The following is a 144,179-nucleotide window of genomic DNA, read 5'->3' as shown; positions in this document are numbered from 1 at the left end:
ATAAATGAACGAATCCCTGAAACATTTTAAAGTTTTCGTAAGATTCTTAATTTAAACTATTTACACCAGTGTTGTATAAAAATACTTTTCGATGGTTCTAAATACAGATAAATGTCTAAAAGATCTAAATACAGATACATAGTCCAAAATCGTATCTGGATACAAAATGGCTAATTTAAAATTTTATTGTTAAAAATTGGAATTTCGAAGTGAGCTAAAAAATATAAATTATTGAGCTGATATCACAGCTGTTTATACAAATATATAATTAAAATAATTGATTGTTAGATTTTTAGAAATTCATATACAAAATAGATTTTTATAATAAAACATTCTCAAAATTTTGATCATTAAGGCAACCTCGTTTATCTATAAAGACTTAATAAGTCATACTAAAATTTTCTACCAGTCTTTCTCACTTTCTTTCTTTCTTTCTTTCTTTCTTTCTTTCTTTCTTTCTTTCTTTCTTTCTTTCTTTCTTTCTTTCTTTCTTTCTTTCTTTCTTTCTTTCTTTCTTTCTTTCTTTCTTTCTTTCTTTCTTTCTTTCTTTCTTTCTTTCTTTCTTTCTTTCTTTCTTTCTTTCTTTCTTTCTTTCTTTCTTTCTTTCTTTCTTTCTTTCTTTCTTTCTTTCTTTCTTTCTTTCTTTCTTTCTTTCTTTCTTTCTTTCTTTCTTTCTTTCTTTCTTTCTTTCTTTCTTTCTTTCTTTCTTTCTTTCTTTCTTTCTTTCTTTCTTTCTTTCTTTCTTTCTTTCTTTCTTTCTCTCTTTCTTTCTTCACTTTGAAGGCAGAGTAATCTTTATATTCAATGAATATAAACTTTATATTTGATATAAATATATTATATATAAGACACTTATTTTTTAAAAAAATAAATTATTCAAGAAGAATTTCACAATATATCAACACTTCTTATAATATCTAAGGGGTACTTAAAAAGAAAGTTTAACATTAAATTATTTGATTTCTTCCTAGAGATTGTCTAGAAATATTGGATCTAATAATTAATGATACATATTATATAATTAATATAAATAAAATAAAATTGTAATTTAAAATTTAACATGTTGTTATCCATCCATTGCGTAAATATAAAAATTTCTAGTTTGTTTTTTTTTATTTAAAAAAATTAATTCAAATATCATTATCCAAAAATTATATCTGAATATATCTAAAAATAAGCATTTAATCACATTGTATTTAGATACAGATACTATTTGTATCTTAATCCTTTAAGAATTTTTGATTTTTTTAAAATGGGAAATCAAGATCGCGTATCATCAGCTGATTTATATCGATACACATTAGAATGAATAAATTTTCAATCTAAGCAGTAATTTATTATATGTCAATCATTTACAAAACTCTAAATCCCAGCATACTTTTTTTTAAAAAATAAAAACCTCATTTTCTGGGAAAAACAATACAAATTAATTTATTACAACCTCTAGACTCCTCTATTTATTAATATGTCTTTCGGGACTAACTGTGTTTGCAGGGTATCCCCTCATCCACGATTTGGCGCGAATTCCTGGTGGAGAAAACTAAAACACAACCTATTTTGTATAATTCGCCACAAATTGGCGCTAAATTTATCGGATAATCTCAATTGAATAAATTCACCTTGGTAAGTTTTACATTTTAAGCCATAAATCTAAATTAATTTGGAAGAAAGAGGAGATGAAGACGACTCGTTCACTCGACACTTATAGCGATCACATCTGTCTAAAAGGGATAATTGATCATAACTAAATGTTATATATATACTTTTTTTCATAAAAAAAATAATTAGAATCCCCCGCTGAAATCAAGGCCAAAGAAGATCCCAAGTAATTATATATTTCTAGGTTCTCGAGATATATATATATACCTTTTGTTAAACCTAAATATGTGAAAGAAATTGTTACTAATTTGGATTTGTGTATATATATATATAGTATTATTTGTGTGGATTGATCTTTAATTATGAAAATTATAGTATTCCAACTACTGAGGATAAATCGCTCCGTCAGAGTCTATTATATTAAAAATGGCGAACTCATTATTTCATCCAGAATAATATTACGCGAGCATGAAGATTTTGTTTGTAGTAGAAAGAACCAAGGTTCTATCAGCGAAATCTCGAGACTTAGGCAATATTTTTCTGGCTAAAATATTCAGTAGCGAGCCGTTCACCATAAATTCCAACTAGTGAGGATATATCTCTTTGAGCCAATTATATTAAAAAAAACGGCGAACTTAAAATTTTTAGATAGACAATTATTGCCTAAGCCTCGAGACTTCTCTAATAGATTTCCAAACCCTTTGTGCGTGTCACGTATGAGCAAAATCTTCAAGATCACGTAATATTCTTTCTGGATAAAATACCGAATTGGCCATTTTTTAAGAATAGACTCAAACTTAGCAATTTTGCGTTTACTACTTCCAACATATATTTTTTATAAAATCGATTTACAAGAAAACAAGTCTTTGTTTTTTTTGAAGAAAAAAAAAACACTATGTCTCCTGCTGTTTTTTTAAAAATTGATTAAAACTTTTTTTATAAAAAACTAATATGATTTTTTTCAAAATACCCTTTAAAAGACAGTGAAGATTATTTTTTTTATGGAAATTCTCAAACAGAATTCTAGATATAATTTTAGCATAAAGGTTCTAAATCTTTAGGCAAAAAAAAATAAAATGGAGAATAAGGGCAAAATATTTTGATCCTAACTCAATATAATTTTTCTAAGATTGGGAATTAGAAACCCATCTCTTCCCATAATAATTTAATTTTACGATATTTCATGATTTACATTTATAAAAAGATTGCAATCGGATATGGAAAAGGCTGAGTTGACCGCAATGAAAGAATACTTTGATTATGACGCTTTTATTGATATGCCTAAACAACAAGCTTAGTGTTATGAGTGAGGGTCGTGTTTAGTTTATTGCCTTTCATTTTTTGAAAGATTGTACATATACGTGTAATAAATTTTTATCATATTTTTGATTATTATTATCATGTGTTCTTGTGTTTTAATAATTCCATTCGTCTATGCTTTATATATATATATAATTATAATAATATATAATGTTTTACAAATAAAGATTCATTTTTTTTTAACAGAGGGGAAAAAATGACCAATCTATATTATTTTTTCTAAATCACCTTAGACAAATTAGTTACGATTTATAAGAAAAACTTATATATATATAAAAAATTTGAATTAAAATTGCTACCCACTGGGTTTGGAGACAACTTATCAAGCGACAATTTACTATGCGATATTGTCACAGCGACAATTTATCACTCAATCATTTAATAAACGCGACACTTTATCATGTGACACTATTAGTAACTTTTCCCTACATCATTTTAGAGAGGCTATGAGAGGGCGGAGCGTGAGGCCTTAAAATTTTTTTACATTTTCTAGTTTAGCCCCTCAGAATTGTAATAGTCTAATGTTTCAGATATACATATGAGGATTCTCTCGAGATGTTTATTTGATATGGTAAGTTTGGTAGTTAGTTATTAATTACTACTAAAGGCCGTATTGGACGAATTATATTAGTTTAGCCCCTCAGAATTGAAATAGTCTAATGTTTCAGATATACATATGAGGATTCTCTCGAGATGTTTATTTGATATGGTAAGTTTGGTAGTTAGTTATTAATTACTACTAAAGGCCGTATTGGACGAATTATATTAGTTTTTTTGTTTGTTTGGGGTCAACACTTCCACATATGGTTATAATATATATTTAAATATTCGTCGTCGGAAGGCGTCTTTGGGCTAGTCAGCGAGTGCGTGGTTCACTAATCGGCCAGTCCTTGAATCAAACAAGGAACACTATTTTTTTTTCTCAGGCCAACTAGGTGACGTGCTACGGAGGGGGGAGGGTGAAATATCGGAGGCGGAGCGTGATTCTATCTCTATAGGTTTTAACAAATTGCTATATGTTGACTCGGCAAGTATTTTAAGTTAGCCAAGTAACAAATAGATATCAGAGTTATTCATCCATCCCATCGAATTCTCTTAGACATAAAATTCAAAACCTACCTCGATGAATTATCCACACTCTTCATCACTAATGGATAAAGCTCCTATTCATTGAGCGAGGAGGATTTATAAACGAAAATTATCAAAAAAAATATATATTGATTTATTTATAAAGGACACATTTTAAAAATGGTGGAAAATTTTTCCAGGGTTCCTTAAAGGTAAGATTCATTTCCTAAAAAACTTATTAATAGAATAGAGGTTATCAGTGCTATCAACAAATCTTTAGGATAGTTTTGAACTTGAATATGATTTCGCAAAATTTTGTTCTAACACGATTAGATTCATTCCTAACAAACTTATTAATAGGATAGAGTTTATTCGTGCAACGTGCTATCAACAAATCTTTAGGATAGCTTTAAACTTAAATATGATTTCGCAAAATTTTGCTCTAACACGAACTGATGATGGAATTAGATGTCTTACCTTACCTTACGTTGAGTGAATATATATAGGTTTGTTATTCTTTAATATCTGTATACATATTGAATAGGATAATAAATCGTTTTTCCATTTTGGTGTCTCTCGAATTGATTATTTTAAAAATAAAGGAAATCTGCCCCAAGAAAGCAGTGAAAACCCTTAAACCCAAATTACCTTCTTGCCTTATTTTAAGGAATTAAACTAATTTCATATTTCTCTTCCCATTTCCCAATTTTTACATAACACAAATTAAAATATGAATGCTTTAAAATTAAACAAATTTCTGTTTCGAATTCTCACCTCCATTTTTTAACATTGCGTCAATAAACATTTATTTTTCCTTCCTTAGGCTGCATTCAAAGTGGAGACGGCACCGTTTTTTACATCCGTTCCGTCAAAAGTCAATCTCATTAAAAATGATATATATATTGATTTTCGTTTTTAAAAAATTACAAGTAACGTTATTAAAGAAGACGTCATATTTATTCATAATTATATTTATCAGAAGACTTCATATTTATTCATTAAAAATATATATATTCTTCACCCCAAAAGACACCTAAAGAGAGCTCCATTGTTTCTCACCAACCCACCTGATGATCACGTGTTTTTTCCCTATCACCAAGGAAAACTTAATTCCCATGTCAGAAAATAACTGGCATTTGATGTATTATATTAAATTTATTTCTTCTTTTTTTTCAACAGCTACAACAGTTATAACGTTCTATAAAATTTGCCTTTCATTAAAATTTGCTGGATCCGTTTTTAAAGGAAGATATTGGAACGAATGCACTTTAAACATATATATCATTTGTAATGAGATCGACTTTTGACAGAACGGATGTAAAAAAACGGATTCATCTCCACTTTGAATGCAGCCTTAAAGTGTTAAAACATGTTTTTTGAAACATGGTTTTTCTACAAACACAACCTAATTTATATAGTCTTTAAAAAAATATTATTAATATATTATATATTTATTTTTAAAATTATATCACATTTTTTTTTTCCAATAATTACGGCCAGTAAAATAAATCGTGTAAAGAATGATTTTCTATTTGATCCCTAGCTCCAGTTTTTATTAGAAGTTTCATATTAGTATAATTAGTATAATTAGAAGACCTAAAACTGTTAGAACTTCCGAAACTACGAGAAAACGCTAAAGCCTCCTGAAGCAAAAACCACTAAACCCTAGAACATATTTGTGAGAAATTAATGCAGTAGATAAAAAAGTTGACTAAATCTATGCCTGTTACTGTGATAAGTCGCTTCTCTTGGTGGAATTGAGAAATACATTAGAGCCCAAAGTATCGTATTATTATTACACCACTACTTTACAGGCGCCTATAAATTGGGAAATTAACTAATTTTTATCTATAACAAATCATAAGCTTATATTTTTATTTTCGCGTTTGATTACTTTTTTTAAAAATAAAATTTGGTTTTGTGTTACGCAAAAGGAGTAATAATTATTGCTTTTTTTTTGAATTTGATTGTTGATTTAAATTAATTATCTCTTTTATAATTTGCCAATAATAATCGCGTGTAAAATATCCCGTAAAATTCTCAAATGCGTTTGTCGGACTATGTCGTTATACATAATCGTAACAATGACTGTATTATTGCTAAACAATGGCATGAGAAGTTAGTTAATTTTTTTTTTTTTTAAAAAATGGTTCTAATAATATCACTCATTACTAGTGGTGTTAAATGGCACTCGAGCCGACGAAATTTTTTCTAACAGATATATCCAAACAACTGTGCCATTTATAAGCAAATTCTTCAGGCTTTCATTGAGTTAGTTTCGTTTTTAAAAAAAAATTGGCTCAACTCCTAGCCTATTAACAACACTAAATTCCTCATATATAAATTTAAAATCATAAATATATAATATTTGTTTTGTGTTAAGTATCTTCGGAATGTAAATTAAACGATACTCGTGAACTCAACAAAACCCTCAGGTTATATATCCAATGTAGAAACTTGACAAAATTAGACCCCCTATTCAATATCACCTACAAATTCGATTACGCCTTTAACTCAAGCGCTTATTCTATTTCGTTGATCGTTGAGAACTCCCCGATATTGTTTGAGGGTAAAACTGTTTGCCCGTTCAAGCTCTCCAGGAAAATAACGTACGTGAAATCTAACATTAACTTGACGCTACCTAATAACGCTATCGCTTCGCTGTGCGACAATATCCTTACCCTACTACCAAATTTGATTTCCTTAAACTTGGACTACAATAATATAAGCGCGCTACCCAAAAATTTATTCGATTATAATAAGAAATTGAGGAGCTTTTCTTTCGCAGAAAATAACGCGGGGATCGAATTTTCCTCGGAGATATTCGCGAATAGCCCCCTCTTGGAACAACTTTTCTTGAACCGCACGTATCTTAGAGCTATTTACACGGATTCTAAGCACCTCCCAGTTCTCAACACGTTATCGCTATACAATTGTTACATTCCCGATAACGGCTTCGCCCCGAACAGCACCCTTCCTAAATCCCTAAAATATGTTCAACTAGCTAAAAACTCATTTATGAATGTGCCCAAACTCGTAATAAATTTGTTGAAGAACAATAACCTTACCGAATTTTCTATTCAGGATAATCCGCTGGTTTGCGATTGCGAGTCCCTAGAATTCATTCAGGCGTTTAATGTCTGGGTGGCTAAGAAAATATTAACCACCCGGGACTCAAACAATTTTGTGTACCCCCCAACCGAATGCTACATGGGAACGGGAATACAATACGATGTGTTGGAGATCGAAAAAAGACAGTTCAATACACTTTGCAAATCACCGTCAAGTGCCTGTCACGTAAAGGATTCGTGCGAATGCCTCAATGACCTCAATAATGACATATACTGCTACGAATTGAGGCCGGAATCGGGGATATTCGCTAATTTGACACGTTTTTTATCGATCCACCCTCGAAACGTAACCATGGAAATTTCTCACACCTTTTTGTTGGAAAATGATACATCCATTTTGTTCAATCTGAATATCGTAAACATGATCCTCACCTACGACGATATCATGGTTTTGTCCAACAAATTCTTGAGCCGCAAAATTTGCGCCAAGTTGCTATCCTTTAAAGTTACGTGGACTTCTATTTTAGACGCGTTCCCTTCAGCTTTCCGATATTGCGGTAATTTGAGGGAGATCAAATTTTTTGACAGCCCCGTGCCAAATATAACTGGCATGTTCTCGGACACGTTTCTGCCCAACTTGAAATATTTGAGTTTAATTAACATGGGAATAACCACTCTGGAAAGGGTATCGTTTCCGAAAAAATTGGCGCACCTGTCCTTATTCGGCAATCGTTTTGACCAGCCAACGGCAGCTCTCGTTCAAAGCCTTCCCAATATTCAAAGTATTAATACAACACGTGACGTGAATTGTAACTGTAAAACCTATTTTTATTTTAATCAATTACGCTCGCACGTCGCAAATAAAAATATCCCTTTAGGGAACAATATACCTTCGATAAATTTTCGCATCAGGAAAATAATCGGAGCTGATTACCAGTGCAGATTTCAGCCCATCGAAAACCTACCTGATTATAGGAATATAGAATTTCGACATTACAGTAAGTTAAAACTGAAATATGGAGAGTTCGTCATAGGTCTGGAGAAGTATAGTATGATCATAATTCCCGTTTATATTTTGGATAAATCGTTCGCATACAATTATTTCAAAACAGTGTGCTGGACCTTACCTTCAAATGTTACCATCTCAGAGTTCAACCCAAATGATTCCTCGAAAGACTCATTTTTGGGGTCAAATGATACATCTACCCCAGCTGATTCTACGGCAAAAGTGGTGCCAGCTGATTTATCAAACATATGGGATCAAAAATCTAATTTGGGATCCAAAATCGCGGTTATTATCGGTTCCATCGTATTGGCGGTGTTGGCATTTCTCATAATCGGGTTATATTTTGTGGGCGTGATCCCCAAATGTTCTGATCTATTTGCTGGAGAAAAAATTGAAAGCGATACACCAACGAGTACAGTTCATATATCATTGTTTTTCGTTTATTATAATTCTGCCATTTAAAATTAGCACAACAATTAGTTAATAGTTATAAATAATCGCGTGGAAACTAAACTGACACGCCTTTAGTTATCATGTGTTATTTCGAGAAAGATGAGGAGGTTTGAACGACTCGTCGATTCGACCTTAATAGCGGTGTCACCTCGATTGTAAAAGAAGCATAGACCCTTTAACTAAATGTTATATTATATAAACCTCACTTATTTTATTATTTTTTTTAAAAATAATTTAGAATCACCGGCTGAAATCAAGGCCGAAGATGACGCCAAGTAATTATGCTATTTATATTATCATATTTTTTGGGGGGATATCTTACTGTATATGTATATCCTTTTATTGTTAACTAAATTAAAATCGAATTGAGCTCTGACTGTTAAATAATTTAATCTCTACCCTACCTTCACAGTTTACCGCTAATTGGGGGGCGAAACATACAAAATCGCAGCTAACTGTGAAAGCAGGGTAATTCCATTTCGATTGATTAAACACTTATAAAAGAGTTCAATATATTACGACAGAGTTTTAAAATACATTTTCAAAGTATAATGAATATTCTAAAATTTTTGATCTCTTTTGGGAAATCTCAAATAGGATCTTATATTATCAAAATTTTGCCTAAAATTCCATATCTTTGTATATAAAAAAAATCTTTTATATATACCTTTAGCGAATTTTTTTTAATGCGTAAAGAGAAATTTTTTAGATTTTTTTGATCTTCATAGATTTTTTTTTTACTCCTGTTCTTAATTTTAGGGATAGATTCTAAATCGCTAAAACAAAAATCGCTAAAATGGAAGAAATATCATCCAAAATCCCAGTTTTGGGAATCAAATTGGTAATTTGGATGTTATATCTTCCATTTTAGCGATTTTTTTTAAATTTTCAATTTAAATACAAGTATTTAATCCCCTAGTACCTATTAATATTAATTTCAAATTTACTTTAAAAATTTTCTAGGAGATATAAGCCATGTTCCCAATTTTTAGCGATTTTTGTTTTAGCGATTTAGAACGGGAACCTAATTTTATACTCCCCAAAATATAATTCCCCAAGAATGGAATTAGAAATCCTAAGAGTTTTCATGTGCTAAGATTTAATTATACATTATCCTAAAAAACATAATAATGATATATAAAAGATCACAATCGGAAAAGGAAAAGATTCAGTTGCCTGAAATGAACGAAAACTTTGATTATGTAGCCTATTATTGATAGTCTTCCGAGACCGCAACTACTATCTTCAGTTATGAGTGAATAATGTTCAGTTCTTCACCTTTCAATTTTATCATAATATTTGTTAAGATTCATTTTAATGTGTTCCTATGTGTTTTATATTTCCCATTATGTCTATGTTTTTTTTATATATTATAATGTTTGAATTTATAAAATAAAGATTTGATGTTTTTTTAAACTAGCATAACGAGGTTGTTTGTTTTTTTCCTAATCGTCTTAGATAAATAGCTAAAATGACAATGGGCATACAATATATTAAAAAAATATTTTTAAAAAAAATAAATAGATCATATTAATTGCAAATTATTAACTCACAGTTGGGTAAATTACTATATTTTTTTAGCCGTACCCAATTTTTGGGCCGCTAAAAAAATCGGCTAAGCCCAGGCTTTTTAGCCGAAAATTATCACTTTTCTCGGGTTTTTTTTATCTCAAATTTGGAAGAAAACTATAAAAAATTAAAACGCCTTAATGTTATAACGGATTTTCTCATGCGGGCGCTAATTAAAATTTTACCCAATTTCCAACCCATCTAAAGTAGCTTATTGGCAATGAGCAAAAGATTCCAATCATTCCGGTAACCCAGCTGAGACAATGGATTCGATATCGACTTCCACACTGCAACTGTCGTAATTTTGGAATGAAACCATGACACTGCCCAATGCGGGTACTGTTGTTAAACGGGCTCGATCCTCGATTTAGGTTCATTTTTATAAAACGGCAAACTCAATATTTTGACCAGAAAAATATTATACAAGTTCCGAAGCTTAGACAGCTATTAGCCGATATCCAGATGCTTTTAAGCAATATTATTCTGGATAAAATACTGAGTCATCTGTTTTTTTTAAAAATGGGTTTAAATCGAGCCGTTTTAAACAATACTATACCCCAGGCCATTGGCAACTTTGAATTCTATGGCTGAGAGCAAAAGACAGAGCAAACTATTGGTAATGGGCAAAGAGCCATTAATGACAATTTTCGTTTATTTATAAGTTTAGGAGATCCTTAATAATTAAAAATCAGCTGTCTCATCCGTGAACCAGGTCTAATCTTTAATCTTTAGCGATAAAGCAGAAGAGAATAACTTCCGGGAAAAGAAATATGGGAAGATAATTCTATCAAGAATTTTTTTTTTTTTAATTTAACTTATTTTTGATATTTTTGCAAAATTGATTCGGAAGGAAATTTGGTTTTCTCCGATTTATCCAAAAATTTTTCCAGCTGATTGATTGATACGTGTTCAAGTTTTATTTAATTTTTCTTAAAAATTGTTTCATCATACTTTCTGAGCCTCCCGCCCTACCAGTTTCCTGATTCATATTAATCCACATCGTCGGCTGAGTATTATAGTGTTCTATGTCCATATTTTATTTTTTTTTGCAAAAATTATTTCCATTATTTTGATAAACAATAAAAATGTTAGAATTATAATTGAGAATAGTTCATTATTTGCATTAGATCTTCTTTTTAAAAATTTTTTATAAATGCTTTCTTGAAGCAATTTTAAAAAAAATGTACATAGAACTATATAATACCAAGCCGACGATATATAACTCTTTTTTTTTGAATTAAACACAAAGGGGGTAAAAAAAATCGCTCAAAGTTCGTTTTCAAAAGGGTAATTGAGCCGTCTTTCCCCTCCTCTCCAATGACTAAAATGCAAAATGATTCAATTATAAGATAGATTATTGACTATCTTATCTGACTAACGGGCCATCCATTCATAAAGTTTCGGGGTATAGAAGACCAGTGGTAGACGAACTGTTGGGCATGTCAAAAATTTGATACAATTTTCAAATTTAAGGTATCAAGAGACACTAGGATATTTAAATTCTGTTTTAATCAATGGCATATAGTGTTACCTAGACTGACAATCCACCAATAATAATACAGTTGAAAGCGTCATGAATGCAAATCAGCTGGATGGTAACCCATATTATAGTAATTATTCTCCTGTTAAAATTACTATTAAACAGATAACTTGCTTCCTTAGTATAATAAAGTTCGCATCAGACATAGGAATAGGAACCCCATCCATAACTGAGGATTCATGAAGAACTTTTACGTGAATCGATATTTTAACTCATTCCTAATTCCGATTTTATACATTTATATTTTCCTTGCGGAAGAAAATAAAATTTATTTTAAAAATATATCTTCATTTTGACTTTAAACTTACTCCATTTCAATTCTAATTCACTTCATCTTTCTTGTAAAGTATTTATTTTATTTATTTATTTTTTTTACTAAAAAACCCACTTATTTCTTTTAATAAAAAAACAAATTATAAAATTAATTAAAAAATACCTAATAAAATATATATACTATACAAATATTTTTTTGTCATATCAAAAAGTTAATAAATTTGAAAAAGGACGAGATTGCATTATTATTATTATAAACAGTATTTTATCTGATTTTTTGAATTGCATTAATATTCAATTGCACTGGAAATGTTCCTTCGTTTTGTACAAGGAGATGTAGTTTTGATCGCTTATTTTGGAACCAATTCTTAACCTTGTTTGTAAATTAGATAATTAATGATGATTTGAGGTTAAAAATTCTAATACTTGTTGTCATCCCTAAGATTTAACGTGAGAGCCACAGACTTTCGTTCCTCCGCATTGACGTATTTGCTTTTACGAAATACGTTTTTCCAGAAAGATTTTTTGACTTTCCGAAAACTCCAAAGCCCTTTCGTGACGGCTTTCAGAATGATTGACGTTCACGATATCCCGTAAATAAAATGCCTCTCATAATGAATTAAGATTATTTTGGTGATCTAGGAGCTCAAAATGGTAAATATAGAAGGATTGTCCTTGTTATTTCTTTAATATCGCTTTTTAAACGCGTTAATTAGTTAGCAGCGTTAAATAAAATAAAAAACACTTTTGAGTCTCAATGCTGTATCCCTGATTCGTCCAATTTCTAAACAGTCATCTTCCTTATTTAACCAAATATATTGCTTCCTAAACATCCTTAAAAAACAAAAAGTATTTATTATACGGTGCCCTTAGTTTAAAAATCTCTTTAGCCTGGACATGGACAGAAATAAATTCCGACCAGGAATATAACCTCAAGACTTTAAAAATAGAAGATGGATGAATTTTTAAAATGGAAAATAGTTCAATTTTTCGGAAAAGTTTGGCTCGAAGATAGTCATACATTTAAAATATGTCTATTATAACTTCTTATTTCCCAGAGATCTTTCACATCAAAAATTCTTTTTTTTAGATTTTGAACTCAATATATATTTTTTTTAAAAAAAAGATTATAAATTAAATATTTTTTACCTTTAAAAGATAAGATTTTGAATTATAAAATTAACAAATAAGATAATATTACTTTCCTTAATGGCATTAGTTTTAGGTTTTAAAAAAGAATCAAATAAACTTAGAAGAATATTTTGAATTAAAAAATGGAGGAATTTCAAATTATATATTATCCAAACTTAGCTTTGACTCAAAAGTGTGGGAAAAAGAACAATGCGAAACAATACAAATCTTTGTCTATTATAAATTGAATAAATGTTCCCTATTTTTTGGTCATGGTAGTTTTAAGAGGGCGGCTAAATAAACGTAGGGAATTTTTCGGCCTATAATTACCACTTTAGCCCTCGGGTTTTGTTTTTAAAATAATACACATATGTTAGGGCGTCAATTAGTGATCTGCATCGGGCCTAATTGGCCCGTACCGGAAGCCCGTTTGGGCCGGGCCGGACTCGAGCGGGGTACGGGCCGGGCCTAAATATGCTGATCTCTTACGAATTGTATACAATTTTGCTCTTTAACTTTTGAATTCATTTATAATTGATATATAAAAAATATGTATGGAAAATGGAATATAAATTAAAAGTTTATGGAAAAAAATTTGCCTGAAGATTCGTAGGGTAAGGTATTCCAAAACATGGCGACCATACATTTCCGGTAAAATCGGATCTTTAAATTTTAAGAAAAAAACGAGCTCAAAAAATGAGCTGAATTTGGAAAAATAACGCGTTGTCGGATGACGCTAAACATACTTTTAAGCATTGGAAGGATTAGCCTGCGGGTAAAATATATTTATAAGGGCGGAAGACGGGCGTGTAAAATTTGAAATATTTTTTTTTTTTGGTTAAGTGAACAGAACAGACTTTTATTTATTAAAAATCATAATTTTTTTTAAAATTATTATTTCATAATTAGGGCATATAATTATAAATTTAATTAATAAATTACGATTAAAATAAAATATAATAAAAAGCCAAACCAACCAATAAAGATTATTTTTTGAAACATTGGCAGTGGGGTCGGGTTAAATAAAAATTATAGAGTAATCGGTGGGGGCAGGGGGTAAGAGGGCAAGGCTAGGGGATGGGCTTCAAGGTTAAAAACTCACCCATAAATAAATAGGAAAAAAAAGCGGTTTTAACCTGGATTAGAGATCAGAAGCTTTGGAGGAGTTATCATTCAATGATCTAAAACCAGTTCCATAACCATGATTTATCCTAATGGGGGGAGGAGGGGGGTGGTGCTATAAAAATTTAATAAAGTTAGATTGCGCCTATGAAAAATTCGGACTAGATATTTTTTTGTTTGAAAAAGAGCTATTTTTTATATTTTAATTTTTAAAAGATATGTAATTAATTTTATATATCATCTCCGTTAAAGTTGGCTAAAGAATTAGAAAGTAGGGGAGACCGGGGTTAGTGTTATCCCGGGGCAGGTAATTCCTTCTCAAATGATTTTTTTTAAAAAAAAAAATTCTAGATTTGAAAGTTAAGCCAAAATACTTATTTTAATAAGGATGCTTAAATCAGTCTAAAAATGTTTCACACAAAATTGGTTCATTTTAACATGTCAGAAGTAACTTTTAATTTTTACTAATAAATTATTTTTTATAAATGCTTAGATTAAATACACTTTCTATATAAAAATATTGACAATATTTTATGGTTATTTAAATATCATTAAAGATTAAGTTTTAATTAATTGTGAAGGGGTTGGGGCAGGTTTTGACGGGGTACTTATTAGCCGGGGGATTATTATGAATAAACATTAGAAGCTACTAGTTTGGAGGCGCATGGTAAAGTCCCAAATTAAAGATTTAAGAGACTAAGGTGCAGATGTTAATCTAGCCTTTGGCCGTCCATCTGATGATAAAATTAACAGGATCCTCAGGATATTTTGTATGGTCCTTTGCAAGAGAACGGCTATTAACTGAATTAATTACTGCATACCTTGCATGTTCTAGAATTAAATAAAGATTGCGTGTCGAATATTTATATATTCTTATAATTCGATGTTTTATTTATCTCAGTTTATTTTTGCTTTTATTTAATGAAATTCTCCTTAAACAAATATTTAAAATGGAGATATTTGAAATAAAATTTAATTTATAAAAATATTTATTCTGCCTTACAATTGTTATTTTGATTTTATCGATATTGAAAATTTTTCAGGTTTTAGTTTGGAAATTAGTATCATTCTCAGTTATTTTACTTTCATTTATTTCTGTAAGTTTTTCTAAACATTAAAATCGTTTTGCAAGTAGATCACTCCAATTCCAGGTTGACAAAATTTGATTGTCGTTGTGTCCTTAAATTTTAAATAAATAAAATAAAGCAATTTTCAATATTTATAAAATAATTTTAAATGTACAAATTATGTAAATTGATTATTTAACCGAATATATTCGATTTAGAATTATTTTTATTCCTCAGTTTTAAATTAAATTTTATCGAATATAGAAGATGTGAATGGAATGGAAGAAATTAGAAAAGGTTTCTTTTGAGAAAGGAAAGTGTGTACCAAATAAAATTATGTAATATATAATATGAAAAACGTAAAATTTTTTATCAAGCACAAATATGGCTAAAAATAAAAATAAGGTTAAAGTCAACTGTCCGAAAATCAATTTTTATTATACCGATACTACAGATAAAAAGCGTGTCCAAAAGTGTATTCGCAGTTAAGATTTGAGTAGCCCAAAGCCTCGCCCGTGAGAAGTACAATAATTTTTATGGAGGGTAGGGGATTTTATTACAGGCCTTCCCTTGCTATTTCTAATGTAATATTATGATAATCAAATTGATTATATTATTATTTTTTAGAATAAAGATAGTCATTATAATTTTTAAGATTTTATGCATTTTTGCCCATATAAATATAAACATAAACATTTTAAAAGTCTCCCCCCGACCTTAGGTCAGATATTAATTTTTCTCTTTTTGTTTTTAGTAAATAACAGGAAAATAATTTTATTCTTCTTTCATTGACCATTAAGGTGTTTTAAATGACAATTATTTTAAGTTTATAATAATATTAAAATACTGAAATTTGTTATTCTTATTATTATTACGAAAACAAAGATTTGAAAAAATATATTAAAAAGATTACGTATTATTGTAAAAAAAAACCTTAATTGTCTTCCACCCCTTGAATCCTAAGAAGAAGAAAAACAAATGTTTTTTATAACAAAATAAAAAACAATTGACTTTATTTTCTTTAATATAAAACAAAAAATTATACCTTATTTTTTATCAAATAATTTAGCGGGTCATTTAAAAATAGGCTACCAATAATATATCATAAAATTAAAATTTTTCAATAAATCTTATAATTAATTTTTCTAAAAATAATATAATTTGCTATAAAATATAAAAATATTTTAAAAAGATGAATAATTTATACTATATAGATGATGTCAATGAAAAATTCTATCCATCCTATCAACAAGAAAAGGAATTCTATCTCAATGATGTATATGAAATAATTCAAAGGGTGGAAACCAAAGGGCATCGAAAGCCGCGCGACAATAACGACGACATGAATATTGCTAAAATCGTCCGAGAACTCAAGTCGCTCGAAGGGAACGTGAATGGAAGTTATCACGATACAGGTATATTTTACATAATTGTATATATATATTGTTATGACAACTTACAATTTTATGTAATGTTGTTAAATGAGTCTATTTTTTTAGAAACGTCTAACTCAATATTCTATCCCAGAATAATTTTGCTCAAGCCTAAAGAGTTTGCTCATTAGATGACACAAAGAACTAGAACACCTATAAACGCCGTTTTTAAAAATCGGCTCAAAACGAACCGTGTAATGATATAAATTTTATGGGAATAGGCTCATATTGAAGGTATGAGTTGTTTTAAAATAAACCCGAAGGTTTAAATGATATTTATCGGCTAAAAAAATTTGGTTTCGCTAATTTTTTTAAGCCCCCATAAAACGGCCATGGTCAAATATAGAACATTTATAATTATAATATACAAAGAATTATTTTGTCGCATAAATTATAAATGTAGATTAGAAATATTATACATAAGGTTCTCATCTATTACTCTATTTTTAACTCAAAATATCCTGTAAGTTTAATTTTATCCTTTTATTTAAAAAAAATCTTATTTTTTAAAGGTAAAAATATTTATTTAAATTGTTTAATTTTTTTACTAAAAGATATCGAGACCAAAAATATTAACAGGAATTAATCATATTTTGATGTAAAATATCTCGGGTTTTTTTTAATCTATATTTTTAAAAAAAAGTTATAGATAGATATAAATTTTAAATGTATGCCTATCTTTAAACCAAACCATTCCGAAAAAATTGAACCTTTCATTTTAAACATTCATCATCTTCTATTTTTAAAGTTTTGAGACTTTGTCCTGTTTAATCTTACTTTCTAAATTTATCTCTGTTTATGCCCAGGCTAAAGAGATTTTTAAACTAAGGGTATCCTATTTTGGGTTCGTTATTTTGAATTTAATATTATTTGCTAACTATATATGTATTTTTTTATCGGTTATAAATCAATGATCTTTTAACATATAAATCTAAATGGTCAGCTGGTTTTATGAGGATGTTTAACTTAAAAGAAAGCTATATAGATGTGGCTAAATGACCATTAAATAAGATGGATCAGGATAGAGCATAGACTCATCCGGGTTTTATTTATTTAACGCTGCTATTTAAGAAAACGCGCGCAATGTTGATAAAGAAAGAAGCGGATATCTATCTTTTAAATCGAAGGGCGTTTTTTTAACGACGTTAAAGAAATAAACAAGGTTCCATCCTTGAATATTTTATATCACGCATTTCGAGCTTCCTATATCCTTCCTAAATCCTTAAATCAATTCATTTTATTAAAAATAAAATGATAGGCATTTTACGGGATATCGGGAACGTCAATCATTCTGAAAACGTCGCAAAAGTGCGTTTCGAATTTTCGGAGAGTCAAAAAATCTTTCTGGAGAACGTGTTTCTTAAAAGCAGATACGTCAATGCGCAGGAGCGAAAGACCATGGCTCTCACGTTAAATCTAAGGGACGACCAAGTATAATTATAATTTTTAGCGAATCTTAGAAAATAATTCCCCCTATAAAAATAACCACGTTTTATTAAAGATATTAATAAAAATAGGAGAAATAAATTCCCTGTAAAATATATTCACGATAAAATTCTCACTTCCGGGAGATGATTTTCTAAGAATTTATTATTGAAGATTTTATTTTCCAGGGAATAAATTTTCCGCTTATCTACTTTCCTAACCACATTTTAAATTACTTTTTCAAATTATATTATTTCTATTTTTTTTCTCCTAAAAACAAGGTAAAGAATTGGTTTCAAAATAAGAGGTCTAAACTACATCTCACTCGTACAAAATGAATGGAACATTTCAAGTGCAATTTTAAAACAAATTAATATATCCGAAACAATGCAATTCAACACATAAAAATACTGTAATTAATTAATAATGCAATTTCCATCTTTTCATATCTGTTAACTTTTTTGATTATGACAAAATAATATTAGTGTAATGTATTAATATATAATATATTTGATATTTCTTTAGTTTTTATATGTTTAATTTTTAAATTTATAATTTTGTTTTATTAAAGAAATAAATGGTTTTTTTATATTAGTAAAAAAAAAATATTTTTACAAAGATAAAGTGAATATAAGAATTGAATGGAGTAAGTGAAATATTTTTAATATATTTTATTCTTCCGGCAAAAGGAAAGTATAGAATGTAGAAAATAGGAATTTTTAAAGAGCTAAAAATATCAATTTATGTAAAAGTTGTTCATGACTCTTAGTTATGGAAGGAGAAGGGGGCTGGTTTGCGATACGATTTTATTATTGAAAATTCAAAATATATGCGTCGGGGAGGTTCGGGACTAAGTTAAACCACTTTTTTTAAAAAAAATTGTCAATAACTTCCGTACGTTTTATATCTCGGGGAGTCCTTTATATCGGTAGATATGTCTGAACACGATCTAACCGAAAATTTATATTTTGTAAAAGTGTTAATTTTTTTTTCTAGAAACCCAACTGGAAGTCACTCAAACCAAGTTCTGGGGTTTCCAAAAACTATTCTATTTCCTGGCTGAATATTGTCAAAAATCTAAAAGCCATTCGTTTTCCTGGTTTTAAAATTGATAGAAAAGTTATTATTTGAATTTTCTTAAAATTTGTTATTTATAAGAAATAAATTTTTTAAAATATTTTATTGCTTTTAAAGTTCAAAAATATAATCGAAAAATTTAAAAAAATTTTGATAATTTTCATAAACATTTTAATGGCATATAGGAAATTCTTGATTTCTTTGTCCAATTTTTTTATATTATCTCATGAAATTGATAAACCAAATATAAAATCCAAATTAAAATATATAATATAATGATACCTTTCTAGTCCATACTGGTTATCGAAAACCTAACTTGAGCCTAGCTTTAATAATTATCGAAATTATTATTTATACACCTTAAATATTTTTAAAGCTTCTTCAAATTATAAAAGAGACATCGAAAATTTCGATATCTTATATTGAAATTTTTAAATAATGGTTTATTTATAAAATAAATATTTTTTTGTGTGTAAATTTGCACAAATCTTTATTAGAACAGAGATTTTAAATATCCTAGTGTCTTATATATCTTGAATTTGAAAATTGGATCAAATTTTTGTATTCCCAACAGTTCGCCTTCCATTGTTTTTCTATACTCCGAAACTTTAAGGATGGTTAGTTTGTTTGTCGGATTACAATAGTCAATAATCTAATTTAAAATTGATTTGCATTTTGGGCAATGTATAGGAGGCGAAAGGAATAATTTCACCATGATCAAATAATTGAAAACGCTTTTTCAACGTATTTTTCAAAACCCTTTGTGTTTAATTCTATAAAAAAAGTTATATATCGAAGGTTTGGCATTATATTGTTCCATGTACATTTTTTTAAATTGCTCAGTAAATTCAATTATCAAAATAAGGGAACAGATTTTGCAAATGGACATAGAATACTATAACACTCAGCCGACGATGCGGATTAATATGAATCGTGAAACCGGTTTGGGCGGTAAACTCATGCCGTATGATTTAGAAAATCAAGAGCCAAGCAATTTATAAGACAATAAATAAAACTTGAACATAAAATTAATCGGTTGGAAAAATTTTGGAAAAATCAAGAGAAAACAATGGAGTTTATATTTCATTTATAAAGGAGAAAATTTTGATAGATTAGGAAAATTTGCTTCCCCCGTTTCCTTTTCCCGAAAGCTATTCTCTTCTCTTCCGCTTTATCGCAAAAGATTAAAGATTCCACCCGGTTAGCAGATGTGGCAACTGATCTGCGATATTAAGGATCCCTCAAAACTTATGTATAAAAGAAATTGTCATTAATGGCTCTATGCTCAGTCCTAAATAGTTTGCTTATTCTTTCGCTCCCAGCCAGAGAATCTAAAGTTGGCATTGGCATGGGATATAGTGTTGTTAAAACGGATCCATTTGGGCCTATTTTTTTAAAATAAACAGAGAACCTTTCGGAATATCGGTTTAATAGATGTGTAAGTTTCAAAACTTGTTCATATAAATAGAACCGTACCTGCATATTGGCTGTGTCATAATAAAAACTCATCTGACTTATATTTTAAGTAAGAATAAAAAATAATCATATAATTTTAAAGAAATAATCCACTTTCTTTTTACGCATCTAATTAAAAACATATTAAAGGTCCCGTGTCATTGAGTCTGATATTATATTGACCATTAGGTGTTTTAGTGACAATTATTTTAGTTTAATTATATTAAAATACTGAATTTGTTATATAATTTATTATTTGCGAAACAATGATTTCGTAAAAATAAAAAGGAAATAAATTGCGCATTATATTGTTAAAAACCTTAATCTTATACACCAAATAAAAAACAAATGTTTTTTATGACCAAATAAAAAACAAATTGACTTTATTTTCTTTAATATAAAACAAAAAAATACCTTATTTTTCATCAATATAATATAATATATAAATATATATAGTTGTAATTTGTAAGCCCTTTAAATTTCTTATTATTTAGCGGGTCATTTCTTTCTTTTGAAAAATAGGCTACCATAATATTTCATAAACTTAAAATTCTTCTATAAATTCTTTATTATTTAAAAAACGGTTTCAATTTATAAATATAAAAAAATTATATATATTTAAAATAACTTGTAAACTATTTGTAAAATTAAATTTATATAAAAACTATATTAAATAAGATAATAATTAAACATTTAATATCTAGATACAGATACAGCTTCTAAAAATGTATCTAGATACACATACAATGTTTTTTTATACTCTTGGATAAGGTTTGAATAAACCTAAATTAGGATTCTATTGTGAATATTCATGAAATGATCTAAAAAATTTGACTCGATATCACATTTATCAAAATATAACTAAAATAATGATTTTTAGATATTAATATAATATATGATTAATATAAATAATTTATATATCATTAATAAAATAATATAATAAATGATTAAATGATTATAAATAATTATTAGATTTTAGTAATAAAATATTTTCAAAATTTTGGTCATTAAGACATCCTCGTTTATCTTAAAAGACATTTTTAGCTATACTAAAAAGTTTTTCAACAGGAGCACTGGAAGGGATTGTGGTTAATGAATAACTTTTTTATATCAGGATATTGTTTAAAAATACTAAATCGGCATTCATTTTTGGAAAAACTATTTAAAATTTGTTGATTATCAGAATTTAAATCATTAACAATCATATCTCCTGCCTGTGGGATACTTAAAAAAATCGAATATTAAATTATTGGTTTTTTTTGACAGGTCAACTTTGATAATTCCTCAACTAATCTTTGTGTTAATTGTTTTTTTTAATTAAAATTTTCATCCATTTGCAACTATGTCCAATCTAGTTTAAAAAAAAGGATGAAGCATAGTTGCCACAATATTTTCATCTTCAAAAATTGTCCCAATAAAGAATTATTAAATATTGATTAATTTATTATTAATTTACCTCTTCAACCCCTTTAAGTAAGGCATTTAAGAGTGGTAAATCAAATTTCAGGTTTATTGTTTAAAATTTTTCAATTTAATAATGAGCTGAGAATAGTTGCACAGTAATAAGTTGTGAACATATATTCATCTCCCTGCAGGATATCAAGTGAACTTGCTACCGGCTTCATTAGCTAATTTAAAATAATGCTGTATATACAAATTTTATTTATAACTAACAATATTCATGAATAAAATCACATTCATTAGATAAAAATCTAGGTAATTTTATTCCATCGCAAATCTTGTTCAATTTTTCAAATTTAGTCTTAATAATTTCTGACATTAATTGTAAAGCATTATAAGTGGAGTTCCATCTAGTTATATTGTGACATATCAAATATCGGCCAATATATTTTTTATAATCTCAGTTGAATTTTGAGATTTATTTTGTCTATTCCATATACTTTGGCATTTAGACAATGTTGTGCTATATATCTAAGAATAAAATATTAAATATATTAAAATTATAGTTTTACCCTCTGATATTGTTTACACTGCAATGTTCTATTTGCATCTACAGTGGCAACAAGATTCAATGTGTGACTGGCACAACATTGATGATTAGATTAGGTAAAATGATTATGATATTTCAAAATCCTGAGCAGTAGTAAAAAGATCTGATATTGATATTGGTGCAATTGTTTCTTCATTTTCCAGATCATCAATGGATTCACTAATATTTTCAATTGGCTTGTAAACTCTATCATAAATAAGTAATATTGTGTTTATATTTATAATAAAATAAACCTTAATGACTTGATAAATTTTTGGCATTATCAGTAATGGTCTTTGAGATTTTATTTTGTATGCAATAATTCTTTGCTATATCTTGTAAATTTTTTGCTATTTTATCATATGTATGACTACTAGTCATTCTTTTACAAGCCAATAAATTTTTTCTTTCCAAACTTGATGGATCTATATAGTGTGCAGTGAATCCTATGTATGAATTAAAAATTAACATTTCTTAAAACTGCTCAAATAATTTGTTTGTAATTAAATTATTATACAAATTTAGATGTTTACAGGCGATAGGCACTCCAATAATCTGCTGTTGTGCATATTAACGATGGTTCTATTCAGTGACCCCTACAACGGGGGGGGGGTCCGAAGCAACTGCTTCTATAAATTTCTAAGGGGGTACTTTTTTTTTTTTAAAAATTTAAAAAAATATATTTTTTTATTTTATTTTTTTAAAAATTTTTATGGTCGATGTTTAGCAAATTAGGTTGTTATCCGATATTTCTTATCATAAAATTATTTTTCCACTTTCAAGATTTGGCGCAAGATTAAAATTTTATCAAAGGGAATAGTAAAAATTTAAATATTAAATCTTTATATATAATCATTTATAATTTTTAGATCATTGTCAAAATATGCCCAAAAATATTAACCAAAAAAAATATAAATGCTTGATTAAAAATTGTACATATCATAATATAAGAGATGATAAATGGACAGATCATATTAGAAAAAGACATGGTGGGCTTAATTTTCACGATATAAAGAAAAGCTTTGAAATAGTGGCTTTTAAGAATATTTCTCAAAATTGGACAAATAGAAAAGTATTTTTTTTTATTAAATATTTAATTGTTTATACTTATTTATAAAGGGTATTAAAACACAATTGGAAAAAGAAGTAAAAATTGGCAAATCAATGCTGTTGGTATAATAAATATTTTTATTAATATGATTATTTTTTTAAAAGTGTACTAATAATGAAAATATGTTAGATGAAAATATTTTATCTGACTCTGATAATGATCATAAAATTGGTGAACCAGAAGTTATTTTATTATTCTTATTTTTTATCTACTCTAATATTTTTTATAGGCAGACATAGAGCAGAGATTTGACAATGATGAAGAACAAGTAATACCTATTATCTCTCTACTGGTAATAAATATTAATTTATCTTTAAATTTTAATGAATACAACAGGAAGAAAAAGAACTTACACCCATTAAGATTAATCTGAGTATGGCTATGGAACAAGAACAAGGTGAAGAACCACAACCAAAATTTTTATTAAAACACAAAAGTAATACCATAAAGAATTATTTTCAAGTACAACATTTAAAAAAATATTTATTATTAGATTATATTTGTTTTAAAATTAATAGGCAAAAGATATTATTTTAAAAGATACTTCAATGTCAATGTCTACTCACTCTTTTTCAGCTAAAGAAAAAGTTCAAGAAAAACAAGTAATATAATATTTAAATAAATATAAATTTATAATTATTATCATGTCAAAGATAAATATTATGGACACTACTACAGTTACAGAAGAGGATCAACATCAAGAAGAGATGCCATCTGGATCTGGTGTTGTGGGATTGATAATATTGGAGAATAATGAGTTATCAAGATCAGCAAAAGAAGTTAAACCCCGATTTAATGTGAAATATGTTATGTTTATTTTATCTTCCCTCCCCTCCCTTTTCTTAGGAATCAAATGATCCCGTCAATAGTGTTGGAAAAAGAATTGACAAATTTATAATTGATAAATATCTATAATTAGGAGCTCTCCAACCTAAACATTATTTATTCCCCAAAGATATTAATAATAGAAACAGATCCTTTAATGAAAGTTTTTATGAGAAAACTAATATTGACAAGAGCAAAGTTGCTAGAAATTGGATTACATTTAGTATTAAAATGAATAAAGTTTTTTGCTTAATGTCTATTATTTGGAGGTCCACACTCAAATTCAAAATGGACATGTGAAGGTCTTAATATATGGCAAAATATTAATCGTGATATTATTGTGCATGAATCTTCACAGGCACATATGATGGCCGATTATGGAAGGCTTTCTCACAATAAAAATTCCATATTAAAATTTATAATACCCCAAAAGGAATGTGTCGATAATAACCGTTATATCGTTAGAATAATAATAAGATGCCTAGGATATTTAATATCTCGCAATCAAGCCTTCTGGGGGAACAGGCAACAAGATGGCAATATGATGAGCCTTATTAAACTTATTGCAGATTCTGAGCCTGTTCTTAAAATGTATATACAAGATAATGAAGAAAGAAGAAGTGAGAAAAAAATTAAGGGATTAAAATCTAAATTATATTCAAATCTGTTATCATATAATAACATAAATATTCTTATTGAAACCATGAAAAATATGGTTATAAAAAAAATTCAAAAGGAGATTGAATTCAACAGGTGCTATTCAATTATAGTTGATGGCACATATGATGTATCGAAATCAGAAGCAATAGCTTTGATAGTGAGATGTGTTGAAAATAGCGAGACACCTAACGTTGAAAGGCTGATAGACATTTATTGTACGGGAAATACAACGGGCCTCGATATTAAAAAGAATATAATATCCAAGCTTGGCTCCATGAATCTACCCCTCGAATTCCTAGTGGGGCAAAGCTATGATAGCGCCTCAAACATGAGTGGAAGAATTAATGGAGTGCAGGCTTTGATTAGAGCGGAGGCGCCAAAGGCAGCTTTTATTTGGTGCTATTGTCATCGATTAAATTTAATAGTTGTTCAATTATGCCAATCAGTAAAAGAGCTGCGAAATGTCTTGGGAATATTAGACGAAATTTACGTATATTTTAATGGTGTTAAAAGATATGAAGTGCTCAAAACATGTCAGAGTGATTTACTGACAAAATCACATAGATTTTTACGCATCAAGAATACCACTCGGTAATATTATCTTAATTGTTTCGATATATAATGTTTATTTTATATTTATAGAAGCTGGCTAACATCATATAAGGCGATTGTAAATTTTTTTCTACTTTATGATGCTTTAAGGGCAGCTTTGGCAAATTTAAAGGATTCTGAAGATCCTGCCACTTCCACTATGGCTAGTGCTATAGTCTATAGAATAGAAAAATTTTATTTTATTTTATCACTATGTGTTTTGGATAAAATATTGTTGATAACAAGCTTGGCTTGCACAAAATTGCAAACCATTTCGAAGGATATAGGGTTTGCAATAAATCAAATTCAATTGGCAAAAGATTGCCTGATTAATATGAGAAGTATAATTTAAATTATTATCTTTTATTATTTTATAATCCTAAAATAGATAATAACACTGAATTTTTGGATGTCTTTTCAAAGGCCTAAGATTTTATGAAGAAGAGAAATTTACCTTTTGATTTTGAAAGTTCAAGACTTCAAACATTACAATCCAAAAAGGAGAGGTATATATATACTTTCATCATTAAATATAATATTTTATTTTAGCTTTAAAATCAGTGTGTTTTATGCTGCACTTGATTTAATTATTATGCAGTTTAGTGAAAGATTTAACGATGAATCGATAAAATTTTTGAGTCAAACATCATTTTTTACCCCAAAGGGAATGGCGGAAAAGGCAATTGTTAAAGATGATATCAAGTATATCTGTGAATTTTATCAATTAAATACAAGTCAAGTTTTTGAGGGAATGTTGATGTTTAGAAATATTTATAAAATGGCTAAAACGGGGGACGTAATTATTACTCGTGACCTAGAGGTTAAAGAAGATTTGTCAGATTCTGAGAATTGTAAATTTATTTAATTAAAATATTTTTACTAATACATTATTTAGCTTCTTCTGATGATGATAATAATTCTGAGATGAATGATTCAGACTGGAGAAACTATTCATTTATTTTACCTTATCGTCTGCTTATAAATTTTTCTGCTTTCCCAAATTTAACAATTTTATATAAATATTTATTAACTATTCCTACTAAATCATGTACTGCCGAAAGGGTCATGAGTAAAATTAAACTAATTAAAACAAGACTTCGTAGTGTCATGAAAGATCCATTTCTTAATAATTTAACCATTTTATCAATGGAAAATAATTTATTTAAACAATTAAATATTGATGAAATTATAAATTCTTTTGCTTTCTCTTCCCCTAATTTATCTAAATTATTAATTTAAAAATAATATTTTTAAAGCATATATTTTTTACATTATATTTATATTATAATAAATATTGATGCAATAAAAATTATTTTTGAAATTTGGTCAAAAATAATTTACAATAGGGGGGGGGGGGGGGTACTTTAGGGGGGTATTCTGCTTCTATCCCTCAAAAAGTGTAGGGGTCACTAGTTCTATTGGACTTTTAATGATTTCTATCTTTTCATTCTCCCATTTTTGGGAAATTCTAACTGTCTGTCTGCAAATTATATTTTTTGTGGAGCTAATGTTTTGATCATTTTTATAAATGATGGAATTTTAACAACTGAAAATGGCTGAATGTTTTCAATAATAAAATCGGTTATAAAATTATCTAAAATGGCTTGGGTTAAAATCTTAGGTCTCTTGTTAAAAAAATCAATGGACGATGATCCTAGTCCAATATTTCCTTTAATAGATTTTTTCTTTTTCCACTTTTTTATTTGGATTAGAAGTGTTTGATGTTTACTATTAAATTTAAAATTGTAAACATTTATTTAGTATCTATACCCTTAAATGCTTTTCAATTGCATAGTTGAGGTAATGCTAACAGAAATTTGTATATTTTTTGGTAGACATGGTAAACATTTTACTAACAGAGATTTATTTTCTTTATTATGAGTATTTTAAAATATGGTCTATAAATTGGCCATGGAATGTCGTCATTTTCGTCCTCAATGTTAATCTAAAAAATTTAATAAAATAAAATAAAATATCAATTCTATTGCAATTAAAAATGGTAAATTCCTTGAGATGGATTGTAATATCAGAATTTGCTTGTTATTGATAACTCGGACATAATATTTATTTAATATTTATATATTTTTTTTATATACAAGTTTTAATATTTTACATATATTTATAATTTTTTAATATATATATTAATATTAAATTATATGCTCATATGAAATAAAATAAATTTTACATTCAAGTATATTTATTATAATATAAAAAAGCTTTAAATAAAAGTTTATCAAAATGTATCTTAAAAATTTTCTTAAAACATATACGGATACCTATAAAATAATATCTAGATACAGATACTTTAATCAAAGATCTATCTAGATACAGATACCATATTTTTATATCAAGATACAAGTATCAATATACTTTAACAATTCTGAAAAATTTATATATTAATAAATACGTTGTATCAATCGATAAACGCGGAATTCTACCTAAGAGATGTCTATAAAATCATTCAAACATTAAAATATCAATTGAATATAATATCAATTGAAAATAAAATATTATTTTCCAGTAATTTAACAAAAAAGTGAGATTCATTTTCTTATGACATAAAATAACTTATAAAAAATTAAATTAATAGACATATTTTAAATAATAATGGAATATTTTTATTTTAAATCCTTTAATATAATTATATTAAAAAATAGTTATTAATTATAATTTTAAATTTCAATAAGATTATAGCCGCAAGATGGCGTCTTATCCTTTATTATTGAATATATATCTAATAATTTAATTATTATAAAATTTTTAATTTAAAAAGATAATTTAATAAAAATATTATTTTTTTTACCTTATTCTTAAATAATTTCTCAATAAAATGTAATTTTTCCAAAAAATAATTGGAAGACAACCATATTTATTTATTCCTTAAGTATACAAAATTTTCATTTAAAATAGGAAATAAAACTATATAATAACAGATAACGAATATATGAACATATAAATAAAATCTATTCAAAAGGAATATGTCCGAAAAATTTTAAGAAAACAAAACAATGAAGACAGGGGATGGTACAAAGCGAGGAAAAATATAGGAAGTAGAAAGTAATGATCTGCATCGGGCCTAATTTTTCAAGCCCGGCTCATAACAAATGAGTTACAATCAATTCCTGTTAGAGCAAAGGTAGTAAAATATATTATATAAAAATCATTGATTTGTTAAATTTTTTATAGTTTTAATCATTTTAACTGTATATAATGTTTTTTTATATATTTTTTACTTATAGTTTTATTAATGGTATGACAATATTATATATATGTGACACTTATTTTTATATATTATGTTATTTTCACATATTGAACCATTTAAATTTTAAGTTAGTTTATTATATCTTCTTTCCTTATTAGAAGAACCATATAAAGTTGTAGGTAAGCAAATTTATTAAATTATCCAATCTTTTTACATGAAATATATGATATATCTAGTGTTGCGTAATCGGCTAAAAACTACGCCTAAGCCTAATAAGGCCAAGCCTAAAAATCGGCTAAGCCTAATTAGGCTAAGCCTAAAAATCGGCTAAGCCTAATTAGGCTAAGCTTAAAAATCGGCTAAGCCTAATTAGGCTAAGCCTAAAAATCGGCTAAGCCTATTAGGCTAAGCCTAATAATCGGCTAAGCCTAATTAGGTAAGCCTAAAAATCGGCTAAAACTAAAATTCGGCTAAGCCTAATTAGGTTAAGCCTAAAAATTGGCTAAGCCTATATATATCTGCTAAAATTAAATTAGTCAAAATTCTGCATCGATGCTTAGTATTAATTATTATTTATTTATTTTAGTAAAATAATTTATTTTATTTATATTTAATGTAAATATTTTATTATTATCAACAAATAAACATGATATGATTTAATATTTTTTATTTATATTATTATATTTTGAAATGAAAATAAATTTATTTATTTGATGTTATTTTAATAAAAAAAATAATATGCTGCTATATTGTAAAATTGTAATATTCTTTTTAATATAATTTATTAGTGATTTTTACAATCTTCTTTATAAATACATCTTTTATTGAGGAATTATATTGTAAATTTTATTAGATAAATAAACAATCTTTTAGGTGAAATCTTTTATAATTTTTTTATCATTTAAAATTATCTATTTTTTATTAAATGAGGTGGATTTTATGAAACTTTTTTGATGATTTTATATGATCTTTTTAAGGATAATATTTTAATGTGACAATTGTCATAATCGTTATTTTATAAGTTTTTTGAATTTTTTTGAAGAAAATAGGTTAAAAAAAGTATTAATAACATGTGTAAATATAAATTTAGTGAAGATGTACCATAGAAAAGTGACAATTGTCATAATCGTTATTTTATACGTTTTTTGAATTTTTTTGAAGAAAATAGGTTAAAATAAGTAGTAAAAACATGTTTAAATAAAAATTTAGTGAAGATGTACCATAGAAAAGTGACAATTATCATAATCGTTATTTTATAAGTTTTTGGAATTTTTTTGAAGAAAATTTGTTAAAATAAGTATTAATAACATGTGTAAATATAAATTTAGTGAAGATGTACCATAGAAAAGTGACAATTGTCATAATCGTTATTTTATACGTTTTTTGAATTTTTTTGAAGAAAATATGTTAAAATAAGTATTAAAAACATGTTTAAATAAAAATTTAGTGAAGATGTACCATAGAAAAGTGACAATTGTCATAATCGTTATTTTATACGTTTTTTGAATTTTTTGAAGAAAATAGGTTAAAATAAGTAGTAAAAACATGTTTAAATGAAAATTTAGTGAAGATGTACCATAGAAAAGTGACAATTATCATAAACGTTATTTTATAAGTTTTTGGAATTTTTTTGAAGAAAATTTGTTAAAATAAGTATTAATAACATGTGTAAATATAAATTTAGTGAAGATGTACCATAGAAAAGTGACAATTGTCATAATCGTTATTTTATAAGTTTTTTGAATTTTTTTGAAGAAAATATGTTAAAATAAGTATTGATAACATGTTTAAATAAAATTTAGTGAAGATGTACCATAGAAAATTGACATTGTCATAATGGGTATTTTTAAAGTTTTTTGACGAAAATATGTTAAAATAAGTATTAATAACATGTGTAAATATAAATTTAGTGAAGACAATGAAAAGTGACAATTGTCATAATCGTTATTTTTAAAGTTTTTTGAATTTTTTTGACGAAAATATGTTAAAATTAGTATTAAATTAATAACATGTGTAAATATAAATTTAGTGAAGATGTACTCTAGATAAGCGACAATTTTCATAATCATTATTTTTTAAATTTTTTGATTTTTGTTGACGAAATAATAACATGTGTAAATAAAAATTTAGTGAAGATGTACTATAGAAAAGTGACAATTGTCATAATCGTTATTTTTAAAATTTCTTTGATGTAAATGGGTAAAAATATAGATTGTAAATTTAAAATTGCCTGAGTATATGCCATAGAAACACATATGGTAATAATAGATTCTTCCCCAAAAACAGGAGCAAATTGGCATTTTATTACATTTGTTCATCGGGTCAGAAATTAATATGCAAAATTTATATCATAATATCTAATCCTAATTTAGAAATTATTATTTTTTTTACCAATTTTCATCAGACAATCTTGTTTAAAATTTGGGTAAACTTTTTTTTCTATTTTAAAATCAATATCGATGCAAGTTAACTATTTTCGTCAAAAAAAATCAAAAAACTTTAAAAATAACGATTATGACAATTTTCGCTTATCTAGAGTACATCTTCACTAAATTTTTATTTAAACATGTTATCAATACTTATTTTAAAATATCTTTGTCAATAAAATTCAAAAAACTTTAAAAATAACAATTATGACAAATGTCACTTTTCATTGGTACATCTTCACTAAATTTATATTTACACATGTTATTAATACTTATTTTAACATATTTTCGTCAAAAAAATTCAAAAAACTTTAAAGATAACGATTATGACAATTGTCACTTTTCTATAGTACATCTTCACTAAATTTTTATTTAAACAGGTTTTTAATATTTATTTTAACATATTTTCTTCAAAAAAATTCAAAAAACTTTAAAAATAACAATTATGACAAATGTCACTTTTCATTGGTACATCTTCACTAAATTTATATTTACACATGTTATTAATACTGATTTTAACATATTTTCTTCAAAAAAAATCAAAAAACTTTAAAATTAACGATTATGACAAATGTCACTATCTTCACTAAATTTATATTTAAAAAACTTTAAAAATAGCGATTATGACAATTGTCACTTTTCATTGGTACATCTTCACTAAATTTATATTTACACATGTTATTAATACTTATTTTAACATATTTTCGTCAAAAAACTTTAAAAATAACGATTATGTCAATTGTCACTTTTCTATGGTACATCTTCACTAAATTTATATTTACACATGTTATTAATACTTATTTTAACATATTTTCGTCAAAAAAATTCAAAAAACTTTAAAAATAGCGATTATGACAATTGTCACTTTTCATTGGTACATCTTCACTAAATTTATATTTACACATGTTATTAATACTTATTTTAACATATTTTCGTCAAAAAAATTCAAAAAACTTTAAAAATAACGATTATGACAATTGTCACTTTTCTATGGTACATCTTCACTAAATTTATATTTACACATGTTATTAATACTTATTTTAACAAATTTTCGTCAAAAAACTTTAAAATTAACCATTATGACAATTGTCACTTTTCATTGGTACATCTTCACTAAATTTATATTTACACATGTTATTAATTCTTATTTTAACATATTTTCGTCAAAAAAATTCGAAAAACTTTAAAAATAACGATTATGACAATTGTCACTTTTCTATGGTACATCTTCACTAAATTTATATTTACACATGTTATTAATACTTATTTTAACAAATTTTCGTCAAAAAAATTCAAAAAACTTTAAAATTAACTATTATGACAATTGTCACTTTTCATTGGTACATCTTCACTAAATTTATATTTACACATGTTATTAATACTTATTTTAACATATTTTCGTCAAAAAAATTCAAAAAACTTTAAAAATAACGATTATGACAATTGTCACTTTTCTATGGTACATCTTCACTAAATTTATATTTACACATGTTATTAATACTTATTTTAACAAATTTTCGTCAAAAAAATTCAAAACTTTAAAATTAACCATTATGACAATTGTCACTTTTCATTGGTACATCTTCACTAAATTTATATTTACACATGTTATTAATTCTTATTTTAACATATTTTCGTCAAAAAAATTCGAAAAACTTTAAAAATAACGATTATGACAATTGTCACTTTTCTATGGTACATCTTCACTAAATTTATATTTACACATGTTATTAATACTTATTTTAACAAATTTTCGTCAAAAAAATTCAAAAAACTTTAAAATTAACTATTATGACAATTGTCACTTTTCATTGGTACATCTTCACTAAATTTATATTTACACATGATATTAATTCTTATTTTAACATATTTTCGTCAAAAAAATTCGAAAAACTTTAAAAATAACGATTATGACAATTGTCACTTTTCTATGGTACATCTTCACTAAATTTATATTTACACATGTTATTAATACTTATTTTAACAAATTTTCGTCAAAAAAATTCAAAAAACTTTAAAATTAACCATTATGACAATTGTCACTTTTCATTGGTACATCTTCACTAAATTTATATTTACACATGTTATTAATTCTTATTTTAACATATTTTCGTCAAAAAAATTCGAAAAACTTTAAAAATAACGATTATGACAATTGTCACTTTTCTATGGTACATCTTCACTAAATTTATATTTACACATGTTATTAATACTTATTTTAACAAATTTTCGTCAAAAAAATTCAAAAAACTTTAAAATTAACCATTATGACAATTGTCACTTTTCATTGGTACATCTTCACTAAATTTATATTTACACATGTTATTAATTCTTATTTTAACATATTTTCGTCAAAAAAATTCGAAAAACTTTAAAAATAACGATTATGACAATTGTCACTTTTCTATGGTACATCTTCACTAAATTTATATTTACACATGTTATTAATACTTATTTTAACAAATTTTCGTCAAAAAATTCAAAAAACTTTAAAATTAACCATTATGACAATTGTCACTTTTCATTGGTACATCTTCACTAAATTTATATTTACACATGTTATTAATTCTTATTTTAACATATTTTCGTCAAAAAAATTCGAAAAACTTTAAAAATAACGATTATGACAATTGTCACTCACTTTTCTATGGTACATCTTCACTAAATTTATATTTACACATGTTATTAATACTTATTTTAGCAAATTTTCATCAAAAAAATTCAAAAAACTTTAAAATTAACTATTATGACAATTGTCACTTTTCATTGGTACATCTTCACTAAATTTATATTTACACATGTTATTAATTCTTATTTTAACATATTTTCGTCAAAAAAATTCGAAAAACTTTAAAAATAACGATTATGACAATTGTCACTTTTCTATGGTACATCTTCACTAAATTTATATTTACACATGTTATTAATAATTATTTTAACAAATTTTCGTCAAAAAAATTCAAAAAACTTTAAAATTAACCATTATGACAATTGTCACTTTTCATTGGTACATCTTCACTAAATTTGTATTTACACATGTTATTAATACTTATTTTAACATACTTTCTTCAAAAAAATTCAAAAAACTTATAAAAGAACGATTATGACAATTGTCACATTAAAATATTATCCTTAAAAAGATCATATAAAATAACATCAAAAAAGTTTCATAAAATCCACCTCATTTAATAATAAATAGATAATTTTAAAAAAATGATAAAAGATTTCACCTAAAAGATTGTGTATTTATCTAATAAAATTTACAATATAATTCCTCAATAAAAGATGTATTTACAAAGAAGATTGTGAAAATCACTAATAAATTATATTTAAAGAATATTACATTTTTACAATATAGCAGCATATTATTTTTTTTATTAAAAAAACATCAAATAAATAAATTTATTTTCATTTCAAAATATAATAATATAAATAAAAAATATTAAATCCTATCATGTTTATTTGTTGATAATAATAAAATATTTACATTAAATATAAATAAAATAATTTATTTTACTAAAATAAATAAATAATAATTAATGCTAAGCATCGATGCAGAATTTTGAATAATTTATTTTAGCCAATTTTTAAGCTTAGCCCATTTTTAGGCTTAGCCAATTTTTAGGCTTAGCCGATTTTTAGGCTTAGCCAATTTTTAGGCTTAGCCTAATTAGGCTTAGCCGATTTTTAGGCTATACCTAATTAGGCTTAGCCGATTTTTCCACCTAAAATCTCGGCTAAGCCGTTTTTAGTCGGCTAAAATTAGCCGATTACGCAACACTAGATATATCCATTTTAGTTTATATAGTAAACCCTCTACAATTTCAGGTTATAATTTATATGAATTTTTTAACCTTTTAACCACAGTAAAATTAATTAACAAGATTAACTCTTTTTAATATAATAAAAAAATTTTTATAATAGGTATGGTCACAAATAGGAGTAGATTTGTGCACTTTGCCAGAAAGTGAGGATAGCTAAATATATTGCTGTAGCTGTTGATTACTTCTGCAAATATGTTGTAGCCATGCGTTTAAAGGATAAAACTGCTAACTCAGTATAGAAATTCCTTTATTCATTACTATGCACATATGGCAGGGCAAATGTATGATTTATTTGATAATAAATATTAATTTTATCCTATAATATAATTATATTAAAAAATAGTTATTATTAATTACAATTTATAATTTCAATAAGATTAAAGCCGCAAGATGGCGTCTTATTTTTTTATTATTATATATATTATAATATAATTTTTTATTTATGTTTATTATTTTTAATTTAAAAAGATAATTTAATAAAAATATTATTTTTTTTACGTTATTCTTAAATAATTTCTCAATAAATTTAATTTTTCCAAAAAAATGGAAGACAACCATATTAATTTATTCCTTAAGTATACAAAATTTTCATTTAAAAATAGAAAATAAAACTATATAATAATAGATATGGAATATATGAACGTATAAATAAAATCTATTCCAAAGGAATATGTCCGAAAAATTTTAAGAAAACAAAACAATGAAGACCGGGGATGGTACAAAGCGAGGAATAAAAAATAGGAAGTAGAAAGTAAAGATCTGCATCGGGCCTTATTTTTCAAGCCCGGCCCGAAATTTTTTTAGAAAATTTTTGCCGGCCCGGGACGAATTTCAAATATAGAAATTAATTTTTATAATTAGTCAAAATAAAAGACATATGTTATATGTCGTTTAGTTTCAATAAATAAAATCAAATATTTTTTTTTACATAAAAAATTCAATATAAAATTGATAAATTTAGATATATTTAAAAAAACTTTCAAGGTCCTACCCGGCCCGAATTTTTTTAAAAAAATATTAGGCCAGGCCCGAATCCGATTATTTAAATAGAATTTGGCACGGGCCGGGCCCTAACTTTGCAGATTTTTTAGGAGAATGAGTCTAGGATAGCACTTTGGCTAGTAGACTACCATTGAGGCTAATGTAGTTGGCTTTAAGGATTGCTATGGCAGGCCTTTATCGAAGAAAAAACTTCTCTCGATTTTATTTTGTATTTTTTCTTCAAATTTTATATCCACTACAAAAATAAATATAAATTGATTAATAATAATATAATTTAAAATTTAATAATAACAATTTTTATACAAATCCTTTTTTAAATAATAATAATAATAATAATATATTAAAAGATGCGCAAAATAATAAAAAAAAATTTTTATCATTAAAAATGAATGATTTCACTAATTTAACTAGTGTTGTTAAACGACTCAATTTGAGCCGATTATTCAAAAGGGCTAACTCAAAATTTTGTCCAGAAAAATATTGTGCAAGCCTAAAGAATTTGCTCATAGAAAGAACATCTAATGGCCAAATCTCGTAGCTTAAGCAATATTTTCCTGGCTATGATATTGAATTATTAACAAAACTAAATTTAACATAAAAAAACGACCTTCTTAACATTTATATATATGAAAATGAATTTCATTTCAATTAATAGAGTATATATCAAAATTGTTTACTTCGTAGGCATTTGCAGTTTAGCTAAATCCGTAAAAAGGTCATTTGTTTGAATATATTGAGTTTATGGGTCAAGGACGAATCTGGTAAACACGCTAACTTAGAGGCCCTATACGACTGGCCGCTGCCTTTAGACAACGACGATGATAATGTACGAAGAGGCGGATCACAGAAAGAGAAACGAGAAGTGGGAATGGGGAAGAAACTAATACAAACGGTACATGACGTGTATACATATTGTTCGACCTTTTTTCAATGTTGTTGTTGACTCGAGAATTGGAAGTCGCCGCTCGGGTCCCCAGACGAAAAATAGGGCAGGTCGGAAAATACGCGAACATCTTTAAATAGCAAACCAGGATTTTACAATATATTCTATTTTCAGGTTTCGGCCCGCGACGCGTCTACTTCTAATGAATTATATACATTCTGATGTAAAAATATGTTTATTTCGTTAAGTTAAATCGTCTTCGGATATGAAGTGTCAAAGGAAGGGGTGCCGGGGAAGAAAAGTTATCAATCCTAGAACAGGATGCCTGCAAAGCTTTTGCAGTTTCAAGTGCTGCCAAATGGATTACGCTTACGAAGATACTACGAATCATTCAGAGGCTATCGTTAACGGTGTTAAATACAAATTTTTATATAAATTATTTAGAAAAAATAAAATGGATTTAGCCATATTCTATCGTATATCAGCCCATTCAACATCTTTATCATTCGAGGATAAATAATTATGAGGAAACTTTGGATCACTTTTAAGAAGCATTATTACTCCTGCATAACGAATAAGATACATTTTTTGTATCGCTCAACTATCAAAGTTTTACCTTTATTATAGCTTATTTTAAAAAAATCCCTAATCACATCATGGAGTGAGTCAAAAATTTTTTATACGCTAAACATATTGACCAGATAAGAATGTGAGAATGAAAGAATAGAATAAAGGAAAGGAAAGGAAAGGAAAGGAAGGAAGAATGCATTTACCGAATATGGGTATTAACGTATCTTCTGATTTTTGACCACCAGTATAATAACTCCTACGATCTTTATTATTATTATTGGATCAAATTTTATAAAATTTATCATGTTAGAAAAATGCTGCATATAATTATTTAGATTTTTTTAGAGATCGCGACACATACAATTCAGGGTTTATGTCTTCGACCCTACGAGAATACTTAATATATTTTCTTCCACCAACCCTCTGGACTAAGATTTGGCCTTCGGATCCCATGCTAAAAATGAAGGAATATATTTATTTTTTTCTAAGTTAATTACTTATTTTTTATATATATATAGATAATTTGCCCTCTTCCGAACCACACAACGTGTCTTGCGTAGCACAAAGTCTTCCGCTTTCTCATGAGGGCGACTTGGATATCTTGATCGCGATAGAAATGTCCAAATTACAATACAAAAGAGAACTGGAAAAGCAAAATACGATGGTGAATAAGCGAGATATTTTTGCCATATTTCTCCTTTAGTAAGTGTTAGGTTAGGAAGATGATTATACCAAAAAAAAATGAGGGGAAGGAAATAAAGAGTAAATGACGGGATTGGAGACATATTTTTTATAACAAAAAAACCTAATTTATTTTCTGAAATGGGTCCGAACCCGGTTTTCGGTTCTATGGGTTGTCGTTAAATTTCCAAATTCGGATTCGTAACCCGCGACGATATTAGGCGAATGGGGTTGGGGCAACGATTTATTTTATAATGATTAACTATTACAATCCGTGAATTCTTTAGTTCTACAGAAACTATCCCGTTCGTTACTTAACACTCCTGAGCCATCAACTATTGACAAGCACGAAAATTCTTTATCCGGCTCAATGTCACGCCAAGGTATGTTTATTTATTAAAGAAAGCAATCTATATAGTTAGCAAGATATCCTAAATTACGTTATTTCATTTTTTTATTAGGGGTTATAGATACTAAATCCTCGCGAGACGATCCAATCACAGAAAGCGACGTTAACGATGACACACTACCTAGGCAAGATAAAATTGGCATCCATTAGGCGTCCAAATCTCACAAGTTAGGTAATTTCACCAAATGCCCTTAAAAACTTATATCGATATTTATTTTTGTTTTTTACTAGAGGAGTATGTTATCTTTTATTGAATGAAATTGATTGGTTAATGAATATTAGTTATTTTTTCAGTTATGCGTATAAACACAACCACCTGAAATATGAATATAAAATATTTTTCCCGTAAACAATTTATATTTATTCTCAATCAGTATCAGAGGAACACTTCAACACAGATATATCTTTCAAAAACTTGGTCAGAGTCGCCATCTTGGTTCACGGTCATTATACCACCCATCTATATTCGTATCATCCACTTTATCTTTACCCGAGACTACCATGTCATTTGTTTCATCTGAACTAAAAATGTCGATTTCTGCGATTCTACCATCCAATATGCTAATCTTGTCTGCACAGATTTACCCGTAATATCTGAAGCCTTCATATCATCGACTTCTGCGACCAAACTATCTACCAGACCGAGTGATTTTCACAAGATACAATCTTCCACCACAATAAAGTAATCAGCTGTCTAACAAAATGGTGAATCATTTGGCAATAACATCGTCTAATATCTCAAAGCCTATTTTTACGGAAGTCAAGGTTGCTCAACATAAAGTGTCCATATCAACTTCTCAACCGAAAATTATGTTGACATCCACTTTTCACAAAATGTCGATATCTTCTGCCTTGCCGCCCAAAACGGTAATACCATCTACTTCTTCGAAAGTGTCAAAGTCATCTGCTTATTGCAAAGTAATTTTTTTCTTCTTCAGTTATATTAAACGTACGAAAATAAATATTGATTATATATTTAATAGATTCAATTAATATATCAAAATAATGAATACAATTACAAATAATATCTGACCAAAATATAAATACTGGCCCACAGACCACAGAGATTTTGCTTAGGCAATCATTTGACCTTTTTAAAATAACATTTCTATATTATAGGGATATTTATATAAATAAAGAAAAATTAACATAATAAGTATTATTATGTCGTTAAAATATTAATAAATTATTGATAAGATGATTTTTTAGTAAAATTAAAAAGTTATTCAATTAAAATGTTGAGAGAATCTATTTTCCAACGATTTTAATAACAATGATAAAAAACTGAAAAAAATAAGTATTTATTTTTTTTTCATGAAAGTAACGTTTTTCTATGTTTATTATTTTTAATGCAAAGATTCGACATCTTAAAATATTTGTATTAAGACAGAACAATGATAATTAAACTTACATTTTTTTTAAAAAAAGAACTAATATTTGCATCATAGGAATATACGTTATCGTCTGCTCAATCGGTTTCATCGTCTGCTCAAACGAAGGAAGATCTAGCCGAATACGATTATTATTGTTATTCAATTTGAATATCCCAAATAGCCAAAATGATGGAATAGTTAAAACCTTTAAAACCCGCACGATACCAAATCCCTCCATTTTAAAACCCATCCTACTAAGGATTCAAAGAATACTGGTATAGATCAATTTAATTTAGTCAATTCCCAACCCGCGGAACCGACATGTTATCAACTTTCTTAAAGCAGACTCGGAACAAGGAAACGTTAGCACCAGGGCGATGGTATCGAGCATAGATAAATCACGCTACACGTGGGATCATAAAGAATATACAATGCGAACATGCGCATTATCTACTACGCTCGCTGTTAGCGATATATCTCGACGCGGCGACCTAAATAGCTACCACGTGGAAGAAGACGGGGAAGGAAGGAAGAATTGGAATATTTGGTTCACGCGCTACAACTGAAAGGGGGATCTGACTACATTTTAAGACGAATGTGATAGGCTAACATTCGTCTGCCGGATTTGTTGGATTGCCTGAAGGAAAAGGCGTTGGCTTACAGCAAGAATTTAAAACCTTATTCACCCGATACTAATTTTAACGGAAATTTTGGCGATTTTCTGCGTAAAGGGGTTACGCATTCCAATGATGACGATTGATGATGATGATGTCGTTTGCTTATATTTTAATTTTTTGTTTCGTTTTCAAAATAAAACCTTTTTATTATTATCACATTTTTACTAAATATGAATTAAATAAATCGAAACATTATTGTAAATGTAAATTTTAAGAGATTACATATAACTCATTAAACGAAGTTTTCAGAAATCTTTAAGTTATTTTGTTGATATGATAACTTTGCTAAATATAAATTCGGATGCAGTTATAAAATATTTAATTTAATTTAATTAATCCCTTTTTGGGAATATAAAACTTTAATTATATATTGGTATGTGTTATTAAAAAGATCATTAATTGAAAAATATTAAATTTTGATAATAATTAAAATACTTTTTTTTGTTCAATTCAATATTTTCTTAAATTAACAATGATTTATTCATTTAAATAAATGAAGGCTTCCATTATTAAACTTTGCCCCAATAACTATTTTGATCAAGGGCATATTTTTTTAAAATTGATTTAAATCAAAAAAATTTTTAGTGATTTAATCAAATAAATGGATTTCCACTTTCAAGGCCCAAATACACTCCACAATAGTATCGAAAGATTTTTAATGATGATTATTTATCCCCCTCACCCCCGGATCTTTTCAATCTCGGCTTGGGTTTTTTTTGAAATCTTTTAGTTCGTTCCTGGTCATTAATTTTTGATGATTTATACTAAAAGATACAATTTATAATGTTTTTTTTAAAATAATTAGAATCAGCTGTTGCAATCAAGGTCTAAGCAAATACCAAGTAAAATTATATATTTAATTATCATTTATTTGGGCTATCGAGTAAACATACCTATTTGTTTTGTATTTCAGAATTGTTAAAAGATACTTTTTAAATAAATCTAGATATAGGTATCTCTAAAATAGTATCTAGATACAAATACGGATATCTTTTAAATTTAACAAATCTCGATTTTTATTAATTAAATTTTATTATGTCGTTTTTTGAGATATGAAATCCATGAAGATTCTCAATTTCTGGATTTTGAATCATGGACTAAGAGTAAAGTCTGATATGACAGGAATTGTACTTAGAGTATAGAGTAACCCAAATTCTGAATTTATTTTAAAATTATTTTTCCATTAAACTTTAAAAACTACTTCTAATATACATTAATCCATATATACTTTTTCTTAATGTTGCTAATTATAGTTACACAAGTTATATTATTTAAAAATTGTTACATTCATATTAGTAATTATTCGTTTTATTAAAATCATAGAATTCTTTATTCGAATTCGAACAAAGCGACTAATTTACTCTTGGTATTCGTTACTATTCGATTTATTTTATAGGCTTAGTATCTGGATACTAGCTTCAATGGACTAAACAAATCTTCTGCATGAGCGCTTATATAGATGATAACTTTAGATATATATGCAATTTCGAATTTGAGAAATCATGAAAGGATTATAAGTGATAATAATAATAATACACTTTCTTTCTTTCTTTCTTTCAAAATGTAACCTTACTAACTAATTCTTTTGTATATTCCCACCAAAAATGTAACTAGTTACAATTACTAGTTAAATTATTTTTCAAATGTAAATTTAAAGTTCACGAATACACGAAATAGTTATTTGTAACTAGTTATTTTAACAACACCAGATTTTTCATTAATTTTAAATAAAAAGATTTATGACGAAAATTATGTGAAATTTAATAGCATAAATACGTTACACAATGTTGGCATACATTTCCTGTTAAAACGGATTAAAATTATTTTTTAATTCTTAAATTAAACTCTGCACATGATCAAAAATTAAGAAAGCTTAATTTTCTACAAGAATTTTCTAATACAAAATATGGGACATATTCCTAGTAGAATATTCATTGTGGAAATTGAAACTTTATTTTTGTAAAGTAACCATATAGTTTCTAATTCTATTTCTATAAATTTTGATGTGTATGCTATATTCAAATAAACAAGAGAACATGTCTATGCCATTTTATTTGATTAAATATGTAGCAGAGCTGGGTGATACCCGGAGCACAGTGAAACCCTGTTATTTTTTAAAAAAAAATAACTAGTAAAAGCATTAAGTATTAAACTATATTTTCCAATTTACCCTAAACGCTAAGTAACTAATGCATCTTCTAATATATATAGGATTTATTTCTTCTTTTTCCAAGTCAAATAAAAAGGCCCAGGGTACATTAAAAGTCACGTGGCACATAGGAATCACTTATAGTATCATATAGAATAAATAATATATCAAATATTAAAAAAGTTCCTTTGGATTTAAAATAAAGGTTGACGAGAAATAGTAAGAAAATCTCAAATTTTATGATCAAATAGTAAAACTTTCCAATCATCATATATATTATTTTATAAAATAAATGGGCCCACCCGACCCCGGTGTTAAGCGCCCCTAATCCTCAGTCCTGATAAAATATGATATATATATATATATAAAATTAACACATTTGACAGAATGATGTTCGATCTTCTTTAAGATATACTATATAGTGATAACTTAATCTTATTATAGTCTGTCTTACACAGGGACCCGGACTGAACCTTAACGAACGGTTAAATCATTATAAACCGTTTTAAATCAGAACCGTAATCGTAACCGAACCGATATTAAACCGGATTAAACTGGTTCAGTTTTTATATTTTAGGGATCAAAAAATTTTAAATATCCAGAATTATATAAAGTTGCTCTTATAGTACTGGCGATTCCCGTAACAGAAGGTTCTGTAGAAAGGGCTTTTTCGGGCCTAAAATTTGTGTTATCGTAACAACAAACAAATATGAATCCAATTAGAAAATATATTACTTATAATATATTTAAAAATGAGTTATTTTGAATCTTATATATTTTTTTATATATAAATTCATAGATGCTTATAATAAAAATAAATTTGACGATTGTGTTGCCTCAATAAAAAAAAACTAACCGTAATGAACCATTATGAACCTTAATAATTAGCTGAACCGAACCAGTGTAAAATTTTTCTTAAGAACCGTAACCATTATAATTTTTTACATACTGAACAGTAACCAAACTGAACCGTTATAAATAACGGTTCGGGTCCCTGGTCTTACACCGGATGAAAATTTACAATTAAGCTATCATATTATAGGGTAAATTTATTATTCGTCAATTTTTCGAAATTATTTAACCGAATATAATCGATTTCTTAAAATAGATTTCTTTTTATTTCTTTATTCGTAAATTCTAATCGAATATCGAATTAAGAAGATGTGAATAGAATGGAATGGAAGAAATTAGAAGAGGTTTTTTTTTGTGAAAGGAAAGTGTGCACATATAAATAAAAATAATAATATATAATAAGAAAAACGTAAGAATTTTTATCAAGCATAAATATGGCTAAAAATAAAAATGAAAGGTTAAAGTCAACTATCCGAAAATCAATTTTTATTAAACCGATTTACAAATAAAAAATGTGTCCGACTGTTTTTTCGCAGTTTTAGTTTGAGCGGCCTAAAGCGCACCTTGAGAGACACAATAAGATATTTTTATGGAGGGCATGGGATTTTATTACAGGCCTTCCCTTGCTGATTTCTAATGTATCATTATGACATTCAAATGGATTATATTATTATTTTTTAGAATAAAAATAGTCATTATAATTTTTAAGATTTTATCCAGTTTTACCCATATAAATATAAACATTTTAAAGGTCCCCCCGACCTTAGGTCTGATATTAATTTTTTTCTTTTTGTTTTTAGTAAATAACAGGAAAATAATTTTATTCTTCTTTTATAGACCGTTAAGTTAAGGTGTTTTAAATGACAATTATTTTAAGTTTATAATAATATTAAAATACTGAAATTAGTTATTCTTATTATTATTACGAAAACAATGAATTGAAAAAATATATTAAAAAGATTACGTATTATTGTAAAAAAAAACCTTAATTGTCTTCCACCCCTTGAATCCTAAGAAGAAGAAAAAAAACAAATGTTTTTTATAACCAAATAAAAAACAATTGACTTTATTTTCTTTAATATAAAACAAAAAATTGTGCCTTATTTTTATCAATATAATATAATAAACATATATAGTTAAAATTTGTAAGCGCTATAAATTTCTTATAATTTAGCGGGCCATTTAATAATAGGCTACCATAATATTTTATAAAATTAAAATTTTTCAATAAATCAATTTTTCTAAAAATAATATAATTTGCTATAAAATAAAAAAATATTTTTAAAAAAGATGAATAATTTATACTATATAGAAGATGACAATAAAAAATTCTATCCATCCTATCAACAGGAAACGCCTTCTTACCAACAGGAAACGCCTTCTTATCAATCAGTAATAGCCGAATTCTACCTAAGAGATGTCTATGAAATAATTCAAAGGGTGGAAACCGAAGGGCATCGAAAGCCGCGCGACAATAACGACGAAGTGAATATAGCTAAAATCGTGCGAGAACTCAAGTCGCTCGAAGGGAACGTGAATGGAAGTTATCACGATACAGGTATATTTTACATAAATGTATATATATATTGTTATAACAACTTACAATTTTATGTAGTGTTATTAAATGAGTCTATTTTTTTAAAAACCGCTAACTCAATATTTTATCCCAGAATAATATCGCGCAAGCCTGAAGTGTTTGCTCATTAGGTGACACAAAGAACTAGAACACCTATAAACGAAATATCGATGCTTAGGCAAATATTTTTTGGCTAAAATAATTGAGTTATGCGTTTTTAAAAATTGGCTAAAAACGAACTTGTAATAATATAAATTTTATGGGAATAGGCTCATATTGAAGGTATGAGTTTTTTTAAAATAAACCCGAAGGTTTAAATGATATTTATCGGCTAAAAAAAAATTGGTTTCGCTAATTTTTTTAAGCCCCCCTAAAACGGCCATGGTCAAATATGGAATATTTATCCAATTATAATAAACAAAGAATTATTTTGTCGCATAAATTATAAATGTAGATTAGAAATATTATACATAAGGTTCTCATCTATTACTCTATTTTTAACTCAAAATATCCTGTAAGTTTAATTTTATCCTTTTATTTAAAAAAAATCTTATTTTTTAAAGGTAAAAATATTTATTTAAATTGTTTAATTTTTTTACTAAAAGATATCGAGACCAAAAATATTTACAAGAATTAATCATATTTTATGTAAAATATCTCGGTTATTTTTAATCTATAATTTTAAACATAAGTTATAGATAGACATAAATTTTAAATATATGACTATCTTTAAACTAAACCATTCCGAAAAAATTGAACCATTTTCCATTTTTAATCGTTCATCATCTTCTATTTTTAAAGTTTTGAGACTTTGTCCTGGTTAATCTTACTTTCTAAATTTATTTCTGTTTATGCCCAGGCTAAAGAGATTTTTAAACTAAGGGTATCCTATTTTGGGTTCGTTATTTTGAATTTAATATTATTTGCTAACTATATATGTATTTTTTTATCGGTTATAAATCAATGATCTTTTAACATATAAATCTAAATGGTCACCTGGTTTTATGAGGATGTTTAACTTAAAAGAAAGCTATATAGATGTGGCTAAAAATAGAGATGACCATTAAATAAGATGGATCAGGATAGAGCATAGACTCATCCGGGTTTTATTTATTTAACGCTGCTAATTAAGAAAACGCGAGCAACGTTGATAAAGAAAGAAGCGGATATCTATCTTTTAAATCGAAAGGCGTTTTTTAAAGCGACGTTAAAGAAATAAACAAGATTCAATCCTTGAATAATTTATATTAAGCATTTCGAGCTTCCTATATTCTTCCTAAATCCTTAAATCAATTCATTTTATTAAAAATAATATGATAGGCATTTTACGGGATATCGGGAACGTCAATCATTCTGAAAACGTGGCGAAAGGGCGTTTCGAATTTTCGGAGAGTCAAAAAATCTTTCTGGAGAACGTGTTTCTTAAAAGCAGATACGTCAATGCGCAGGAGCGAAAGACCATGGCTCTCACGTTAAATCTAAGGGACGACCAAGTATAATTATAATTTTAGCGAATCTAGGAAAATAATTACCCAATAGATCCCCTTTTTATTAAAGATATTAATTAAAATAGGAGAAATAAATTCCCTGTAAAATATATTCACGATAAAATTCTCACTTCCGGGAGATGATTTTCTAAGAATTTATTATTGAAGATTTTATTTTCCAAGTAATAAATTTTCCGTTTACCTACTTTCCTAACCACATAAATTACTTTTTCAAATTATATTATTTCTAATTTTTTTCTCTTAAAAACAAGGTAAAGAATTGGTTTCAAAATAAGAGGTCTAAACTACATCTCACTCGTACAAAATGAATGGAACATTTCCAGTGCAATTTTAAAACAAAATCATATATCCAAAACAATGCAATTCAACACATTAAAATACTGTAATTAATAATGCAATCTCCGTCTTTTCAAATCTGTTAATTTTTTTTGATTATGACGAAATAATATTAGTGTAGTATATTAATTTATAATATATTTTATGTAACTTTTGCTTTTATATGTTTAATTTTTAAATTTATAATTTTGTTTTATTAAAGAAATAAATGTGTTTTTTTATATTAGTAAAAAAAAAATATTTTTACAAAGATAAAGTGAATATAAGAATTGAATGGAGTAAGTGAAATATTTTTAATATATTTTATTCTTCCCGCAAAAGGAAAGTATATAATGTAGAAAATAGGAATTTTGAAAGAGCTAAAAATATCAATTTATGTAAATGTTGTTCATGACCCTTAGTTATGGAAGGAGAAGGGGGCTGGTTTGCGATACGATTTTATTATTGAAAATTCTAAATATATGTGGCGGGAAGGGTCGGTGCTAAGGTAAACCACTTTTTTTAAAAAAAATTGTCAATAACTTCCGTACGTTTTATATCTCGGGGAGTCCCTATATCGGTAGATATGTCTGGACACGATCTAACCGAAAATGTATATTTTGTAAAAGTGTTAATTTTTTTCCAGAAACCCCTGACTGGAAGTCACTCAAACCAAGTTATGGGGACGAATACCAAGAGTAAATTACTCGCTTTGTTGGAATTCGAATAAAGAATTCTCTGATTTGAATGAAACGAATAATTACTAATATGAATGTAACAAGATACTTTTTAAATAATGTAACTTGTGTAACTATAGTTAGCAACATTAAGAAAAAGTCTATATATGGAATAATGTAAATTAGAAGTAGTTTTTAAAGTTTAATGGAAAAATAATTTTAAAATAAATTCAGAATTTGGGTTACTCTATACTTGTCTAAATACAATTCCTGTCAAATCAGACTTTAATAAAATGGCTCTTAGTCCATGATTCAAAATCCAGAAATTAAGAATCTCCATGGATTTCATATCTCAAAAAACGACATTATAGAATTTAATTAATAAAAATAACAAGATTTGTTAAATTTAAAAGATATCCGTATTTGTATCTAGATACTATTTTAGAGATACCTATATCTAGATTCATTTGAAAAGTATCTCTTAACAATTCTGAAACGCAAAACAAATAGGTATTTTTACTCGTTAGCTCAAATATATGATAATTAAATATATAATTTTACTTGGTATTTGCTTCGGCCTTGATTGCAACAGCTGATTCTAATTATTTAAAAAAAACATTATAAATTATATCTTTTAGCATAAATCATCAAAAATTAATCACCAGGAACGAACTAAAAGATTTCAAGAAAAACCCAAGCCGGGATTGAAAAGATCCGGGGGGGGGGGGATAAATAATCATCATTAAAAATCTTTCGATACTATCGTGGAGTGTATCTGGGCCTCAAAAGTGGAAATCAATTTATTTGATTATAAATCACTAAAAAATTTTTTGATTTAAATCAAATTTTAAAAAAAAATATGCCCTTGATCAAAATAATTATTGGGGCAAAGTTTAATAATGGAAGCATTCATTAAATGAATAAATCATTGTTAATTTAAGAAAATATTGAATTTAGCAAAAAAAAGTATTTTATCATATTAATTATTATCAAAATTTAATATTTTTCAATTAATGATCATTTTAATAACAAATACCAATATATAATTGAAGTTTTATGTTCCCAAAAAGCGATTCTTTAAATTAAATTAAATATTTTATAACTGCATCCGAATTAATATTTAGCAAAGTTATCATATCAACAAAATAACTTAAAGATTTCTGAAAACTTCGTTTAATGAGTTATATGTAAACTCTTAAAATTTACATTTACAATAATGTTTCGATTTATTTAATTCATATTTAGTAAAAATGTGTCATAATAAAAAGGTTTTATTTTGAAAACGAAACAAAAAATTAAAATAAAAGCAAACGACATTATATCAATTTGCTTTAACCATTTAAACCCTAGTGGGTGATGAATGACAAGGTGTCAGGCCTTGCTTTAACCATGTTAACCTAGTGGGTGGTTAATGATAGGATGTCAGGCAATACTTAGAGATCAATTCTTTTTAATATATATATACTTATAATAAGAAATTTACCGAACCAATATTTTGTATTGGGCCGATACAATTAAATTTTATCGATACAAAAATATAATTACCTTTTTTTATAGTTCTATATTAATGCTTATAAATTTACATGGACAAAAAATTGGTATAAAATATTTTAAACCGATAAAAAGGAGAGAAATTCACTAAAAAGATAGATCAGTGAATGTCCACTTATAATAAACTAAAAAAAAATATCATTCATAACCTTTGCGTAGAGGACTCACAACGAAAACGTTGCTCTTATAGCCTTTATCACAAAAAATTAGGGAGCCATCATTTGACGCCGATACGATATTTGTTGGTGCAGGGTTATCGTCGCGATAAGATGACCAATGGCAAATTATTTGTCGCGGCTATATTGTGACCCCTTCCAATCACGTTATAAAATGCGTAACCCCTTAAATCGCCAAAATTTCCGTTAAAATTAGTATCGAGTGATTAAGGTTTTAAATTCTTGCTGTAAGCCAACCCCTTTTCCTTCAGGCAATTCAATAAATCGGGCAAGCGAATGTTAGCCTCTCTCAGTCAAAATGTAGTCAGATCCCTCTTTCAGGTGTACAGCGTGAACCAAATATTCCAATTCTTCCCTTCCCTCTTCGTCTTCTTCCACATGGTGGCTATTTAGATCGCCGCGTAGAATTATATCGCCAACAGCAAGTGTAGTAGGTAATGCGCATGTTCGCATTGTACATTCTTTATGATCTCCCGTGTAACGTGATTTATCATGAGTCGAAACCATCTCTCTGGAGCTAACGTTTCCTTGTTCCGAGTCTGTAAATTTTGAGGATAACATAAGTTCAATGTGTTGGGAATATTCTAAATTAAATTGATCTGTACTAGTATTCTTTGAATTCTTAGTAGGATGAGTTTTAAAATGGTGGGAATTATTTGGTATCGGGAGTGTTTTAAAGGTTTTAATTATTTCATAATTTTGGCCGATGGGATATTCAAATGAATTTAAATAACAATAATAATCGTATTCGGCTAGAACTTCCTTCGCAGACGATATAACAGGTTGAGCAGACGATAACGTATATTATATGATGCAAATATTATTTCTTTTTTTTAAAAAAAATGATGTAAGTTTAATATTCATTGTTCTGTCTTAACACAATTATTTTAAGAATGTCGAATTTTTGCATTAAAAATTAAAAATATAGAAAAACGTTATTTTCATGAAAAAAAAATAAATTACTTGTTTTTTTCAGTTTTTTATCATTTTTATTAAAATCGTCATGGAAAATAGATTCTCTCAACATTTTAATTGACTAACTTTTTAATTTTTACTAAAAATCATCTTATCAATAATTTACTAATATTTTAACGACATAATAATACTTACTATGTTAATTTTTCTTTATTTATATAAATATCCCTATAATATAGAAATGTTATTTTAAAAAGGTCAAATGATTGCAAAAGCAAAATCTCTGTGGTCTGTGGGCCAGGATTTATATTTTGGTCAGATATTATTTGTATTCATTATTTTGATATATTAATTGAATCTATTAAATATATAATCAATATTTATTTTCGTACGTTTAATATAACTGAAGAAGAAGAAAAATTACTTTGCAATAAGCAGATGACTTTGACACTTTCGAAGAAGTAGATGGTATTACCGTTTTGAGGGGCAATGCAGCAGATATCGACATTTTGTATGTCAGCATAATTTCCGGTTGAGTAGTTGATATGGACACTTTATGATGAGCAACCTTGACTTCCGTAAAAATAGGGTTTGAGATATTAGACGATGTTAATGCGACAATAAATTCACTATTTTGTTCGACAGCTGATTGCTTTATTGTAATGAAAGATTGTATCTTGTGAAAAGCACTCGGTCTGGTAGATAGTTTGGTTGCAGAAGGCGTAGATGATATGAGGGCCTCAGATGTTACGGGCAAATATGAAAATATCGTAACTCGAGATAGAGAAGATGCAGCCAAGATTAGCATATTGGATGGTATAGTCGCAATAATCGACATTTTTAGTTCTGATGAAACAAATGACATGGTAGTCTCGGGTAAAGATAAAGTGGATGATACAAATATAGATGGGTGGTCACCCTGGGGAGGATGATTGTGAACCAAGATGGCGACTGTGACCAAGTTTTTGAAAGTTGTTATCTGTGTTGAAGTGTTCCTCTGATACTGATTGAGAATAAATATAAATTGTTTAAGGGAAAAATATATTATATTCATATTTCAGGTGGTTGTGTTTATACGCATAACTGAAAAAATAACTAATATTCATTAACCAATCAATTTCATTCAATAAAAGATAACATACTCCTCTAGTAAAAAACAAAAATAAATATCGATATAGGTTTAAGGCCATTTTGGTGAAATTACCTAACTTGTGAGATTTGGACGCCGAATGGATGCCAATCTTATCTAGCCTAGGTAGCGTGTCATCGTTAACGTCTCTTTCTGTGATTGGATCGTCTCGCGAGAATTTAGTATCTATAACCCCTAATAAAAAAAATGAAATAACGTAGTTTAAGATATGTTGCTAACTATATAGATTGCTTTCTTTAATAAAAAACATACCTTGGCGTGACATTGAGCCGGATAAGGAATTTTCGTGCTAGTCAATAGTTGATAGCTCGGGAGTGTTGGGTAACAGGATAGTTTCCTTAGAACTAAAGAATTAACGATTGTAATAGTTTATCATTTTAAAATAAATCGTTGCCCCCACCCGATTCGCCTAATATCGTCGCGGGTTTCGAATCCGAATTTGGAAATTTAACGACAACCAATAGAACTGAAGACATTTTAAAGTGGGTGGGTCAGGTTCGGACCCATTTTATAAAATAGATTAGGTTTTTTGCTATAAAAAATATGTCTCCAATCCCGTCATTTACTCTTTACTTCCTTCCCCTCATTTTTTTTGGTACAATCATCTTCCTAACCTAACACTTACTAAAGGAGAAATTGGGCAAAAATATCTCTCTTATTCACCATCGTATTTTGCTTTTCCAGGTCTCTTTTGTATTGCAATTTGGGCATGTCTATCGCGATCAAGATATCCAAGTCCCCTCGTGAGAAGGCGGAAGACTTTGTGCTACGCAAGACACGTTGTGCGGTTCGGAAGAGGGTAAATTATCTATTTCCGTAATGTGATTAGGGATATTTTATATACGCTCTAATGAAGGTAAAACCTAGAGAGTTAAGGGATACAAAAATGTATCTTATCCGTTATGCAGGAGTAATAATGCTTCTTTCTTAACAAGTGATCCAAAGTTTCCTAAGTTATTTATCCTCGAATTTTGAGATGTTGAATGCGCTGAAAACTATTATATGATAAAATATGACGAAATCCCATTTATTTTTTCTAAATAATTTATATAAAAATTTGTATTTATAACGATAGCCTCCAAATGATTCGTAGTATCTTCGTAAGCGTAATCCATTTGACAGCACTTGAAACTGCAAAAGCTTTGCAGGCATCCTGTTCTAGGATTGATAACTTTTCTTCGCCGGCTCCCCTTCCTTTGACACTTCATATCCGAAGACGATTTAACTTAACGAAATTAACATATTTTTACATCAGAATGTATATAATTCATTAGATGTAGACGCGGCGCGGCCCGAAACCGTGAAAATAGAATATATTGTAAAATCCTGGTTTGCTACTTAAAGAATTTTGCGGATTTTCCGACCAGCCCTATTTTTCTTCTGGGGACCCGAGCGGCGACTTCCAATTATCGAGTCAACAACAACAAAAAATAGGTCGAACAATATGTATACACGTCACGTACCGTTTTTATTAGTTTCTTCCCCATTCCCACTTCTCGATTCTTCCTTCTGTGATCCGCCTCTTCTTGGACATCATCATCATCGTCGTCGTCATCTAAAGGGGGCGGCCAGTCTTATATGGCCACTAAGTTAGCGTGCCGACCAGATTCGTCCTTGACCCATAAACTACGTTTGGGTGGATCTTAAAATTATATTTCATTTTTATAAAAATAAATAAGAACTAACTTATCGAACCATATTATAGTGCATTAGTATAGACTTCGTATTTCAATCTTCAACCTTTGAAATTGAATAAGATTCTTATCATATTGAGACAATTTGATTTAGAAAATAAAGAGAGACCCAATGAATTCATTTTAAACATGATTTTTTTTTTATTCTCCTCAATATATTCAAACAAATGACGTTTTTTATTTAGTTAAACTGCAAATGCCTACGAAGTAAACAATTTGATATATACTCTATTAATTGAAATGAAATTTATTTTCATATGTATAAATGTTATGAAGGTAGTTTTTTTAAGTTAAATTTAGTGTTGTTAATAATTCAATATCAATATTGCTTAAGCGACGAGATTTGGCCATTAGATGTTCTTTCTATGAGCAAATTCTTTAGGCTTGCACAATATTTTTCTGGACAAAATATTGAGTTAGCCGTTTTGAATAATCGGCTCAAATTGAGTCGTTTAACATCACTAGTTAAATTTGTGAAGTCATTCATTTTTAATTATGAAGATCTTCTTTTTTTTTTGATTATTTTGCGCAATCATTCTTTTAATATATTGCTATTATTATTTAAAATAGGATTTGTATAAAAATTGTTATTTTTAAATTTTAAATTATATTATTAATCAATTTATATTCATTTTTGTAGTAGATATAAAATTTGAAGAAAAAAAAAAAATTAAATCGAAAGAAGTTTTTTCTTCGATAAGGCCTGCCATAGCAATCCAGCCAACTACAAAAGCTTCAATGGTGGTCTACTAGCCAAAATGCTAACCTAGACCCTTTCTACCAGAAATCTGCAAAGTTATGGCCAAGCCCGTGCCAAAGGTCGGACCTTGAAATTTTTTTTAAATATATCTAAATTTATCAATTTTATATTGAATTTTTTATGTAAAATAAAAATATTTGAATATTTATTGACACTTTGACTAATTATAACAATTAATTTCTAGATTTTAATAAATTCGGGCCGGGTCGGTAAATTTTTTTAAAAAATAATATCGAGTTCAGGCCGGGCCGGTAAAACTTTTCTAAAAAATTATATTTTTATTAAATTATCTTTTTAAATTAAAAATTTTATAAAGAACATAAATAAAAAATTATATTATAATATATATATTCAATAATAAAAAAATAAGACGCCATCTTGCGGCTTTAATCTTATTGAAATTTAAAATTGTAATTAAATTTTTGACAACTTTATCAATAATTTCCAAAAACACAATTTTTTAATATGATTATATTAAATATCAACTCTGAAATTTTTTAATTATAAATTTATAGAAGAATTTTAATTCTATGAAATATTATGGTAACCTATTTTTCAATAGAAAGAAATGACCCGCTAAAATCATAAGAAATTTATAGCGCTTTAAAATAAGATCTTATAGTGATGTGTTCACAGAATTTGCTAATTAATTGAAATATAATTTTTAAAAAAATAATAATAAAAAGTGACAAATTTTAAATCAACAAAAAATCTATAATTAAAAAAAGAAAGTTTTTTTTTATTTCGAGGGAACTAGGTTAATTTTTGTAGAAATAATACTAATAAAATGATATATGTAAATTAGTTTTATCAATATAATAGTTATCATCATTACCAAAATGAAATGTAAAAACAAACTCACATTACCGTTTTAAAATTTTGGCCTAATAACTTGAATTCAACTGAACCATGTTATAAATTGGTTCAACATGTGTTCTTATTGACATGTAAAATAGAAAATATTAGCTTAAACTTTAATTTTTTAAAAATATTATTATGATAGTGCGCAGTGGCGTAGACAAGGGGGGGGGGGGGGGGGTTTGGGGTCGAAACCCCCCCCCCCATAGAATAAAATTTTTTTTTTTTTTTTTTTTTATAAAATAAAAAATTATTATTTTTTTATTGCGAATAATTATATTTAAAAAACGGTTTCAATTTAGAGAAATAAGATAATATATTATATATAATACAATATGAATATGAATATCACAATGAAATATATTTATAAAAAAAGGAGTTTTAATTTTAAATGATCACATCGTTTAAAAATATATATAAATTATATGAACTAAAATATTAAATAACAATAAAAGAATAAAGATATATTGTATGTAAATAATTTCTGGCATAGTTAAATTTATTAAATAACAATAAAGATATTTTGTAAATATTTTCTGGCTTGGCATAGTTAAATTAGATATTTATAAATTTAATTATTAAATATATATTTTTAAACTATATAGATAGTTTGTAAATTTTAATTTTTTATAATTTTTAAATATGGATATCTGTAAGTTTTTTCGTCAACAACAAAAAGAAAAAGGTATATAAAAATTTAAGTTGTGTAATTTGAATTAGAAATATATATAGATATAGATGTTGCTCTTGCTAGTAAAAATCAGCCATCAGTTGAGTTGGTTTTCGTTGTATCCTCAGATGACGAAGGTAATGGTATTATTTATAATATCTTTTATTTAAATCTTGCAATTAGAAAGACCAGACATACCATTACCACTCCATGGGAAAACCAATGATGAGTTAGCTACAAAATCATCTGGAAAATCATCAAATGATGGTATAGTATTTATTTTAATTCCATTTTTTTTATTTGTAAATTATACTATTTTCATTTTGAGTTATTAAAATTTTGCAATGCACGATATTTAGTTATAATTTTAAAGTTAGTCATTTTTTTGTGTTATATTGCAAAAGGTAGTACATTATAAGTCAAACAGAGTTAAGCAGTATTGAAAACTTGTATCTACAATACAAACAGAGTTGGGCAGGCCCTCCAGAAAAATAATCTAGATACAGATTTGTTATGAAAAAATGAATCTTAGATACAGATGATTTATCATTACCAATTAAACTAGAATAGTTTATAAAATACAGTTTTTATTATTTATTTGTGAAGAACATAATTATTTTCTTAAAATCTTTTGTATATACAATCTTGGGCAGCTTATAATATTTAGGAACTTATTTTCATAATTTAAATATTACTACCTTCTTCACTTCCATGAGTGTAAATCATCCTACAAATATAAAAATATTAATTAAAACTGGTAATGATATTCTATAGTAATTTCCTTCTACTGTCTTTAAATTTTTATTAAGAAACTTTGATATCTATCTGAGATACATTTTTTATAATCCAGATTTTTTTCTTGTGCTGCTCAGCTCTTAACATTGAAATTCATATTGAAATATATCATTTAAAATCTAAAAAAAATATAGAAACACCACACCGTTCTCAAAAAGATGTTTCACTTTACTTAAATTTTCATTTTAAAAATGATAATGAAAAATTGTTAGCTGTTGAAAATATTTGGATACCTGACAAATGTTATAAATTTCCATTGCCCTTGGGCAAAAGAAATTTAACCTTTCAAGCATCCTGGCTTAACAAATATAAGTGGCTTGCTTACTCAGCCGATGAAAAGGGCGCATTTTGTAAAGTTTGCGTCATATTTTCCCCAAGATATGCTGGAAATGGGTTACAAAAACTCAAAACATTGGTAAGTCAAGTGTACACAAGATGGAAAGATGCGCTCGAAAATTTTAATTATCATCAAAAAAATAAATATCATCTTAATTCCTGTGAGATAATGGATTCTTTAAAAGAAATCTCAATGAATCAAAAGATATCAATATCCAATGTATTGAATAAAAAAAATTTTGATATTGTTACAAAATCGATCAAGAATAATTATAATTATTGATGCTATCATTTGGTTAGGGAGGCAGGGCTTGGCGTTAAGAGCTCATAGGATATCTCCTGGCCCCCTAACACTTACATCCCCTTCTCACAATGAAGGAAATTTCAAGGAATTATTGAAATTTTTATGTAATAATAATGACAACTACCTAAAGCTTTTTGAAAGCTCCTCTAAAAATGCTACTTACCTAAGTCTCACTATTCAAAATGAAATAATATCAATATGCAATCAGTTTATATTAAAGGAAGTTTCTTCAAAAGTCAAAGCATCACCATTTTTTAGTGTTTTGGCGGATGAAACTTCCGATATTGGTAATATTGAACAACTATCCATAGCAATAAGGTTTATTGATATGGAATCAGTTAATTATAAAATGAAGGAACTATTTGTTCAATTTATTGAATTACCTGACACTAAGTCAGAAACGATTGCTAATCAAATTATTAAATCACTTCAAAACCTGGATTTAAATTTAAATCTACTGAGAGGCCAAGGGTACGATGGAACTCCCTCGATGAGTGGTCATGTTAAAGGGGTCCAGTCAAGAATTAGAGAGCTTTATAGCACAGCTCTTTATGTTCACTGCAGTTCACATTGCCTGAATTTGATGATAACTGAGGCATGTGAAATTAGAGACATCCGGAACAGTTTACGTAAAAAGATTTTGATTTAATTGAAATTTATTAGATTTTATTATGTATTATAGATATCTTTATATAATTTTTATATATTTTTCAAAATTTAGAAACAATATCGTCGGTTTGTGACTTCTTTACCCCACCCAAGAAGAGGGAGATTTTTACCCAAACGTTCGATGAAATTGATTCAAAAAATTCAAAAAAAAAATTAAAAAGATTTTGTCCCACAAGATTCATTGAAAGACAACAATCGGTGAAGGTTTTCATCGAGTTATATGAGGTTATTTTTGCGGCACTGGAAAATACATATTACGCAAAGAAAAAGATTCCGCAGATGCGGAAAATCTTTTACAGGCTATTACGAAGCATCAATTTTTAATTTCAATTCAATGTGTTTATTTTTTAATTAATTATACATATGATTTTAGCAAAATGTTACAAAAAATTGATTTGGATTTAAGGGAGGTTATGAATAGGGCAAAGGATATTGTTGAAATATTAACAAATATCAGAGATATTGTGGATGAAAAATTTCACGAAATATATGAGAAAGTAAAGGAGATCGCTAATATGTTTGGGATTGAAATTTTTAAACCTAGAGTAGTTTCTAGACAATCCAATCGCTCAAATATTGATGCATCTACGATTGAGGATTTTTATAAAATTAACATTTTTATTCCACTTATTGATACATTTTTATTTCAATTAAAGGAAAGATTTATAAGTCACAATTTTATTTTAAAAAGCTTTTATTTTCTTTTGCCGGTTGAGTCTGAATTGTTGATTACACTTGAAACGCGAGAGGATATTAAGAACATCTCAGAGTTTTATTCTGATGATTTATTAGGGTCGTATGATAAGTTACTTTGTGATGTCGAATTTTGGTATAAAAATCTTGGCAGAATAGAGTACTCTTTGAGACCAAAAAATGCTTTGCAGGCCCTTTCCATGTGTAATTGCACTTTAGATTCCCTGCCCAATATCAAAACATTGTTTTTTATTTTAGCTACTTTACCGATTAGTACCTGCACTAATGAAAGGCCTTTTTCAACTTTGAAAAGGTTAAAAACCTATTTAAGAAATAGCACCGGTGAAAACCGTTTAAATGGATTAGCCCTATTAAATATTTATAAGGAGATTATTCTAGATAAAAATTTGATTCTAGATGAATTAGCCAAATCTCAGAGAAAAGTAGACCTCTCTTTATAAATTCAAATCATATAATTGTAATATTTTCTTAGTCATAAAATTTTTATATGTAAAACTTAATTATAATGAATTTTTAGTCATGATATTTTTATACTATATTTATTAATAGTATTGCACCTACAATAAGAATTATTTATATAATATACTCATTTGTATTAAATATAACTGTTAAATTATATTTTTTTAAATTGCATACAAGAATTACTTATATTTTATTGTAATTTTATTTTTTTAAAATATAGATATTTACAATCAATTTTTAAAATAGTAATCTGTATAAAATTTCTAATTTTGAAATTTATTTTTTGTATATAAAATAAACACATAGTTAAATAAAGGGTTTATACTAAATAAAATTGTTAAATTGTATTTTTTTAGCAAGAATTACAGTTAAATAAATAAAGTTAATAATAAATAAAATCTCTGCAAAATATTGTTATATGCAAAAATTTAATTAAAATAATTATTTTTAACATAGAATAAGATATATTGAGTTGATCATAAAATTGGAAGGTTTGGGGGGAGGCAAATTTTTTTTACATCGAATAGATTGAATTAATATACAATTTACTAAACATTGATAACATTTTCAAAATAATGCTTTCAGTCGCTTATTAATTATAAATTTGGCAAAAATTTTAATTCTAATATTTTTTAATATTTATGCTGGCCTGGGTATAATACACAAAATATTGGCAAATTTTGATAAGGGGGTTTGGGGGCGAAGCCCCCAAAACTTTTTTCAAACCCCCCCCCCCCCCCCCATGGATCAATCCTGGCTACGCCACTGATAGTGCGTGTAGCGCTAATAATATAAGCTGAATGCAATTTATTTTTATACTTATTGTTTATTTGTTTAAAAAGTATGTGTATTGTTATTTTTATGACAATAATATATTCTCGTTTGAAAATACATACTATGTTTATTCTAGTAGTATTTCAAAATTTATAGAATATTAACTGTAATATTATTTATTCAAATTTGTTTAAATTAATATTAATATGAACGAATCGTACAAGTACTAAGTATAATTAATAAATATTAAGCGAATAAAAAACACGGTTCGTAAAATTGCACTAGTAATCTTTTTATTTTCCCAAAAATTTAGGAGTGAACACAACTATCAAATCGATTGAAACAATATATGCAACTGTTCCAGTGAATAAGCTCAAAGATTATATAAAAAATTGTGAGGTGTGCTCATTGAAGACGACGTTGCCGAAGGCCCCAACTGGTAAAGCTATAAAGTCAACGGCAGTATGGGGTCGATTTGTAATGGATCTTATTGATTTTAGAAGCACTCCTGATGGAGAATTAAATACATAATTCACTTTAAAGACCATTTTTCTAAATTTACATACGCAAAGCCTCTTATATCAAAACAAGTGGAACAAACATTGAGGGTTATACGAAATTTGTTTTTTACTTTCGGTCCTCCAAAAATTTTACAAAGTGATAATGGACGAGAATTTAAAAGTAAATAAAATTATTGATTTGTCTAAAAAAATATTTGTAGATAAAATGGTTGAATCTATGTTAAAGGATGATTTTCCAGGGGTAATATTCGCACATTCGCGACCACGCCACCCAGAAACCAATGGTTTAATTGAGCGAGCAAATGGAACTTTAGAGTCTTGAATAAGCGGTTACATGTTGGAAACAAAAAAATATGATTGGGCGACTGCGCTCCCTAAAATTGTATTTAATATCAATCTAGGATTTTCTAGAACAATTAAAAATACCCCATTTAATGTATTTTTCACTAGAACACCTTATTCGGTAGCGAACCGGAAGTGATACCAGGAATAGTTAATGTGGATTCTGATCATGAAGAAATGAGTAAAAATCTATAATATTTAAGAGGGCTCAATATAAAAAATAATATATCGAAATTTATTTAAAAAAAATTAAAATTCTTAAGGGCTATATAATTTTTAAAAATTTAAATCTCCGCATCGCCACCAGCCTCCAAATAAAAAATAATTATTTTATATTTAAAAATATTTACCCCCTAATTCTATAAAGGTTTGGTTCATACTCTTCCGAGGTTAACATCAAGAGAAAACCCATTAGAATATCCTGATCAAATCAGTAATAATAAAATATGTTAGAATTAAATATATTATTGTAACTTAAATTTTTTAAAGGTTTAATTTAAAATTTATTAAAAAAATTAATAATTTTTAGAAAATTTAAACCTCTGCATCGCCATCAGCCTCCTAATAAAAAATCATTATATATTTAAATATATTTACCCCCTAATTTTATAAAGGTTTGGTTCATACGCTTCCGACATCAAGCGAAAACTCATTGATAGAATATGATCCTGATGAAATCAGTAATAATAAAATATGCTAGAATTAATATATAAATTGTTCCTAAATTTTTTAAAGATTTAATTCAAAATTATCGAAATTAATAAAAAAAAATTATAATTTTCAGAATATTTAAACTTCTGCATCGCCACCAGCCGCCAAATAAAAAATCATTCTATTTAAATATATTTACCCCCTAATTCTGTAAAGGTTTGGTTCATACTCTTCCGAGGTTAACATCAAGAGAAAACTCATTAGAATATCCTGATGAAATCAGTAGTAATAAAATATGTTAGATTTAAATATATTATTGTAACTCTTAAATTTTTTAAAGGTTTAATTCAAAATTTATAAAAAAAATTAATAATTTTCAGATAATTTAAACCTCTGCATCGCCACCAGCCTCCAAATAAAAAATCATTATATTTAAATATATTTACCCCTTAATTCAATAAAGGTTTAGTTCATACTCTTCCGAGGTTATAATCAAGCGAAAACTCATTGATAGAATATGATCCTGATGAAATCAGTAATAATAAAATATGTCAGAATTAATATATAATAGTAACTCCTAAAATTTTTTAAAGGTTTAATTCAAAATGTTACACCAAGCTCACCGTTAAATGATAACTTATTGATCGATTCTAATCCCGATGAAATGAGTAAAAAATGAATGATAATAAATATTGTAAACTTAAAATTAAAAGGTTTAATTTAAAATTCTATTTGAAGTTCATCGTATAATGTCAATGGATTGATAAATTATTCTTTTATCTGATGAATATAATAAATTTAATGAATATTTTACTAACTCTAGCCTACTAATTTAACTCTTCATTTTTATATTTTATTTTAAACCAGATTTCCCCAGTGTTTCAAATTCAACATATACAATTTATTTCTTATTTATAACCAGAATAGTAGTAATACTCCTGAAGGTATAGTTATTGCACAAAAAATAAAAAGGAAAAATTCATACGAATCATATTATAATATTCAATATACGGACAAAACGAAATATAAATTAGGAAACACAATTGTATGGCAAGATAAAAATACAACTAATTCAATTGGGAATACTATAGAAAATATTTTAGCAAGATTGCCTTCCTTTATTGCATATTTATTGGATAGGAATAAGCAACACAATGCTTACAAAAATAAAATTAAAAAAATAAAATTATCCATTGGGGATCACGTACTGATGATCCCAATAAATAAAAATGATAGATCTAATATATGCCCCAAAAATATTGAGGCCAAAATTATCCAAATGGAGGGCGATAAATTAGGGTTGGAACTCAATTGGGAAAAATTGATTCATCATTTTTAAAAACGAGTGTTCATAAATCAATAAAATTTTCCAATTTAACCATTCCTGATAATACTATTTCCATAATAACAGCATCAAGAAGTGCATCTTCTTATGGTAATTGTAAATCAATTTGCAATTGCCAAAAAAGTTGCAACAATAAGAGATGCCAATGTTTTAAAAATGGGATTAATTGTTCCACAAAATGTCATTTAAATATTACTTGTAATAATAAATAACTGTTCAAAATTATATTTAAATTTCAATTATCAAAATAAAATAAAATATGTGTTGATTATATGGTTTGAAGAAAAATATAATAATAAGGATGATTTGCTTCTAAAGATGTGTAATAATTTATAACTGTAGAAAGAAAAATTTAATATGTCATTTTAAAATTTGTGAATCGATGGTTTCAAATATAGCCAGAAATTTTGAGATTTAAATATATAGCATATTAGAATAAGTTGCGAGCAAATAATTTTATTAGGTTACAATAAGTTTTTAAAAAGCATTGACATTATATGAGCTCTGCTTATAGTGATATTTAATATTGAAGTCTAAATATGTTGTATTTAATAATTTACCCATGTTAATGTTCTATAAGAATAATAATATTTATAACATTTTAATACGTCTGCTTAGATAAATAAAATCAATATAATCAAACCCCTCCATCCACCCACCAGATTAAGTCATACCCATCAATACCAAAAATGAATGCATTAAAAGAAATTTAAATTAGCTTTTATTTGATACCCATATCGATTTTTATGTTGATAAAAATATACCTGACCCCCCAAAACCTAGATCTGCCCGCTTAAAGTGATTATTATTATTACAATAAAAAGATATCTTAATTACCTCTTATTTGATACCATATCAAAAAACTTATTTTTTTACCCCCCCCCCATTTTTCATCCACCCCCCAGACCAAGTAATACTCATCAAGACCAAGAATGAATGCTTTCAGTCAAAAGAAATTTAAATTAGCTTTTATTTGATGCCCATATCGATTTTTATGTTTATAAAAATATTCCTGACCCCCCAAAACCTAGATCCGCCCGCTTAAAGTGATTATTATTATTACAATAAAAAGATATCTTAATTACCTCTTATTTGATACCATATCAAAAAAGTTATTTTTTTACCCCCCCCCTCATTCTTCATCCACCCCCCAGACCAAGTAATACTCATCAAGACCAAGAATGAATGCTTTCAGTCAAAAGAAATTTAAATTAGCTTTTATTTGATGCCCATATCGATTTTTATGTTTATAAAAATATTCCTGACCCCCCAAAACCTAGATCCGCCCGCTTAAAGTGATTATTATTATTACAATAAAAAGATATCTTAATTACCTCTTATTTGATACCATATCAAAAAAGTTATTTTTTTACCCCCCCCCTCTCTTCATCCACCCCCCAGACCAAGTCATACCCATCGAGACCAAGAATGAATGCTTTCAGTCAAAAGAAATTTAAATTAGCTTTTATTTGATACCCATATCGATTTTTATGTTTATAAAAATATTCCTGACCCCCAAAACCTAGATACGCCCGCTTAAAGTGATTATTATTATTACAATAAAAAGATATCTTAATTACCTTTTATTTGATACCCATATCAAAAAAACTATATTTTTTATCCCCCCCCTCTTCATCCACCCCCCAGACCAAGTCATACCCATCGAGACCAAGAATGGCTTAGAGTCAAAAGATATTTTAATTACCCTTTTTTGATACCCATATCAAAAAAACTTATTTTTTAACCCCCCCCCTCTCTATCTACCCCCCAGACCAAGTCATAACCCATCAAGACCAAGAATGAATGCTTTCTGTCAAAAGATATTTAAATTAGCTTTTGTTTGATACCCATATCGATATTTTATGTTTATAAAAATATTCCTGACCCCCTAGACCTAGACTCGCCCATTACGGGGGAGAGATTGACCTCCAGTTGAATAGATCTTTTGATTAGCTATCGATTGATACCCTATGTGAGACATAACCTATTTCATAAGGCTAATAAAACAACATTGGAAATTAATAAATAACAATAAAATTTAAAAAAAATAAAACGAAACGAAACGAAACGGGCATAAAACGCTTGTTAAAATAAGATTCCTCTTTATCACGGTAAAACGTGATAATACCGTATAGTTCTTTATCCTTTAAAAAATTGAAATTTTAAAGGGATCCCTTTAAAACCCCGGATAGTCATGATTCCTTTAAAATTGTTTTTTATTTGGTTATAAAAAATTTGTTTTTTTTTCTACTTAGGATTCAAGGGGTGGAAGACCATAAAAGTTTTTAACAATATAATGCGCAATTATTTCCTTATTATTATTACGAAATCATTGTTTCGCAAATAATAAAGTATATAACAAATTCAGTATTTTAATATAATTAAACTAAAATACCATTAAAACACCTAATGATCAATATAATATAAGACTCAATGTCGCGGGACCTTTAATATGTTTTTAATTTGATGGGTAAAAAAAATTGGATTTTTTCTTTAAAATTATATGATTATTTTTTATTCTTACTTAAAATATATTTGAATATATTGGTCAGATGAGTTTTCATTATTACACAGCCAATATGCAGGTACGGTTCTATTTTTATGAACAAGTTTTGAAACTTAGACATCTATTAAACCGATATCCCGATCTCTGTTTATTTTAAAAAAATAGGCTTAAATGGAGCCGTTTTAACAACACTATACCCCAGGCTAATGGCAACTTTAGATTCTCTGGGCTGGGAGCGAAAGAATAAGTAAACTATTTAGGACTGAGCAACAATTTTTTTTATACATAAGTTTTGAGGGATCCTTAATAGTTCGCAGATCAGTTGCCGCATCAGCTAACCGGGTGGAATCATCTTTTGCGATAAAGCGAAAGAGAATAGCTTGCGGGAAAAATAAACGGGGAAGCAAATTTTCCTAATCTATCAAAATTTTATCTCTTATAAATGAAAATTAAACTCCATTGTTTTCTCTTGATTTTTCCAAAATTTTTCCAAAAGATATTTATATATGTTCAAGTATTATTTATTGTCTTATAAATTGTTTGGCGCTTAATTTTCTAAATCATACGGCATGAGTTTCCCGCCAAAACCGGTTTCACATTCATATTAATCTGCAAAAAACTTTGCAGGCATCCTTTTCTAGGATTGAAAACCTTTATTCGCCGGCACCCCTTCCTGTGACACTTCATATCCCAAGACGATTTAACTAACGAAATTTACATATTTAGTTTAATCAGGATGTTATATTATTCATTAGAAGTCGACGCGGCGCGGTGAAAATAGAATATATTGTAAAATTCCGGTCTGCCAACTAAAAAATTTCGCAGGTTTTCCGGCCCATCTTTTTCGTCTGGGGACCCGAGCGCCGACTTCCAATTATCGAGTCAACAACAACAACGAAAAAAAGGTCGAACAATATGTATACACGTCACGTACCGTTTTTATTAGTTTCTTCCCCATTCCCACTTCTCGATTCTTCCTTCTGTGATCCGCCTCTTCTTGGACATCATCATCATCGTCGTCGTCATCTAAAGGGGGCGGCCAGTCGTATATGTACACTAAGTTAGCGTGCCGACCAGATTCGTCCTTGACCCATAAACTACGTTTTGGATGGATCTTAAAATTATATTTCATTTTTATAAAATAAATAAGAACTAACTTATCGAGCTTAGAGTACATTAGTAATAGACTTCGTATTCTAATCTTCAATCTTGAAATTGAATAAGATTCTTATAATATTGAGATAATTCGATTTAGAAAATAAAGAGAAACTCAATAAATACATTTCAAACATAATTTATTTTATTCTCCTCAATAGTGTTATTTAATGGCTTGTTTTGAGGCGATTTTAAAAACGGCTAGCTCAATATTTTAGGCAGAAAAATATTGCCTCTAAGTCTCGAGATTTCGATAATATATGTGTAAACCTTTGTTCCTACTATGAGCAAAATCTTCGGTCTTGCGTAATATTGTACTGGGTGTAATATTGAATTAGCCGTTCTTAAAAATCGGTTCAAAACGAGCCGTTTAACAACACTACTCCTCGATATATTCAAACAAATGACTTTTTTTACGAGGTTGACCAAACTGCAAATGCCAAGGTAAGCTGTAATTGCTTAGGCAAAAGATTTTGATATATACTCTATTAATTGAAATGGGATTCATTTTCTTATATATAAATGTTATGTAAGAAGGTCGATTTTTTAATGTTAAATCGTGGAGTCATTTTTTATATGTTAAATTTGGTAAACGGCTCGATTTGAGACGATTTTTAAAAACGGCTAATTCAACGTCATAGCCTGGAAAATATTGCTTAAGCGTCGAGATTTCACCAATAGATGTTCAATCCTGTATGGCATCTATGAGCAAAGTCTTTAGGGCTTGCATAATATTTTTTAGGATAAAATATCGAGTTAGCCGTATCTAAAAGATCGGCGCTCAAATTGAGTCGTTTAACAACACTAGTTAAATTTGTGAAGTCATTCATTTTTGGTGATTAAGATCCTTTTTTTTTATTATTTTGCGCAATCATTCTTTTAATACATTGTTATTATTATTATTTAAAAAAGGATTTGTATAAAAATTGTTATTTTTAAATTTTAAATTATATTATTAATCAATTTATATTTATTTTTGTTAGTGGATATAAAATTTGAAGAAAAAATACAAAATAAAATCGAGAGGGATTTTTTCTTCGATAAAGGCCTGCCATAGCAATCCTTAAAGCCAACTACATTAGCTTCAATGGTAGTCTACTAGCCAAAGTGCTATCCTAGAGCCTTTCTACTAGAAATCTGCAAAGTTAGGGCCAGGCCCTTGCCAAATTCTATTTAAAATATCTGATTCGGGCCGAGCCTAATATTTTTTTTTTAAATTCTGACCAGGTCGGACCTTTGAAGTTTTTTTTAAATCTAAATTTAAAACATTTATAAAAAATTTAATTTTTTGATGTCTATGGATTCAAATATTCTTAACTCATTCCTTATCATGAATATAACTATTCAAGATTAAAAACAAATAAGAAATATATGTCTTTATATTATTAATTTATAAATTAAAATTACAATATCGGAAAGGGTAAGTTCCACTTATTTAGTTAAACTACAACTGGGTACAAGGTTTGTTGCCTTAAAAAAATCGGCATAATTTTATGAAGGGTGGGCCTTCATAAAATTCACGTTCGCTCATTTTGGGCAGGTCTATGACCAACGTGCTAGATAAGATAAGATAAGATAAGATTATATATATTCAATAATAAAGGAATAAGACGCCATCTTGCGGCTTTAATCTTATTTTTTTAAATATAATTATATTAAAGGATTTAAAATAAAAATATTCCATTATTATTTAAAATATGTCTAATAATTTAATTTTTTATAAGTTATTTTATGTCATAAGAAAATAAATCTCACTTTGTCATGTTACTGAAAAAAATATTTTATTTTCAATTGATATTTTAATGTTTGAATGATTTCATAGACGTGTCTTAAGTAGAACTCCGCATTTATCGATTGATAAGACGATTTCCTGTCTATAGGAGGTATAGTATTTATTATTATCATCTTCTATATATTTACAAATCATTCATTTGATAATTTTTTTTTAAAAATAATTATTCTTAACTATAGTATGAACCATGGTCATATGTCCCACATGCCTTAAGAATGTTTCCTTAACAAAAGGAAATAAAATTATATGTCATGGTAAACGAGCCAACAGATGACCTTCATCATGTACAATGAACCTGTTATGCCTCCTTCTTCTTACCCTGCTCTTATTAATAGTATCAATTTGGAACCAATACCTACAACTTCAAGCTCCAACAATACCCTCAACATAGAAACAATCCCTTTAACTATATCTTCTGCCCAGATAATAACATTAATTCAACTAGATAAATTTATGAAAGAAAGTCACCCCCCCCCCAATAATAGCTCGTATACCCAGAGGTGCTAGAATTATATTCACAAATTTATTTAGCTATTTTAACCTCCCTAAATAAAAATATTAAAAGCTTGGATATTTAAATCTACATCTCCCAACATCAAAATCAAACTTAACACAAAGCATCAAAAAAACATTAAATTCAAATGATAATAGTTACTTTGATATTCCCAAACAACCTCCACATTCTTTCAATAAGATATTGACAGAAGAGAAAAAAAGGCTAAGCTTATTGAAAATAAAATAAACCTATGCAATGTAAATTCAGCTATCAACATAGCCTGTTCAAGTGATACTATGGGCCCCAATAATGATATAACTCTCACGGCCATGCAATCTAAACATCCTCAGGATTTTTCACAAATCATCCTTCCACTATCTAATAATCCCATTCCACTAACCAAGATGGAAATATTGGAAGCAATAATGAAATTTAAAAAAGATTCTTCAGGAGGCATCGATGGCTTTCGAGCCATTTATCTCCAAGATATAATTAAACCAACTTTACCCCTAATATCAAAACATACTTACACAATTCACCATATTGCATAATCATATCTTTCATAATAATATACCTAATCTCATTCAGCCCATCATTTTTGGAGCCCGCTTAATATCCTTAAATAAAACCAATGGGGACATCAGGCCTATTGCAATAGGGTCATTCTTCCGGTGAATCATTTTCAAAATAATTTGCTCCCGTATAAAATCTAACCATCCAATCTACTACAACCAAACCAGTTTGGTTTTAATGTTGCTGGAGGATGTGAGGCTGCATCCCACTCGACACGTGTCATTCTCCATAATACACATGATCAATGCATTCTCAAAATCGACCTACATATAGAAGGGAACATTTTATACCCTCCTTTTGTGAAACTTTCCCAGATTATACAACATACATCGCTGCATGTTACAACCTACCCACCTTTTTAAAATTTAATGATTCTATTATTCTCTCTAAACAGGGCATCCAACAAGGAGACCCTTTAGGTTCAGCATTGTTCTGTCAAGGCATCCAATTAATTATAAAAGAGATCTCTTCCAATTGTGTAAATGTATGGTACCTGGACGATGGCACACTTGCAGACCCTTATAATGAAATCATAAAAATTACATCAATTTTAAATCAATTAGCTCCTATTACAGGACTATCACTAAACCCTCGTAAATGTGAATTTTATTCCCTTTCTGAATCGGACTGCCCACCCGAAAATTTTATTTTAGTGGACAAAGCCAACTTTACCCGTTTAGGTTCACCTATTGAGGGGATAAAGCTATATTTCATTTAAGAGATTAATTCCTTGCTAATTAGAATGAAAAATATTCTAAAATAATTACCTGCTCACTAGGCTTTCTATTTGAAATTTTTTTAATTCATTCCAAAAATTTTGCATGCCTTTCGTTCATCTACAATTTTCACATCGCCTGAGGTATTATTGGACCTCGAAGTCCACTTAAAAAATACTCTCAAATCTATATTAAATATCAAATTTTCATCATCCTCTTGGATGCAAGCCGCTCTTCCACCAAAGCTAGGCGGTATAGGAATATTTTTGAACTTTAAAAAGCAATAAAATATTTTAAAAAATTTATTTCCTATAAATAACAAATTTTAAGAAAATTCAAATAATAGCTTTTCTATCAATTTTAAAACCAGAAAATCGAATGGCTTTTAGATTTTTGTCAATTTTCAGCCAGGAAATAGAATAGTTTTTGGAAACCCCATAACTTGGTTTGAGTGACTTCCAGTTAGGGGTTTAAAAAAAATTATCACTTTTACAAAATATTCATTTTCGGTTAGATCGTGCCCAGACATATCTACCGATATATGAGACTTCCCGACATATAAAACGTATAGAAGTTATTGACGAATTTTTTTTAAAAAAAGTGGTTTAACTTAGTCCCGAACCTCCCCGACGCATATATTTAGAATTTTCAATAATAAAATCGTATCGCAAACCAGCCCCCTTCTCCTTCCATAACTAAGGGTCATGAACAACTTTTACATAAATTGATATTTTTAGCTCTTTCAAAATTCCGATTTTCTACATTATATACTTTCCTTTTGCTGGAAGAATAAAATATATTAAAAATATTTCACTTACTCCATTCAATTCTTATATTCACTTTATCTTTGTAAAAATATTTTTTTTTACTAATATAAAAAACTCATTTATTTCTATAATAAAACAAAATTATAAATTAAAAAATTAAACATATAAAACCAAAAGTTACATCAAATATATTATATATTAATATACTACACTAATATTATTTTGTCATAATCAAAAAAAATAACAGATTTGAAAGGACGGAGATTGCATTATTAATTACAGTATTTTTAGGTGTTGAATTGCATTGTTTTGGATATATTATTTTGTTTTAAAATTGCACTGGAAATGTTCAATTCATTTTGTACGAGTGAGATGTAGTTTAGACCTCTTATTTTGAAACCAATTCTTTACCTTGTTTTTAGGAGAAAAAAAATAAATGAGGAAAAAATTAGAAATAATATAATGTGAAAAAGTAAATTAAAATGTGGTTAGGAAATAGGTAAACGGAAAATTTATTCCCTGGAAAAAAAATCTTCAATAATAAATTCTTAGAGAATCATCTGCCGGAAGTGAGAATTTTATCCTGAATATATTTTACAGGGAATTTATTTCTCCTATTTTTATTAATATCTTTAATAAAACGGGGATTTATTTTTATCGAGGCAATTATTTTCTAAGATTCGCTAAAAATTATAATTATACTTGGTCGTCCCTTAGATTTAACGTGAGAGCCATGGTCTTTCGCTCCTGCGCATTAACGTATTTGCTTTTAAGAAACACGTTCTCCAAAAAGATTTTTTGACTCTCCGAAAACTCGAAACGCCCTCTTGCGACGCTTTCAGAATGATTGACGTTCCCGATATCCCGTAAAATGCCTATCATATTTTTTTTTAATATTTTTTTTAACGGAAATATTAAAAAAAATGAATTATAATTAAGGATTATGGGGGTATGTCAAAATAAAGTAACGAGCTATTAGTTGCTATTTTTTTTAAGTAACTTTAGCTACTTTTTAAGTTAGCCGTTTTTAAAAAAATCGACTCAAATCGAACCGTTTAACAATACTACATAAAATTGTATGTTGTTATAATAATATATATATATAAATTTATGTAAAATATACCTGTATCGTGATAACTTCCGTTCACGTTCCCCTCGAGTGATTTGAGTTCTCGCACGATTTTAGCGATATTCACTTCGTCGTTGTTGTCGCGCGGCTTTCGATGCCCTACGGTTTCCACCCTTTGAATGATTTCATAGACGTCTCTTAGGTAGAATTCGGCGTTTACGGATTGATAAGAAGGCGTTTCTTGTTGATAAGAAGGCGTTTCTTGTTGATAAGAAGGCGTTTCTTGTTGGTAAGAAGGCGTTTCCTGTTGATAGGATGGATAGAATTTTTTATTGTCTTCTTCTATACAGTATAAATTATTCATCTTTTTTTAAAATATTTTTATATTTTATAGCAAATTATATTATTTTTAGAAAAATTAATTGTAAGATTTATTGAAAAATTTTAGTTTTATGAAATATTAGGGTAAATTATTTTTAAATGACCCGCTAAATTATAAGAAATTTAACTATATGTATTTATTATATTATATTGATAAAAATAAGGTATAATTTTATGTTTTATATTAAAGAAAATAAAGTCCATTGTTTTATATTTGGTTATAAAAAACATTTGTTTTTTTTTCTCCTTCTTAGGATTCAAGGGGTGGAAGACAATTAAGGTTTTTTTACAATAATACGTAATCTTTCTAATATATTTTTCATCACTTTGTTTTCGTAATAATAATAAGAATAACAAATTTCAGTATTTTAATATTATTATAAACTTAAAATAATTGTCATTTAAAACACCTTAATGGTCAATGAAAGAAGAATAAAATTATTTTCCTGTTATTTACTAAAAACAAAAAGAGAAAAATTAATATCTGACCTAAGGTCGGTGGAGACTTTTAAAATGTTTATGTTTATATTTATATGGGCAAAAATGCATAAAATCTTAAAAATTATAATGAATATTTTTATTCTAAAAAATAATAATATAATCAATTTGATTATCATAATAATACATTAGAAATCAGCAAGGGAAGGCATGTAATAAAATCCTCTACCCTCCATAAAAATTATTGTACTTCTCACGGCCCGGGCTTTGGGCCGCTAAAACCTTATAACTGTGAATAAACTTTTGGACACGTTTTTTATTTGTAAAATCGGTTTAATAAAAATTGATTTTCGGATAGTTGACTTTAACCTTCCATTTTTATTTTTAGCCATTTTTATGTTTAATAAAAAATCTTACGTTTTTCTTATTATATATTATTATTTTTATTTATATGTGCACACTTTCCTTTCTCAAAAAAAACCTTTTCTAATTTCTTCTATTCTATTCTATTCTATTCACATCTTCTTTATTCGATATTTTATTATAATTTACGAATAAGGAAATAAAAAGAAATCTATTTTAAGAAATCTAATTAATCTCAAAAAATTGACATAAATTTAAACTATTCTTAAATTTACATAATTTGTTTTGATATTTAAAATCAGGGTTGGCAAGTCGGCCAAATGACCAGTCAAATTCAGTCAATTGACCAGAGGAGTATTTGACAGAAATTTAAAGGAAAAATGAATTAAAAATATGTTTAAAAAAGGGAAAAACGATGTAAATACATGTGATCACAATGTTTGCTTATTTGGGTCCACAATATCAATAGGAGAACTCACTAGCAGTGAAATTAATGAAGTGTGTGATATAATTCTAGAATTAGCTATTTTACAAGGTAGTGATGACCAAAATATTTTAAGTGATATAATTAATTTCAGAAGCAAAAACAGCATGTTTAATATAGCAAATTATGTGGAAATTAGTAATTTACAGAAACAATCAATTCCGATCTCAAGTTAATAGATTAAACTTTGTCTACCCTGCCCAGAGACTAACAATTCCTAGTTTTACTTCTTCTTTAGAAAGAAATAGGTCGATTTGGGTTAATATTCTTATGAAAATAGAAATCGATTGAAGATCTAAGACATAAGGAAAATTGATTAAAAAATATTATAGAAAATGTTAATATTGAATATGAATCAGAACAAGACTCTGCTAAATATAGCTACACGTTAGTTAATTGAATGACAATGAATTTAAAAAATTAATATTATAGATTCATTTTACTATTATATTCAAAATAAAGTTAATATTAACTTAAAAAAACATATATATATGAATTTGACCACATTTGACCATATTTGACAGGTCAAATATCGGTCAATTTACCGAAACGTATTTGACCGATCAAGTGTACAACCCTGTTTAAAATTATTTTGCAAATATTGGAAATTTCTTTATTTTATTTTATTTTTATTTTTTTTTAAATTTAAGGACACAAAGTCAATCAAATTCTGTCAGTCTAGAATTGGAGTGATCTACGTGCAAAACGATTTTATAGTTTAGATTTTTTGATATAAGGAAAAACTTATAGAAATTAATGAAAGCAAATAATTGAGATGATATTAATTCCCAAACTAAAACCTGAAAAATTTTGAATTTCTATAAAATTTAAATTACAATTGTAAGGCAAAATAAATACTTTTATAAATTAAATTTTATTTTAAAATTCTCCATTTTCAATATTTGTTTAAGGAGAATTTCATAAAATAAAAGCAAAATAAACTGAGTTAAATAATACATCGAATCATAAGATATATAAATATTCGACACGCAATCTTTATTTAATTCTAGGAACATTCAAGGTATGCAGGGATTAATTCAGTTATTAGCGTTCTCTTACTAGGGCCCAGATACAAAATATCCTGGGAGCTTGTTAATTTTATCATCAGATGATGTACGCCCTAAGACCGGATTAACTTCTGTACCTTGTCCTTAAGGTAAATCTTCAATTTACTACTCTACCATGCGCCTCTAAACTATAGGCTTCTAATGTCTTTTCAAGATAATCCAGTGCCCTAAAATATGGCTAATACGTACCTCGCCTAAACCTACCCCAACCCCCTTCACAATTTATTAAAACTTAATTTTAAAGATATTAAATAACCATAAAATATTGTCAATATTTTTATACACGATAAAATTGAGTTTATTTTATCATTTAGAATGGATATTTAGTCTAAGCATTTGTAAAAATAATTTATTAATATAGATTAAAAGTTACATCTGACTAGTTAAAATGAACCAATTTTGTGTGAAACATGTTTAGACCTACTTAAGCATACGTATTTTAGCTTAACTTTCAAATCTCGAATTTTATTTTTTTTTTAAATTATTTGAGAAAGAATTACCTGCCCCGGGATAACACTATCCCCGGTCTCCCTTACTTTTAATTGTTCAGCAAACTTTAACGGAGATGATATATAAAATTAATTATATATCTTTTAAAAAAAGTAAAATATAAAAATCACTCTTTAAAACTAAAAAATATCTAATCATAATTTTCCGTAGACGCAATCTACCTGAAGCGCGGAAAAAAGTAGGTTTATTAAATTTTTATACAACCACCCTGAATAAAATCATAGTTATGGAACTGGTTAGCTCATTGAACGATAATTCCAAAGATTTTGATCTCTAATTCAGGTTAGAATGTAATTTTTTTTTTCTATTTAGATATTTACGTGCTGTGGGACATGTATAAACGCCTAATTTAACCAGAGATCTGGCAATGAGTGAGTTTTTAGCCTCGAAGCCCATCCCCTCATCTTATCCACCGTTTTTTAAGTTCACCCCCCCCCTTCTCCTCCGCACCAATTTCTGCACAAATTTTTGTTTTAAATATTAACTTTATTTTGGTTTGGTTTTTTATTATGTTTTATTTTAATGTTATTTATTACTTAAAGTTAATAATCTATACAATATTATGAAATTAATTTTTTCAAAAAAAAATTAATTTTACGCCCTCTATTTTTTGTAAATATATTTTACAACCCGCCGGCTCATCTTTCCAATGCTTAAAAGTATGTTTAGCGTCATCCGACAACGCGTTATTTTTTCCAACTTTATAATCATTTTTCGAGCGCGTTTTTTTCTTAAAATTTTAAAATCTGATTTCTCCGCAAATGCATGTCGTCATGTTGTGGAATAACTACTCTACGAATTTCAGACAATTTTTTTCCGCCAACTTTTAAACTTAATAACAATTTGTATTAAATTTTCCGTACATTTTTAAATACATAAATTATAAAATGGGCTCAAAGATTTACAGCATAATTGTCTACAATTCATAGGATTGGTAAATCCCAAACATGACAGAATATAGTTTGGATGAAATCAGATTTTTAAATTTTTTAAAAAAAAATACGCCCTCAAAAAAATGATTTTAAAGTTGTAATAATATAAAACACATAGATGCTAACTAGCGTGTTTATATATACATCTAGTGTTGTTAAACGGATAGCTCTGAGTAGTGTTGTTAAACGGCTCGTTCTGAACCGATTTTTTAAAACGGCTAACTCGATATTTCACCCAGAAAAATATTACACAAGCCTGAAGATTTTGCTCACAGAAGGAACAAAGGTCAAAACATAATATTATCGAAATCACGAGGCCTCGGCAATATTTCTTCTGGCTAAAATATTTAGTTAGCCTTTTAAAAAATCTGCCAAAACAAGCCGTTTTAACAACACTATATGTTTCTTAATTTATTATATTATCTATTATTGCATTTTAAATAAAAAATTGTGTCTTGCTTAGCAAAAAATTACTATAACGTTTTACTTATAGGACGTAAAATCGTTAAACTCATAAAAATTGTGGCCATAACTCATTACCCCTCCCCTTCTTTCGCGGGTTAGCGCAACCGCTAATCCATGCCTAGCTGTGAATAATGGATTAGACCTTCATATCAGCATCATTTATTTTTTTAAAAACATGAAACTTTTAACAAATAAAAAATCTTTAATTTTTATAAACACATTATAATTTATAATATTAATAATACAAAATGAATAATTAACAATTCAAAAAAAACAACATTAAAATCCTACAAAAAAAAATAATAACATTGTGTACGCACTTTGTAAATCTTTCAATACGCGGTAGGTCTTGAGTATTCATTCATTCATTCGTACATTTGGGACTATCTATAAAGGCTTCATAATCAAAATTGTCTTTAACTCCGCCAGTCGTTTTAATCGTTTCTTTATCAGCTACTTTTCTTTTTAATAAAAAAGAAAATAAAAATATTTAAAAACTCTTTTGAATTTATTCATTATTAATAAGATGGATTCAATCATTAAGATCAAAATCCCTTTTTGGGAATTATATTATAAATTTTAAGCGGAACCAAGGGGACTTGTAGGTTATTTTTAAAATGGAATTGAATCTAGGGTTAGAAATTTAATCCTTGTAATAGATAATTGGTGATACAAAGATCTAGATCCCCCCAAAAATATATTTGTCTTTACCCACTCAATCACGGTTAGCGTCAAGTCGCGGCGGAGAAAAATACGCTTACTATGAATGAGGGATTACGCGTATACTAGGTTAAAGTATCATCCCCTATAATATGATCGCTTAATTGTAAATTTTCGTCCCCAGAGAACCGTTATTTATAACGGTTCAGTTTGGTTACTGTTAAGTATGTAAAAAATTATAATGGTTACGGTATGGTTAAGGTTCTTAAGAAAAATTTTTTACACTGGTTCGGTTCAGCTAATTATAAAGGTTCATAATGGTTCATTACGGTTAGAAATTTTTTTTTTATTGAGGCAACACCATCGTCTAATTTATTTTTATTATAAGAATCTATGAATTTATATATAAAAAAATATATAAGATTCAAAATAACTCATTTTTTAAAATGTATTATAAGTAATATATTTTCTAATACAAACGGATTCATATTTTTTTTGTTGTAACGATAACACAAATTTTAGGCCCGAAAAGGCCCTTTCTACAGAAACTTGTGTTACGGGAACCGCCAGTACTATAAGAGCAACTTTATATAATTCTGGATATTCTAAATTTTTTGATCCCTAAAATATAAAAACTGAACCGGTTTAAACCGGTTTAACCTTTTTTTATAAAGGTTCTTTTTACTCCTTCAAAAAATATTTATATCGGTTGGGTTACGATTACGGTTCTGATATTTAAAACGGTTTATAATGATTTAACGGTTCGTTAAGGTTCAGTCCGGGTCTCTGTGTAAGACAGACTATAATAAGATTAAGTTATCACTATATAGTATATCTTAAAAAAGATCGAACACCCTTCTTGTCAAATGTGTCAATTTTATATATATATCATATTTTATCAGGACTGAGGACTAGGGGCGCTTAAAACCGGGGTTACTTGGGGCCATTTATTTCACAAAATAATATATATTGATGATGGAAAATTTTAATATTTTATCATAAAATTTGAGATTTTTCTTACTATTTCTCGTAACCATTATTTTAATCAAAGGAAATTTTATTATTTTAGGATATTATCTAAGAGTGATTCCTGTGTGTCACGTGACTTGTAATGTGTCCTGGGTCTTTTTATTTGACTTAGAAAAAAGAAGAAATAAATCTTATATATTAGAAGATACGTCATTTAGTCACTTACCGTTTAGGGGTAAATTGGAAATAATTCTAGTTTAATAATTAAAGATTTTACTAGATATTTTTTTTTAAATAATGGGGGGGAAGGTTCAATGTGCTCCGGTATCATCTAGCTCTTCTTACAATTTTAATCAAATTGAAATGGGATAGAAATGCTCTCTTATTTATTTGAATATAGCACTCACATCAAATTGATAGGAACAGAATTAGAAACTCTATATGGTTGCTTTAGCAAATAAAGTTTCAATTCCACAATGAATATTCTACCACGAATATATCCCATATTTGTATCACGGAATTCTTGAGGAAAATTGGACTCTCTTAATTTTAAATAGTGTGATTTAAGGAAAAAAAAAATTTTTAATCCGATTTAACAGGAAATGTATGCCAGCATGTGTAATGAAATTTCTCATAATTTTCGTCACAAATTTGTTTGTTTTTAACTTATGAAAAATCTAGTGTTGTTAAAATAACTAGTTACAAGTAACTATTTCATGTATTCGTGAATTATAAATAGTTACATTTGAAAAATAATTTAACTAGCAACTGCAACTAGTTACATTTTTGGTGGGAATGTATCTTCAAAAGTGATTAGTTAGTAAAGTTACATTTTATACTCTAAAGAATATAGTATTATATATATCATGGGCTGGGTATGGGTCTAATATTATATTTTCTAGCGGGCCTGGGCCGGGCCTGGATTTTTAAAAAAATTTTAATGGGTTTGTGCTGAGCTAGGACCTAAAATTATTAATTATAAATTTAGATTATTAAAACAGTTGCTGATTTAAAAAAAAATATTGCCTTTTTTTATATTCTGATAATAATAAATTTCAGTATTGAAAACAAAATGATTGCCTAAATATATTTAAATATAGTTTATTTTTCATTGAATAAAAAAAAAATTAAATTTTTGGATATGGGCTTGGGCTGGGTTTGGGAATTTTTTTTTGAAACTTATCATGGGCTTGAGCCGGACTTGAGAAATTTTTTTTAACATTAGAATATGGTGTGGGCCAGGCTTGGGCCTAGAAAATTTTCTTACTGCGGACCTGGGCCGGACTTGGGCAAAATATTAGGGCCCATGAAGGTCTCTGATATATATATACATATATATTAACATTAGATATGGGCCGAGCCAGGCTTGGGCATGTGTGTCGTGCAGGGATTCGTAATCTCTTGATTTTAAATCTTTTACTGAGGGCGATTTAAAAAAATTTAAAATCCAATTTAACCGGAAATGTATTCTAGCATGTGTAGAGTATTTACCCTATAAATAAATTTCAGCCATAGATATTTTAGTATTTATATAAATTTACATGAAAAATCCATATAAAAATTATAATATAAATTGAATAAAATTGAATAATTCGACCAATTATTCGAATAATTTGTTTATTTGACGAACTATTTAAATGATTGTTAATATGATTGTAACTAGATACTTTTTAGATAATGCTTGTAAACAATAATTAGTTACTTTTCGAAAGTGTCTTTTAGAAACATTAGAAAAAAATCTATATATGGATTAATGTAAATTAGGAGTAGTTCTTAAAGTTTCATGGCAAAATAAATTTTACAATAAATGCAGAGTTTGGGTTACTTTATACCCGTCATTCATGTCAAATCAGAATTTAATAAAATGGTTCTTAGCCAATGATTCAAAATTCAGAAATTGAGAATCTCCATATATTTCACATCTCAAAATAGGACACTATAAAATGTAATTAATAAAAATAACGAGATTTGTATCTAGATACTATTTTAGAGGTACCTATATCTAGATCCAAGTAAAAGGATCTTTTAACAATTCTAAAAAAAATAAAAATCTATTTTTTACTCATAATATGTGATAATTAAATATATAGTTTTACTTGGTATTTGCTTCGGCCTTGATTGCAACAGCTGATTCTAATTATTTTAAAAAAACACATTATAAATTAGATCTTTTACCATAAATCATCGAAAATTAATGACCCGGAAAGAACTAAAAGATTTCCAATAAAGCCCGAGCCGGGATCGAAAAGATCTGGAGAGGGGAGAGCTTCTCATGTCTCTGAGTATATTTTATTTCGGTTATGACTGTTGTCTGTTGTGAATGTTAGAATTTGCATAAAGATTTCTTTTGGATTTTGTTGTACTTTATGTAATTTGCATAAAGAATTTTTGTGGATTTATTGTTATAACGCGTGATAAAAAGATTATATTTGAATAGTTATAAAAGAGTATAAAAAGGCAAATTTTTACGATATAAAGAATCTTTGTTTTTTTAAATTATTAATTTTTTTATATTTTATTTTATTTTATTATGATTGTTACTATTATAATTTTGAATAAAGAATTAAAGTTGATTTTATGATTTCGTAATTCCTAATTATTATTAATTTCCTTTTATATATATATATATATTTGTTTTCTATTTTTATATTTAGGTTTTGATGCAAAATGACAAACCATGTCGTTGTGACATTGTCCAAAACATGGAAAAATTATATTCGAAAATCTTTCGAAGCATTTAATGAAAATAAAATAAATAAGCTATTTGTTGTAAATATAAATATAAAACATGTCCAAAAACAATATTATAAAATTTTTTATAAATTTCAAAATATTTTAAATATTTCGATTCAATTTAAAAATTTAAATTTTTTCAAAAATTTTGAAACTTTTAGAATTTTGTAAAATGGTTTTGGACACAGCTAAAAAGAAGAAGAAAAAACAGGAAAATATATTTATGATATAACTAAAATTTCTCTTTTAATCATTTAAAGCCTCTTTATGTTTAGACCTGATCTGATTAGTTAATATGATATTTAAAAGCTGTATTGTGTCCAAAATATTATGAAAAATACACGAAAATTTATAAATTTTCGCAAATCAATGAAATTATGAAACATATCCGAAATCTTCCATTAATGAAAACGAATAAAACAAAAAAAAACATAAAAAACAGAAATAAAAAACAAAAATAAAAACCAGAATATAAAACGAGAATACAAAAAACTGCCACCAAATACTTTATTAATATTAGTTTCTAGTTTTTTCATAAAAATTACCGAAATTAACAATTTTTTGTAAATTACATTAAAAATAGTTTATTTATTTTTTTCTTCCAAAAATTTAGTTTATTTATATTTTTTTTTAGATTTTGGACACAACCTAAAATAAATAAATATTTTCTCTAGAAAATAGTAAAACAAATAATGATTCAGGTCATTTTTTTAAAAATAGATTAATTCTTGTTATTCTTGCGGTTACACAAAACATAAATGGAATAGCTACAATGACAAAAAAATTTATCATTTCTTTCTTTCCCTTCTTTCTTTCTTTCTTTCTTTCTTTCCTTCTTTCTTTCTTTCTTTCTTTCTTTCTTTATAGAATTGGTTTTAAATAAGCAGCCCTGAAGACGGGGTGGGGGGGGGGGGGGGGGCAGGGGGATCGGGCTACTTTAAAGTTCTCTAATAGCGTATATAATAAAAACAACCCACCCCCCCCCCATAAATATTGCCAATTCAAATTAGCTCTCTAGCTTCCCTCCCACTGACGGCTTCCTGATAACGGTTAGTCAGACCAATTTTGCGGCGTTGGCCTAACCTATCAGTTATCACTTTTCATTTTACTGTTATTTCAAACATATATATTTAAATATTTTTACGAATTATTTTCCGACAAAGAAGGAACTTTGTAAATAATATTCGGTGATAATTTCTCGATTTGAGCTTATTTTTTTTTTTAAAGAAACGGTCAACTCAATATTTTGGACAGGAAATTCTGACCCCTAAGCATTCAAGATTTCGCTAATAGTTTTTCAAAACCTTATTGCCCCCAACAATGAGCTAAATCTTCAGGATTGCCTAAGAGTCATCTGAAAAGAATGAGTTGGCCGTTTTTTTAAAAAATCGGCTCAAATCAACTCCTATTGTTAACGTGTATGGATTACTTATTGGTTTTACGGCTTCGTTTTTTGGGATTCCCTCTCTAAAAAAACAGGCGAGTACGATGAATGTCAATCCCACCAATATGACGGAACAAATTATGATCGCCATTTTAGCCTCCGAATTTCGTGGTCGATCCCATACTTTCGGCAAATCGTCGGACACTATACTTTTGTATATTAAGGTCGTAGCGGCGACGACAAGAGTAGATGTAACGATTGATTCCAAAAATGTGTCCCCCTTCATCGTGTAGTTATTCGGGACAAACTTGGAAGGGGTAACAAGCGGGAGTGCTGGTTCGCAGAGCGTTTTGAGGTAATTGTACGCGAACGATTTGTCCAAAGAGTAAACGGGAATCAGAATAATGTCGAAGTCTTCCAGACCGATACTGAACTCCTTGTACAAGGGTTGTATCCTACGGTAAATATTTTTACACCCTATACCGTTCATGAAATCGGAAATGGGTTCTAGGGGCCGAAAGGTACACTGGTAATCCTTTCCAATTACATTTCTAATGCGAAGATTCATCGAGGTATCATCGTCTTCTGAAGAGACGTTTTTTTGATCCTTTACGTACGAGTATAATCGATTGAAATAATTGTAGGTTTGACAGCTACAAGGCACCTTGAGTTTTATATCGATACTTTTAATGTTGGGAAATCCTTGCAGGAAAGAGGCCGTTGGTTCCGGCACGACAAAATAATTGTCGGCCAAGGATAAGTACGCTAAATTTTTGGGGAAGGACATCTCTTCCAGGGTGGTTAATCGCATTTCGTTCAAGCTCAAAGATATCAAATTGGGAAGAAATTGGTCTGAGAAGATTGTGATTATGCCTGTCAAGGGACTACCGCTGAAGTCGATTTTTCTTAAGTTGCCGCAATATTCGAAAGCTTGAGGTGATGTCTCGTAAATATTACACCACAGAACTTTGAGGGATAGTAACTTGGCGCAAAATTCGAAACTCAAAAATTTATTGGAAAAACTCTGGATTTCGTCCTCGATCAGGGTGAAATTTTCTATATTAAAATTGAGTAAAAGGGAAGTGTCATTTTCGTACAAACTTGTTTGAGATATTTCCATGGATATATTCTGAGGATTTTTTGTCAAAAAATTTGCCAAATTTGGGAACGTGCTATTGTCCATCTGCACATTACTGCAAGATATGTTGTTGAGTTTATTGACGCATTTACAGGACTGGGATATCGTCACGGGACAGGCATTTGCTAATGAACTGCAAAAAATGTTCTTCTGTTTTTTTTCTATCTCCAACAAGTCGTACTTTTTTTCCGACAACGGTACGCTACATTCGATTACGGCGTACACGAAATTATTCGGGTCGCGCGAAGTTAATATTTTTTTAGCCACATGCGCATTGAACGCTTGAATAAAATCCATAGCCGCGCAATCGCAAACTAACGAATTATTCTCGATCGAAAAATCGATCATTTGTTTATTCTTCAGCGAATTCGTTATGAACGTAGGCACACTCGTGATGTCGTTTTTAGATAGTTGCAGATGTTTTAAAGAGTTCGGGAGAGTACTCCTTTCGTCGAAAGTCTCGGTTGCTATAGAACAACCGGATAACGACAAGGTATCGAGAACGGGGAGGTGCGAAGCATTTATGAAAATGAGTGTGTAGGGTATCTCGTCTAAAAAAAGTTTTTCCAACTGAGGGCTATTCACGAATATCTCCGAGGAAAATACGTTGGCGGAATTTCTCACGAACGAAAAACTTTTCAAAATTTTATTAGACCTGAATATCTCCGCGGGTAGTTCGCTTATATTATTGTAATCCAGGTTTAAGGAAACCAAATTCGGAAAATATTCGAACATTTTGGGGCAAACCGAATTGATTTGGTTATGGGGTAACGACAAGTTTACTTTAGCTTTTATATTTTCTAGATAGATGGTAGGCTTGAATGGACAAATATTTTTTTCCTGAAATATTTTAGGCGAGTTTTCAATTGACAACGACATATAAGAATTCCATTCTAATATAGAGTTGAACTGGATTATCATTTCGACTAAGGTTCTCAATACAGTCATATTTTTACATTCGATAATTCTATGATGTTTATCAATTTTACAGGTTGGGATTACTAATTATAAATTTAAATTTTTAAGTTAATATATATATATGTGTGTATATATATGAGGGATAATATGAATTGTTCTTATTCAATTTTTTAAGCTTTTCCGTTTGCTCCCTTACAGGTGGATACGTTTTTCTGTAACGGTGTCTTAAAGTAGCGTTGTTTTAAACGGGCTCGATTTTGAGACGATTTTTTTTATAAATGGCTAACTTCATTATTGTAGCCGGGAAAAAAATAGTGACCCAAGGCCTAGCGATTTCGTTAATAAGATGCTCAAACTTTTCTGCCATCGTTGAGGTAAAAAAATCTTCAGCCTGGCATAAATGATATTCCGGATAAAATTATTGAGTTAGCCGGTTTTAAAAAATCGACTAAAATCCGGCCGTTTAACAACACGAGTCCAAAGCTATGTTCCTAAAAGTGTTATATAAAAAATAAGGAGCCAACGAAAAGCGAAAAATTGAATGTAAGGTTGAACTCACCTTTAATGGCACGGTTTAGTGATAATAAAATTGTCAAAATTATGTAAAACAGCATAGTTCCGCAAGAAGGCACTCGAGAATCTTCCCGCGAATTATATTACGTATACTTATTATTATATGATAAATGTAAATGAAATATGTTTATAATCCAAAAATATTACTCTATTGTTTACGTAACAAACTTCTAATGTATTGACAAAGCAAAAAATGAGCATATAAATTTAATTGTATTTAAGTTCATTAGGTTAACACGAGATTTATACATTGGAGTTCTGCAAATGGCAAAATTTTTAAGCCCGGTCAGGTTAGAATTTCGGTTTTGCCCACCAGGTCCGTCAAAATTTTTATCTGGCTTGACCGAACCCGGTTTTAATTACTCGGGTTACCGAGTTTTTTTTAAATTCTAGAGATATATCTTATAAAAAAAAAACAATAAGATTGGTATTTTTGTATTTCTATACTATTAAAATTTTGAAACGAAAATAAAACAAGAGACGAATTATAATATTATATGCTAACCAAATCCATCATCTACAAAATAAGTATATAGCCATCTTATCTTAAATACCTTAGAAGCCTATGATTAATTATGTGAAGTGGGGCATTTTGCCCCAATAATACTTAGGGTATAACCGTTAAGCATCAGGGTATAGTGAATAAAATCAAGTTGAACATAATTTTGTTATATGAAACAAAATTTTGGAAATTTTAAAATATCTATTCTTCGACTATTAATTATAGACTAATCAATGCATATTAGAACTGTCACATTTTTTTTTATCTAAAGCACATTTTTGAGTGTCCTCATTTTAGACACATCCTGCTCTTCCTCTTTGCGACTATTTTTTAGAATTTTATTTCTAAATAACGCATAAACTATTTATTAATCTTCCATTTTTCTCAAAAATATCTTTATTTGGTGTAGAGACGTTAACTTTTAAAAATTATGCTTTTTACAGCTTTAATCAAAACCTAATATTTTAACCTATTTTACCCGTTACCACTTTACCCCACAAGGTTATATTTATATAAATACGAATTTTATATTAGCTATCACTTTAAGGAACATATATATAATTATTGAATCACAATATATTTGCTAAAAATCTAAATTAAAGTAGAGTGATTTTTATAATATTTTGCTAAAAAATGGTTTTAATTTTAAATGCCATTTTTGAATGGCATTTCGTACAAAAAATATATTGTATGAGAGGTCTGCAATGAGCCAGTTTTTGGTCATATCGCCGCAATGACATATAATAATACCTAAACCGATGATGCATTCATTAAAAGTTTACATCAATGAAAAACAGCTGGGGACGCCATTTTGGCTACCCGTATCATTATTAAAAAAATTTTAACGAGAGGCCAATTGTGTTTGTATGTCTGACGCAAACTTTATTAAAGAATCACCTGACCATAGATGATAATAAGAAAGAAAGTTATCATTTTAAGAGTAGTTTTTAACATGACAATAATAACTATTATGGGTTACCAAAATGGCGGGTCCAGCTGATTTGCATTGAATGCATAGTCAGTCTTGAATCGCCTTTATTACAGGTTGGCTAAAATGTCAAACATTAGGCGGGTGGGTTAAAAATGTTTTTAAAATCATAAGCAAGGGAAAAATATTTTTAGGCAGGCGCGTAGCCAGCTGTTAGGGAGATGGGGAGAATTCCCTCCTCCACCCAAGCAATATGCAGATTGTAAGATAATTTTGAAAAATTGTAAAAGGCTTTTACGATTTAATTTAATATTTTTTTTCCTTGTGTAATAATATTTTATACCGCAAAAATTTTAGGTATATTATTTCTAACATTTTTTTTTTAAACACTGATGGATGTAAGAAAAATTTTGTCAACCATAAAGACTTAAGAGTACTATAATTTGATATAAAAAAATATATAAACCCCAATTAACTGATTATTCCTTAGTGCAATCTGAGGCATCGTTAATTATGCAGATAGAACTTTATATGCATTATGCAGCTCATTCACTTTCAGCCATATCTGATTCCTATTCTTGGCTGAGTCATAGGATATCGCTTAAAATATATTCTGTTCAATTTATTTCTAGCAATGTATACGAAATGTACAGATATAAACAAAGAGACATAATTTTTCCTTAATAGAAATATTTCTAAAACTTTTTGTGCTACAAGAACTAGAAGAAACTGCAAAAGGCATGCCCAACCAGATGGAGCTTACGATATCGAGCGGTTACCTCATTTTTCGATCTTACAACAGCCTATTTTGAGTGCCCTTGAAAAAAATATTGGAATGGTCAAACCTAATATTTCATCTGAAGCAGATACTTTATTGGATCCAATAAGGCGTTAGAGTTAAGGTCGAATATATTATTTAATTACACAACAATTTTGTGCAATATTTTTTAAAAGAATAATACTGATTTAGCGAAGACTACGAGAATCGCCAATGTTATTATATTGTTTCCTTCAAAAAAAAACTAAGAAATAGTAATTGACCATGAATTTCTTAAAATTTTTATTTTTGCAACCAATTTTTTGGATGGGTTTGAAATTTTTCAAAAGGAGGTATATATCATTAAATTATTTTATTTTCTGGCACCCCCACCCTTTACTTTCTGGAATCTTTTTCCATTTATTTCCTATAGGGATGGAGATTAGAAGGCATTTTCCGCTGTAAATATAATTAGACGTCTTTAGAACCACTTATTGTGCCACCTATGGATATGTAAAATTTTTATAAAAATAATTCTAATTTTTCACTTTATATTTATATAAATACTTTATTGATTTATATAGTCGTCGCTATTTTTAAAACATTATTAACCTTACTTATTTTTTCTTCCAAATTATTGTCTTACAAGTTATACATTGTAATATGCATTGAGAAAGGGGTGGGGGGGGGGGGTTTATATACTTTAAAATAATAATTTAAAAGAAGCAAATATCCGATTACAAACCTTATCTAATATTATGCAAGTAAACTTTTTATATATAACAAGTTTTATCTATTCATTTAGAATATTGTAATTGAAGAAATACACATAATGGAGCACACAGAATCATATTTTCCAAAATATTAAATTCATATTAATCTTTAGTGTACAACTGTATTTATTGTGCAAATATAGTTATATATATATTTTCCCATTGTTGCTATGTAGTATTTAAATAAAGTTATTATAATCGATGTGTTTACTTATATTTTTTTGATAAGTTTTGCAATGATTTGTACAAATAATTTATGAATAAATTAAAAAAATTTATTACCAACACTTAAAATATTTTTGACAGGATTTTTAATCCTAATTTTTTTTTTTAAAGGACTTGGATTCAGAAAGATCTCGTAGGTTGGCTCTCAGTAGTGTTGTTAAAAAACGGCTAACTCAACATTATAGCCAAGAAAATATTGCCTAAGTGTCGAGATTTCGCCAATAGATGTTCAATCCTATGTGCCATCTATGATAAAAATCTCTAAGCTTGCATGATATTTTTCTGGATAAAATATTGAGTTAGCCGTTTTTTGAAATCGGCTCAAATTGAGCCGTTTAATAACACTAATTCTCAGTCCTATTTTTTTAAAATCCTTCATGATATATCATATTTTGTATATACTTCACCTCGAATTTCACGCTAACTGTGAAAACGCCGGGTATACATCTTAGTGTATATAATAAAATAAAAATACGTCGAAATATTTCATGGCGACATTGTTGGGGTATTTGTTTTAGGCGAAGCTTTTTTTCCCCGCAGAGATCAAATGGAAAAATGTAAATCCTTAAATTTTTAAAAAGTATTTCAGCTATAAAAAAAAATTGAAAAATCCTATCATACGGATATTCCACCAGCATGTGTGATCCTTATTGTTATATATATGACAATATATAAAGTGATGATTAGTAAAAGGAGAAACAAAACATTCATTCACTATATGACGTAATTATAATTTTTTTTATTGCATTATTAATTAATCTTTTTTAATAAAAACTTATTTTGTGAAATTCGCCCCTCTGCGGGATAAGATACCTTACCCTAACTTTGCCTATATAAAATTTGAGACAACTTTGTAAGATGTTAGAAATATTGTCTGAATACGCGCATAGCCTGTATGTAACAAATAATTAGAAATGAGACCCCGAGCTTAACTCAACGAATGTTCAACTTAGTGAATATTAATATTTAAAATTCTAAACGAGCATATCTGAAGTAAAAGGTAGAATTAGAGATTAAGAGATAAGGGCTAGGATTCGGCAGCATCATCTTTAAAATGATTATTGACAATAACTAACAAAATTTCTAAGAAAAATGCAACCCCACCCAACTTCCGTTTCAACTTACGTTTAAGTTTTGGGATATGAGCTATCACTATTTTTAAGCATAAAATTGTGATTTTTACAGACATTTATTCTGAGTAATAGGATAAAAATTTATTATTTTTGGCGCGTGAATTACGGATGTTAAATTTGAACACTCAAATATTCTTCGAGTTCAATTTTAAAATATAAATAAATAAAAAATATAAAAGAGAATATTTTCTTTTTTTTATAAAGAGCGTACAAAATTAAAAATAGGGAAATTATATAATTTAAAAAAAATAATCGATTTTCGTAAAAAAAGTATGTATCGCATCTACAGTGGATGCAAAAATCTTTCCATTTTGGCTCAGCATTTTATACTCTATGTAGTATTCTTGAACGGTTAGCCAGTAAAATATAGCCTAGGCCTCGAGATTTCGATAATATATGTCTAGACCTTGGTTCCTTCCCTTAGCAGAATCTTCGGACTTGCATTATATTTTTCTGTAAATCAATGAGTTAGCCATTTTGAAAAATCGGCTCAAAACAAGCCATTTAACAACAATAACGACAGTAAGATAATAGGAAAAGTCTGGAGATTTTGATCCTAGATGGCACAAAAGACCTCGACATCTTAATTAGCGAGATCTAGAGAGCTTAGGCAATATTTTTATTAGGCTAAAATATTGAGTCAGCCCGTTTTTCAAAAACGGCTCAAATGGGAAGATTTTGCATCACTAGTCGTATCGAGTAATTATGCTGGTGTGTGTCTATCAGAGTTGTTAAAAGATACTTTTTAAATGGATCTAGATACAGATACAACGTCTAAAATAATATCTAGATACAGATTATTTAATCAAAAATCTATCTAGATACAGATACCACATTTTTATATCTAGATACAGATACCACATTTTTATATCTAGATACTTGTATCAAGATCCTTTAACAACTCTGGTGTCTATATATATATATATACAGCTTATCGTGGCGTCAGTCAATTAGCCCTATTGCCAAGTATATAAATTGGAAGCAAATTATCGGCAAATTCTATAGCATAAATATTCCTACGCCACGTAAACTAAAATGCATTATAGACAAAATGAAGATCAATTATAAAATAACACTTCAAAACAAATGGTTGCGTTATTTGCCAGCGTTTAATCATATATTTACAGCGTTTTTTTTAAACATTAATAGATTCATTTTTATTGGGGGAAACTGTATTTCAGCGTGATGCAAGAACTATCTGTATCCCATAAATTTTAAATAATTTCGTAATTTATTACGCGACTCGCCTAAGGCAATCCGCGTATTGACTAAATACGCGATTTGAGTATAAAATATAACGTGGACATATTTTTAATGTTGTATTTCTTCCATATCAACAATATAGTATTTTTTTTATTTATTTAAAATTCAAAGAATAAAATATTCTGAAATTTAAAAAAAAATGGACATGGAACACTATAATGCTCAGACGACAAAATATAGAAAAACAAAGGTTACATAATTATTAACAATTTATATAAAAATAAATAAAAATTGACTATAAAATGGCAAAAAATAATAATATTCTCGTTATTATTAGGTAGATATTTATTTAACCTTGAATTCATAGTGGCGCCATTGCGATGACGATTTAACAGCTGATCGATTTTTTTTAAATCTGTTTTAAGAAGATCAATTTTTATTTATTAATATTAATTTTATCTTTTAATTCAATTCATAAATGATTTTTAAATAAAGAAAAACTGATCTCATAAATCAGCTGTTAAAAAACGGTCAGCTGTTAAAATCGTGATGGCGCCACTTTTGAATTCAGAGTAATAATTCTAAACCTATATCCCCTTTTTCTTAAAAAAAATTCAGATTATGGCCCCTTGCTATGTCATAAAACGACAATTCAAACTCTTTTTTAAAAAAAAAAATGTCATATTAAATATATTTTTCCCCATTATTATAAAATTAAAATATAAAAATCTTTCATTTAAAAAAATATATATAAAAAATTATGGTAATAAATAAAAATATCGTTATTAGTGGATTAAATATTGCACATTATGTATTTTTTTTTTGTAAAAAAAAAGACAGGTTTTTTATATTACTCCTCTCGGAAAACCCGATTTGAGATATTTAAAAAAAAATCATTTTATACGGAATTCGCCTTAAAACTTCATAATTAAAATGATTTACGAGAAGATCGTTTCCGTCAAGTCATGAAAAGATCGTTCTTTAAGAAGATAGTCTTCAATCTATTATTATCGGATCCGCCGTTTATCAAGCGATAAAAAGGGGGCGTCAAAATAGGTTCCGCGACGCTATTATTGACGATAAAATTTAGGGGATAATCAGGATTAGGGTCACGTGAGGAATGTTCTTTTCGCATGTGGGAAACCTTGATTTTTTTTATTTTGGTCAATCGATTGAAGGTTTGTTTTATCAGACTCTCTTTCCCGCCACCAATATTATCGTTCTTAAATATTTTTCTACTATCCGTACATTTATTTAATGATGGTGTTTGAGTCGAGTCTCCGCCATTATAGGGTATCGGGTCGTCTAGACCTCCATTATGAATATTTAGGGTTTTCTTTTTGGCACCAACTACATCTTGGGGAATACATATGGAATCACCAAGTTTGTCGGCCTGGTGTTGTTGCGTGGGACTGGAAAAGGGTTGAATCTCTGGAAAATCGTGAATTGAATAATTAATGGTGGCGGAAGCGTTATTAAAGCTATCATTTCGCCCAATAACGTCATTCGCGGCCCTTTGGTCAACTTTGGGATCGTCATCGCGGATTGATACGCAGTTAAATGCATCGCTCATGTCAATGACACCATTTTGAACGATGGCCGCATTTTGGGTTTTCTGATAGCTCGCACCTATATCGCCGCCGTTTTCGCCATTACCACTTACATCATGGACACTAAATAAAAACGCATCATCCATATTTTTCTGCTCGCGAAAATTACGATGTTCACCGTATGTTGAAGTACTCGGTCCACCACTCCGAGCATTAATAGGATCGTTCTTTGAATCTTTTTCCTCGTTAAGATATAATAGTTGAAGATCGAATCCACTCGCATTTTGGAAGGGTGCAAAGTTCGGCGATAAGGAAGGGGATCGGTTCATAGTTAGTCGATTTAAACTAAGATCGTCATCAATGAAGCGACTTATCTCGTCCAACAAAATAACCATTTTTCCATCGGATGCGTCTGTAATTTCGTTATTTTACAAAAAAAACGTTACGATTTATAAAAATTTGCGCCCAATGGGATAAATAATCATCATTGAAAATCTTTCGATACTATCGCGAAGTGTCTAGATCAATTTATTTGATTAAATCACTAAAAAAAAAAATTTGATTTAAATCTAATTTTAATATTAAATTTTAAAAAAAAATATGCCCTAGATCAAAATAATTATTGGGGCAAAGTTTAATAATGGAAGCATTCATTTGTTTAAATGAATAAATCATTGCTAATCTAAGAAAATATTGAATTGAACAAAAAAAAGTATTTTATCATATTAATTATTATCAATATTTAATATTTTCCAACTAATGATCATTTAATAACACATATTAATATATAATTAAAGTTTCATGTTCTCAAAAAGAGATTAATTAAAATCAAATTAAATATTTTTACATTAAACTCAATATTTATAACTGCATGCGAATTAATATTTAGAAAAGTGTCATATCAACAAAATTACTTAAAGATTTCTGAAAACTTCGTTTAATGTTATTTATACGTAAACTCTTAAAATTTACATTTACAATAATGTTTCGATTTATTTAATTCATATTTAGTAAAAATGTGATCATAATAAAAAAGGTTTTATTTGGGAAAACAAAACAAAAAAATATTAAAATATATGCTAACGACATTAAATCAATTTGCTTTAACCAAGCCAACCCTAGTGGGTGATGAATGACAAGATGTCAGGCAATCCTTAGAGATCAATTCTTTTTAATATATATAATCAGAAATTTACCGTAACCAATATTTTGTATAGGGCCGATACAATTAAATTTTACCGATACAAAAATTTTATTTTTTTAAAAAAGTCTATATTAACGCTTATAAATATACATGGACAAAAAATTGGTATAAAAAACTACTTTAACCCGATAAAAAGGAGAGAAATTTACTAAAAAGATAGATCAGTGAATGTCCACTTATAATAAACTAAAAAAATATCATTCGTAACCTTTGCGTAGAGGACTAACCATGGAAATGTTTCTCTTATCGCCTGTATCCCAAAAAATTAGGGAACCATCATTTGACGCCGATACGCCATTTGTTGGTGCAGCGTTATCGTCGCGATAACGATTACCAACGGCAAAATTACTTGTCGCGGTTACATTTAAGCCCCTTCCAATCACGTTATTAACATCGTGATCATCGGAATGCGTAACCCTTTTACCCCCAAAATTTTCGCTAAAATTAGTATCGGGTGAATAAGGGTTCAAATTCTTGCTATAAGCCAACGCCTTTTCCTTCAGGCAATCCAATAAATCAGGCAGGCGAATGTTAGCCTCTGCCAGTCGTCGTAAAATATAGTCAGATCCCCCTTTCAGGTGTAGAGCGTGAACCAAATATTCCAATTCTTCCCTTCCCTCCTCGTCTTCTTCCACATGATGGCTATCTAGGTCGCCGCTTCGAGATATATCGCTAACAGCGAGTGTAGTTGGTAATGCGCATGTTCGCATTGTACATTCTTTATGATCCCCCGTGTAGCGTGATTTATCATGACTCGATACCATCTCTCTGGTGCTAACGTTTCCTTGTTCCGAGTCTGCTAAATTTTGAGAAAGGTGATAATATGTCGGTTCCGTGTGTTGGGAATTGTCTAAATTAAATTGATCTGTACTAGTATTCTTTAAATCCTTAGTAGGATGGGTTTTAAAATGGTGGAAATTATTTGGTATCGGGTGCGTTTTAAAGGTTTTAATTATTTCATCATTTTGGCCGTTGGGATATTCAAATGAATTTGAATAACAATAATAATCGTATTCGGCTAGATCTTCCTTCGTTTGAGCAGACGATAAAACCGATTGAGAAGACGATAACATATATTCCTGTGATGCAAATATTATCTCTTGTATAAAAAAAAATGATGTAAGTTTAATATTCATTGTTCTGTCTTAATACAAATATTTTAAGAATGTGGATTCTTTGCATTAAAAATTAAGAACATTTGAAAAAGGTTATTTGAAAAAAAAAACAAATACTTGTTATACTTGTTTTTTTCAGTTTTTTATTACGATTATTACAATCTTCGTGGAAAATAGATTCTACCAACATTTTAATTATTACTAAAAATCATCTTATCAATAATCTACTAATATTTTGTCGACATAATAATACTTATATTATTTTTGTTTATTTATATCTTCTCTTCTCTTCTATAATATAGAAATGTTATTTTAAAAAGGTCAAATGATTGCCGTGGTCTGTGGGCCAAGATTTATTTTTTGGCCAAAAATTATTTATATTCATTATTTAAAAATAGAATAGCCATTGTAATAAATTTGGATAATGTAGTCACTGCCTATATAGGAGTGGATAAGCAATAAAACTTTATGAAATATTAATTGAATCTATTAAATACACAATCATTATATATTTTCGTACGTTTAAAATAACTTTGAAGGAGAAGAAAAAAAATACTTTGCAATAAGCAGGTGACTTTGACACTTTCGAAGAAGTAGATGGTATTACCGTTTCCGGCGGCAAGGCAGAAGATATCGACATTTTGTGAAAAGTGGATGTCATCATAATTTCCGGTTGAGCAGATGATATGGACACTTTATGATGAGCAGCATTGGCTTCCGTAAAAATAGGCTTTGAGATATTAGACGATGTTAATGCGACAAATGATTCACCATTTTGTTCGACATCTGATTGCTTTATTGTGGTGGAAGATTGTATCTTGTGAAAAGTGTTCGGTCTGGTAGAGTGTTTGGTCGCAGAAGGCGTAGATGATATGAGGGCTTCAGATATTACGGGTAAATCTGATAATATCGTCACTCGAGGTAGAGGAACAGTAGACAAGATTCGCATATTGGATTGTAGAGTCGCAGGAATCGACATTTTTAGTTCAGATGAAACAAGTGACATGGTAGTCTCGGGTAAAGATAAAGTGGATGGTACGAATATAGACGGGTGGTCACCCTGAGGAGGATGATCGTGAACCAAGATGGCGACTGTGACCAAGTTTTTGAAAGATGTATCTGTGTTGAAGTGTTCCTCTGATACTGGTTGAGAATAAATATAAATTGTTTACGGGGAAAAATATATTATATTTATATTTCAGGTGGTTGTGTTCTGAAAAAAAATTCATTAACCAATCAATTTCATTCAATAAAAGATAACATACTCCTCTAGTAAAAAACAAAAATAAATATCGATATAGGTTTAAGGCCATTTGGTGAAATTACCTAACTTGTGAGATTTGGACGCCGAATGGATGTCAATCTTATCTTGCCTAGGTAGCGTGTCATCGTTAACGTCGCTTTCTGTGATTGGATAGTCTCCACCTTGGCGTGACATTGAGCCGGCTAAGGAATATTCGTGCCTGTCAATAGTTGATGGCTCGGGAGTGTTGGGTAACGGGATAGTTTCCGTAGAACTAAATATTTCACGGATTGTAATAGTTAATCATTTTAAAATAAATCGTTGCCCCCACCCCACTCGCCTAATATCGTCGCGGGTTTCGAATCCGAATTGGGAAATTTAACGACAACCCATAGAACCGAATACATTTTTGAAGGGAGGTGGGCCGGGTTCGGACCCCTTCCAGAAAATCAGTCTATATTAGGTTTTTTGCTATAAAAATTGTTCTTCAATCCCGTCATTTACTCTTTATTTCCTTCCCCTCATTTTTTTTTGTTACACCCATCTTCCTAACCTAACACTTACTAAACGAGAAATATGTCAAACTTATCTCGCGTATTCACCACCATAGTTTGCTTTTCCAGGTCTCTTTTGTATTGCAATTTAGACATTTCTATCGCGATCAAGATATCCAAGTCGCCCTCGTGAGAAGGCGGCAGGCTTTGAGAAGCTACGCAAGAAGGCGCGTTGTGCGGTTCGGAAGAGGATAAATTATCTTTATATAAAAAAAAAAAAATTAACCTAGAAAAAAATTAAATTAATTCCTTCATTTACAGCAGGGATCCGAGGGCCAGATCTTAGCCCGGAGGGTTGATGGAAAAAAATATATTAGTATTCACGTAGGGTCAATGACATAAACCTCGAATTGAATGTGTCGCAATCTCAAAAAAATTGAAATAATTTTATGCAGCATTTTTGTAACATGATAAATCTTTTATAAAATTTGATCCAATAATAATAATAATAATAAAGATCGTAGGAGTTATTATACTGGTGGTCAAAAATCAGAAGATACATTAATACCGATATTCGGTAAAGGCATTCTTCCTTCCTTTCCTTCCCTTTATTCTATTCTTTCTTTCTCGCATTCTTATCTGGTCAATATGTTTAGCGTCTAAAAAAATTTGACTCATCCTCCGTGATGTGATTAGGAATTTTTTTTTAAATAAGCTCTAATAAAGGTAAAACTTTTATAGTTAAGAGATACAAAAAAAGTATCTTATCCGTAATGCAGGAGTAATAATGCTTCTTAACAAGTGATCCAAAGTTTCCTCAAAATTATTTATCCTCGAATTATAAAGATGTTGAATGGGCTATATATATATTTGTATTTAAAACCGTTAACGATAGCCTCTGAATGATTCGTAGTATCTTCGTAAGCGTAATCCATTTGGCAGCACTTGAAACTGCAAAAGCTTTGCAGGCATCCTGTTCTAGGATTGAAAACCTTTCTTCGCCGGCACCCCTTCCTTTGACACTTCATATCCGAAGACGATTTAACTAACAAAATTTACATATTTAGAATCAGGATGTTATATTATTCATTAGAAGTGGACGCGGCGCAAAATAGAATATATTGTAAAATTCTGGTCTGCCACCTAAAAAATTTCGCGGGTTTTCCGGCCAACCCTAAAAATCTTTTTCGTCTGGGGACCAGAGCGCCGACTTCCAATTATCGAGTCAACAACAACAAAAAGGTCGAACAAAATGTATACACGTCTCGTACTATTTTTATTAGTTTCTTCCCCAAAATTCCCTTTATTCCCATTTCTTGCTTCTTCCTTCTTGTGATCAGCATCTTCGTGAACATCATCATCGTCCTCGTCGTCTAAAGGCGGCGGCCAGTCGTATATGGCCACTAAGTTAGCGTGCCGACCAGATTCGTCCTTGACCCATAAACTACGTTTGGATGGATCTTAAAATTATATTTCATTTTTATAAAATAAATAAGAACCTTATCGAGCTATTAGAGTACATTAGTAATAGACTTCGTATTCTAATCTTCAATCTTAAAATTAAATAAGATTCTTATAATATTGAGATAATTCGATTTAGAAAATAAGAGAAACCCAATAAATTCATTTCTAACATGACTTATTTTATTCTCCTCAATAGTGTTATTGAACGGCTCGTTTTGAGCCGATTTTTAAAAACGGCTAACTCATTATTTTAAAAAGAAAAATATTGCCTATAAGTCTCGAGATTTCAATAATATATGTCTAAACCTTTGTTCCTTCTATGAGAAAAATCTTCGGGCTTGCGTAATATGGTACTGGGTGTAATATTGAATTAGCCGTTCTTAAAAATCGGTTCAAAACGGGCCGTTTAACAACACTTACTCCTCAATATGTTCTTACAAATGACTTTTTTTTACGGATATGACTAAACTGCAAAAATGTCAAGGTAAATTGTAGATGAAACAATTTTGATATATACTCTATTAATAGAAATGAGATTCATTTTCTTATATATAAATGTTATGAAGGTCGTTGTTTTATGATTAATTCATTTTTTGTGATGAAGATCTTTTTTTTTTGATTATTTTGCGCAATCATTTAATATATTATTATTATTTAAAAAAAGGATTTGTTTAAAAAATTGTTTATTTTTAATATTAAATTTATATTATCAATTAATTTATATTTATTTTTGTAAGTAGATATAAAATTTCAAGAAAAAAAAACGAAATAAAATAGAGGGTTTTTTTTTCTTCGACAAAGGCTTGCCATAGCAATCCTTAAAGCTAACTACATTCGCTTCAATGGTAGTCTACTAGCCAAAGAGCTATCCTAGACCCTTTTAGCAATCCTTAAAGCCAACTACATTAGCTTCAATAGTAGTCTACTAGCCAAAGAGCTATCCTAGACCCTTTAAGTAATCCTTAAAGCCAACTACATTAGCTTCAATGGTAGTATACTAGCCAAAGAGCTATCCTAGACCCTTTCTACATCCTATTTTTTTTCCTCGTGTTGTACCATCCCCGGTTTTCATTGTTTTGTTTTTCTCAAAGTTTTTGGCACATATTCCTTTTGAATAGATTTTATTTATACGTTCCATATATTCATTATCTGTTATTATACAATTGTCTTCCAATTTTTTTGGAAAAATTAAATTTTATTGAGAAATTATTTAAGAATAAGGTTAAAAAAAAGCCAATATTTTTATTCTTTTTAATTAATTAATTTATAATAAATAATAAAAAATTAAATTATTAGATACAGTATATTCAATGATAAAGGAATAAGGCGCCAACTTGCGGCTTTAATCTTATTGAAATTTAAAAATGTAATTAATAGCTATTTTTTAATATAATTATATTAAAGGATTTTAAAATGAAAGAATATACAACTTATTATATTTCATTATTATTTAATATGTCTTATATTTTAATTTTTTATAAGTTATTTTATATCACAAGAAAACGAACCTCACTTTGTTATATTAACTGTACAATATTTTATTTTCGATTGATTTTTTAATGTTTATATAACAGTTGTTTAAGGCGTTATTTTTGATAATGTATTTTGTTCAATTGTGACTTAATAATTAGACATTATAATATATTTTTAATTTTTGCATTGACCCAAATGTACCATCTAATCATAACGTCGATGCCCTCGCCCTTCAGAATCTCGGAAAACCATAAAGCACAGTTCCTTAGATCCTTGATACTTATTCATACCCATCGCCTGCTCCATTCTCACCACCTTCGGTACAAAGCTCAACGTTTTTTTCAAAGAATTAGGCAAACGGATTCGCGAAAAAACCGACCAGCCTAATCCCTCTTCTTACGCCAAAGACTTGCTACCACCATTATTCGCTCTAACTATCTAAGTTTCATCTCTTCCATTACCTTCCATATTCCTAGCTCCCTTTTTTTTATCCCCTATCCTTTCCCGTAAATTCTATTTCTACATTTAAAAATTGATTATTTGCTACTAACATTTTGGCAACATATCATATCAGTTAATATTCAAATAAAGGTAACCCATGACCGAAAAAAAAAATTGTTTAAAAAGAAAATTAAATTCTTTTATATAATGTCGTAAGGAGGATTCGAAATCTCGATTTTAAATCGTTTACTAAGGGCGATTTTTTTATTTTAAAAATCTGATTTTTCTGGAATTGTATCATGTGCTTTAGTAAAAAATAAATATAATATTTACCGATTAAAAGCTGTCCAACAGTCAGCTGTTCTACAGACAAAATTGGGCTCTAATAAATTTTCTATCAAAATATCCTTCATTCTAACAAAATAATTAGATATTCTTAAGGTTAAATAGTGTATTTACCCCATAAATTTCAGCCATAGACATTTTAGTATCTTTTTTTAATTTATGTGAAAAATGCATTTAAAAAATTGACATAAAGAAGTAGTTCTAAAGTTCATCGCAAAATTGTTTGAGAGATTCCGAATCCTATACGACATGAATAAAAACTTATTTATTTAACATCCTAAATCCAAATATACCATAGCAGTTTAGTCAAACCGTTTATATTGCTATTTTAAATAATTTCTTTCTTTCTACCATACGAGTAACTAAAAATTTTGTGTTGGAAAAAGCAGGGAGGGGGGGGGGGAGGGGGTGGAAATTTTTTTTTTTATTTATTAGAACTAATCGATATAAATTTTCTATTACCAATCATATCAAAAAAATGTCAATTTTGAACACAAACAATAAAATATTGATATAATATTGTTTAAAAAAAATATTATAGCTATAACCGGGTATTCTAATTTGCCATATAAAAAAATATTCGCGTTTCTCGAAAGCTTTAGCCAAATCCATATTGTTCTTTTTTTTGGAAAAGTATCGCAGAAAATTGTGGTGTAATTAAATATTTTATTAATATATTTCCGATGCAAAAAAATATTGGCTGTCGTATTGAATCTAATAATGTATTTGTTTCAGATGAAATATCTGATTCAGGTCATTTTAATATTTTTCCAAGGGCATTCAAAATAGACTTCTCTAGATCAAAAAATGCCTGTAACAGGCTTCAGGTCGAAGGTTCCATCTTGTCGGGCATGCTTTTTACAGTTTATTCCTTTTTGTAGCACAAGAAGTATTCAGAAATTATTCTATTCAGCAAATTCTTCTATCTCAATGGGTATTCTGAATGTTCTATATGTTTTAGAAATATTGCCTAATTCATAGTTACGAAAAGTTTCAAATTTAATTTATTTTGGTTGACAAAATTATCTTGTTACTCATTCAATGTTTAAGGTATTTAAAAGAGAATACTTTGGAATTCATCCACCATCACCCTTTCTCCCACTCTGGTCACGTGCCCGATTCCTTTTTTTTATTCCTTTCCTCTCTACGTTTATTTTATGTAGCTAATAAAAATGCCATGTTTGAAAAAAAAATATTGTCGGGAAAAAAAATAGATTATCACATGATACCAATGTTTTAAAAAAAATTAAAATTTTGCTATTAGAATTGTAACCATTAAAATCGATGTTTGAAGCAAAATCGAATCAAATATGTTTAAAAATGGTTATATCTGATGTTAAAAATGGCTCATTTTTCTTAGAAACAGCTGACCAAATATTTTCGCTCCAAAAAACATTATATCGCAACCTGAAGATTTCGCTCTTAAGATGGCAGAAAAGGTTTGAACGTCTATTAACGAAATCACGAGGCCACGCATAATATTATTTTTGGGCTAAAATCTTAATTTTAAAAATTGGCTAAAACGAGGGAGTCGTTTAACAACACTAGGTATATCAAATTATTTTTTTTAAAAAAAAATAGAGAAAAAATTATATTCAAATTTTACATGATGTCGACGGTCCGACGCCCTTGAGTTTTTTCCCGTGTTGCAGGGACGAAAACTGGAAATTGTTTAGCACCCGCTGAGGCAAGAGCGACAGGTCGTCGTCAAATTTGGGGAAAAAGGCGCGCGACCCCTGATCGAGATCCGGAGACCTGGGGGAAACTCTTTGAGAGTTGTGCGAATTTTGCGAACTCGATTTGGCCGAGCGAAGAAAAAGGCGCGAAAAACGTGAAGGATGACTGTGATAACTCAACAAATTTCTCTTTCGAAATAATAAGGGTACAAAAGAAAATTAGTTTCGGGTTGGAGAGCTCCTTCGGAGAGAATAAGAGACCCACTTATTAAAACAATGTTTCCCTTATTATGATATTGATAGTAGAAATTAAGTAAATTATTATATTCGTTCTGGCATCGATAATACTATTATTTGAGGTTTAGATAACGAGGCTTGATAAACAATATGTAGCCTGACTTAGATAGAGTAGGGGGAGATTGGGGTTAGATAAACCAGGGGACTGGCAAACCATTTAATCTCGTTTCAAATTAAATAGACTTAGAAAGTTTAAATTTTATCTCATAATATGGCTTTTTATTAGCATACATCTATCAACAAAAAAATGTTTTGAAAGAAATTAAATAATATTCTATTCGTTCTAGCATCGATATACTATTATTTATGATTTAGATAACAAGACTTGATAAACAATATGAAGTCTGACTTAGATAGAGAGTAAGGGAGATTGGAGGCTAGGTAAACCCCCGGGGATATATAATTTCCATGCCCAGGTTTTGTAACAAAATGAAGGAAGATGAGGATTCTTAAGTTCTCCATTGGTTATATTTTTATTTTTTTTAAATAAAACTTTACGGCCTTATGACTCCGATATATTTATCTTTTTTCGGAATTTAAAATTCAATAAATATTTCGTGATTTTGGCTTTATAACTACGTGGTGCCCAAATCGAAGTTATAGTCTTGCCCTCTCTTTCGTTCAACATAAATTCTAGACTCTGCATATCATGCGCGCCAAAAATCTCTGTCAAAAAATAATAATTATAATTTCAATTCCATTTACCAAATATTTTCTGCTGGGCTTGATTTTGGGATGGGTGTTGGCCGAAATCTTTAGATGAGAATTCATGACGGAACGAGAATACATCAAAAAATCTGAGATGTTACGATTCACTCTAAAATTCTATTTTTTTCAAAAAAAAAGAAGAAAAATATATAAATCTCTTAAAAGGATAAGATAAAAATTGATAGTTGAAAAGAATTAGAGAGAGATTAGAAATAAAATGGAAAAAGATAGATAAAAATAGAATTCGAAATACGAAAGAGGTTGGAATAAAATGGAAAAAAATAGAAAAAATAGAATAAGAAAGAGATTAGAAATAAAAGAGAAAGCCGAATAGAATTAGAACGAGATTAGAATAAAATAGAAAACGTTTTTAAAAATGAAATCTGGCCAACCTCGTCATCCCTCAGTGATTCGATGTCCAAGAGATTGGGGAAATGTTTCCTCCTGAATTTTCTGAGCAAAGGCGGAGTTTCATCTTGATCCCTCGCGGTACGCCCTATCCTATTGCTACTACAGTTATTGTAATAATCGCTGTAGGATGAGTGATGGTTATTATCATCGCGGTGTTTGAAGTTCAGAGCGCTCAAAAATTCTTTCCGTTTGCGGTAAACCAAGTGGGCCATTTGTAAAATCTTGATCCTGGCGCAGCCGAGGTAAGGGGTGGATAGAAGCTTGGAGAGATTCTCTGTACATTCCTCCAATTCGTGCTATAAAATATTCATACATTCATTTCATTAGATTATAATCCGTTTGGCGTTTCTCTCTCTCTCAACCTTACTTTCTTCGGGTTTAGAAAATAGGGGGGTTAACTAGAATGTTCCTCTTGTAATAGATTGTGTTATCTTGCATTGAAAGTTATGGCGAAGCATACATAATTACACAAAAAAAAATTAACAGCATATTTTGTATACTACTTTAACCGCTAATTAGCGCTACTATGAACGCGGGGTTAGACGTGGATAAATTCTACGCCGAAATATTTTGTTCCTCCGTCGTTACCGTTAAACAAATAACTCACTAATGATCGAGCTTTGGATATAGAAAATTTGAGAATTTCAAATTTTGAAAAATAAATATTAGCGTTTTCTAATCCCGTTCAAATGGCGTGATTTGTGATGACCATTTCCTGCCCATATATTTCATTGGAGGATTGTGAGCCCCACTTACCGCGGGCCTTTAGCGTTAGCGGAATTGAGTAAAAAGTGTTAGTTTTCTTCTTAAATATTAAAATTGCATGCGCACAAATAATGCCTTTCTAACGGCCTCGTGCAAATTGGTAAAATTATCGTTTGGCGTTAGCAACCATTTTTTAAAAAACGCGAATAGGTTTGCCCTGCCCTTTCATTACTCTTTTTTTTATTCTTCGCTTCGTAATATTATATATAAAAGTGTAATATAAATAACTTACTTATTACTCCTAAAGGAATATAGAGAAATTAAATAAATAAGAAAGGCAGACGATAATACAATTTTCAAAGACGAATTCTTTTTTTTTTTAGAACTTATTTAAAATATTGAAAACCTCAATTTAAACAAGGGACGCGTTACGTAAACGCTCAATTTGTGCGCCACTATAAGATAAATAGTTTTTTGCCAATAAATAAAAATCGTGTACCAATAAAAATTGGAAGATAGTCTTGTTAAAGGTGTGACTGGTAGCCACTCCACCTTTTCGTCCTCCTTTGTGCCCGACGATTTGCGAATTGTCGTCATCCATTTTGTCGCTAGAATTTGAAGTCCTAGTTTTACTACCCGCATGGCCATTTCCGCTATCGCCATTTCCTGTTAAGTAGTAAGCGTATACGACGGAACATTTGCATGTACGCCGAGCCTTGATCAATTGATTCAGGGCCACGAATAGGAAAGAAGTATCAATAGCTTTAGTTTCCATTTTGTTTTTTAAAAATCAAAAATTATATTAAATTGCAAGCAATTAACAGGCATTAGATTGACCATTTCTTTGATAAACCCCCTCTAAATGGACACGTTGGGGGGGGGGGGAAATGATGTTAAGAATTCAGTATATTAAGTTTTGAAATGATATTTTAAAGAGATACGAAAACGCTATATAAATGGTTAGGTATTAACAAACTTTTGATATGACGTCGGTTAGCACCACTTGTTTCATCGGTTATTTGTGAAGTACCCGGTTCATCTCCTTCGTTCCTAGTCGTTTCTTTTTCCCCGGCTAAAATAAACGTTATATAGAGGGGTGTTTAGGACCTATTAAAATATTTATTTTGCGTTTTGGGGAAGTTATTGTGAAGGGGGGGGGGAGAATATGGGTTCTGTATATTCTAATTAAACTTTTTTTTTTAATTGTCTCGAGGTGTAAAAAAGATAGACCTGAAGTCCCGGCTCTAAGCCTGGCCGTGTTTTAATTTTTTTAAATTTTACCAGGGCCGTCGGGCTCTATATTTCAAAACCAAATATTTGAAATCGCCATTTATTAGCTGTAAAAAATCAAAAATAAATAAAATATAATAAAAAAAAATCCGGGCTGGGCCTGAAAATTTTTTTTTAAAGAAAAACCAGGGCCGGATAAAATTTTTTGAAGAAAAATCTGGGAACCAGAGCCGGAAAAAATTTTTGAAAAAAAATCCGGGCCGAGCCGTACAAATGGTATATCTGCTGGTCTCTGACATATTTATATATAATATTCGAAATTTTTTTTTTATTAAATGAGTTCACTTTCGAAAACAAAAGCGATCAAGACTAAAACCTTCGGGATCGCCGTTAGATCGAGCACTTTCCCTCGAACGCGGGTTGACGAACATCGAGCCGTACCTGTCGTAAGATCTCCTCAAACTTACGCACTTTTCGAGCAATAACGAATGCAGCCGGCCTTCCTCGTAAACTAACCTATTTTCGTGTCCTTTAAATCTGGTTATAATACAAAAAAAAGGTTTCATTTTATTTTGTCTTGGGGTGCAAAATATAATTTTTTGGGATTAAAATATTTATAATTATAAAGACTCCTGTCAACAAAAGCAAGAAATGTTTGACATTAAAAAATAAATAAAAAAACAATAAAAATAAATTAAAAATAAAAAACAAAAAAAAAAAAACTGAACCAAAAAGGTATGGTCGTTATAAATTTACTATTTAAAAAAAAAATGGCAAATGAAAGCTAAAATTTTTCTAACTTTTTTTTTAAGAAAAAAAAAATCGATATATATTATCTCAAAGATGGTGTTAAAGTGTTTCAAAATTAAATTTTATGATCCTCATTTTTTTAGAGCTAGTTCGAAAACGTGTATAAAATTGAATAATAAATTATTCGTGTTCGATTCTTTTAGGAACTAATCTAATAATTTACTATCCGTATTTGTAACGAATAGTAAATAAAGGAATAATAAACCGGTTCGCAAAGAAGAATCTTTATTTTTAAATAATCCTAGTCACATACATTTCATGTTGGCATGCCGTTCTTTTTATAAGGACTATTCAAATTTAAAATCAAAAAATATTTAAAAAAATACATCTCGCTTTCGATGAGGTATCAATTTCAATGTAATGAGATGTAACTTGTTGTAATGCGTCAAGAATCTGTGGAGTCTAGACGTTTTCAAGTGGTGAGATTTGACCCGCTCCAACGCTAAGGAGATGGAGCGTTTCGCTCTGGAAGCTGCTTCGTGTCTTTGGCATCTAAAATACCCTCCGGTGGAAGATCCGTGCTTTTTCCACGATTCCAAGCACACCCAACAAAAGTCGAATTTACCTTATCATTGTAAGGAGGTGAGGGGGGGGGGTTATATTATAACTTGTAAGAAATAGTTAAAATAGATGAGTATTTTTTTAAGCATCGTTTCTAATCTTCTTTCCTTTTCGGCCTATTTTTCATTTTCTTTCCATGATAGCATTATATATGTATAAGTTTATTACATTTGTAACAGCGTATATGATTGCACCCTTCGTGTTTCTGGATGGGACTCTTACACCTAGGACATGGCTTAGAATGGGTCGCTAGCCAAAGCCTATTAGCCACGTTTTCGAATTCTTCTTCGGCTTGCTGGGCCGTTAGAAACATTCCGGACTCTTTGATTTTCCGATAAAAAGATATTACCGATTAGTAATTATTCATTATTAAATGGAATTGTTACAAATTAATAATATAGTAATGATATCAATGACTTCTCGAGATAATATAAATCAGGATATGAAACCGGAAGTGGAACCCTCGGAACCGGAAAGGGAACCATCTTTTAACGTTTAAAGCAACTAGAACCGAATTTACAAACTAAAAAAAATAATGTTATCACCCAAAATGATTAACCAGTGCCAATCATTCAATATTAAGTTCCATTTACCGTGAGATATATTCTGATAAATTTTTATATGAAATATAATATTTACAACAACAAAAAAATGTAAAGGAGGTTTTCACTATGAGCATGCGCATAACACAAACGCAAAAAATCTTCTGATAACGATGATCAAGCTAAAACAAAATTGGGCATTCAAAAAATGTAAAGGCAAATTTTGCGGAAGCATAAATCTAAATCCATTTCTGTGTTCAAAAACTTTTAAACTTTACATCTTTTTTTAGACCGTAAAATCCGTAAGTTTTTCAATTACAACTTTCTTTCTTTCTTTTCTATCTTTCTTTCATACTTTCTTTCTATACATTATGGCCCATGGTTCAAACTTTACATTGTATTTTCTGGCTCGGTAAGTTCTTAGAGAATTGGTTTCAGACCGAACTGGATGAAACCTTATAGAAAATTATGGTTTAAAAAATAATAAACAAAAAATTTTAATTTTAAATTCATTCATTTTTTCTCACCCTCCTCTCCACACCTCTCTTACTTCCGTATTTCTTTTCCGGGTTATGATTAATGGCTTCCATTTCTCTCGCGCCGCTTTCATCTTTAAATTCGTCCATTTCCTTTCGTTCTTCGTCGCCAACACTATTTTTAGGCGGTATTTCGATTTTTTCTTCGCGTTTCGCGTCGTTTTCTTCGTTATTTCGCCCGCTTTTGATACGTTTTTCGATTTTAGTAGCTTTCTTGAAAGAACCGTTTCGTTTGCCTAGAAAAATCGATATTGATTTGTATACCTTTTTAAATTTTTCAGAATTTGGAACCGGAAACTCTCTTTCAATAATTCTAGGAGCCCCAGGAAGTAGAACTTATCTCAACAAAAAAATGCTACCAATTTAATTTAAACTAAAAATTTGAATGATGAGTTCCCTGCGAATCAAAAGCGATCGTAAGAAAACCTTTTGGGATCGGCGTTAAATCGAGGACTTTCCCTGGAACACGCGACGACGAACATTGAGCCGTATCTGTAGTAAGATCTCCTTGAGCTTACTCACTTTTCGAGCAATAATTGTATAATGTTGTTAAACGACTCCGGCTAAAGTCAATGTTTTATCCGCAAAAATATTACGCGCGTCCGAAGATTCGCTCATAAGATGTCAGAAAGGGAGTGGACAACTATTTTCCGGGCTAATAATATTGAGTTCTCCCTTCTTAAAAATCGGCTCAAATCGAGCCCGTTTAACAAACACCAATGCTGTATGATCAATATTTAGGGGGTTTATTTTAGTGTTCCAAATTTTTTTTTCCCCACCAAGGAAAACTGAAACACTCGCCGCCTGATTTTCAGTCCAGTTATGAAAGTTACGAATTTTTTATCCCCCACCCCCAGTTTTATTCAATAAATTTAATCGTTACCTTCGTCATCAAAAAGACTTTTCCTTTCGCGAGGTATACCCATGATGGTTCGGCGCTTCATTCGATATTTAGGCGTATCTTTCCTGCGATTTGCGTCAATGTCATGGTTGTCAGGGAGAATTTGATCGATTTTGGATAGCTCGAAGCCATTTTCGCGATCGTAGCAATCTATATGATGCCCATTACCAGGACCAATGAAGGGGCTTATGCGCTTTTTGTCGCCGCTATTTTTGGGTTTAGCGGAAAAGGATTGGCGGATTTTAATGTTGGGCTCGGACTTTCTAGCCATATTTTTGGACAAGATAGAACCTAGTTTTAGGCGTAAAAAAAGAGAAAAAAATTAGAACCAGAGGTATGTAAAACCCGACCCAACTGGAAAACACTGCCCGCGGGTTTAGATGAGTAATTGTGTTTTCTTTTTATTTTGGGTCGGCTCTTCCTATGAGCCGGGTCTTGGATAGGTGGAAAAAATTTGCCACTTGCAGGTCCCAGGATTACCTAGTGAAAATTATCAATATTACAACAAAAAAAATGAAAAAATAAATGTATCTATAGATTGTGGCGTAAACTGAATGAGAGTTGGGTGTGAAAGAACGATGTCGCACCCTGACTAACCCCCACCCCAAATTGTGATTAAAGGGAAGTCAATAAACTAAAACTTAAAATCTGTTCTACCTTCCTTGATATCCGTTTTGGTTAAGATCCCTGGTTTATCGTCGAAGGTCGTATTATGATGATTACCATTAGAATCGTTTATAAAGTTATCGTAGCAATAAGCGCGCGATATCTTTCGGGCCCATTTTCTCATGACTTGGCAATGGCAAGGGGCATGAGGGTCCTCACCGCAGGCCCAGCAAAAAGCGTGACTTTCAGGGAAAATTATTAAGGACGACTTCATATTTTGGAGGTTATCGAGATTTTGGCAGACCTTGGCGCGTTTTTTAATCGTAGACACCCGCGCCATATTTTCTGGGTTTGAAGGATTTTCGTAAAATATGGCTCGTTTTTCTGAATTCGCGTCTAGCATTATATCGTCGTGATAGCCCTCCATTTTTATTTCGATAGCATTTGTGGAGTTGATTTTTAAGGGAAGATTCAAGGGAACCTCCATATGTTGGTAAACTTTCGTAAATTTAGCTGTTTCGGCAGGTTTTCCGGAATTCGGGCCCGATAATTCGACGTTGCAACTTTTTTCGTAATCTTATTTTTATATTATGCAAAAAGATTCATTATTATTTTTTCCCATAAATAAGTTAAATTCGAAACACATACACTTAACTGTTGCGACTTATTTTTTTAAATTAAATTATTCTAGGATAAATATTGTTGGAACTTATTTTATTCAAATTATTTCACGAAAGAAAATATATAAATATAAAATTACGAAAACGGAAAACTTTTTTTTTTTTAAATAAAATAATAATTTTTTAAAATTAATTATCATTATTTACAACATCTCACCCCCTTTATTTGGGATGAAGATATAAGTTTGATTCCTAATTTTTCTTCTTCAGGGGTTGGCTATTAGCATATCTTCAATCTTTTGAAATTATCTCAAGGAGGCTTCAGCTTCCGATGCCTTAGCCCCAGATCCCGTAGAAAAAATTGTTCGGGACTCTTCGGATACTTGCCTCATAAAATTATTCGTGTCGGAATTTGAGACGATTCCTTTGGCTGCGCAACTTGGAACCTTCCATATCCTTTTTCTTGGTAATGGTCCAAAGTTAGCTCGACAGTTTATAATCTTATGTCCAAATCTCCCACATAAAAAACATTGTATATTGTTTATAGGAGTTTGTGATCGTTCTCTCATCATTGCATATTGAGTAAAATCTTCTTCTTCTCCCATCACCATTGTATTATAATTGTTTGTTGAAGGAAAGGTGTAGGGAGCAGAGTTGTTAATCGCTACTTTTAAAAGTAGCGCGCTACCGCTATAGCTATTTGTCAAAAAAAGTAGCTCTCTATTAACTACTAAAGCTACTTTTTAAACTACTTTTTATAAAAAAAATTTAGAAACAATTTTCTTTTACTTTGCATATAATGCAATTGTACAATAAATAATTTATAAAAATCAACATTTATAAATATTAAAATATAGTTAATTTTGATTATAAAAAAATTTATGTAATAAATTTTAAATATTTATGGTTAATTTGCAGAGTTGTTAAAGTAGCGCGGTAATTAGCGCGCTACCTTTTTTGGTAGCTATAGCTAATAGCGGCTACCTTTTTTGTAAATATTTGATTTTTTAGAGCGCTACTTTTTAAAAAATATAATGAATGTAAGTATAAGCACGAAAATTTAAATATAATACCATAATTAATTATAATTTTAATGATTTATTATTTAATTTTGAAATTGAAATATATTTTCAATTTGTATTATAAACCTAACACCTGTTAATAATTTAAAATGGCATCGCATATGGATATCCAACTCGTTGAAAGTGATGCAGAGTCAGACAATGATGTTAATGAAATAGAAAATACCAGGGAAGAAAATGATATTCATGGCAATACATTCCCATTCCCCAGATTTCAAAAAATTTTCAAAATAAATATTAAAACAAAAACTCCTTTCAAATTTAAATGTTTAAAATGTAAAAAAAATATTTCGTCAAATCAATCAAGTAGCTATAACCTAAAGAAACACCTAAAGGTAAATTATCGTTTTTACATAAAATAATAATATTTATTTTATTAGACTGTTCATGCTAATGGTTTTAAGGAAATTTAACAACGTTTAAATAACTTTGGCACAGGTGAATCTACATCCAAAAAGTCAATTCAGACTAAATAAATTAATACAAATGCCCATATCTCTCATAAATTAGCTGATAAAGTTATTGTGGATTTTATCATTGATACAGTGCAGCCAATGTCCTTGGTTGATAATCCAGCTTTTACTATGATGATTAAAACATTATCACCTGGTACAACTATTTTATATCGGCAATTTGTGAATAAAATAGCTGATAAGTTTAAAGTGATGAAATTAATAGTAGAATTATCAGAGATATCTCATATATGTACCACGGCAGATAGTTGGACACATAACAGAAGGTAAACACTTATTTATAATTATAAATGGATTTGATTAAATATTTTTAGAGCTTATTTGTGAATCACAGGCCATTGGCTAGACCCTAGGACTTTAAAAAGAAGATCTGTAGCATTAGCCCTCAAAAGGATAATAGGATGCCAGACATACGATGTACTTGCAAATAAAATTATTGACGTCCACAAGTCTTTTAGGATTCATAATAAAGTTTGCAAGATGGTGACCGATAATGGGTCCAATTACCTGAAGGCCTTCAGGTTATATTATAAATTTTTAATATTTATTATAAGTTATTATTTGATTAGATTTCTACTATACTTATTTCTTATTAATTAATATCCATCAACTTATATATAGTACAGGGAATTCAATGTATTCATTTGATAAAATATTTTTACTTAGTTACATCATAATTCCTGAGGTTCAAAATTTAGAATAGCTACTAAATGATTTTACCACTCCATTTTTGATAAATATCACTACACATTTCTATTAAAAACTGGATGAATAATCTATTCTATTTAATATGAATATAGAATATTTGGTGAGGATAATGCTGAAGGTGAGATACAGCTTTTATTAAATATTGGTTTCTTTCAAATTTCAGCTGCTAACTCCAAAGTGATAGCTTTCGGCTTGGAAACTTGGTTTAGCCGATTTTTGTGCCGGATAAAAATTGGCTTAACCGGCTAAAAAAATATAGTAAATGACCCAACTATAATACAGGGTTAATGCGCGTTAAAATTTATATTTATCAATACAATCAGAATTTTGTTTGTGTATCAAATTATATTTTTAAATGGGGAAATCAAAATGGCGTATCACTAAGCTGATTTTAAATTTAGCAACGCTTCGAAATGCATTTCAATGAGTGACGAAACGTCAGCTTAAACCGAATGCGGGGTAAAGTAGATTGGGTTGAAGCGAACCCATTTAAAACATATGGTGACTATACGTGTGGAGAGCAGCGGTGGGATGGGAAAAAAGTGTATTCCATCCATTTTTAATGGCGAAGAGAAAGAAAATTCGATTGCCTCGTGTATAGTTATAGGTAATTACTCTATTTCTATTTTACAGTTTTGCCTGATTTTTTAGGTGGTTAAAAAAAAAATAGCGAAATCTTGTTTCTCCAAAATGTATCATTTTAACTTTGCATATTGTTCTTTGAAGAAATAATATAAGTCCACCCTCAATGCTTAACGATTTATTTTTCGATATGGTACCCTGTAGATTAAGTCAAATTCTCCGCTTCGAATACAAAATAAATATCATGATACAAAAATTAATACGTATAACATTAATATTTATTTTAAAATAATAAATAAAAGAATGCCATATTTCTTTTATATTATAATATATTTAAATTTTATATTTTAGTTTATTTACATATTCTTTTTACCCTTATCACGTGGTATTTCGGTTTGACGAGAATTCGCCGAATCCTCGTTCCTGTTTGAATACTCCGAACCTTTTTTTCCGCGATCGTTTCCCTTAGCGTCGACTTCTTTTTCGCAATTATTTTCGTGGTAAATACTATTTTCGCGCATCATTTGTTGATCGCCAATCGCACCATCTTCCGAGTCATTTCCGGCAGAATGCGGGTAGAAGAGACGATTTTGAGAGCACCTAATCAGATATTCCGTGTTTTTTATTTTAAACTTGAAAGATAACCGGGCTGGTTCATTATTCCTTCCTTCTTTATCCTTTCCTCTCCCCCCTCCCCTCTTTTCACTCATTCCTTCCTAATGGATTATAAAAAAAAATAAACTTCAAATGAGAGAAGATACGCAAAACCGACCTGGAAAAAAGCCCGGACCGGTAAAAAATTTTAGCGGATTTTTTTTTAAATAATAAAAAAAAAATTTATTTAGATCAAATCGAATCCCGTTAAGGCCTAATAATTTTTTATAAAAAACTCCAAGTTTTTAATAGCGATCTAAGGAAAAATATTTCTGGCCTATTTATTTGGGGCAGGATTTGCAAAGCCCTTATTTTCTAAGAAAAATAAACATTCCTCCACACACCCCCTTCCTCCCCCCGTTATAACGATATTTATTAAAAATTTTAAAAAATATATATTTCAATGTGTTATTTATTTATTTTTTTCCAACTTTAAAATCATTTTTCGAGCGCGGTTTTTTTTTTTTTAAATTTAAAAATTTCCATTTTACCGGAAATGGATTCAATCATGGTTTGGAATACCTGCCCTATGAATTTCGGAAAATTTTGCCATAAACTTCCGAAACTTAATAAAAAAAATAAAAAAATTATATTAGTATAAATTATAACCTGAAATCAAAGGTTAACGGCGAAACTATCTACAATTCGTAAAGATAGGTATTCTAAACTGGGATAAATTTTCGATAAAATCCTATTTTTGAATTTGAAAAAAAAAAAAATGGCGCTCAAAAAAAATGATTTAAAGTTGAAAAAAAATAAACACATTTAACGCAATGACATATAATAATACCTAGACTGACGATTCATTCATTAAAAGTGTACATCAATACAAATCAGCTAGAGACGCCATCTTGGTTACTGTAATAAATATTAAAATTTTAAAACGAGAGCCTAATTTTATATTATATCTGATGCAAACTTTATTAAAGAATTGCCTGATCATCGAGATAATAAGAAAGTAAGTTATCAATTTAATATTAGTTTTTAACATGAAAATAATTATTATAAAGGTTACCAAAATGGCGGGTCCAGCTGATTTGCTTTTAACGACGCTTAAAAATGCATTTTAATGAATGAATCGTCAGTCTAGGTATTATTATATGTCATTGATTTAACGCTAACATATACAAAACTATACGCGTAAAAATTCATGCAAATAAAATTTATTATTTAATTTGTTTTGAAGTTTGTTTTTTTTATGACTAATAGATAATTTGTATTCCAAAGACCTCAAAAACCCCCGCCCCCCCCCCATTTTGTAAAATTATTTTTTATTTTTTAAATGGCCAAAAAAAATTATATCATCGTTTGATGACTGGCACCTGGGGCTCATCGGTTCAAATATATGGAACGATATGGAGTAGTGACAAGTGTCTAATCCGTACTTAAATTCTAGGCATACCTGTTTTTTGTTAAAAAAATCTAAAGCCAAAACTTCCAGGCATGATCTTATGGTTAAGAGTAAAATAAAATTCGATCGCTCTTTAGTCACATGATCTTACCCATTAAATAGCTACATTGACTGTGTCCATACCCATTTTATAAAAATTCGAAAAGTTTAAAAAGTTTCGCAAATCTTAATTATTATGGAAAAATTTTTTTGAAATTTACAAAATTTTCTTAGAATTATGTTTCGTTTTGGACATGATTTCATTTTTTTATATTTAAAATAGCTTATTTATTTATTTATTTATTTTTATTTAAAGTTTAGAAAATTTGTGAATTTAAATCTTTTGATATTTTGGACACAGCCTAATAAATATATATATATATTAAATGTAAGGGCCGTTAAAAAAAAATGCGAAACGCGAGAAGGTCGTAATTGGAATAATTTATGGCGGCTCCGCACTCGACGTCGAAGGCGAAAACGGAGAGATCGAAGTGAGCATTGAACATGGCTTCATTGCATTTCGAATCTGATTTATAATAAAAAAAAAAATAGAATTTTCGCAGTGAGGTTTAATAAGGGTGTTAGGAAGACCGGGGCATAAGGGCGAATAGGTAATGGTCATGATCAGAAACCCGGAGTGAACCGTAACGAACAGTTACACCATTATAAACCGTTATAAATGTCAGAACTTTTTGAAGGAGTAAAAAGAATTTCTATAAAAAAAGGTCAAACCGGTTTAAACCGGTTTAGTTTTATATTTTAGGAATCAAAAAATTTGAATGTCCTGAATTATATAAACTTGCTCTTATAGTAGGGGAGACCGGGGTACATTGAGTACAGGGGAACGTTAGGACATTCTAATTATAATTTGAGCTATTATTTTATAAGACTGGAAATTTGAGCCTAACATAGATAATTTTGTCATACATGATTGGCTAAAAAAGATTTGAAAAATATTTAGTATTTTAATTTTTACAGAAGAAAATGTGTTTCGGCATACCAAAAGTAATAAAAAAATTTTGCAAACTTTATCGTTTATATTTATAAATAATGCTTCAAAAATCATAATAAATAGATTTTAGGAAAGCCTAAACCCTATTTTCCAATCTGGCAAACTTTCAGAATCATTAAACATGAATTAATATGATTTTGGATGATATTTATAAAGTTAGTGGGCTCGGTCATAGTTGGTCATAGTATAGTTGGGACACGCCATTTTAGCTCATTTTATACAATTTTATTATTTTATTATTAATTTAGTATTGTGAATAATGAATAATTAAATACTTATCTTTTGCTATGTTTATGATTAAAAAAAAAAAATTTTTTACATTTTTTTCTTTACAATTTTTTTTTCCCCAAAATAAATTTCCTAAATTTTGCTAAAATTTTTTTTATATAGTTATTGATTATGAATTACAATATTATCAATAAAATCATATGTGTCATAGTCTCTAGTCTTACTGGATTACTGATTTTAAATTTTTAAATTTATTTAGACCTCTATTTCACGAGTGTCCCAACTATCACATATGTGTGTCCCAACGTACACAGAGTCTGTCATAGTTGGGACAAAAAATTTTTTTTTTAAAATTCAATTATCTAAAAAAATATAATCTTCATAAAATATATATTAATTATTTCAAATAGCCTATACTTCTGGGATTCAGAAGATGTTTTAATTATTCAGATTAGTCTATTAATATTAAAATTATTAAGGTTTGAACGAAAAGTGTCCCAACCATCCCCGGTCTCCCCTACTGATGGTTCCCGCAACACAAGTTTTTGTAGAAAGGGCCTTTTCGGGGCTAAAATTTGTGTTATCGTAACAACAAACAAATATGAATTCATTTGAATGAGAAAATATATTACTTATAATATATTTAAAAATGAGTTATTATGAATTTTTATGTATTTTTTTATATATATAATTCATAGATGCTTATAATAAAAATAAATTAGACGATGGTGCTGCTTTAATATAAAAAAATTTCTAACCGTAATGAACCATTATGAACCTTTATAATTAGCTGAACCGAACCGAACCTTCGTAAAAAAAATTTTAAGAACCGTAACCAAACTGAACCGTTATAATTAACGGTTCGGGTCCCTGGTCATGATTGAGTAGCGCAATTTCACTCTTCTTCTTTTTTATATATAAATAGATTTTAATTTTTCGAATTAAAAATATATTACGCATTAGATATTTAGTAAATATATATTTATTTTTTTAAAAAAAGGGATTAAAATATATGGCCAATAAAAAAATGACGGATAATATAAGGCTACATGGCAAATTTCTAAGCCAATGTTCTGGCGAAAATGTATAAGGAATTCGTAAATATTTTTGCAGGTGTTTTGTATTTGACAAATATAGAGTTCAATAATGAATAATAAAATAAAAAACACTAAATTGAATATTAATTCTCAATTAATTAAGTCTCTTTTTAAAAAAATATCTTTAAATTTTTACGAGCTTTTTCATAGTTAGATGTTAAGATTTTGGTGGTATCCATAAGTTAGACTTCTAAGGAATAAGCCAATCATTTAAACGGAAATGACGTTTATCTCTAAAATTTTATATGGTTTTTCATGGGGCTCCAGAAGCTCGAGGTCTAAAGTAACGGACCTTAGCCCATTATCTGTTTAGGCTGAAGGAAGTGGTATCTGACTCTGATAATAATCAACTTATCCTAAATTGGAAAACCAGATAAACCCATTGCATATATTATAAAAGCTAAATTGGTCCGGGTTAATCAGAGCCTCGATTTTTTAAATCGCGAACGGCGAAATGAGAATTGGAGAACTACCTACGCCCCGAGAAGCTTAAAAAAAAGGCAAAACTTTATTTACCGTATTCTTCGTCTTCGTCGTCAGATTGGCCCATTTTTTCTGACCCATCGCTATTCTGATTGGCCGGAATCTCGGGTGCGGGTGAAACCTGGAGGGGATACGGTGGATGGGAATTTTCGGAATTTTGGTGATAATTCGAAGGAACCAAGAATGTTTCGTCTATCTTAACAGCTCTGTTGCAACCCGCCCTGGGACACCATTTAATAAAAGGGTTGCTTTCCACGAACGCCTAGTATAAAAAATCAGTTTATTATTTTTTTTCTAATTCTTTTCTTTAAATATTTTTTTTTCTTTTCTAATTCTTACCCTTTTCTCTTTTTTTATTTATTTATTTATTCCATTCCATTCCATTTCCTTTATATATATATATGCATAAAACCTGTATATCGTATTGCAAATATTTTTTAGCCATATCCCTTGAAACGACTCGCTCTATAAAATCCACGGGAACTAAATGATTGCAATCGTAGGAAGGGCAAACTATAAGTTGAACGTTCCCTTCTTGAATTTTGAGCGTCAGGTATCTGTGCTCGTGATATTAAGTTTAAAATATTTTATTATCAAAAAAAATCTTATAAATCAAAGCTTTATAAGTTTGAAAAAAATTAACACCTCCCCCCCCCCTCCCCAACTCTAATAGAGAATTTTTTAAAGATAATTTGAACTTATTGGTGTGATTTTAGCGAAAATAATAGACGATTTATAAATAATATGTTAAACGAAGGTTAATTGGAAACTGAAAAGAGTTGACGGTCGACATCTTTAATTTTTTTTTAGGTCGACTTTGTAGAGTGATAGAGGATTTGTGCGAAAAACAAAAAGATTTAAAAAATCAGCGCGGTGAAAAAATGGGGGATTTATTGGCGGAATTCTATTGGTTAAACTTACGAGACTAGATTTTTAAGAGCCAATATACACCTTTTTAGCAGGGACCTGGAAACGAAACTTTATGTAAAACGGTATATTCCGGAAGCTTTGGAGAGCGTTCCTAAAAAAATCTATTAAAATTATAATACGGAAATGGATGATTGCTTCATCTCACTTATTACGCTTAGTCTTCTCGTATTTAAAAATTTATATTGATTGATTAAGTCGATTATGGTATATATCTTCTTCTTCTTCTTCTTCTTCTCCTTCTCCGTTTAATGGAGATTTCCAGGTTCACCCAGGTTGGCCAGTTTTCCTTCTGATTCAATCATTGGGCAACTTTGTAGCAAGTTTTTTTACAATCGGATGCCTTCCTGATATCAAACCCCTTTAGGTGGCTTTTACACCCCGTCGTGGAAACGGTGATGCTATTTTAGGCACAGCCCACAGGGAACCTTTTAGACCCCCATTAGCAGCCAAAAGACGTTGTCACTCCCCCACCCCGATGAGGCTGAAGGTAGTATTTGGGGAGGATTATGGGATATATAATTATATTAATATTAATAATCAGAGTTGTTAAAGGATCTAGATACAAGTATCTAGATATAAAAATGTGGTATCTGTATCTAGATAGATTTTTTATTAAATAATCTGTATCTAGATATTATTTTAGATGTTGTATCTGTATCTTGATCCATTTAAAAAATATCTTTTAACAACTCTGTTAATAATTGTTAAATTAAGAGAAAAAAAAATATATATTGTTTTTTTCTATAATATTAATTAATAATTATTAATAATCATCAGAGTTGTTAAAGAATCTGGATACAAAAACGTGGTATCTGTATAAACTTTTATTAAAAAAGTATTTGTATTTAGTTACTCATTTTAAGATAAATACTTTTAACATATATATATATATATATATATATATTAAACTGAAAAACAATATTTTATCTTAGACCATAATTCTTTAATTAAAATTCGAATTATTTTAATTTAATTAAAATCGCGATTTTTAAATTTAAAAAAAAATAGGATTTATTTTGATTTTTTTTTAAAAAGAAATAGGATTTATTTTGATTTTTTTAAAACAAAAAAAAATCACGATTTTAGTTAACCTTATCTGAAGATCAGTATTTGTTAGAAAAAGAAAGCGAAATGTAAATTAACTCTTTTCTTCTGCACGTGACCGTAGGATTATTAGCCATTACCAAAAAATGAATAAATGCATATTATAGAAGAAGAAAAAAAGACACTTATTTTTCTTTTACAATTTGGAAGATACACTAAATATCGTTTCAAATCTCGGAATGTATCGACTATCGAAGAGTATCGTTTCAAATTTATAAGAGAATTATACACTGAATTTTTTTTTTTTTTAAAGTGGGATATTTTGCTAGGTAAAATGCTTATTTATAATAAATAACAACCTTTTTTTAAAAAAAAAAAAAATTATACTAAAACCTTTCCCAGCAATCACGGCAAAAGGGATGATCGCATTCCATCTTCGGCTTCTTCAGGGGGGTTCTGTGCTTGGAGACCGGGGATATAAGTTCGTCGCATATACCACACACCTGAATAAAAATACTATTTGTAGGATTTTTTTAAAAAGAAAACTTCCTTCGATCTGGCTCTCGCCGAACTATCACGGATCTACCCTTTCTACTCCTATGGGAGATTCGGGTAAAGAAAAAAAATGAGGACTATATTATAATTTTTTTTTGTTTAAAAGGAATGTGTTTTACCTAATGTCAATCATTTTTTTTTAAAATCCCTTTAGGATCTGCATAATAATTAGTCTTATTTATTATTTCGATAATTTTTTAAAGGAAAACTCGTTAGATATTTCAATTATAAAACCCGGAAGTTAACATTTTAAGGAATTTTTATATTTATCGTGATATAGTTGCTTCTACAATTATTATCTATCTTAGGTTAGCCGTTATCTGAATTTAATGGGGGTGGGAAGAAGGGGGGGGGGGGGGTTACCAATCCTTCCTTAACCTTCTTACTTTACTATATTAAAACGTTTCGTAAATATTAAATTCTGGTAAGAAATATAATTATAAATAAATTACGAATTGGTAAATATTTACTTAGAAAATAGAAAGTTTTGGTTAGAGGGATTATAAAGCGTTTGCTCTTTATAAAAAGATGTTCATATAAAGGTGCATGGGAACCGAGCCGGATTTTCACCACCTGCCACCCCCCCCTTCTCCTACCCACTCTCTGTATAGATAATCAGTAAATAAAACATATGTATACGTTTTAGACAGATTATACAAATATAATTTTGTGTAAGTATCTATTGATTAAGAGAGTTTAGAAAACTGTTTTAAAAAGATATATTTCATCATCATGCATGAACTTACCCTAGCTGTAGCGTTGATCGAAAATTCTTGATTGGCGTTGCCGCGCTTACTTTTGGAATCGGCGTTCAAGAGGTCGGTACGACTTGTTTCGGTGATGGGCGAGGTAGAAGGCGGGGACTGAACACCACAGAGGCGACAACATGTCGGAGGGTCCGCTATCCAGGAGTCGAGCAACCTTAATTTAGACCATTCTTCGAAAAAAAATATAAATTCATTAATTTAGAAAGTAATTTTCAAAGGGACCAGTTACTTTCGAAAATAAAATTGTAACTGGATGTTAGTTATAGTAAACTTTTTAATCTGTAACTTGTAATAATAACTAGATACTTTTTAAAAGTAACTTTTAACGACACTATATCCTTCCTTCTATTTATTATATACCGAAATATCTTAATAGGCCCTCGGCCGTGAATAGCGGAACGTTCAGCATATCCGAGGTCTCCACTATGAGTTGATCTTTAAGTTCTTGCAATTCCGTTCTACTTAAACAGGTATAAGGTTCGGATAGATCCAGCTCGGCTAATTCCCTTTCTACGCAACCTTCAGTTTCTTCCTATTTTTTTTAAACGGGGATTTCAAAAAAAAACACAAGTAATAATATTATTTTTTAAAAGGAAGGAAGGAAGGAAGGAAGGAAGGAAGGAAGGAAGGAAGGAAGGAAGGAAGGAAGGAAGGAAGGAAGGAAGGAAGGAAGGAAGGAAGGAAGGAAGGAAGGAAGGAAGGAAGGAAGGAAGGAAGGAAGGAAGGAAGGAAGGAAGGAAGGAAGGAAGGAAGGAAGGAAGGAAGGAAGGAAGGAAGGAAGGAAGGAAGGAAGGAAGGAAGGAAGGAAGGAAGGAAGGAAGGAAGGAAGGAAGGAAGGAAGGAAGGAAGGAAGGAAGGAAGGAAGGAAGGAAGGAAGGAAGGAAGGAAGGAAGGAAGGAAGGAAGGAAGGAAGGAAGGAAGGAAGGAAGGAAGGAAAGGAAGGAAGGAAGGAAGGAAGGAAGGAAGGAAGGAAGGAAGGAAGGAATGAAGGAAGGAAGGAAGGAAGGAAGGAAGAAAGTATGGTAAATTTTAAAAATGAGATTGTTAATTTAAATTTACTGCGGACAAATAAACTATGCGAAATTCGATGTAATTTGTCAGTCTTTTGTTTTTTCCACTCATCGCCGAGAGCTCCAATGCAGTGGCCATTTTGGGAGTTTGGATGGATTTCGAAGATTTAGAAATTTTGGGGATTTTTATGGCGTTGGGTACTTTTAATGAGAGCTGTCGCAATCCACCATTTTCTAACTGTAAATCGAATTATATTATTGGTCATGACTTGAATGGTTATATTTTAGAATCAAAATAGATGAAGCAGAACAGAAGTATATAACTTTATTTCCTTTTATTCATTTTATTCATTTAATTATTCATTCATTTATTTTCATTCTTTCCTAGAGTTATAATATACCAAGTAATGAGCTAAAGGTAGGTTTCCTGCGTAGCAAGCGTAATGCAGCGGGGCCCATCCATTAACGCCATCTATTACTTCAACCGAGGTGGCGTCTTCCCATTGGTCGAAATGAGAATAATTGTTAGCTAAATCTGGTAAAATATTTTGGAACGTTAATAAAAAAGATCAAACCGGCCCAACAAAATATTTCGGGTTCAGTCGGGCCTTTTGAAAAATTCGGGCCGTCCGCACCGGGTTTAAAAAATTAGGCCCGATGCCAATCACTTATTGGCATCTATTCTGGGTTTTTTTTTAAAAAAAAGAAGGCTTAAATGAGTAACGATTAATCCGCCATTTTTTTACTGCTTTCTAATTGTTTTTAATTTTTATCTTATGTCTGAATAAAGTGATTGTTAAAAAATGTTGTCATATTTTAGAAATAAGTGTATAGTAATGACATAATGATATTGAAAGCGTCGTTGAATGCAAATCAGCTGGACCCGCTATTTTGGTAACCCAATATAGTAATTATTCTCATGTTAAAAACTACTATTCAATTGATAACTTCCTTCTTATTTCGATGATCAGGAAATTCTTTAATAAAGTTCGAGTCAGACATAGGGATAAATTGGCTTCTCGTTTAAAATTTTTAATAATGATATGGTGAACCAAAATGGCGTCCCCAGCTGTTTTCATTGATGTACACTTTTAATGAATGCATCGTCAGTCTAGGTCTTATTATATATGATTGGTGTATAGTCATATAATATTTTTCTAATATAAAGTTAATCGCTTTTCTCCAACATTTAAAGGTGTCCTCATTAATGAGTAAACGCGTCATGTACAAGGGGTGCGTTATTTGACGCAGCGTTATTACAAATAAGTATAAATTTATAAATATGAAGCATTATGATGATAACGGCTATGATAACATTTTAAACATATGTTGCAATGCGTTGGTAAAAAAAAAAATATGCAATACGATTGTAAAAAAATATAAGCGAATTTTAAAAAAAATATTATAAACTAATCATCTCCATTTTAGCTTTATCTTAAATCAGTTTTTTAAAACTAAATCCGCTGTGGTAACGCCGCGTCAAATAACGCAGCGCTTGAAGATAGCTCCTTTACAATAAATGTAGGGTATACCCAATGACATATAATAAGACCTAGACTGACGATGCATTCGTTAAAAGTGTACATCAATGAAATCAGATGGGGACGCCATTTTGATTACCCATATCACTATTAAAAATTCGAGAGGCTAATCTATTCCCATGTCCGATGCAAACTTTATTAAAGACTTGCCTGATCATCGAAATAATAAAGTAGCAAGTTATCAATTTTGGCGGGTCCAGCTGATTTGCATTCAATAACGCTTAATGCATTATTGTGAATGCATCATCAGTCTAGGTATTATAATATATGTCATTGGGTATATCATAAACTGGTGATAATGATAATCGTCGTACAGCAAGAGTAGACTCACTACCTATTCTATTTGATTAACTTTTAATACATAGAAATCAAAACCACCATTTTTTTTAAATAACCCATCTGGGCTTAGTTGCCTTGATGTCGGGCTAGTAAATCCAAGCCTGGGTCAGCGGAAAAGAAGGTTAGTTATATTTATTTTATAGTTTAAATTTCTGCTCATTAAGGGTTGTCAAAAAAATTTGGATATTTTTTTTTCCAGCTTTTGCATATTAAAATTGTCCTAATGGATATGTAACAGACTTTTTATTGGGATGTTTAGAGGAAACTAAATAGCCTGCTAAGCATCTGTTTACGTCTAACTATAATCCGAGCGCTGTGACGCCAGCGGAGAATATAAAAAATATAGCACGGTTAGAGGTTAGAATCTTTGATTATTTATCGTCATTTTAGAAAGTAGTTATTAAAAGCGATTCATTGTCATTAATCAATTCCTTTTGTAGGTTTAGGGAGAATATATTTCATCTTAATGTCTATCTATACATCTTTCCATAATATTATAAAACCTAATTCTTTTAATAATCAGCATCGAAACGTGAATATAAAAATAAAATACATATAATACTTTCCGTATCTTTCCTATTGGAAATCCTCTTCCTTTTAAGCTCTCTGCTATAATCCATAATGGCTTTCAAGCACTCGATCCTGCGTTCGGTGTCCAGATTAACTATATCTATAGAATCGGATTCGTCGGGCATTTCGTTCGATTCGCAACTCCAATCCGATTGGTCGAATGAATCTTCGCAAGTCACGCGACGACATGGAAGGGCGTTTCGGCATAAAGTGTGCAGGGCCGATTGGCCCTCGGCATTTTTGGTCGTTATATCGCACCTCGTATCAGCCAGGAATAGTCTATATATAATTTCGTAAATGTGATATTGAGAAAGGCCATTATCTCAGACATTGTTAATAATTATTTTATTGTTCCATCTCCACTTTATACCATTCATTAATATGGAAGGGAAAACGAATTTCATTGTATGATTTAACTATTTTAAAAAAAAAATTACAAATAATGTTTAATATTTATTTAGCAAAATTCGTTTTTTATAAATATAAAATAAATATTTAAAGAAATATTTTAAAAATTAAATTTTGAGGAATGTTTTCGGGATTTGAAATCCAAAAAGAGATAAGGAAAATCTTCTGTAAATAAAAATTTTCAAATCCCTAAGGAAAACATAATTTCGTACGTAAAATGAAGTTAATAATTTAAACAGACGATATTATAAAGTTTAAAAAATAATAAAGGTTGGATGGATGAATGGAAATTTGGTAACTTAATTTATCCATAATAGATAAACCTGTGCATCAATTGATACAGAAAAAAAAAATCTTAATTCCTATTGGATGCCATCTTTAAAAAAAAAAGACGGAAATAAGGTAATCTATAATAATAACGAATCTAAAATAAACTTACGCTTCTGGCAACCAGATTTGTAAATCTAAATATCTCCATATTGAAAAATTATTTCAAGCGACATAATATATACACATTTTAAAAAAAATTCGGCTGATCACCATCTTCCTCATTGTAAAATTTAGGAGTACACATTTTTTTTCCTTAATAGATACGCCGGTGTTTTACATTCAGCTCAAAGGAAAATTGGGATCGGTGGATTATAATAAAGTGAATGAAGTAAATTCTCGAGTTAAACATTATGGCAATCGGGTGTGGCCGCCGAGAAAGTATCAAGGAAATAGATGGCCCATGAATTCTTCACAGATGTCCATGAAAAGGAGTGATTTCGATCTTACAGGTGTAGGTCATACTAGTTATTCAATATTCGATTCTTTATTATAATAATAGAATATGGGACCTAATAAAATATAGAACCGTTCATAATATTGATGATACCTTTTTCGAATTGAGGGGGAATTTTATGTTCAAGTGAGATCAGCTCCCAAGATGTGAAGAAAACACTTATGTTGTGGATCGATTCAACATGTGATAGCTCAGTGTACATTATACGTAGAGGGTGATCCCAGCCCATCGAAATATCTATTATTTGGTGGGACAACGCCAAAATCGTTTGAAGGATGATACCGCTATTACCAATATTTTCTCCCTGGATAGACATAAGGTTTTTTGGCCGCCTAACCATAAACGATTCCCAATGAGCGAGATGAATCACGTGGATGTGATAGACCTTGCTATCACCAGGGCTGGGTGCTAGTCATTTTTGGAGGATTCGATGCCTGGGAGACAGCAATTGATTCTGAACGAAATCAGCTGACAAGTTTTTTTTTATGGTATACATACATATTTACACCAAATAATTTTTCAGTAATTAAAAATTAATAGTTTTTATTTTTTAAATTTTTTTAAACAAATCAAGTATTAACTTTGTATGTTATATTTTTTTCTTTATTAGGAAAATTTTTATTTATTAAAAGGAGCGGTTTCAATTTTTAAAAATATTAAATACAAATAAGGATATATTAAAAATTAACTAAAAAAAAATCCTAGAGAAGAGTGAATGCTTAAAAAATCGAACAGGCTTCGAGAGAAATCTTGCTGCTGACGAAGGTAAAATCCTTCATTGGGATCCCCAGTGATCTGTCTCATTTTTCCCCCTATGGTTTTATTGAAATTGAGTGTATCACTTCCGAATGTATACCTAAGATATTTGATAACAATTGGTATGAACACTGTGTTGGTGAGGCCGATATATTTGTTTAAAGGACTTCTGCCTTTTCGGTGGCAGAAAATGAGAGGTTGGCTGCTGCGAAATCGACACAATTATAGTCTAAGGTCAGCGGGAGATCGTTGGTCCAGGGAATTATGGATATACCATAGGGGCTTATGGCGTTTTCATTTGAAAGGCCCACTTGTTCAAGGGTGGATGGGATTAACTTTTTTTGTGGGGAGCTAAAAGAATGTTGTCGATGGATTTATGGCGGGGTTGTAGTCCACCAAAAAACTTGCAGTTCAAGTAATGGTAGGCTTTGGATTCAATGAGCTGGCCACCATAATTTTATCTCATAAATAAATATTTATTATTCGTGGGTACATTCTCGTGGCCTATAAAGGGTGGGCGCGTGTCAAATTTGTATATTTATTGAAGGTTGTCTATCAAGTTTAATGTCGCAACGTGATTGGTTAAAAATTAATTTAAAAAATTTATAATTATTTTGTTAAGAAATATTATTTGTATTCGTTAATTAAATTTGATCATAAACAAAAAAAAAATAACTAAATTATTAAATGATTTTTAATCGTTTTTTTTTGTTTTATAAAATATTTGAAATAAAAGCAATATTTTTGTTTCAATTGAAATTTTAAAATAGTTAGCACAAATAATTAAGATTGATAGAATACCGGTAAAATTAGATTTTTGAATTTTTTAAAAAAAAACGTGTTTAAAATATAATTTAGGGTTGAAAAAAATAACACAATGCCGAAAAAAAAAATACGTTGTCGTTAACACATATATATATGTCGTATTGGGATTCGGAATCTCTTGATTTTAAATCCTTTACCGAGAGAGCGATTTAGAAAAATTTAAAGTTCGATTTAACCGAAAATGTATTGTAGCATAGCATGGGTAGAGTTCCCAAACTGTTAAATTTCAAACAATTTTGGCCATGAACTTTAGAAACTATTTCCAATTTATATTAATTTTTATGTGGATTTTTCATATAAATTAAAAAAAAATACTTAAATGTCTATCGCTGAAATTGGTTGAAATTTATAAGGTAAATACTCTACACATGCTGGAATACAATTCCTGTAAAATCAGATGTTTAAAATCCAAAAATCGCCATTAGTAAATGATTTAAAATTGAAAGATTCCGAATCCCCATACGACATATATATTTAATTTACTACATTCATTAAAATATATTTATTTTTTTTTTAAAAAATTAATTATTTTTATATCGAATCTTATTTGAAAAATGTTATAATTCATGCGAAATCAAATAAAAAATAAAATAAAATTTCATAAATAATATGAAATATTTAACGTTAAAATTGTCATAAAAATAGAGGTCCTATTAAAATAAAGGTTGCTAAGAAACATAAAATCTCGCCGCCTCCTCGAAGCTCAGTTGATCCATTAGATCCGCGTCACGTGAGCTGATTTTGCTGCAAAAAAATGGTTTTTTCCATTATAAGTCAATATTTTTAAATTACTCAGGTAATGCTATGGTTAATTATTATTTATAAATAGATTTTTCTTTAAATAAAATATATATAATTATTTTAATTCATATATGTATATAACCTTGAAATCGTCTTTTCCATACAAGTATTTTAGGCAACAGCCTTCCCTCCCCTCTGCTCGGAAGTTAATTTAATCTTTTTCACAAACCTAACATTTAATAACAAAAAGTGGTTTTTTTTTAAATTTAAAATTTTAAAAATTGAAAATAATTATTACATTATCCTTTATTTATTTTATTTGAACATTTTATTTTTATAATTATATTTTTTTTTATATAATTGTCAGTTAATAAGCCAAAGCAATGTATTAAATAGATAATATTTACAAAAAAAATATATAATAATTTTCGCAAATTTATTGATTTTTTTTTTGTTATCTTTGCGTTCGTTATTCAGTGTTTCATACCATTTCTATTTTTTTTGCAGATGAAGATGATATTATTATTATTATATTCGATGTGTTTTCTTTAAACTTTCATAATCTTATAATCTTGTATCTGTCTATTTCAATTTCTCAACCATGTTTCGAATTAAGATTATATTCTGGTATTCGGCAGGGGTCTTAGCCGATACTAAAACGGTATCTGGTCGATACCACGGATATCAAATAGTTTCATCAAGTTTCACTCATTCATTTATAATTTTTTTTTTTAAATGGTTAAAAATTTGTAACCTCGATTTTCATTTAAAAAAATGAGAATGGTAAAAAATAAATATAAATGCGACATAATATTCCCGTTTCTAGTTAAAAAGACATGTCGTAAATGACCCCAGACCCTCTTAAACGGGAGAATAGGCGGGAGAGCAGCCTTGGACCGCCAAAAGGCTTATTTTTAGGAGCCGGCATATTTTTGTTTCAAAAAAAGGTGTAAATATTATATCAATTATTAATTAATTTAGTCGTTTATTGCAAATTATACATTTCATGAATATTATATTACCTAATTCATATTCTAAGCTGCTTGTACACGAATCTAATTTTAAAAAATGAAAACCACAGTTCGTTATTTTACATTTTTTTAAGGGCTAGATATATTGGAATTTTTGTGCCTCAGGCTGCTAAAACTTCTTGAGCATGGCTCAGATAACTCCGTTATGATTTTTTTTTAAACTAATCTATATTGCCATCAGTTTAAATGTTTAAATTTATCATATTTAAGAACCTAATTCAATGGACGACAGTCTCCCCACCCCTTCTTCCCTTTTGTCAAATAATATTTTATCTATTAATTAACCGAAATTTTAATTATAGAATGAACAAATATTACATAAATTAGCAGCAATTATAAAATCAATTTACATTCATTTTATAGGCGATTAGTGTAATATTAATTATAGAAACCTGCATGAACATCAATATCATGCATAAAATGTAAGCCCAGCTTATGAAAATGTCAATGTTATTGAATATCACAATTATAGAGAATATATATTTTTAAAAAAAGTATGGAAAATCAGATTTGTATTAATGAGAATAAAATAGATTAAAATTATTAGATTATTGAAGTTATCTCTGAATATAGATTAGAAAATATAATTAAATAATATTTTGCAGAGTGGTTAAAGTAGCGCGCTACTTAGCGCGCTATCTTTTTTGGTAGCTATAGCTAATAGCCGCTACTTTTTTTAAATTATTTAATTTTTTAGCGCGCTACTTTTTTTAAAGCGCTACTTCGCTACTTTTAAAAAATATAATGAATGTAAGTATAAACATGAAAATTTAAATATAATATCATAATTAATTATAATTTTTATAATTTATTATTTAATTTTGAAATTTAAATATATTTTCAATTTTTAATTTATATTTTCAATCTGTGTTAATAATCTAAAATGGCATCGTCCATGGATATCCAAATCCTTGAAAGTGATTCAGATATGGAAGATTTAATGGAAGAAAATGTACTTAATAGCTCTAATAACGTTTTTCCATTCCCTAAATTTGAAAAATTTTTTAAAATAAATATTAAAACAAAATCTGGATTCAAATTCATGTGCTTAAAATGTAAAAAAAATATATCATCAAATCAATCAAGTAGCTATAACCTGAAGAAACACCTAAAGGTAAATTGTTATTTTTACATTATAATATTATTTATTATATTAGACTGTTCACGCCAATTGCTATAAGGAAATAGAGAAACATATAAAAAATTTTGGTATAGGAGAATCTTCATTCAAAAAGACAAATACTATCCAAACCAAATTAACTGATAATAAACATGCCAATATTTCACAAAAATTGGCTGATAAAGTTATTGTTGATTTTATTATTGACACAGTTCAGCCAGTGTTTTTGGTTAATAATCCATCATTTACTCTGATGATTAAAACTTTATCCCCTGGCACAACAGTTTTATGTCGCCAGACACTTATGAATAAAATAGCCGACAACTTCAAAGTGATGAAAGATGCTCTAATAGTAGAGTTATCAGATATATCTTATGTATGTACCACGGCAGTTAGTTGGACACATAACAGAAGGTAAAAACTTATTTATATTTATAAATTGATCTGATTAAATATTTTTAGAGCTTATTTGGGAATCACAGGCCATTGGTTAGACCCTAGGACCTTAAAAAGAATATCTACTCCAACAAACATAGATTGCCGAGTATCTACCACGAAGACATCCTCAAATAATTTTTTTGAAATTAAAGATGATTTAATAGAAAATCCAATTGATCTTTTTTTTCAATCAAAAAATATTGAAATGAATATTTTTGATAATTTTTCATATATTAAAAATTTATATATAAAATTTAATACCCCCTTGCCCTCAAGTGCTAGTGTTGAGAGATTATTTAGTAAAGCAAAGCTTATACTTTCTGATCGTCGCTCTAGACTTGGGGATGATAATATTGAAATGATATTATTATTAAAATGCAACAAATTAAAATAAATAATAATTTATATTGCTTATTTTTTTATAATCTAAACTAACTATATTTTTATATTTATAAATGTTGATTTTTATAAATTATTTATTATACATTTACATTATAAGCAAAAAAAAATAAAAAAAATTTATTTCATTTGTTTCTAAATTTTTTTTTATAAAAAGTAGCTAATAGAGCGCTACTTTTTTTGACAAATAGCGAAAGCGAGTAGCGCGCTACTTTTTTTGACAAATAGCTATTACAGTAGCGCGCTACTTTTAAAAATAGCGTTTAACAACTCTGATATTTTGAAGTTGGAGATTTTTTTCAATATATGCTTTTATAAAATATTTAGCAGATATCACATGCCAGGCTAAAATCCAAAAAGAATTGCAAGTGATCATTAAAGCAGGTTTAGACTAAAAAAAGCATTTTGCAGGTGTCTATAATCTAATACAATGAGAATCTATACTCTAAAATTGATATTACTACCAAGGGCCCTCCATATATTTGTCCAAGTAGAGGGAGCATATATTTATTGTTTTTTTATATAAGGGTATCGAAGTCTATGTTTATTACTGGAAAACATTTAGTAGTGTATCTTTTTTTTGACATGGATCAAACCCAAATGTTTGCTTTTTATAAAATTAGTTATTCGATATTGTTTTTTATTTAAATATTATTTTAATATATTTTTTTATGTTTCTAATAATAATTTAAATCAAATTAACTGTATGAAGTTCAAACAAAATAACTCAAAAGATTAATCAAACTCATTAAAATAGCCAATAAATATTTGCATTTTGTTACACAAATGTGCATATACCTATTTGACCATGAAGTATGGCCAACTAAGATTGCAGAGATAATCCTGTGAAGAATTTTTGACCTGGCCCTGAAAATTATACAAGTTCTCTATCCTAAATTATTTTTGCCCATCATTGTCAGCAGGTTGGGCACTTGGGTAAGGCTAAGTCAACCTCCATCTATAAATTCAATTGGAATTAATATTTTATATACAAGGAATCTAAATTTTCCCCATCCTTTTACCAATATTTCTCTTTTTAGTATATTTTAATGGTAAACTTATAAAAAGAAGTTGTTAAAATCTTTATGCAGATTGTAGAAAATAGCTCGTTATCATATAAGATTGTAAATATTTTGCATAAAAATACTTCTTTTTTTAATTTGGATACTTAAACTGGACATAAATAAAGAGGGTGAGTACACCAATCCCTGCACTACCCCCTTTCATAATAATTTATCATTTTATAATAAATATCTTGATGAAAAATTATCTTGTAGATCCACAATAAACATAACTCAGTGTATAAAATGTTTTATTAATTCTTAATATAACAAAAGTGAAAGGTCTTTTATATCATAGTTTTATTGTACTTGACAAAATAAGGCATGGCATTCTTGCAAGCAATATGCAATGGAGTATTATGCAGATAGTGATCCCCCAATGACATACTAGGATCCAATGACTTTTGCAGTTCGGAACTACTTTTATAGAGTAATATAGCTGATTTTTCATCCCCTTGTATTAAATGTTTTTTGAATTTGGCTGAAATATTTCCCATATTTTATTACATCGTTAAAAATTGATTTTTTTTAAAAAAAAATTTCTATAAACATGTGTTTTTCATTTAACAATCCGCTAAATATATACTATTTTTAATTTGTTATTTCGGTCAATAAATAGTCATCATGAAAAAAATCTATATTTAGTTAAAATAAAAGTAAAACTAAGCTGGACAGGGAAATATATAATATTTTTTAAAAAAATGTCAATAATTATTATTAATATTAAGTTATAAACATTTATAGATTCTTTTATATATTTTAATTTCTATGCCAATTAAAAAATAAATATGAATTACAAAAAACTATATTAATCTTTTATTTCTTGGGTTTCTTTATTTAACTTATGAAAGGATTTTATTCTCTCCCTATGATTTGTTCATGTTTGATATATAGATCTGGGAATGCATTCCGATATCTATGGTCCATTAATATATAATAAAATTTAATTTACAAATTATTTACCACTCGATTATACAATAATCAAAATCATAAGATGAAAGACTCTTTTACACGGAAGTACAACGTCTATAGGAGCAGTGGGTGGTAGGAACATGCATCCTATTTTTTTGAGGTGGTAAGCATTTGGGGGGTAGACTAGGGGTTGGATAAATTTCTTGGGGTGGGGGAGGGGTAATCTATTAAACTTTTAGATGAAGTTGGGCAAAATGTATTGCTGTAAAAATTAATAATTTACAGATGATATTGCTAAACATCGACCAAATATAAAAAATGCGCACAATCATAGACAATTTTTTCCAAATAAAAAAAATTCTGGATCAGTTTCTGCTATCCTTCTAAGGTACTTACGTGTTAGAGATTCTATCAGTAAATTTATATTCATGCCAAACATTATATTATAATTGTTATATTCTATCCCCCCTTATTTCTTTTATTTTTTTGTTTCTCCTTGTTTCTTTCGTTTTCCCATCTTCTTTTATTTTGTTATGAAATTAATATATTATACCTTATTTTTATATTGCATTTGAAACTGGTTCTTACCAGTTTCATGAATGATTATATCGCGATTAAATAACAACTTTTTCTTTCCCCCCTGGCCTAAAAATTATAAAGGTGGAAAACAAAACACCATTAATCATTAAATATTTTTTTTTATAATAGAATTTCTTTTTTTTATTGTAATTTCTCTGATTCGAATAAACTTTAAAACTTACATTGTCCAAGTGATTCCATGACTAAATCGATAAAACCCGGCCCCCTGGATCCAGTCATTGACCATCCCGGACTGTATTATTCCCCTTCAGACTCGGGGACCCATCGGTCCAAACACAACAATAATATTACCCATGTTCATAAAATGACTCTATTATGTTTACAATTTGATAGTTGTTTAAAGCATTAATAATTTAAATTATTCATTTTAAAATTTAAAAGGGAGTACTACTATAATAAAAAGGGTATAATTAATCATCTAGTTAGCAAATTTTTTAGGGGGGTGGGTATTGATTTTTTAGGGGGGGGGAGGGGGGGTTGGCATTCACATTCACTGATTATCTTGTCATATAGACTCTGGCGTACTGTATAATAAAGTATCCAGAGTTATAGAATTAACTGGAATATCGTAATTGATATATTGCTTAATCTCAGCTTTGATAATTCACTTTAAATCTGTGGCAGATTCTTTTTATTTGTTTCTCCAAAACGCGCATCTAGGTTTTTGGGTTAATTTTTTTTTAAAAAAATATATATTCGGGAAGAATTTTTGAAATAAAAAAATATATATTCGGGAAGAATTTTTGAAATAAAAAAATATTTTTATTAGTCATTTTAATTTTGCCCTAATTTTCAAAGTTAGCTATTAGATTAGACTGCATGGTGCTGTCTAGAGAAATTATAAATAGATTTATTTTAATCTTATTGTTGAGATTTTTTAATAGCTTTTAATTTTACAATAAAGCGACATCTCTTACTAATAATCTATATAGTGTCTACATGTTTGGGGTGGGGGAGGGGGGGGGCATGAGCGATTTGTCTCCTTTTTTTGAATAGGCATCGAAAGGGTAGAATAATATTAAAAAAACACTAATTGTATACTTTAGATATAATTAATTTATAAAAAATGTTTTTATTTATCAATAGATATTTATTTATCACTCATTGACAGTATATTCTCATAGTTAATGTTTGGAATATGATTACTAACAACACTGATAAAGATTGATTAAATTGTTTGAAGGTTAAAAATAGGAGCTCATTATTATTTTAAAATAATATCACGGGGTTGATAAAACAGAATGGAAAGGTAAATATTGTAGAAAGCCGCCAAAATTTGGATAGTTTTTTTTAAAAAATGTGAACTATGAGCTATTTCTACGGTTTAAAATTTTAATTATTATTAAATTTTTATTTTTATTGCATTCAGGATCAGAGGATTAACATATAAAGTTATATTATATTGTATATAAGAAATAAGAAAAGCCAAAAAATATAATTATTCATATTTTAGAATATGATAAATAAAATAATCCTCATACCACAGAAATTTAAGAAAAAGGGTTTTGAAAAATCAAAAACTATGTGAACCCTTACACTCACAGATTCAAAGTTAACGTGAATTTGCTGTAAAGCATACAAAAATTAATATATAAATATTTTATTTATATCGCATCTTGTTTACTTCGCTGCTAATTTGGACTATCTGCGAATGCAGGATTAGGTGGAGTTCTCGAAGTATTAAAAGTTTAATAGAAAAATTCAATATTTTTGTTGTGTACATAATCTCTATGAGAAATTTAATATAAATTATAAGACATTTGAATTACACTTTCTAGTAAGAGAATAAATAACTAAAAATAAAATGTATATTAACAATTTCTATAATATATAAAAACAAAAATTATTCTTATTAGTAAATAGTTCTTCAAGTAAAGCTGGTAATCTTAGAGTCGTATTGAGGAAAGTTATTAGATAAAAGTTTAAGTGGATAATGGTTTACAAATCAGCCAATTTGCCTCAATCGACAGGAAGAAAGAAAGAAGACCCTTACACTTCATTCAGTTTTTTGTATATTTTTATATACTTTGCAGCGAATTCGCGCTAACCAGGGTAATAGATAACTTAATTATGGTTACATAATCAGGTATATGACATGTGTAAAATCTAGTAAAATTGTTAGTTTTAATAATTAATGTTAAAGATAAACTAAATGACTATTTATTTTTATAATATATAATATATATCTACTTATTTGTAAATTAACAACTGTTTCAATACATTAATGATAAGTAGTTTAAATAAAATAGTATGGCCAGTTAACACTGGGCATATTACCAGTCAACATACAGTTGGACGGGCCAAAATATACTACACTTAAAAATATCCAAAAAAACATTAGATTTAAGCTTTAATTTTACCTTATTTTATAAAATAATATATTTACTACACATTATTGCTAGATTTATTTAATTAAATTAGAATCATTTATTCGCCACAAGCAAAAACATGGCCACTTATACTTGGTTATCTACCAAAGTGAGAAATATCTATTCTATAAAAAGCAGTGTAGCAGCGCGTATAGAAAATAGTTTAGCAGCATCACGAAAATTTTTAAATCCTTAGGCCAAGTACTGATTCATTTTATTTCTAAACAATCGCCTGTTTAGCTTTCTCTAAACCCTCTATAAAAGGAGAGGCTATTTAGATTTACGTAAAAGAATTGCATCTTTTTTATCTTATATTATACCAAATAAGATATATGGAATCACTCTTAAGACCTAACCCCTACCCCCACCTCAATTTTATACTTTTTATTAACGTGCAAGAGTATTGCTTTTCTTATCCATTCATCTCTATGTGCACCACGGAACTTCTTAGTTTTGAAAATAAATCGTTTTATTTTATTATCTTTCTTTCTGTCAGGTTTTGATGGCATGTTTCATTTTGATATTTTCTCTATTAGATACATACCAATTTCCGTGTCCAAATTTTAGGAAATACTATAAGCTAACATTTCATTATCAATTGATCCAGCTCATCCTTCAGGTTTATCAAAAATATATTTTGTTAAAAATAAAAATAAAAGTTTGGAATTATAGAAGACCACTTATAGCTATATTATGATTGGTCAACTAAAATAGCCTTTCCTTATGAGTTGGCGAATATTTAAAGCCCTAAGCTCTAAATTTTATTCCTTTTTTAAAAAAATCCAACATAATTTTAATTCGACGTAATTCTTTAAAATAATAAACTATCAATACGGGTCATTTAAATAATATTTTTCGTAAAATTTATTATAACAAATCTCCTATATTTATTAGAATACAAAACATTGAATAACCCTAAAAATCAAAAAAAAATTAATATTTTACATAATATTTAAGAGATAAAAAAAAATGCCTGAAGAGTGGGTTGTTGTATTTAGCCAATTCACGGAGTTAAGAAGATAGATTATATTATTGCGACATTGAAATTATAAATCTTGATTTTCAAAAATATTCCCTTTTTTGATAAAAAATATCAATTGATGTAAAAAAAATGGGTGAATTGGAAATGGTTACAAAAAAAAAGATATATTTTACTATCCCTAAGTTGTGATTAGACTTTCGTCACTAAAGTCATATAAAGAGTATATTCGGTAAAAAGTTGTGTTCACCATAAATTCGCCAAATGAGTGATGGATGTAAAAGTTGAGAAATATTAGTCTTTAAATGTGCGTTAATTATTATATAATAATATCAGTCAAAACAGATGATTTTTTTTTGTAAGCTTGGAAACTATGAAATAAAATTTAATATTTATTCTTATAAGCAATATTATTTATTTAGGCATTACAATGCTTACAAACTGAAAGGTAGAGATAAGAGATAATTGGTGTTAGTACTGTTAAAGTACCTAACTTTAGCCAACTATAAGAGCATAGCCATATTTTTATTCAAAAATATTAGAATCAATCTTCAAGTTGAGACTCAGCTTAGAAGCTTAATTCAATTTCTTAGGCTAAAAGCTTCACTAAGCTACTACAGTAGAGATGGTCAAAATTAGATAATTTAACAACACTAGATATTTATACAAAAAATTATATATTATATTTTTTAATTTAAAAAAAAAAATAGGCCCTAACGAGATTGGACTAGATAATAGGTTTTTACACAAACTTATATGACGGATGAAGGTTTTTTAAAAAAAAATGACAAGAAATTATTTATTGATTCGGAAAATATATTTTTTTTTAAAGTTATGATATATAAATTCATCATAATTAAATTGGGATGGAGAACAAAGTATTCAAAAAAATGACAGAGATACAAATAAAAGTATAATTTTTTTTTTTAAAAAAAAAAGAAGCTTTTAAAGAGATGGAGGAAGTGTAAAACAAATATTTTTTAAATTGATTCATTGATTATCACTATTCTTCCGATGCAAGACAAAGTCGAAGTCAGAGATCTAAAAAAAACATTGAAATTATAACTTATTTTCCATAATGTTTTATTAAATGTTTATTAATTTCATTTAAAAATATTATTAAGGGATTAATAAATTCATATTTTTTAACACTAATATGCTATCACGGAATGAATATTCGCTTGATCGATCATTATTCCAATGAAAGAGCTGAAATCTTAGAAAACGGAGGAATATTTTTGAATATAAAACAAACAAAAAGAATATTTGACCATAAATTTCCTCTTTTCTATTTGGTCTAAGAGTTTTTATATCTTTATATTGTAAATATAATGGGGGACCATTTTAATATATTCTATTTTTTGACGACGCTCCGACATTCTGATCGGGCTTAGATCGTCGGGAAAAAAGATTTTTTGCTTCTTTTAACCATAATAACAGCCTTAGGTCTGTCTCTAGGAAATCTAGAAGCGGACCCAAAAAATAGCACCGATTAAGACTAAAGTTCTGATACTCGATTAGAATTTGGATGAATAGAGCAGAGCTAGGTGCGTACAATAGCATATCTAAAAAATAGAATTCGTTATTCTGAAATATAACGCCATCTATATTAGATATTATTATTTAAAAAGCTCAAACAGCTAAAAGTAAATTATAATTTCTATAGAGTTTATATATAAAAAATTTCATTTTCAAAATTAAAATTTCACCGGAAATAAGAAAACACTTAAGGAGGGCTATAAAGTTATATATAATTTGTGACTCTGTGAAATATATTTTTGAAAAAAAAAATAATTAAATAGATTTAATTAAATCGTGATTTGCGACTTTAAAGGCATATATTTTTGAATCAGGTTGAGCTAGGACTCTAAAATTCGAATCTCATTAAAATAGAACAAAAATAAGTAACATGGCAGGTTCCATCTATTTCAAAGAGGTTGCCCGAAAATCTTATTGATTCCACATGCAATATAAGTATTGATGAGAGTATGCTAAAAGGGGTAGGAATTTAACCTTTATTGAACACTAAATATATTATCTCTTAATCAAGCTATATCTAATATGAATCTGATTTATATATATATACCAGAAAAATAGTGGCAAAAAATATAAATTTGTATAATTTTTAGCTGTATTGTTACTTTTATAATTGATTTATGACAAAAGTAAGTTATTAAAAATTAAGCTTAAACATCTAAAACAAGGTGTATAAATTCTTCGTATTCTTTTAACCTATATTGTCATCAAAGTGACTAATCTGTGACTGAAAAAGGATATTATGTGACAAAATATGAATTACAACCAATTTAAGAATACCCAAAAAAGCTCTTTTTTCCCCCTTTATATTCATCATTTCTCTTTTTTAATTATGTTATAAATTATTTTATTTTTTACTAACTGTAGTCTCATATCCCAAAGGTGTCCCGTATAGGTTTCCAGTAGTACCGATACCAGCCTTGACTGGTTGTGTCATAATAAACCTCGGGTATTTCTGTCTGGGTTAGTTTTAGGGCGGCCCCACCACCCTGTCCATCAGATCCGCCATTAATTTCGATGACGACAACGGAAAAATGACCCTGGGGCCAGAAGGAAAGGCGCCACTTACACGTTAATTTGAGACTCGAGGGATCTATCTCCATAAACGTGCCCGTTATGTTTTGACCTAAAAGGCTGAACCCACCCCCGGGATGAACTTCATATTGGTTCACGGGATTACGGGTGAACGCTTGGACCTATACAAAAATAACGTAGTATTATATCAAATTTCGAAAAAATCCTGAAAATTTTTTTTTGCATAAATATTTTTTTTTTAAAAAAATTAAAATCAAATTTGATCAAGAAATCCTGTTGGATCTAAATAAAATCTTCAAAGGATGATCAAAAAATCTTGAAAGATTTTTTTATTTTGAAGAGCAACTCAAAATATTTTTTGGAAATTTAATCTTATTAAGCCATATTGCATTTTGTTATAAAATTAAATGAGCGAGATCTAGCAACATAAATATTTATTAATAAAAAAAAATACCTTGTTAATGTCAGTCAGTATAGAAAATAGTTCTTCTGGGGTAGTGTTAAAATTTTCATTTTGGATCAATTTTTTGGTTTTGAACATTTGTAAATTCACCTCTTGACCATGGTTTACTTAAATAAAATTAAAAATATATATATAAAGTAATATCATTAATATTTATTATATGAAATTAATATTTATTTAACTGGAATGACATTTTCTAGTTGGTCAGTGGATCTTTATTTATACATTTGGAGAATGTGCCAAATTTTGACAAAATTTCTCCTCAATTTAAATTTTGTTTTTCCTAGTGTTTATGATCTTGTTAAACTTGAGGCATCTGAAGATCTGGGAATCAAGTCACTAACCAGTGTATGCAACTTGATTGTAGAACTAAACCTGACAATTGGCGTAAAGCATAACCCTGATATTCAAAGGAAAGGATAATCATCTACACCATGTGTAACACATAATCAAACTTTTGAAATGTGCAATGAAGTCTTTGAATGTCTTAAAGGGATTTAGTGACCAAGTCAAGACATGCAAGTTTTATATCTGGGAAGGGTACTACAGGTGCTATTTTTCTAGCAATAAAGACAACATTTTTTATACGAAAATGTAACTTTTCAATTAATAGCATGTAAAATATAAAAGATTATAAGTTTATATTTAAAATTTAATAAAAAATAAAAGGAAAACTATTAATCATTTTCTTCAAATTTTTTTGCTTATTTATGAACTAATTATATAAATATCTTCATCAGAATATACGTTAATATTTAAAATTTATTAAAAAATAAAAGGAACACTATTAATATTAATCATTTTCTTCAATTTTTTTTGCTTATTTATGAACTAATTTTCTTTGGATCAACATTAAATATAATATATAGTGTTTATGTCACTTATACTATCATTTAATATAATATAAAGAGGTCTTTTAAATGAAATATATTATATAGCTTAATAACTTCAACATTTGATCAAAAAAAGCCAAAATTTTTGCTATCTCAATGAAACCTCAGTAATACTTTTTTGGCTAAAACCTTGATTTAATCACTTTTATGTAGATAAATTGAGGTTTTCAATGACACCATTAATAACAAAATAAATGTAGTTAATATGAATAATCTACTATTATCATACATGTTAATATGTAGCTTAGTATTTTTATAATAAAATGCCATATTATTTATGAAAGACAGGAATTAATAAAATAGCCCAACAGAGTTCCCAAATATTTAAAAAAATATATAAAAATAACTTTTGTCAATGTTTTCATCATCCTTATCTAATATGGAATGTGCAACAGAAATATGTTTTTTTATATTTTGTGAGTTTTTAATATTATCATTATCTGCATTTACTTCTATCTTTTTATTTGTAGGTAATATAATATCTTTGCTAAATTCTTCTTTTAACTGTCTTATATATTCACCAATAACTTTGCGAATTTCTTTCACTCCCTGGGTTTGCATAATATGTTTAAGTTTATCTTTACTTTCCTCACTACATTTAATGTTAACATCAAGGTTTGGTTCTGTGGAATCTTTATTATCTGTATCTGAGGTTTTGAGAGAGATATCAATATCAACATCTTTTGGTTCATGTTCTTCGCTGAGATTTAAGATTTCCAAAGATCCTTTAACTTTGGACTTATCAGGTTTGTAAAATCCAGTCCAATCAGCTACTATATTCCATTCATAAAAAAATATTAATTTAGACTTCCTATTATTTGCAGTTGCTTCCCCTTCCATTTTGGTAATGTCGCCTACCTTTATAGCAGCTTTTTTAAAAAAGTTTAATTACAAAAAGAATTTATTAAACACAATACCTGTGTCATTTTCAATATATATATCAGTAAGTAGTTCTTTTAATTTACAATTTGACCAAGATGATGCATCTTTCTCCGTCCAATGCCAATTATTAACATTTTTAGCGTCGCTTCTTTCTTCGACTATCCATCTAGGATCTCCACATCCCCACTTGGCCATTTTAAATTAAAATTTAAGATGATATTACAGGAAAATTATAAAAATTGGAAATTTCTAGTAATATGCCAAGGCGGACACAAAAATATAATGTGGCGGCTGTTATCTATCATAAATCTGACAGATTTTATATACAGATATTGGCCAGTTTAAGTATAGTAATTCAAAATCACGTTAAATTTATATAATATATTTACATAATAGTAAGCGCATTATTATTTTCGCCATGGGAAATAGCAGAGTCACAATTGGACTCTCAGAAATCCAATCTAATTTATTTAAGAAATTATAGATGACCTGGGAGAGAAACCCAACCACGAGTTTATAGGCCAACTGAAATTACCTCTGTAGCAAAAGGCGAGCTACTTACTTAAACACCCGAGCCTATCCGCGAGTTTTTAGGCCGGCTGAAATTACCTGTATATGCAAGAGGCTGAACCACTTACTTAAACACTCGAAAATTAAAATGTTAGGTAAACGTATGTGGTATAAATAAAAATAATGATTATTTAAAGCTATTATGTCATTTGATTAAACGCTTTATTATCATTGACATGCACCTTAAGACAATACAATCGATTATCAATTAATATCAATAGCTGTTGTATCACATTTTTTATAAAAAGTATATCTTATAAAGCATGATTTCGTGCATAGATTTCTTTATTTACTCCGTTGATTCAAGCCGATTACTGTGGGTTGTTGTCTAATTAATCATTTATATATTGTCGCATTGATAAACCTTATTTCCTAGTTTTACAGCCCATTTGAGTTAATTTTTTAAAACGACCCGATTAATTTTAGCCAATATGATTTTTTATAAGTCTATAAATTTTGCTCATAGATGGTATGAAGGTTTGAAATTCTATTACTAAATCTCGAATCTTATATAATATAAATTTGGCTAAAATCTTAATAGAGCCGTTTTTAAAATCGCTACAAATTGGGCAGTTTAACAACATCATTAATTCCGATATTTTTAAAATTTGTCTATATATTTTCAAAATTTTAACTAGTATTATATAGAATAAATCTTTAATTCTATAACTTATTTTTAATTACCATTTTTACATACTTAAATCGATAAGCAAGTCAATATTTATTTTATAAAATAAAAATGCTAATATTCTATGAGTGTATTTTTTTTAATGTTGTTTTATTACTTTATTATATAAAATATAAATTTATATGTTATTTTTATTTTATTATTCTAATTTAAACCTTTATAAAATTTAATTTTTCTTGTTTAAATTAAACAACTTTTCTATTTTACCTTACACATCTGCTTAACTATTTATTGTATTTTCAAATAGTAATTTTATTAATCAGTTATAATATAAATTTAACCTTTTATTATTAAATTTTTATATATTTTTTAACTCATTTAACTATTCATTTTATATTACAACTTATCTTATAAATGAGATGGTATATATCTATTTTTTTTGGGAGATGATAGACTTACGCCAAATGGCGTATTAGCAAGAAATAAAAGTTATATTTTTTCTTATTTATACGCATTTTCCGAATCGATAAAAATGTTACGAAAATTTAACGAATTAGTTAAAATTTGTATTTATAATAAAATGAATGTATAAATAATATCGTGAACAAAATTTAGTAAACTATAATGCAATATGAAAATTTATACATAAATCTTTATATATCAGATTTTAGAATTTCACAAAAAAGTACTACCATAGTAATACCTTACTTATTTCCCAATATTTAACTCAAAAATAGTTCATACCAAAGGTAATAGGTTGGTATAGACAAATTTATAAACCTTTTTAATAGATTTAAAAACTCTTCTTTAAATATTAAAGAAGGAGATATAAATTTATCCTATAAAGATAATATGCTATAAAGCAATATGAAAATTTAAATTGCATAAATCTTTATATATCAGATTTTAGAATGTCACCAAGTACTACCATAGTAATATTGACTCAAAAAAAATTCATACCATAGGTAAATTGTTGATATAGACAAATTTATAAACCTTTTTAATAGATTTAAAAACTCTTCTTTTAAATATGAAGAAGGAGATATATTTTTATCTTTTAAAGATTTACAAGATGCTATAAAGCAATATGAAGATTTAAATTACATAAATCTTTATATATCAGATTCAAAAATTTTAAAATCACCTCTTTTTGAAAAATTTAGAGTTAAAATCATAAAATTTATTTGTATATTTGGTGGAAAGTACAATACAAAATCCATAGGTCTACGCAATTACATGTCTATAAAATAAGGATGTAAATTCCATTTGCAAATTACATTCATGAAAAACAAATTATTTGTCAAGGATATGCATGAAAATCACAATCATTCCCATGGTAAAGGCACATAATCTTGAAATTATTAAGATAAATATATAATTTGGATAGGCTTATAGGGTTAATTTATTAAATTTTGATAGAATATATATAAGATAAAAGTGAAATAATGTTTTTAAAATAAATGAAAAATGCATTTTTTGATTATAAAAATACTATTTAATTTTAGATGAAAATTTATACCAATCATTATCCAGACAAAGAAAGCTTAATGAAGCACAGTATAAATTTCTAGTTGAAGCTATAACTGTTGCAAATGTTGAATTAAAAAATAATAATGTTTATATATTTTCAAGAGATGTCAATCAGATTATTATTCTTTTAAAATAATATGTTTTTATTGTAAAACTAATATTTGATTCAGTTGGTGATTTTGAGATTTTATAAATATATTTATGATTTGGAATATGAATTATTTGATATCGAATTTTATGATTATACTATTGAAATTTATTAATGAAAAATAAAGATAATTTTATGGAAATAAAATTTTATTTGTAATGTAATTAGAGAAATATAAAATTAACTACAAGTGGAAATAAATCCAAAATAAAAAATAAACTATTTTCTGAAGGAAAGTTTATAACCCTAAGAGATTTGCATAATATAGACAAAAATACAAAAAAAACTTATGGTAATGATTTAATTACAATGATAGATAAAGTTAAGGAAGATAATTATGCTAATGTGGAATATATACTGTAGATGGGAATCTAATTGTTATATATTATCAAACTCATCAAATATTTTTTCAAAATATCCTGAAGTTATATGTGTGGATGCAACATATCGATTAAATAATAGGCATA

At 28.6% G+C, this 144,179-nt stretch overlaps 4 protein-coding genes across 6 annotated transcripts; 1 reads left to right on the top strand and 3 right to left on the bottom strand.

Moving 5' to 3' along the window:
• Window positions 1-55,622: 55,622 nt before the first annotated feature.
• On the top strand, window positions 55,623-57,098 carry LOC135924519 (uncharacterized). The gene is made up of 4 exons (XM_065459576.1): window positions 55,623-55,699; window positions 55,747-55,821; window positions 55,868-55,951; window positions 56,614-57,098. Exons 1-4 carry the CDS (start codon window positions 55,657-55,659, stop codon window positions 57,096-57,098), a joined length of 687 nt encoding a protein of 228 aa, XP_065315648.1. The 5' UTR covers window positions 55,623-55,656.
• A 13,794-nt stretch (window positions 57,099-70,892) lies between these two features.
• LOC135924518 (NK1 transcription factor-related protein 1-like) lies at window positions 70,893-72,035 on the bottom strand. Its single transcript, XM_065459575.1, has 3 exons — window positions 71,726-72,035; window positions 71,305-71,477; window positions 70,893-71,013 (listed from the first exon to the last, which is right to left on the bottom strand). Exons 1-3 carry the CDS (start codon window positions 72,033-72,035, stop codon window positions 70,957-70,959), a joined length of 540 nt encoding a protein of 179 aa, XP_065315647.1. The 3' UTR covers window positions 70,893-70,956.
• An 18,359-nt stretch (window positions 72,036-90,394) lies between these two features.
• On the bottom strand, window positions 90,395-131,664 carry LOC135924994 (uncharacterized). 3 transcript variants are annotated; one of them, XM_065460126.1, is made up of 29 exons: window positions 131,477-131,664; window positions 123,597-123,883; window positions 121,556-121,689; window positions 121,204-121,392; window positions 120,505-120,676; window positions 120,124-120,314; window positions 119,216-119,325; window positions 117,261-117,405; window positions 116,882-117,110; window positions 114,446-114,554; window positions 112,358-112,584; window positions 108,571-109,095; window positions 107,896-108,204; window positions 107,018-107,248; window positions 106,103-106,255; window positions 105,746-105,938; window positions 104,940-105,100; window positions 104,310-104,405; window positions 103,833-104,095; window positions 102,610-102,924; window positions 102,215-102,334; window positions 101,143-101,401; window positions 97,085-97,273; window positions 96,697-96,858; window positions 95,905-96,073; window positions 95,403-95,593; window positions 94,633-95,219; window positions 93,170-94,040; window positions 90,395-92,169 (listed from the first exon to the last, which is right to left on the bottom strand). In XM_065460126.1, exons 1-29 carry the CDS (start codon window positions 131,662-131,664, stop codon window positions 91,166-91,168), a joined length of 7,779 nt encoding a protein of 2,592 aa, XP_065316198.1. In that variant the 3' UTR covers window positions 90,395-91,165. The 3 variants fall into 3 exon arrangements, with proteins under 3 accessions (XP_065316198.1, XP_065316199.1, XP_065316200.1); XM_065460127.1 differs by having other exon boundaries at window positions 107,027-107,248; XM_065460128.1 differs by lacking the exon at window positions 90,395-92,169 and having other exon boundaries at window positions 93,933-94,060.
• Window positions 131,665-135,910: 4,246 nt separating this feature from the next.
• Window positions 135,911-141,106, bottom strand: LOC135923254 (activator of 90 kDa heat shock protein ATPase homolog 2-like). The gene is made up of 5 exons (XM_065457907.1): window positions 140,872-141,106; window positions 140,302-140,823; window positions 139,053-139,168; window positions 138,426-138,759; window positions 135,911-137,068 (listed from the first exon to the last, which is right to left on the bottom strand). The coding sequence occupies exons 1-4, from the start codon at window positions 141,029-141,031 to the stop codon at window positions 138,433-138,435; spliced, it is 1,125 nt and encodes a 374-aa protein (XP_065313979.1). The 5' UTR covers window positions 141,032-141,106; the 3' UTR covers window positions 135,911-137,068; window positions 138,426-138,432.
• Window positions 141,107-144,179: the final 3,073 nt, after the last annotated feature.

Source organism: Gordionus sp. m RMFG-2023, chromosome 2 (assembly GCF_954871325.1).
Source record: "Gordionus sp. m RMFG-2023 chromosome 2, tfGorSpeb1-WG-v2, whole genome shotgun sequence".
Taxonomy (NCBI): Eukaryota; Metazoa; Nematomorpha; class Gordioida; order Chordodea; family Parachordodidae; genus Gordionus; species Gordionus sp. m RMFG-2023.
This window is presented reverse-complemented; position numbering and strand designations above follow the sequence as displayed.

What these genes read in the sequence shown, in the direction of transcription:
- LOC135924519 (XM_065459576.1), top strand. Translation starts at nt 55,657, where the DNA reads ATGGATATCTGTAAGTTTTTTCGTCAACAACAAAAAGAAAAAG. An exon ending in TGTATCCTCAGATGACGAAG is followed by an intron (nt 55,822 to 55,867) that starts GTAATGGTATTA and finishes TCTTGCAATTAG; the next exon opens with AAAGACCAGACATACCATTA. An exon ending in TGGAAAATCATCAAATGATG is followed by an intron (nt 55,952 to 56,613) that starts GTATAGTATTTA and finishes AAAAAAATATAG; the next exon opens with AAACACCACACCGTTCTCAA.
- LOC135924518 (XM_065459575.1), bottom strand. Translation starts at nt 72,035, where the DNA reads ATGAATAATTTATACTGTATAGAAGAAGACAATAAAAAATTCTATCCA. An exon ending in CGGAAGTTATCACGATACAG is followed by an intron (nt 71,478 to 71,725) that starts GTATATTTTACA and finishes AAAATATGATAG; the next exon opens with GCATTTTACGGGATATCGGG. An exon ending in TAAATCTAAGGGACGACCAA is followed by an intron (nt 71,014 to 71,304) that starts GTATAATTATAA and finishes CCTAAAAACAAG; the next exon opens with GTAAAGAATTGGTTTCAAAA.
- LOC135924994 (XM_065460126.1), bottom strand. Translation starts at nt 131,664, where the DNA reads ATGGGAAATATTTCAGCCAAATTCAAAAAACATTTAATACAAGGGGAT. An exon ending in CAATAGGAAAGATACGGAAA is followed by an intron (nt 121,690 to 123,596) that starts GTATTATATGTA and finishes ATATTTTACCAG; the next exon opens with ATTTAGCTAACAATTATTCT. An exon ending in ATCTAACGGCGATCCCGAAG is followed by an intron (nt 104,406 to 104,939) that starts GTTTTAGTCTTG and finishes CGTTTATTTTAG; the next exon opens with CCGGGGAAAAAGAAACGACT.
- LOC135923254 (XM_065457907.1), bottom strand. Translation starts at nt 141,031, where the DNA reads ATGGCCAAGTGGGGATGTGGAGATCCTAGATGGATAGTCGAAGAAAGA. An exon ending in TGATGAAAACATTGACAAAA is followed by an intron (nt 139,169 to 140,301) that starts GTTATTTTTATA and finishes ATTTTATTTAAG; the next exon opens with TAAACCATGGTCAAGAGGTG. An exon ending in TACTGACTGACATTAACAAG is followed by an intron (nt 138,760 to 139,052) that starts GTATTTTTTTTT and finishes ATTTTTGTATAG; the next exon opens with GTCCAAGCGTTCACCCGTAA.